We start from the raw sequence: 143486 nt of genomic DNA, 5'->3' as shown, positions 1-143486 counted from the left end.
GTGCCTTCCAACCAAACCATTCCAGGATTCCTTTTGCCTCACAGCAAGGTTAAGGCACTCCAGTGTAATAACACCAAATGGAATTCATGCCTGTGAGTCCTGGGAGGAGACCAGTCATCTCCAACCAGCCCAGAGCAGGTTTGTGTGATCCTGCTGTGCTGTCAGTGTGAGCTACACCAGTCACAGCACGGTGGGGCAGAAGAGATGAAAGTATCTGTAGCATTGTCCACCCCTCTTCATCTGTCTGGTAAATCCTACCGAAACTAGTTTAGGGAGAGAAGTTGGTTTGCCTTTGGGTCCATTCCCTCCCATTTCTTCCTTCAGCCTCTTAGACTCTTCTCTTTCTTATCACTGCTGTCCTCAGCCCTCCACATTCCCATCCATCTGCATTGTTGTTCGTGATGTTGTTTTATTTCTCCCCATCATCTTCCAGGTCAAGAATGAAGCTGAGAATCTGCTCTTCTTGCTGGATGAGGATGTTTTTTAACTTTTTTTTTTTTTCATTTTCATTAATTTCTCTTGAATGCTCACAAAGTCAAGCATGTCTGAGCAACCCCATCACTCCACTGGCTTGAGGATTGTCTACCCATTTCTGTGCATTAGGTTAATGGAAAATACTGTTTCTGTATCACTGAAGGTTTATATTATTTGCCTGTGAATTTGAATTCCCACATGTACACACAGTTTTACTTTTTTCCCTTGAGGAAAATGAAAACAAACAACTTCATTTCTGCTTAAAATCACTTGAATCCATTTGTTTTGTTTTGTTAAGCAGAAACGAAGCATTTTGCTTGGGTCATGCTGACCTCTTGCTCTGCCATTTTCATTGCACAGAGACTTCATAAAAGTGCTTTCCAGTGTCTTAGATCTTTTTCTTCAGCTGTGAGGCAACATTCCAGCATGGACAACATTTTCCATGGTACACCCTAGACCTTGATTCACACAGTGTCCATGGTCATCCAGTGAGAGAGGGGAGAGCAGTGCCTGCCTAGGGGCAGATGGGAGCCTGATACCATTAAACCCAAACACGGATGGTCTCTGACAGCTCAGAAAGGTTCAGGTTAATTGTTTTGGAAAAATACTCCACCAGAAAATAAACACAACCAAAAATAATAATTAAAAAAAAAACCAAACCCAAACAAACAGAAACATTATTAAATTCAGGAATTTGAAAATATTTCCTTTGGACTGGAAATACCAGAATAAGATCTTTCCAGAGACATGTTTTAGGGGAGGGGCAGCTATTCTGGAAGTGCTAATATTTCAGACTGGTTTTGACTTATTTGGGAAGAAAATAATGACATTCCTCTAGGCCCACAGTTCTTGTTTTGACTCTCTGTAACACAGCCCCACATCCAGAATCTCCATACCTTCTGGGAACTGAACAATCCAAGTCTTTCACGAGAAACACAGTTCACCCAGGCTTTTTGGAGGCTGGGTCCTGTGCAAGAGATGGAGCAAGTTTGAGGAAAACACTGGAAGAAAAATGGCGAAAGAAGATCTTTGGACAGTTTCTAAAGCCAAAAGAGGAAATCACGAGTGTGGACCTCTTTTTGTCTAAAAGGGGAAGGTATAAGTTGAAAGTAGAGTGCACAGCTGAAGCCTGGACCAGTGACACATTCTCTTTTCAGGATCATATGAGAGGCATGAGTCACACGCTGTCCCCATCCCTACCTTGGAGGGATGAAGTGCAGCGTCGCAGTTTGCAGTGTAATCTACTGGAAATAATCTCTTCGGGACAAAAGGCGTTGTTGGAAACAGATGCCATTTCCAAACGCCAGCATTTGGAAGCGTGCAAAGAATGACAGTCACAGGAACTGGTATTTGAACAGGAAAAACAGTGCCAAGTGCTATATTTGGGCATGATTATTGCCCTGTTTATTATTATTATCACCGCTGGAATTAAAGTTCTGGTTGGAGACCATGCCTGAGATCAGATCTCCTTTTAGCAAGGGCTGTCTGCAAATATTGCAAGAGACAGACCCTTCTCACAGGGAAAAAATAAACTAAGCTATTAAAAAATATTCCTTTTCAGTAACAGCAAGGTTGCCCTGTATGTAGAAGGAGAGTGGACTTTGCAAGAAAGTTCTGCAAAGTGTGGCCCAAATTGTGTATCTGAGAAGTAGCTCCTCTTATCAAGGAGTTTCATCTCCTAGTAGACAAGACGTGGAAAGAGTGAAGTATTTCCATCTCCTTCTGAGGCAAAGTGAGATGAAGCAACTTGCCCCAAAACCTACTAGAAGATCTCCCTAAGGTCAGCTTTCCTAGTTAAGAGGAGCAGAGACCTAGTTTCTTCTAAACTGGAGCTTGGTGGAAGGAGGATTTGACTACAGAAAGCAGTCCCAGGGCTACCTGACCCAGGAGAACCCATCTCTTAAAGTCCAGCTTCCAAGGAGAGCCACTAAGGGAATCTGGTTGGGCTGGTCTCCCATAGCAGAGACTTGATTCCATGCCAATCTCAGCCCAATTTGTGCTTTTAGAGATTGTTTCAAAAAGCTGTCTTTTTTCCCATAACCATAAATTGAAAAGTAGGGAAGTTTCCAACACTCAGTTTATCTAAGCCCCTAAGCCCAGCTTCACTCCTGAAGTAACTGGAGGACAGGTGTCCATCTCATTAATATTTTGGGAGCCTCAGAGGAAGGTTTGGAGCACATGGCCATATTACACTGCTTTGATGCACAAGGAATTCTCACTTCTCTTTGCTGCTAGGCTCTGAAAATTTGAAAATTCCCTCTGCCTATTCCCCCACCCCCCCCACCCCCCGGCTGTGTGCATTGATATTCTCCACCATCCCAGTGCACTGATGTGACTCTGTGCACTGAATTTCAATTAGTGGGTGGGGGGTACAGTCCTCATACAGAAACCCATTAGAAGCTGCCTGCTATTGAAGGGCAGTTAGCAGATAAATGTGGTTGTCTATGAGTCTGAAAACAAAGAGAATGTGCTGTGATTTTACTGGAAGCAAGGTACTGTCGGTGGACATGGTTCAATATAAAAACTCCTCTCAGCTGCTGCATTGAAAAGCTTGGGAAAACTTGAGTGAATAAGGAAAGCAATTTAGCTAGGAGGGGGGAAAAAAGGAGGGAAAAAGGAGCTTTACTTTATTAAATCACAGCTGTAACTTTCTTTTTTTAAAAAAAAATTCATGGGGTGGTTGAGAGAAAGGTCAGGAGCCTCATTCCTCAAAGCTGATGTTCAAGCCCCACGCACAGCAGTTCAGAGCAGAGGTTACCTTTTCACGCTGTGTTTCTAATGTGCCAGACATCCCTGTGGCTTTCTGGGCAGCTTCCTGAGAATTTTCTGTTGGAGTCTCTCAGCTTTAGCTGGAGCAGCCGCTTCCCCTGGCTGCAGGTGGGTCAGATAAAGCCCCCAGAAAGACCTCTGGGTGGCTGAGAGCTGATGGAGGTCCCACACCTGGTTACGTCTGTGGATCCAGCCCTTAGAATTCCATCCTTATGGTATGGAAGTACCTTGAAGGGGGTACCCAGTGTCAACCAACATGACCTGTCTGACCTCCAGCTGCCAATCCCAAAGGCAGCCTTGTGATCCTGTAGGTCGTGGGTAATAATTGCCAGCCCCATGTGGATGTCTCATACCTGGGGCAGGTTTGAGCACATGAATCAAGGTCCTGAAGTGGGGTAAGATTATTGTCACTTCCATCCCGAAATATCTTTGGGCAATTCAACCGAAATTGCCAAAAAATGCAAAAGTAAGGCAGAAAGCCTTGCCAGCAGCAAGCTCCACAAGCTGTACTGACATCTTCACCTGCAGGTTTCCAAAGAGGAAATATATATTTAATTTTGACTCTGCATGATGCCCCTGAGTGATGGAAAAACACTATTCCCAGCCAGGGCAGGATGTGTTGGAAGCTATAAATTTACCCAGACTCATCTCTGCTTCACATTCCTGTGCCCTCCAAACCTGAAATTTCCACTGTTCTACCCAGCAGTCCCTATTTTCCAACCTTCAAACAACAACCATGGCACAACATATCTGTCTCTAAGTATCACAGCTATAACTTACACTTCAGTACACCCCTCCAGAGTTTTACAGAATAGCCAGGATGACTCTCTGAAAAGCAGGGAAGGTGTCCATGCGTTGATGGTGTTTTCTGCACTTTGTCTTCCTTTGACTTTTTTGTGGACTAGCAAGAAAAAAAATTGTAATAATGTCACAAACTGCATGCCCAAACCACACAGCTTTCTGCATGGTCCACAGAGCCACCAGCACCAGTGCCTGAAACAGGAAACAAGTCAAATGAGGAAGGAACCACAAAACAAGTGCAGAGACCTTGTTTTGCTGCCAAGGTACTTCCCTCCTGCTCTTCAGTTCTGCTGTCAGTAATAGTTACATGCCCTCACTGCCTTGAGGCTCCCTGCCTTGACACATTCAGATCCTGCTAATCATCTCTTCCAAGCAGACACAGAAATCCAGCTTATGGTCCCTTCTACCTTGTGGAGTTGGCTGGGACCAAGTTCAGGAGCTTGATCCAGTTGGTTGTTTCTATAGCACAGAGGCACCCAGTGCAATTTGAGACACCCTTGGGCATCTGAAACGTCTTCAAAGGACTTGACACATCATCTCTTGGAGGCCAGGAGCAGATGAAGAAAGTCTCTTTCAGGACAAAATTCATCCTACTTTGATGCAAATACCTATGAAATATATAAATAGCTCTATAGTAGACACATAATTCCCAGACATCAGAATAAAAACAGTGTGAACCCTTATTGCTCTTCCTGCCTGTTTCTCCATACAAAACACATCAGATGACATCCATTTTTTACTGACTCTTAGTCTTCCATTTGCCTTCTGCATCACGTTCACACATCTCAGCTTTCCCTTCCTATCACGACAGGATCACACATCTGCTCTCGTTTCCAACCCTTTCCCATCCATGCAGCCTTTGCTTCAATAATAAAGCTACTTCATACCTCCATCCTCCTCCTGATTCCTCCTTCAGGGCACCCTGTTCCCTGCCAGGCAGGGCTTCACTCAAACACTTCCTTGAAGCAGACTCTGGCGTGTCTGTTTTAAGATGACACATCCCATAATTGAAACAAACAAGGGGGAAAAGTTCAACAGAAACTAAATTTGGATCAGTGCATGATGTATCACCACTTAAAGACCCAAAGACCTGGTGGGGCTGGAGGAGAGCGCAGCCCCAGCATTGGGGTTTTTTTCTGTATTTTTGCAGAGAGCACAATTTTATGGGTACTGATTTCACTTTAAAAATCACATGGTGAGAAATATGCGTGTCCTGCAGGCTAAATAAAAGCACTGAGAAACCCCTTGTGTGTGCCTGATCCTTTTGGAAGGGCAGATGACCAGTTGTGATCAGTCAAGTCCTGGTTTCACCTTTCTATCACATGGTGTGCCACATCTTTGGGCTCTCTTCTAGAGATAGAACAACCAGAAATGCTGCTGCTATCACCCTCTTTTTTTTTTTTTAGCTGGGCTACAGGAATGAAAGATAAGACTGGGATTGCAGAGTGGTCAAAATAATGGAGCAGCATGAAGCCATGTGGCATTAATGCACCAGAGAGCTTAATGCTAAACTTGTCCTTTAATCATTAATCATCTTCTAAATAACATTAATCTGAGTCTCAAAGAAATTGAGGCTTTGATGCCAGCCTTTTGGGGAATAAGGCCCCCTAGGAGTGATTTTAAAACCACTTTCATTCTATCACATATGATGAATTGAAAGGAATCAGCACCTCCCCCTGTTTTCACCGTGCTTTAAAATAAGACAGAGATTTTTCCGGAGTTAGCCAAAAAAAGAAAATTGCAAACACTTGAATTGTCCTTGTTTTATTCAAAGTTTTTATTTCCAGATGTACCTACGAGAGATTACGCCAACCATGTCTGCCTTATCCAGAGTCAGCTGTTCCAGCTTCCCAGAGCGTTTCACAAGTTGGCATGAGGCAGAGATAAGCCTCGGAGGAGGTCAGAAAGAGTTCAGAAGAGCAGAACGAGGACAAGAGGCAAGAAGGATCTACGATACAGAAATGCAAATGCATGAGACTGAACAGAAAGGCACATGAGGTGCAGCTGTATCCGCTCACTTTGAACCTCGGGGAAGGGCAGGTTGTCTAGACTGTGCAGCTGTGGGAGTCAAGAGGGATGGAGCCACGTGTGACAGGAGGAAGAACAGCTGGAGAACAGAGGGGAACAGGGTCTGATAGCAGGCACTGCAGTTCCCATCTGCCTAAACCCATTTACATTCAGGCTTCTGGGTCCCTCTACATCTTTGGGCACATCTATGCCTCTAACCTTCGGGGCTGTGAATGCTCCAGGATGAGGGTTTGTTTTTAATCTGCCTGGTGGGGTGTCAAACAGTGGAGTAGCCCCCGTGCCTGTGACTAGCAGTGGGCACAGAACGTAGGATAGAATCATAGAATCATGAAATTGTTTAGATTGGAAAAGCCCTCTAAGATCATCAGGTCCAACCATTCCTCCAGCACTGCCAGGACACCGCTAGCCCCTGCCCCCAAGTGCCACATCTACACAGCTTTTAAACACTCCCTGGGCTGGTGACTCCACTACTGCCCTGGACAGCCTATTCCAGTGCTTGGCCACTCTTCAGTGAAGAAATTTCCCCTAATACTCCATCTAAACTTCCCCTGGCACAACTTGAGGCTATTTCCTCTTGTCCTCTCCCTTGTTCCTTGGGAGCAGAGCCTGATCCCCACCTGGCTGCACCCTTCTGTCAGGGAGCTGTAGAGAGTGAGAAGGTCCCCCCTGAGCCTCCTTTTCTCCAGGTTGAGGCCCCCCAGCTCCCTCAGCCACTCCTGGTAATCCAGACCCTTCCCCAGCTCCCTTCCCTTCTCTGGACTCACTCCAGCACCTCAATGTTTTTTTTGTCATGAGGGCCCAAAACCGAACCCAGGATTTCAGGTGTGGCCTCACCAGTGCCAAGTACAGGGGAAAATCACTACCCTGGTCCTATGCCACACTGTTGTTTTTACAAGGCAGGTGCCATTGGCCTTCTTTTCCACCTGGCTCATGCTATGGAGGCACCAAAATCAAAATGCACCATTCTTGGCATGACCTCTTTGCAGTCCTTCTTCCCCTTGCAAGGAGGAACATGTGCCCACAGTATCAACAGGGCCCAGATGTCCTCGTGGATGGGGTCTCAAGGTCTTTGGCATGGGCACCAGAACTGTCTCAAGGCTGCTCCTCTTTTTAGAAGTAGCTGCTTACCTTTGGGCTCTGTAAAATAACACAAAAATAATTACAATACGAAAGATACCATTGCTGAGCATCCCAATAAAAGTTCTTCTCTACCCACCAGAAAGTTCAGTTGAAAAGAAATGCAACCAAGATCTTCACTGAGCCACAGCATCAACTTTGGGATTTCTGAGAGGCTGAAGATTGTGAAGAGCTTCTCTCAATGACTTTGAGAAACTGAAGAAAAAGTTCATGATTTCTGGTGCAGGCCCATCTCACTGGGACATTCCTCTTAAATTTGTTCTCACACCACTCCACCATCTCTATATTGCACACACACGTCCCTCAGAGGCAAGAGATGTTTTTATTTTCGACAAAAAAGATGTAAAAAAAAAAAATCACGTGGCAAAGACGGACACAAAATAAGTCATGCTGTAAAAGAATGCACCTGAAAGGAAACCTAAATCAGCAGCTTCCTCCTTGTTGCAGCTGCAATGTGCTACCACATGCAAGGAGCTGAGAGGAAAGTGAGAACGTGTCCTTTCTGCTCCATGACCAGGCACATCCAGTGTTGAAACCAAAGTCCTGGACTCTCCCTGTGCTCACACCCTCCATTTCCTTACTCAGGGCTGCAGTTGCAGAAGTAAAATCCAATTAAAGTCTGCTGTGCTTCAGTGTAGGCAAACAAAAGCTTTGTATAGAAAAATAGGAGATGTTGCAAGTGACGGCAAACTCAGACCACAGGCAAAGTTCCCACAGTGAAGTGAAACTTGATTGTCTTCAACAGATCAGGCAGGAACATGCCAGCTCCACTTGAAGGCACCAGGCAGACGTTTTCACTAACGCAGGAGAGAAAAAAAAATCTTCTTCTCTCCTTACCTGGTCCTCTGCTTGTCTATACAAGGCCCTGCACCACTGTAACTAAGATGATCTCACTGGGCAAAACTGGAATTTAAAATAAAAGTTTAAAAAAATAGCCTTGGGGTTTTGTTCATACATTGGTTTTGTGGGGTTTTTTTCTACTTTTTCAGAAGCCATGGTCTGCCTTAGCCCTGTGTGGTTGCAGACACCTCACCAAGCTACCTGGAAAAGAAGCAGCTCAGTCTGAGTTTATACTCAGTGTAGAGCATCAGGGTCTCATGGGTCCTTGGTTTATCTTCTCCCCACAAGATTTCCCCCTTTCTTCTCCTTCTCTAGTGATAGAAAACCTCCCACCAATAAAGTGGGTAAAAATGGAGGAGCAAAATTAAAAACTGTAAATTTTAGCAGTCAGTGGCTACTAAGGGATGTCTGAACCTTACCTTTTAAAAGAAATGATGCTTCCAATTTTTTTTCATCTGCAATCATTTGCTGAATTCAGTCAGGATCCACAGCGAGCTTCTGCCCATCCAAAGCTGTGCTTCGTGCCAAGACCACCCTCTCAGCCCAAGTCCTGAGCCTTTAAAGTCACCAAAGCCCTCAGCATCATCCAGACCTAATCCACATATTGCAAGGCTGGGTCTGGGAGGAAAATGAACAGAGGTGGAAATGGGTTGCACTTCCCCCATCCCTCCACAGAGGCACTGATTGTTTTTCAGTCATCTGAAGCTGTGAAGAAAAAGGACAGTTTACAATCCAGGACCCTGGGTCACATTAGAGCATGTTGTCTCCCTTCTCCTCTACACCCTTAGGCAACACGACAGGGAGACATTACGCCTTAATTTGTCAACCAAGTGGAATATTGACATTTAATCCACTGCTCTCCAGCTTCCCACAGCTTCTTACAGGAAGCTGCCACCAGCTTCTAACGTGTTTCACCTCAGTATTTACTTCTCTTTCTTCTGCTGACATTTCCTGGCTCTGCATCTTCCACATGACTCAGAGATTTCCCGGACCCCGACTCAGCGGTGACATCAACTCCAAGAGCTGAAGTTAATAAACACCACTCATTATGTCAAACTGTAATTACAGGGGAGGCAGGGGGGAAGTTGTTCAGTGGGGTGTTTTTTCTCTTTTTTTTAGAGAGAGGATGTTGAGTTTCCTCTAAAACCATATTTGGACCTGAGCTGCAGCATGCCTGCTATAAGGAATCAGTGTGATTTTTAATGACCAAACAAGAGAAAGTGGATCACAGTGCTTTGTTTTGGTTCCTGGTATCTCAAGAGGCAGAAGTATGTATAAAGTAAACTGTACTGCAGAACACCTGGTATAGACATAAGGCAGCTTCGAGGTGATTTCCATGTCCTGAAGTTACCTCTGAGAGTGACTTCATCTCCCTGAGACTCTGTGACTTGTAAAAAAAAAAAAAAAGAAAGAAGCAGTAAAGGTATTTGAGACATGCCCAGCATCTGCTGCCTCAAACAAACGTTAGTAACTCTTTAAACACATCTACTTTCCCTGCTTGATGCTGTATGCTCACTTTTTCTTTTAAAAAGAAGCATTTATTCCATCCTATGCAGTGTGTGTTAATATCCAAGAGTCATTGAAAGATTTGGATGCTACCCACTAGATCAGCTTACTCAGGGCACCATCCAACCTGGCCTTGAACATTTTCAGGGAAAGCCCCTGTACATCCAGTATTGGTGCTGTTTATGGTGTGTTTCAGCACAGCAAATTTTGCACCAGCCTAAACACAAGTCACCTAAAATCCTTCATCATTTTACAGATTCTCAGTTTCCACTGAAATTTACTTGAAACCACAATATTTCTGTGGGTTTTTTTAAATTATTTTTGTGTATATATATATATATATTCTTTCCATGATTTTCAGGTTCACTTCCCTGAAATCTCAATTCTTTGTCCAGGTAGAGCCACCTGTAACCTCATCCCCTTTTCTTTCCAGGACAAAGTGATCACCTGCCCATTGCAAACACTACCTGGGGCTGTGACTCAGCACCACGGGGAGTCACAAGTCCCAGGGAGCTGCCGTGCCACAGGTGACACGTGCTCACACCAAGGGTGAATTATGAGCTGTCACGAGAACAAGGCATGAGCCTGTTGGAGATGCAAGCAAGGCATCTCCTGTTAGTACAGGAACCAACAAGATTACAGGGCTGGGGAGATTCTTGCTGCACTATACAAGGAGACTTTTAATCTGGTTTATCAGCAGGCTGTATGAATTTCAGCAAAATAACTGAGTCTACCTCATCCCTTAAAAAAAAAAAAAGACAAATTTAAAAAAAAATCAGACTTCATAACATAAGCAAGATGTTATGAGAAACGCCCCGGAGTTCTGGTAGGGATATTTGTTTTTTCACTTTGGATTTCTTTTTTTTTTTTTTTTTCCTTTTGGGTGTGTTTTTTAATCTTTTAATAACTCTGTCTGGAATTATTTCTCCGTGAAAACTGGCATCCTGTTCATAAAAGGTATAAATAATATTCCAAGCAAGTGCAAAGGGGCACTTTTTCAATATCTTTAAAATATTTGGGGAAGTTTTGTGCTGAGGGATCAGAGAAGACATTCCCAGGTCTGATTTGGCTGTTGTCAGACTTTTGATTTTGGCTGATATCAAGCTTTCAGGGCAGGGATTTTGGACTGGCTTTTCCTCCAGGGCTGGTGGTCTATTGACCAGGGATGACAATGCATCAGCAGCACCTGCTGCCCCTCTGTCACGGATGCAGGTTGAAGCACCTCTCCTCCAGCTTCCCACATTTCCAGGCTTGGGATTGAAGATGGTAGAACAACTCTTCAGTGCACGCAGAGGTGAAGCTGTCCTCTTCCCTGAGCCCTCTCAGCTCTCCCAATTTATCCTCTCTGGTGCCTAAATATGGATACAACCACTTTGACACCCACTGATCGTCATCCTGCAGATCCCCATGAATTTCTGCACAGTTCCCTTGCTGATATTTAAGTTCAGTGCTTTAATCTGAACAGCTGAGACCCAGGGTAGAAGAAACAGGATTGAAAACAGCCAACAGCTATGTCCAGAGCTGATCAACCTCACCTTCCAAACAGCTCAGGCCAAGACTTTCCCTACAACCTCAGCCCTTCCCATGAGTATTTCTGTATATGCCTTGGTCTCACCAACTCTATCTCCACTACAAAGAAAGCAGGACTGAGTTGTTTGAGCCTCTGGACACATCAGTTTGGGTGACAACACAACAAGGATGCTGAGTTCAGCATGACTTAGCAAACACCAGAATCCAGGATGGGTTCCCACTCTGCTTGTCATGGGCAATTCTTGTCCATGACTGGCAAACTCACAGCCACAGGCCACTGGAAGGCTTTCCTAGGAGAAGGCTGCCATATTCTGCTCAGTCACTGCTGGCTGTAGTCCATGTGGACCATCAATCTGATCCTGTACATCTGCTTTTGTGCTCATCATATTCTTGCATGTTTGTTTCCCCTCATTTCAGGGGTGACATTGGACTGATCCTCTCTCATCCCACTCTTGTGCTCATCCTGTGCACTGTGGACTGGAATCAGAGAGTACAAACAACAAAAGTGTTGTATTTATGTGTAGAAAATAACATAAAAATGACTACACTAGGGCCATCTAGCCCAGTATTTTGGTTGACAGCAGTGACCTAAGGGAAAATATGACAAGATAAACACACAACCACATTTTTCCTGAATGCTATCCCAGTAAATTCATACTAATAACTTTCAAAACACTGAAAGCAGCAAAATTCTGTCCGTGGCATGTTTGGTGATGGAAAATATGTCCCTGGCAATGGAGAACATCTGTGAATACACACAGATTTGCTTTTCATCCACTGTGATTTAAAAAGACGGAGCCAAAGACACTGCAGCTCCGAGAGGAGCACCAGGGTGGGAGTGAAGGTCCCAGGGAAACAGGACAGCAGAGCACAGCACAGGAAAGCCTTGGATGCTAACACTGTCCCTTTTCTATGGTCAGATTTGGGTTATTTGGGTTATTTGGGACCATTACTACTAAATAAATAAGGTTTTGCCTGAGCTGGGTTATCTGGAGTAACTCTGTGAAAGACACTCCTGGTGCGTGAGCAACAAAGAGTGAATCCAGTTGTTTGATGTGCTGGATAAGAAACTCTTTGTGTCCCCAAAAGTAGCCACATCTGTGTTGAATGTCCTCATGGGCAGAAGTTAGATTTTGCTGTTGGGTGTGTTGGTTATTCCAGTGTTTGGCTGCAAATATCCCAGAAGAGAGGCTACAACGTGGCTCTGCCTCTTGGAAAACAAAAAAAAAAAAAGTCTGAGACTTTAAAGACAACTGAATCATTCTGGAATTTCAATGGTGTGGAAAAAAATCTTGAGGAATTGTGAAAAGAAAACTGGAACAGGGTCCCCAAGGAAGTGGTGGAGGCACCATCCCTGTAAGTTTTCAAAAAACTTGTAGATGTGGCACTTCAAAATATGGTTTAGTGGGCAAGGTGGTATTCAGTCAGAGGTGGGACTTGGTCATCTTCGAGGTCTTTTCCATCCTTAATGATCCTATGATTCTATAATACAGCAGGATCGAATAACTCTTCTTTAAACCTTAAAAAATAAAGGAAAAATTACTTAAAATGACTGAAACTGTCAGGGCATTGCCTGAAAAGCAAAGTCAAGGTTTGGTTCAGATCCCATTGCGAGGGAAATATGAAAACTGCAAACCTGAGTGATGAATATCTGGTTCTCAGCCAACCTGCTACTTGAACAGGGCCTGCCGTAGCAAAATAGGTCCCCTCACACCACCTCACTGGAATAATGCTGCAGGAACCATTTTTGCCTGACATGTGGCAGAGAAGCAAAGGATTCAATGGACATAAGAAAACCATCATTTGGAAGACCTTAGTATGTCTAAAGTTTGGGTCAAGGCACAGTCATGGGAGCAAAATTCTCTTGGAGGTGACTTGGTCCCTGGAGACTTATTAGTGGGAGCTTCCCACTCTCTGGAGGTAGCAAAATAAGCCTATAAACACCAAAATGAATCTGCTTTTTCTCATCCTATTGCCAGAGTTGGGAGGTGCTTATCTCCAAGGAATCATGGATCAGCACCATGTTTCTGCCTGGAGCTTGTTTGAAACCCTCATGGCTCACTTGGTTGGACACAGTAGATGCTTAAGTTGTACACATGTTGTTATAGATAGTTGAGGTGTCTCCAGGACTCTTGTCTCTCCTCCCTCCAGGGGGAATGATTCTCCCTGCGCAATATCAGCCAGGTCTGTGTGGATGTCCAGGGCAACCATTGCATTTGGCAGCTGTGTTTAGGCAAATGAATCCCTCCCAGCTGTGCCCTTTGGGGCAGGATCAATGTCTCTGTAGACACCACTGGATCCAGTGGTTAGTTATCTGCTGATGAGAACCTAGACCCCCACCTCACATCTAAAAATCTCGGTGTAGGGATCTCCCTGTGCAAAAAAGAGGGAAATTCCACCCATTTCTGCCCCTTGTTCCTTTGTAACCACCAACCTGGAAAGGTAAAACTAATGACAGCAGGACTCAGCTAATCTGACATACAGATAGGAAGCTTTCAATGAGTCTGACCCATTAACCCTAATCTCATAATTACCCCTCTATTGATCAGGAAGTGTAGGCTAATTAGCAGAGCATTAGAGCTGAAATTCGCACCCTCATGAGTCAGAGTCTAATTACCAACATCTCCTCCCAGGCCTCACAAAGGGTGGAACTGCAGCAGGTAATGTTATTGTGTCTCTCTACTTTTTGGATGGAAATAGCACACAATTACATGAGAAAATGAGTCTTGTCCCTTGTCTTGCATCATGTTGTCCTTGTCAGCTGTTTTAGTGGCAACATGGTCCCAAAGGAATTTACGTGACAGGAACATCATCATAGAATCATAGAATGGTTTGGGTTGGAAGGGACCTTAAAGATTATCCAGTTCCACCCCACTGCCATGGGCAGGGACAGCTAGACCACTAGACCAGGTGGCTCCAAGCCCCATCCAAGCTGGCCTCGAACAGCTCCAGGGATGGGGCAGCCACAGCTTCTCTGGGCAACCAGTGCCAGTGCCTCACCACCCTCACAATAAAGAATTTATGCCTAATATTTAACTTTAATCTACCCTCTTTCAGTTTAAAGCCATTCCTCCTTACCCTGTCTCTGCACACCTTTGCAAAAAGTTCCTCTCCAGCCTTCAGAGTCAGCCAAGGAGAGTCCAGCCTTGCTCTTTGGATGACACTAACCCAAAAGGGAAGGCTGGGGGACTGATTCTCATTTATGCTGTCTCATTTTCTTATGCAAAATAACCTAATGGCCCAGCATGGTTGATCCTTGAAGAGGTCTCCCACTGGAACTGAGTTTCTCTGGAGGACAGATTTGTTCCTCCTCACAGGAGTATGGGCTTCATCCAGCAAGGTGTTCATCAGGTGGGGCTCCTGTGGAGGTTTCAGGGAAGGGGGGATGAAAGTTTTTATCAAGGCAGGGCCAGCTCTGTTCCCATGGCTCTGTTCTCACCAAGATGAAAGGAGATTTTGGGAAGGAAAATCCTTCCTCCTGAGCTCTGCTGGGCCCAAGGGAACAACAGGTCCATGGGAGGAGCATCCTGCTGTTGCTGTACAGTCTGACCTGGGATTTACCTCAGGGGTTCTCAGATTTCTAGCAGCAGGTACTAGGTGTACAAGGTCCAGGTAGAGGCATCACCCGTCCCTTCCACGTGTTGGTTATCTCCAGGGGAGGAGCTGACTCTTCCTGCCATCTTGAACTTTAGCCCCAGGAGATTTCACAGAGCATTGGCAGCTGGGCCAACTCCAGAGCTCAATGAGGAACATCACAGAGGAGAGAAGAGCTTTGGACTCTGCGACTCATCACTTTTTGGCTCAAGTTGTCAGTGCATGCACCACAGAGGTGAATGGGACCAAACAACCTGATTTTCACCTGGAGGGTCTTGTGCAAAGCTCAAGGGGAAGAACCAGAGGCAAATAGCCTTTTGACACAACCATTCCTACTGAAAATAAAGCATTTCTGGTCAATGAGTCTGATGGATCCTGGGATCAAGGGTTCAAGAAAGACCAACTGTAAGCCAGGGCTGCCTTTCCCTTTCTATTTCTTCTAGGGATGTCACAGTGACCATTTTACCACCATACACAGCATTTTACAGTAACTGTGCACACCAGTCCTCCCAGTGCTTTCCACAGTGCTCAGCATGCAGAACTGGTTTGGGGCAGTGACCAGCACCTGGGTGCCCTGGGCCTTGCTTCTAAGGTGAAAACACATGTGGAAATGCCACACTGGTGAATTTGCAGCACCCCTGACCCTGCCAGGAAGGACCCTGTGGTCCTTCTTGCCAAAATAAGGTATGCTTTTTCTCTTTTGTTGGTTAATTTTGCAGCCAGAGGCAACTGCAGTGCAGGATTGGAGCACTTCACACCTAAGGGCATCCCTAAAACAGTGCTCCAGTATTCCTCAAATCCAGGCAATAAGCTTCCAGGAATGAGTACATGTAGCTCCTTGTTTGCTGAAGTTTTACTTCTGGTTTCATTTCTTCAAAATTTCTGATGTGGAAGGAAAGTAAAAACAAAAAAGCAAACAAACAAAATCACACACACAAAATACATTATTTTACTGGTAATGCCTGAAAAGTGAGAATAAAATCTTCCAATATTCCAGGAGCTAAATCCAGGTCAGCACCCAGACCAAGAGATTAATTTGTTAAGAACGGTGTTATTCCACCTTGTGTCTTTGAGAACTTCTCAAAATTAAATCTCAGGTTTTTCATCCCAGGCTGACGAATTATCTGCTTGCTTTAAAACTCCATTTTCGACTCTCGCAGGCAACTTGTGACTTTGAAATGTTGTCTGAGGCGGTACAAAGTCCAATTAGCAGCTCACCCTGCAGCAAGGATCAAGTTCCACTGCTGCACGAGGCCTGCAGCTCTCTTTTGCCCTGACCTTGGGATACTTCACGCGCCTGGAAGGCAGAATTTAAACTGCTAATAATGATGTTCTTGTCCTTACAGTCTGTCTTCCATCTAAGGATCTTCAAGCGCTTTAGAACTCCTGGGAGGCTCTGGCCAAGTTCAACATCACACCTCTCCCTGAATTGTTTTTGCTCACTATTGTTTCAAGCATCACCATGTTAGCAGGCTCTAAACATCAGGGAGTGGTGAGAAAAATGGAAACTCTCTGTGTTGGATGACTTTGTACCACACGTGAGACTCACATTTATTCCCCATTATTTTGGTGTGATTCCTCTCAGCACTGCAAGTGACCACAATTCTGTACAATACATGCGTAAAGTGGGACTGAAGAGGCAATTCTACCTCAAGCTATCACTGAAGATGGGTGAAAGACACATGGCAAGCTGTGTCCTTCACAGGATCATTTGTTACTCTTACAGGTCTTCCACAGATAATTCAGAATAGACAAGAACCTGGAAAAAAATGAAAATGAAATAAAGGAAAAAAATTGCTAAGGCACTACTGACAGCAAAGGATGAAGGGCAGGTGTAAGAGACGACCCTGTGGTGGGTAAGAACAGATTGAAGATGTCCCTTTTTTTTCCACAGGGGAAATGGTATCTATTTTTAACTCTTTGCTTGTCCTGCAGGTTAGAGCCTATTAATATACAGAACTTTAACAATGTCTGTTACTGTGTGTTTAGGACAGAATCACAGCATGGTTTGGGTTGGAAGGGACCTTTGAAAGGTCAACTAGTCCAACTCCCGTGCCGTGGGCAGGGACACCCTCCACTAGACCAGGTTGCTTCAAGCCCTATCCAGACTGGCCTCCTGAATAGGGCAGAGTAGTCCAAGTTTTTTTCTTTCTTCCCCTGATTTTGGAGCATTTTGTACCAGCAGTGTGGATCCCTTTGTTCCTGTTGGTTGTCATAATCCAGAACCAAACGTGCTATCCCAGGCCCCTCCCGAGCACAGCATGGATGCTGAGGTCGAAAGTTGAAGCCACAAATTGGAAAGTGATAAGGATCTTTACATTCCCTGGCACTCAAGGCCTCTCTACTCACCTTGCAGACAGTGAGGAATTCACCCTCCTGCAGAGTACTCAGTGTTCCCTCTGTTTTACGTAGGGGTAATGTGACCCACAGAGACGTTTGAATGTCCTGGACAAGGTCTTGGAGGAATCTCAGTCACAGATGCAGAAACAGAGCTCAGATGTCTCCTTTCCAAATCCTGCTGATTGAGCAGCGTAAAAATCTCCTTGTCCCATCACCTCAGGTAGATTCCTTTGTGCCGAATCACTGGTAGTAAAAAGGATTTAATAATTAGAATAATTAACTCCTACATAAGCAAGACATGATGCAGTTTGCAGAGATCTCCAAGAACTTCTTATCAGTAATTTGCATCTATGTAAGTCGAAGCACTGGAAAGTCAAATAATTCAATCCCAGGCCTGTCCTTTTCAGTCACAGAGATGTCTGGGATCAGAGAGGTCACTGTGAACTTCTGAAACCCAGCTTTCCTCATACCGAGGTGCTGGACTGCCAAAGAGGGATGTACATTGGAACACCAAAGGTGAGTGAGAACATGTGTTAATCTTATCACATGCCTACGAGGTGTCCCAGAAAGGCTGATTACAACACCTCATCCCTGGAGCATCCAGCAGTGTGATCAGGGTCCCATTTTGCATGTCAAATTTCCCAACTGGAGACCTGGGCGATGCCCACGAGGAATTTGGGCGTGTTTGCACAAGTGTACCTTCATCCAGACATTCAGCACACCAGGAGCAGCAGCACAAGCAAGTCAGAAAAGGTGCTGCTAAGAATTTGGTGAAAACCATAGTTTTTCAGGAGGTTTTCTGTGGTCTAGAGGAGGCTGCATTACTCGTGCCCTTTCAGACGTGGTCAACAGGACTGCATTTCAGAAGAGGGACAAAGCCAGTGTTTCAGCTGGAGTTTCATTCCTGCAGAAACCACACTGAGGTTTTTTGTTTGTTTTCCTTGGAAAAAGCCTACACGTTGCTATACACAGCACTCCTAATTTACCCAACCATCTGCTGCAGAAGGTTGGTGATGAATCAACACCAGCTGGAGCTCAGCAGAAGCATTTAGGTTGCAATTATACTGGGATACGTTCTGAACCTCCATTAGTGGAAACCTCCTAGTTGTTTCTAATATCTACTGCTGTCCTAACAAATCAGGTTCAGGTTGATCAAATCCTTACTAGAAGGATATGCATGTATTTATGCATCGTATTTAACTCCCAGTCCACAAGCACTCCTAGATGACTGTTGGTGTCACTAAGCAAACTGTTTTTAACAAGCTCAATCTCCAATTTTCAGTTTCTCCTCCAAAATCTACACTCCTTTTGGGCTACAAGTTTTTCAAAAGCTGCTTCCTTCTATTCCCCAGGACCCAGAGAATCTGACAGCGTATCAGACCTTGGGGAAAGCAAAGTGTTTGGTGTGGGAGCATGCTGAGATCAGTTCCCAAATCTTTCAACCGAGACGTTAGATCAAGTCCAGGCCACTTGTAGGATTACCTGCCCTGTTCATGGATCACAGGAGAGGTATTTAAAGTTGAATGTGCACATTTTGTCAAAATTGTGACTTAGAGCCATCCCACAGCCCCTGTCATTAGCTCAAACTGATTTCAATTCCTAGTAATGGTTTCACTAACCAGAAGAATTAAATGCAAACAAATGTACGGAGCTTTGAGCAGCCTGGTCTAGTGGAAGGTGTCCGTGCCCATGGCAGAGGGTTGGAATTACATGATATTTAAAGGTCCCTTTCAACCCAAACCATTCTTTGATTCTATGATCCTTGGCTACTGGTAAACACAGGAGCAAAAAATTTTGCTGAGTTGGGATCAGCAATTTATGCACCTGGAAGACTTTGTACTCCCTAAATAAGGGCAAGTTCCACTAAAAATGATTGGCATTTTTTTCTGGAGCCCCAGATCACACCTTTGCTCACACCAGAAGATATCCAAGTGCTGCTCATTTCCATTATGCTGAAACCCTTTTAATTCTCTCTGATGGCTTTACAAATGATGTGAAACACTTAAACTTTGTGGTTTGTCTTCCCCCTTGCCTCAAGTGTAGAATGCTGAGGACTTGGAGATGCTAAAGCTTCTGCCTGGCCTTTGGCTTCATTCTACAGAAGAAAGAGACTTGAGCAGACTCGATAGACCAGATTTCTCCAAGCCCTATCCAGTCTGGCCTTGAACACTTCCAGGGATGGGGCAGCCACAGCTTGTCTGGGTAACATATCTGTTTCCCTCTGACCTTCACTGAATGATCTACTCAATCTTCCCTTCATAACTTTATGCAAACAGTGGAGAAGATTCTATAGGCAGCCACAGATCAGAAAAAAACAACACTGCAGCTCCCAGTTGTTACCATTTGCCTGGCTTTTATCATTGCAAGTTACCAATCCTCAAGCATTTGCTTTTTCTTTCCCTTTCTATGAATTTTTAAGGGAAATGGCACCAGGTTTTTGCCTCCAGACACTGGCATGTTTTTTTTTAATTTGCACTCAGCCTACAGAAACTCGAGGCAGTTCACATCTTATGATGCCGAAAATATCCTCTAAAGCCATTCCTGGAGGGAACACAAGGAAGCGGAGATTTAGCGTGGCAGTAGATGGCGCTGAAGACCTTGGAGCCCATCAAGGAGCCCCGGTCAACCCACTCCCACCCTCCCAAAAAGCCTTCTCCCACTCTGTTGCCTTCTTACAACAGAACACAGGGAGACCTTGTCACTGAAACCTGGGACACTTCGGGTTCAGTGCAGAGCAGGATTTGAAAGTTCTGAGAAGTGGGACCATAAGCTGTGGATGATGGCTAGAGGGTCTAATTTATACTGGGAGTATGAAAATGGCAACAGGCCATGGATCACAGAAGACCCCTGTTCCTGAACAGCAGCCCTGTATAATGCCTCCCCCACTCCCAATCTATTTGGAAGGTTCCACATGGCCACAAAGCAGCTCACGGCCTTCTTTTTCTGATCTCAGCAATCTCTGGAGATGCAATTTACATTTATAGCCTCAGAAGTGTGTCTCCAGTTACAGAAGTGCTGCAAAGTCAGCTCCAAGCCACTGTCTGCCACTGTTACCGTGAAACCGCCGGGAACTTGTGACAGCCTGTGTGCCATGGGATTTCAGGTCAGGAGTCAACATAGTTCCCCTTATCTGATAGAACATGCTGTATCTTAAATGGAACTTGACACATCTGATTGAAAAAGAGTACCTTGACCTCCCAGTCTTCCCTAGCCTATTCTTCTGATGGTTTCATGAAAAAAAATATAGGATAAGGTGCTCCTTTGGCCGGCAAGGTAGGTGATGTACATGTAGTGGTATGACCGGAGAAGCCCATACCTATGGTGGCTGGGATCTGGGACCACAAAGGTTTCTTAGCTGAAAAATGCAAATTTGTGTCTGTTCCATACATGGATAGATACCTACCTGTGGAAGAAATGCACATTTAGAGGTACTCACAGCAACAAGCAGTGGAAGGATGACTTCAGGTGCAGCACATGTCATATTGAGCCCCTTTCTTGTGTGACTGAGTTGTGCCTTCTATCCCTCTTTAAAGCAGTCTCCTGATCTGCCTGACCCTGGCTCCCTATGAAATCAATTGAATCAGTGACACATGGACATTTTGTCACCTAAGTCTGAACTGGGTATCACACCTCCTACTTTTGCTGGGAGCTGGGCATCACTTTCCTTTCTCTTGAAGTTAAACTGTAGTGTGGGCACTACAGGTGCTGGGATATCTCAGTAAAGTCTTGTGTCTTCCTAACTAATTGGTGTCACAAAGACTATAAAAGTAGATTGTCACTGCTAAGGGTAAAACATGCCCTTATATAGAGGCAGCCAGACTTGGGCCAGAACAAGAATCTCCATGTTGCACTCAATGCCTCTTTGAGTCATCAATTCAGATTCACAAGTCTCACCAGGGCAAAGGAGAAATGCCCCAAGGATCACATCTGAATACAATCCCAGATCCATAAACTACTCAGAGTAGCTGACAAATCCCCTCCCTTTCACTTGCTTGAAGACAGTGAAAAAAACCTTCCCCTGGGGCCAGTTCCCTGACCTCTAGCAGCCCATCCTTACTCATCACATAGCAAGTCATCATGACCATTTTAGGAAGGAAATTAAGCTTCTTACTGAACACCCTTATCTAATCAACATGGTCAACATTTCCACCTTGCTTACCCTAAAGACATTTTCCCTAACATCCATAAAGCTGGGACAGATCAAAGGGTCGTTATCACTGGCTGTGTGTGCTCACAGTTAAAGCTTTTCTCCCAGGTGCCACACCTCCAGGTTTTACCTGCAGCCTAATTAAGTCAGTCTGTGGATGAAGTGCTTTAGTGGTCGTGGGGTCAACCAGGAACTTATCCTCTTTAGTCCCACAAGGACAATACATTCTTCTCTTAACAGTTACATCCAGATGATCAGGACATTGATGCCTGCGTTGGGTTCATATTGATTCTGCCGAACACAGCAGGCCTGTGATTTTTATTTTTTTAGATGAAAAGAAACAGTTTGCAAAGGCATGTAGTGATAGGACAAGGGGGAATGGCTTCAAAGTGACAAAGAGTAGGTTTAGATTAGATTAGATAGTAGGACGAAATTCTTCCCCGTGGGGGTGGTGAGGCACTGGAACAGGTTGCTCAGAGAAGCTGCGGCTGCCTCATCCCTGGAAGCGTTCAAGGCCAAATTGGATGGGGCTTGGAGCCACCTGGTCTAGTGGAAGGTGTCCCTGCCCATGGCAGGGGGGTGGAACAAAGTGGTCTTTAAGGTCCCTTCCAACCCAAACTATTCTGTGATTTTTAATTATTGTTTCTGCTGAGGTTTATTCTGGCATGGATAACCAGTGCTGTGTGCTATCTTAATTCATCCCATAAACATTCCTGTAAAAGTACATACTGGTGTTAAGCACACCTATATGTTCATGACTAGACAGATGGAGAAAAGATGTATATGTGTGTATGCCAAGACTGAAATGGCATCATCTGCTACGTATTCACTTCTGCAAACATCAGATTTATGCATCATTAATGCCAAGGCATCCAGATTATCTTTTCCAGCACTGTGTTCATACGTAGGTGAATGTGGGTGGATATATACACATGTGTGCTAAATACAAATTCATGCATACATATGTATGCAAATATTTGTGACTGCAAGATTACAAATGGATAGACAAATGTGTGGTGCAGGAGTTCAGATAGCCAAAGAGAAATATCCTTGTGCATCTAGACGTCAAATTGCTAGAAATCACAGCTTCTTTATAACAAATCTTGCAGGCTCTTTTCCTCCCCTGCCTTAGCAGACAGAAGTGTGCCCAGGCTTGCTGGGAACGAAGGCATCATCCCCATGGATGTGAGTGTGTGCCCCCGTGACACACAGAAACAAATATTTGGATGCTGAGTGGCGATGAATAAACACCTGCCAGTGTTTATTCCACACCCCAGGGTGGGGCTGGCACTTAGGCTGATCAAGTGAGCCCTTTTTGTGTTTGTTTTGTTGGTCTCCGGGGTTCTTCCCGTCCTTTCCCAGCCCTTCGAAGGGGGGTTGGGACGCAGGTCCTGTCGGACAGCGCTGCTTGGTGTAACAAGAAAAGCTGCAGAGGTGGGCTGGGGACCAGCTGATCAGGGAGGTTTAATGAGAGGCGTGGGGAAAGAAGAAGCATCTCTCTAAACATAGAGTGAGTCAAAGTCACCTCTGGCAAAGGGAGAAGAAGACCTGAAGCAGAGGAGGCGATGAGGCACCGTGTGTGCTCTCAGTCACATCCTCTGCTGCTTACTCAGGCCGGAGGGATGTGAACAGAAGTAAAACCTGATTTAGGTCACATATGCCTTTCTCTTTGCTCAGTGCTGGAGCTAAAACATCCCGTGGGCAAGAGAAGGAGGAGACAAGGAGCCAGTGCATTGTCTGGGAGATGAGATAGGACTTGATGCACAGTTTTCACATCTCTCTAAAAGCTATTTTTCTGTTGTTGTTGTTGTTGTTGTTGTTGTGGACTTCATGACTGGGTAGTTTGGCTTATCTGAGACTTTATTTTCATAACCAAGCAGCTTTGCATAACTAATGAACCCTGTTCCCAGTATGTTCTGTAATGTAAGCAGTAGCTGGCAAGGGATTTGCTAGATTTGTGCACCTAAAGAACGGGTATGGTTTGGATCCTCATCTTCTCCCCTCCCACCCACCCACACTACCTTCCCAGTGCACAGCCTCTGGGCTCTGCATAAAACCATCTGGGTTGTTAATTCAGCATGGCAAAGGCCTATCCACAGCTCCACATCCATGGAAGTCCCAGTGCAATAATGGTGGCATCTTGGTCAGCCTCTAGGTACTGCCCTCATGACCTAATTGTCCTGTAATTTCCTGACTGGAGGACTTGAATTTCCAAAGGCAAAGTCAGGGAGTTTGGCACCTCTGACATCCATCTCCTGAGCAAAGCCAGAAGGAGCTGCGACTGCAGCTCCATCACAGGTAACCCAAAGCACCTGGCCCCATCTCATGCAATTTAGACGTGGGGCATTGGTAGGGCCAAATTCAGGTCCAACAATGCCTCTCCTCAGGCATCCAGGGCCAGGACCAGTTCTGCCAGACCAGCAACTCATAAAATCGTAGAATCATAGAATGGTTTGGATTGGAAGGGACCTGAAAGATCATCCAGTTCCAACTCCCTGCCATGGGCAGGGACACCTTCCACTAGACCAGGTTGCTTCAAACCCCATCCAGCCTGGCCTTGGGCACTTCCAGGGATAGGGCATCCACAATTTCTTGGGGAACCTGTTCCAGTGCCTTACTACTCTCTGAGTAAAGAATTTCTTCATAACATCTAATCCAAATCTCTCCTCTTTTGGTTTAAAATGATTCCTCCCTGCCCTCTCACTATCTGCCTGTGTAAAAAGCCACCCTCCCTCTTTTTTATAAGCCCCCTTCAGGTACCAGAAGGTGCTTTAAGGTCTCCTTAGAGCCTTTTCTTCTCCAGGCTGAACACCCCCAGCTCTCCCAGCCTGTCTCCATGGTACAGGTCCTCCAGCCCTCTGAGCACCTCTGTGGCCTCCTCTGTACTCTCTCCAGCAGCTCCAAATCCTTCTGCTGTTGGAACCCAGAGCTGGAAGCAGCTCTGCATTTGGGGTCTCACAAGAGTGGAGTAGAGGGGCAGAATCCCCTCCCTTGACCTGCTGCCCACACTTCTTGTGATGCGGCCCAGGACGCACTTCAATCACAATTCACATGAATTGACTAGAAGAAACCTTCTCACTAAGAGACCACATGAAGAGACATATCATAAGATCAGTGTTGCTAGTTGCCTCTGTTGCAGCAACAGCAGAGAAGAAAAAGGAGACTTCAAGCCCTGTGACCGAGCAGTGGGAAAGCTTTCCAACATCTGCCTGGTGGTAAATTAAACATGAGCTTTGCCTAAGCACACACCAATTACTGGAAATGGCTGCCTGTGACATGTGGTGACATCCTCCCCCTCGCTTCCCCCTGCGATCGCAGCCGTGACTCTGGTTTTGAGCAGCTGAGCTGCTTCTCACCTCCAAGCCAGTGCCAGGCAAAGATGCAAATCTCAGTCACTTCTTCCACTCACCACATGTGAGAGGGCTGCATTTACTGGCGGAAACTGTCTACCCACAACCTGAAATAACCGCGCTACTCACAGCCCCCGTCTGCCTCCAGAGCTTCTCCTTCAACAGAGGAGCCAAACCTGCCTGCCTTCTGCAGGCTTTATACAAACAGATGGACAAAATTCACATGAAGTCCAAGAGTTTCATGGCTTAGGCTGGTTGCTGATAACGTTTTCCAACCCATGGGAGAGTTACAAATACAACAGTTAAAACCTGGTCATCAACTGCTAAAGAAGCTGCAACATTTTGCCAGTGGCAGCACCTGCCAGGCAAGGCATAGGTTGTAAATCAGAGCATCAGCACTAATAAATGCAAAGTCAAGAAGCTAAAGAGAGGGTAAATATCCAGTCTGGACATTAGTTACAGGTTCTTCTGTGTTTTATGTCTCCATTGGTCCATTGGTAGATAAGGAGAGGATAGGAGGGAATGGTTTTAAACTAAAAGAGGAGAGATTTGGATTAGATATTATGAGGAAATTCTTTAATCAAAGAGTAGTAGGACACTGGCACAGGTTGCCCACACTACCAGCTGTGGCTACCCCACAGCTGGTAGTGTCCCAGGCCAGGCTGGATGGGGCTTAGAGCAACCTGATCTAGTGGAAGGTGTTCCTGCCCATGGCAGGGGCTTGGAACTGACTTTAAGGACCCTTCCAATCCCAACCACTCTGTGATTCTATGATCATCTGCCCCATTAGACAATGTCACTTCTGCTGCAATCCCCCAACCCCAGCAGATCCTAAACTAGAAGGCAGTGACCAAAGTGAGGTGAGAGCACAAGGTTGATGTGCCCTGTGGGAACTCTGTTTGATCGGGATTGCTTAATGACAGGTCTCAGGATTGTAGAAAATCCATAACTGGGGCTTGGGGGGGGGAAGGAGGATATCGTTTTTAGAAAACAGGAAGGATGTGTTTCCACCTTGGCTTTCTTTTGAGAGATGCCCTGGCTACGTTTGAAAGCAAAATTGGAGTCACATCTGAACCTTGGGTTTGTCATCTTCCCTATAAACATTCATCAGTCACTCAAACTGCTGAAGGTCCAGGCAGACAGGTGACTCTTCCTGGAAGCTATAGCAGATATTTATCCCTCCAGAAGTCAGTGAAATAATCCTGGGGATCACAGAGGATGAGAAATGAGGAAATTTAGCACTTCTGTTCCCGGACCCTTCCTGGACAAAGAAAACAAACACAGGATTTGGGCACCAACACAGCTATACTGAATCCACTTTCTGGATCCCTCTATGACCTCCCGGCTCCCAAGATGCACAGATGAGCTCCTGCCACTCCCAGACATAATAACAGTGATAGTAACAAAGACAACAATAACAGTAGTAATAAGAAAAATATGGCCATCAAGGGCAAACCTGCCTTAGGGTGATTTAGCCATATAACAGGCTCAGAGACCAGCACAACAGGCAACTTTCAGAGGTTCAATGACCAGAGCTGGCAGGCAGCTGAAGGGGAAAACATTTTCTGCCTCTTCCCCTAAATCCTCTGAAACCCTGTGGTTTCCCACAATCATGCCCCTCCACATGCAAGTAATGGGGACACAGCTGTTGGGATGGAGTTTCCCTCTGAATGTTGGGACTTTCCTGGGGCAATGCAATGCATGGCCATGATGTGCATCATGCTCATGTGACCCCTGCTCTGCTCCTCACCCAGCTCTCAGTCTTATCCAGTTCATCCATCATGTTCATTGTCCTCCTGACAGTAGGATACTGCTCTCAGCTGTGTTCACAGACCCTGTAGGTACAACCCACATAATCCTGTGGTCCACAGACCACATCTCTAGCCAAGATTTCTCCATGTGCTTCAGATAAGCAGCTAATTTGAGCACTCTGATTTATTTTTGGAGAGTCCCTTTGGACAGGAGACCCCCCCCCCAGGGGGATGCACATACCCAGACTGGGTGGTGGGTATAGTGTGGCTGCATCCAGGAGCCATCCCTGAGCCATGGCATCCCCTGTACCCATCAATCACTGGTCCTGGTTAGTCCAGGCCATGCACCAGGGATACACCAAAACACCACTTGTGATCACAGCCCATGCCCTGACCCTGTTGGTTTGCCCATATAAATATAGCCTGGCACATTGATGCAGAAAGCTTCAACATTTGACAAACCAATACTTTCAGCCAGGAAAAAAGCTCACCTAGAAGAATCCCACGTGGCTCTGCCTGCATTCCCAGCCTTACTTAAACACAGATGATTTCCCCCAGCAGCCACAGCCCCTGCTATGCTCCCTGCCTGCTCAGAAGAGCTCCTACAGACAGTGGCTATAAATAATCCCAGGCAGCACCAGAAACGACCTCAGTGACAGTTTTATTTACTGCAGGCATGACCAATCCACAGTGATTTAATCTGCTCTTTGCACACAGTTGCTTTGTTGCCTTGGTTAATTACCTAGAAGAGGATGCTACTGCATTTCCACCCTGGAATATGCCAGTTTTGTAGCTGATTGCTCCAGTGTTGTGCTGTGTTTCAGCTGAGGTGATAACCCAGAGTGACCCGGTTGCAGCTAATGGGATCTACCTAAAATACAGCTGGTTCACCAGAGGAGACAGGGCCTGATTCTGATAGACCTATTAGGTCCATATCCTTCTGTGGATTTATTCCTAAGCCCTGGCTCATCCAGAGATATCTTAACCACTGGCATTTGTGGACTGAAGCATGAGATGAGATGGTGAGTTAGTGTGGATCTCCCACGCAGCCTGGCCACGGACTTCATCCTACAAAACAGGACCAGACCATCTCCAGCAATGGGTCCCACAGCTCTTTATCTCAAATCAGCTCTGCAAAACAATAGAGGGAGGCAGCAGCTGCTTAATATTTCACCTGACCTTTGCACAGGGGCAAACACAGCCCCTTTTGGAGCAGATGGCCAGTTTGCTTGTGCTCATTAGCATTCAAACACAGATTTTCTGGTCACTATGTGTTTATTAGTTGTTGCTCATGTTTCCTTCTGCATTGATGATTTAGTTTTAGGTAGTTCTATCAGGAGTAGGGAGTTGGACACAATGATCTATATGGGTCCCTCCCAACCTGAGACACTCTATACTTCTGCAACTTCGATCCATAACCTGCAAGAGATCCACAGACATGAGAACGCCATTCACAGCCAGTGGATGGGGTGGAGATTGTGATTGTGTGGGGTCCTGCATGCTCTTGGCAAACATCACGCTTTGGGAAAAATCTTGGCTGTGCCAAAGACAAGCCATGAAGCCAAAGCCTCTCCCCCAGACAAGCCCAAAAACTCACCAGCTCAACCAGAAAGGGAAATACTGTGTAAAACATTGCACTGCCATCAGGAAATATCAGAAGGGCCAGATTCCCAGCTCGGATTTGTGGAGAAAAAAACTGAAAAAGGCTCCTACAGAAGCTGCAAAACTCAAATTAGTCCTCAGACACACAACCAAGCCATGGCAATGGCAGCCCATCGGCCAAAGCCTGTCTGCCCAACACGTGCATGGGCTCATCCCATGGCAGCCCTGTGATTGCCTGGCTTAGTTTAACCCTCCCAGCTCTGCTGAGACAGCCTTTCTGCAGGCAAATCGGCTTCACAGCCCAGGCTAAAAGCCATCCTGGGCTGACTGACATCCTCACAGCCCCTAATCAGCCACCATCTCGTCCTTCCCAGCCCTCAGAGCACAGGGACAGCAGCTCAGGAGCAGCTTCAGGAGGAAGATGCAGACAGGGTCAGATCAGCTTAGCAGATAGGGAGGTAATTAATACCTGTTTTAAAACCACCAAGGGCAGACAGGTGGGCTTTTTGCTTGAGCCCACCCCTCCCAATCTTTCCCCCTATCTGGGGCATTGCTGACCAAAAACATTTCAAAGGATGATAGCGAGAGACACCACAACTGAGTCACATCTACATTCCTGAGGGAGCTCCTCCCTGCTGGGTCTCCCAACCTGGAGGTGACCTGCTGTGTGGACAAGGCGGGTGTCTAACTCTGTGCAAGATAAGGGCAACAAAAACCCCATTTCTTCTTTCATGAGTGATGCCCCATTGTCCATCAGTGGTGCTTCTTCCCCCAGCATGACTGCAAGTTAGTCCAGAGTGGTGTTTTCTAACAAAGGAATGTTTTGTCAAAAAAGGCCAGCACTTTTTTTAAAGCATCTTCAGCAAAACAGGGGAAAACAGTATGTTGGTTCACGAGGTCAGAAGGAGCTTTGGAAATTTTGAAAAATATCAATTTCCATCCCATTTGGACAGGAAGATATTTTTATTTTTATTTATGTTCAAAAAAGATCTCTGGTGAACCGAGATCCTTGGTTTTCAGCCAGCTGTAACCATGAGTCTTGAAAACCCCTTATTACAACTCTTCTTCACTTTCTTCCCAGTCCCATCTCTCTCCAGGGTTTACTGACTCCTGCCACTGAGTTTATGTAAGGAATGCAGATGGACCTCTCTCACCTCTGTAACAGACCCCATTGCAGGTAAAATTGTGCCAAAAGGAGAGGTTTAAATTAGTCACTGCTCAATGGCCATGCTTAGAAATATTCACTATAAACCTGCACACCGGTCTAGCAAGTCTGGAAAGACATCCCAGTCATTAATACAAATTAATTATGGAGGATACTAGTGCTTTATTATTTTATTATACCTTGCTTATACAGCAGCCAGTCCTTGCTGAGTAATTTACAGCCAGGTAATAACTTCCCTGCCCCAAGTAGCTTCAAAAAGGTGGGAGGATGTTAAAACATTTCTGAGAACTGTGAGAAAATATTAAAAAGATAAATCAATATGGTGGTTGGAAAGGCACTTGGGTTTCATGGCAATGACTCTGAAACTGTAGATGGGTCCATCTCAGGTAGGAAGGACAAACTCCTCCTCCAAGAACATGCCCTGGGCATGACTTCCAGGTCTTTTCTGTCACCTTTCTCATGAGAGCAGAAACAAAAAACCCTGACATCTAACACTTGTGCCCAGACAGATTTCCCAGAGAAGCTGTGGCTTCCTCATCCCTGGAAGTGTTCAAGGCCTGGTTGAACCAGGTGTCAAGCAACCTGGTCTAGTGGAAGGTGTCCCTTCCCATGGCAGGGAGTAGAATGAGATGATTTTTAAGGTCCCTTCCAACCCAAACCATTCTGTGATTCTTTGATTCTACGCATACAGCAACAACTGTGCACAGGGAGCTTCCAGTGAAAGTTGAGCAATTATAGAGCAGGAGAATGAGCAGGGTGTCTGCAGACTGTCAAAGGACAAAAAGTGGCCTTGGGGTACTGCTCAGGGAGGACAGGTTTGGGAGATGTCTCCACATTGCATAGAAAACACAGAGCAAGAGGCAAACGTGTCGCACTTCAAATACCAAGTGAATACTGAAGGACGAGGCAGTCAGAAGGAGTAAGGTGGATGTGTGGAAGGAGAGCACGTCTGCCACTTGTCACAGGTGAATCAAGGCTGGCAGAAGGGAGTGAGTCAGGGTGCCTGGTTGATAGTGGGTGATATTAATACTATCTGGAAGGTAAAAGAGCAGCTCTGGAACAGTCAGGGTAAGTCACAGTCCTTGCAGCACCACCAGTGGGAGAGTCAGGAAGGAAATCAGCCATTAACACTTGTGCCATCCCCCTGAAATCTGGGTCAATGGTGTGACTTGCCTGTGGAGACACCCCTGGGGACACTGTGCTTGAAGCAAGGAGTGGACGAGGTGACCAGGTACCCGTGTGAGAGCTACAGCCTCCTTCCCCCCTTTTTTTACTGATGGATCAGTGCCCTGGAGTAATGAGTGGGTAGAGATGGACCAAGAGGCAGAGAAATGCATGGTGACATTTGCTTCTCCATGCTGTCATATGGTGGAACTCCCAAGAGAGGATACTGGTATTTTTAGGTACCACCAACCTCTAAAACAACACATCTCCTCCTAGCCAGAAAGCCTTCTCTTCTCTTCAGCTCCAGCTCTGCCCACAGGTTGGCATCCAGCTTTGGTGGAGGCATTTAACACAGGCTCTCCAGTCTGGTTTGGATGACATTTATCAAAATGCTGGGTTTTCTTTCTGCTGATGCTCAGCCAGTCATTTTGGTGGATAAAGGCAGTGAACAGCAAGACTCAGCTCTGGAAATGCCTCCTCGTAATGACCAAAATCACAGCTTAATTGTGGGGTTTGACTTGCAGCTAGAAATATCTGGATGTGGGGCTGTGCTCATTCTTGAGCTGCCCTCCACCATGGTAATTATTTGTTAGGTCTTAATTATTGTTTCTCTTTGTAGCTCTAATTCAACGGTGTTCTTAGTAGCAACCTCTGCTGCCACCCACTTTTTTAACTTCTGCACCAAGCCACCAACATTGATTTCAGTACAAAAAACACTCACCTCAGAAGACCAAATGTTTGCTGTGTGTCTGGCTAAGAGTGGGTGCAATATCAAAGTCTGCACCTTATACTAGAGGGAGAAGGAATTCACAAAACCTGTGGGATCCTGAACATTGTCTTACCACCATCCCTTCAGATTGGGGTAGCTCTGAGTCTCAGATCAGCAAGAAACGAACTTCTCACTGTGCAGAAAGTTGGGTGGACAGATGCATCAGTTGAGTTTTATCTGGCTGGTCAGGCAGCTCATCAAACTCAGTAACCTTGTCATAGTCTTAACAGGTTGTAAATTATATTTTCCTTAGGATTGTGGAAGGTAACATTTTAGAAGACTTCTTGAGGGATTTAGGCCATCAGCAGCTGGATTGAGTTTCTTGGTCCTCAAAGGATAGTGGTGGCTCATGATGGAAGAGACTACCAGGAGATCGAGGCCCTGGCAACACTCAGAACCATCCCTGGAAGTGCTGACCCATCCCTGGAAATGTACAGGGTTAGGTTGGATGGGGCTATAATGGAAGTGTCTTTCTAAAGGAAAGTGTCCCTTCCCATGGCAAGGGTTGGAACTGGGTGCTATTTAGGGTCCCTTTCAACCCAAACCATTCTGCGATTCTGTGATTTCTTCATATTCTGTTGCTCTGTCTTGTGTCGACACATGTTGGACAGAGCATCAGACAACAGGGAAAACACAGGGCAACCCTTACAATGAAGGTTTCCCAGGACACAGAGCCCAGCCTGGACCCAGCAGCAGCAAGGATTGGGTCCACCCATGGCCTTCCCAGACCAGATACAGGTCCTAGGGTTGGATCATGGAGCAGGACCCAGGATCAGCAGGATGTAGCAAGCAGGGCACTTCCAGGCAGAACATGAGACATTAGGCCTATTTTGTGAATGCAGGAACTGTAAATGAATTTCATTTCAAATGAATTGAATAATAGAACAGAATTGTAGAACAGTTTGGGCTGGAAGGGACATTTAAAGGTCACCTAGTCCAACTTCCCTGCAATGAGCAGGAACATCTTCAATTAGATCAGGTACTTTAGGGTTATGCTGTTTTGATATTGACTCTTACCACTCCTCCTCCATCCACGTGATGTAACATTTTCCAGCATTGCTGACAACTAGGTTCAGTTTCAATTCACTTTTTCTAACCAGCACTCCCAGCAGAGCCAACTGACCAAACCTTCAAGGCCCCCTCTGAGTCCTGCCACAGCTGTGGAGAACAACAGCTCTGCAAACAGCGTCCAGATCATCCAAGGCAAACAGGCCATAACCCAAGAGGGAAGAAATCGGAAAGGAAAAGCACATGGCTGGGGAAATGACACAGTCTGATTTCTCAAGACGTGTTATATGAAAAAAATCCCTCTGTGCATTTATCCAGGAGGTTGCAAGGAGCTACCACAATGGGATATGTCACTGTCCAGCTATAACCAAGCAGCAGTTCCAAGCTGAGGATGCTCTGCTGTGGTCAGGGCAAGTAACAGAAAGGTTGCAGATGGAGGTTTCTCCAGCAGGACCAACTCACAGGGCTTAGGAGCATCTGAACAGGTCCAATTGCAGACTGGATGGCTGTTGCTGAGATGAGCAAGGCCAGGGCCAGGGTCAGGGGATCCCTCAATGGGCAGGGGTGAGGTCGGAGAAGGGCTCAGGCAGCCACACCAGGAGGGTTTTATTTGGGGCATGAAATCACCAGGAGCGAATTTGCACCCTCCAGACCCACCCTGAGCCTGACCAGGCATGGAAATGGGCTCTTTCACACCCAGGGAATGGGAATAGGCTGTTACACACCTGGGGAAAGGACAGCTCAGGGAGACAAGACTGGTGCTGCCCCTTTACACCCCTTAGCCTCAGAGAAGACACAGATGGACACATGAGCAAGGGAAATGCAAGTGTGAAATACTCACATCCACGCAGCTTTCTCGTGGCCGTGGACGAAGCCTGGGCTCTGAGCCCACCCTTGAGGTGAGGAAGGGACCCTGACACTTAGCAAAGTTTAGCATGGAGCAGCAAGACTGTGATTTACACAGTTCTGTGCAGAGCTGTAAAATAAATTCTCTATATTTCAGCACAAACATATTCCTTCCCAGGACGTGTTGGTTGTAGCAAAAGTGCACAAATGCATCTGAATACCTGGAGCTGTTGCAAATAATTCCCATTAGAGCCCCTTGCAAAGCAATTCACAAAAATATCAATTTATTTACTTTTTTTTCCTCACAGATGGATAAAAAAGAAAAAAATCCCCTCCAATCCCATGACATGAGGGCTGTCACTTCCCAGTTGGAGGCAGGTGAGCCTGGTGCCTGCTGTGCTTCATCCAACATGTTGCATTGTAAAGGTTTGCCCGTGGTGGTTTATTTAATCCCAGACACATTCCTGAGCCATCAATCAGAGCTGAGTCAGCCAGCGTGACTGGGTTGTCCTTTTTCTTTTTTTTTTTTTAGCAATCACAAGTTCTCTCGCCCTGTTTGCCAGCAGTGAGCGGGGGGGTTATTTTTTTTTTTAATTTTAATAAAAATGGGACTCGACTGACTGGAAGCAGAGAAATGTTCCTGCTGTCAAGTATAACCTTTAAAGCTGCCCTGCCTCAAGGAACCTCTCCTCTCTGAGATGCTAGAAACTGTATCACATGGAAGAAAAATAAAGGATGCTGCCTGAGATGGCTTTGACACTGACTCCCCTTCCTTGCTTGGCTCTCCTGCATGGACATCTTGATACAAGCCCCATCACACACATAGAAAGAGGAGAAAAGACCTTTTGGAGGTGGCATTTTCTTGCAGACCAGCCTTGGAAGCGCTGCCCACAGCCACGCTCCGGGAGGCAAAGCCTTCCCCCTGTGCTCCCCCCACAAGTACAAGGTTGTTATGGCTTCAAAACAGCCCCTGCCTGCCCCAGGGAAGGCAGGAGAGCTGAACTGATGTTGTGGCTACGTGTAACCTCGGCTCACCTCGGCTGGAGGCCTTATCAGGGCCCCCACACTCGTGCCAGACTCCCTGTGAGGTGGGTGCAAGGCTACGCTCCTTGCCTTAAAATAAGGCAAGTGTTTTGTCTCTGGTTGGGTCAAGGAGATGGCTGGGCTACTAGAGATTGGAAAAAAAAATTTAAAAAATTCAAAATCTTGTGGTTTCCGGATTTCCCAGAAAGAACGGGTCCTCCCTGCCCTCAGGATGGTTGCAGGGATGAACATCACCCCAGTCTCACATGTCTGCACGTTCACCTAGAAAATATTGTTGCAGGTGCCTCAATCAAGCTTAAAATGAGAACCTCCTTCCTGGTGAGAGGCTCTGAAGCACAGAGCAATTAGGAGAAGAGAGAAGACAGATCCTTGTGCATCCCAGCAAGCCGCAGCCCAAAGCAAGGCTTGACAGGCTCTGACACCTGAGGGGAAATCAGAGCAAGGACTGCACAGGAGCCAGCAGGAGGTAACCCCAGAGCTGAGCTAGGATACGCAGTGGTCTCCACCTTTTTGCCCCTTTTGCTCCTGACAAGCTGCTGGTGGAGGACAAGCCTGCAATGACATTGGAGCAATCCACCCAAGATGTGCTCCAGAAAATCTCGTCAAATTACACCGTTCCCTGCCTTCTCCCACTCTTTCTCTGGAACCAGAAATAAAAAATTTAAGAAAAACAACCCAAAACAGAACTTTGCAGGGAACTTTACAACTTTGCTTGCAGGTGGCATTTGCTGTTTCCCTGCCTCGTGGGCAAAGACAGCTGTGACCTCAGAGGCCAGCTCTTGCTCAGCCCTTCATTTAGCACCTAATCACTTTAAGCAGGTATTTGATTTCAAGAACTAGACTAGGTTTGAATAAATGCCTCTCATGTCTAATTTGCAGGCTAGATGAAGATCTAGGCAGGACAGGTTCCAAGACATCACCACCATACTCAAGGGTGATGTAGCAGGTAGAGCCATAGACAGGACACCTTCCACTAGACCAGGATGCTCCAAGCCCCATCCAACTCAGCCTGGAACACTTCCAGAGATGGAGCATCCACTATTTGTCTTTCATGAGAATTTTTATTTACAAGGCACAGGAACATATGTGTGAGGCAGCACTGCGTGGCACACAGTGACCCTTAGGGCCTGAGAGCATAATTCCTAATACAAGGAAGAACCAGGACACATCTGTACTTCAACAAGGTATTTTATTGGTCCAGCAACTGCAAAATATACAAATTTCTGAAAGGCAGACCCTGTTTTTAAGCTGGCACAGCTTTATATCAGGCAATTATTCCAGACCTATATACAGAACAGTTAACATACCACAAATCAAAAAAAAAAAAAAATAACCCCAAGTAACTACACCCTTCTCTCCAAGCTTTGCAGTATACATTAAATAAATAAAGAATGCTTTGCTATCAAAAAAAATTAAAAAAATAAATTCAAGTATCACAAAGGAAAACAAAACCAGGGGAAAAGAGGGGGGAAGAAATCACTGGTGTGGTTTGACAAGTCCTCTTTCCCACCCTGCCTTGGCTGTTAACCAAAAGCAATGGGCAGTGAGTTTTTGGGGCAGTGTGATGGCACCATCCCACCAACCCCTCCAGCACAAGAGGACCTCAGAGACCAGTTTTCCCATTGCTGGAGAAAATGCCATGTTCAAATTTCATTTTTTCATGGACCTACTGAGACATCTATTATTCCCAAAGGAAGAAAGTTTAGGGCCATTTTTTTTCTGTTTTTATATATATATATTTATATATATATATACACACACACAAATACACACCAAAACATCCGCAGAATTACATGTGTACAGGGTTGATCTCAGGGCAGCCAGACGTCATGTTTGTATTTGCTGGCTTATCTTTTTGCAGCAGGAGGTGGGAGATAAAACTCCCCAGGAAGGAGGTTGGAAAAGCCAAGTGAAGTCACCTCCCCAAAACATTCGTTTATCTCAAAGGCAGAGAAACCAAAAGGGCAGATGCCACCCGTGCACACAGGGAGAAAGAGGTTGCTTTTAATGAGGCTATTAAGAAATGAATGAAGTAGGGGTAAGTGTTCTTGGTTTCATCTGTACAGGAATATAATACACATATGCACAAGCTCACACAGGCAGGGCACTGTAGGACACGGGCTGAGCGTGGTCCTGGCCCCCTCCCGCTGTTGGTGCCGCTCCAAGCGCGAGGCTGAAGCGTTAGGCACTGTGGTTCGCCTTTTCCCAAAGGAAAAACAGACCAACACCCCCCAAAAACATGCACACACACACACGAAAAAAAAAAGTCATAACTTCTCCCCAGACCTCTCCGTCCAGCGCTGCAGGAGGAGCAGCTTAACTTCACCTCCTGCCTCCAGCCAAAAAAACCCATGAGATGGGGATGGAGGAGATGTTGCACGTAGGTGGGGAACAAACCAAAGCCCAACCCAAAACCCTAAAAAAAAAAAAAAAACTTCAAAATCCACAGACTTTTCCACAAAGCAATAGTGGTTAATTGCCATTTTTAACTGCTGTCTCTCAGCCTAGGGCAGGCTGCCAACAAGGAATCTCTTGTATCAAACCACTGGGACTTTGGCTGATGGAGTCAAAGTCAGGACCTCACCCCATTCCCCCCCCCCACACACACCTTGAACACTGTAACTACTATTATTTTGTAGTCCCAGCTTTCCAGCATGCAAAATACAATTAAAAACAAACAAAAAACCAAACAGTTGCCTGTATTCAGGCTTCCCCTGTTAAGGGGCACGACTTGAAAAAAATACAATAGTTATGCTCCTGCCACAAATAAAGTGCAAAAACCAAGCGGTTTCTATGTATACACATACACACACACATGTATGTGCATGTATATATAAAATTAAAAAAAGAATAGAGACAAAACTGTCCCTTCTTGTGGCTTTTTGCAGCCAGACAGGGACTCCTGCAACCCGGCCAGACTTCTGGCCACCTCCATGAGACCTGTGTGTCTACAAAACGCATCTAAGCTCAGCCTGGGGATTCAAACCCCTCCCAATACTTCCTCTTTCCTCCAAGAAAGAGGAAAGGGGAGATGAAGTACCAGCACAGCACCTCAAAACAGTGCTCAGTCTCCCCCTAAATATCAACCACGCCTGAACTCAGACCATCCCTGGGTGCTCCCCGAGACGAAAGCATCACCCAAGCCACCAGCAGTGTGGTTCCTCCTACACTACAGGCAGCTTGTAACCAGTGTTGGCAGCAGACCTACATTCCCTGCAAACCCCTTTAAGGTGTTACTGATTAAAAAAAAAAAAAAAAAAAGAAAAAAGGAAAGAATGGGGTTTTTTAGTTAAACCTAGCAGTGAAGGAGTTCACACAGCTGCCTTCCTGGTGCTCGCAGACCTGGGTGAGCCAGGCTGACGTGTGTGACAGGCTGTAGCGTGGGTGAAGGACTGCAGCACAGCTTGGGAGGGGCTTACCAAGAATTAATAATAATTAAGAAAAAAAAAAATGCAAAACCCCTTTGCCCACCCTCCCTTCCCCCTATTTCTCCACTAACCCCGCACCATCCACATATATACACACCCCACCCGCAGACAAGTGGGTACCAATCATCTATACAGAAGATCAAAACCGCTTAGAGAGGAAAAAATTAAAACTCCTGTGCGCTAGAAAGCACTTTACAGCTTCGCTACGACCCTACAGGACGCTGGAGAGGAGAGCAAACGCTGCGGCCTGAAGAGCTGGTGCTGACCCGCGGGGGGAGCTCAGCTGCTCTCCTCCGCTCTCCTGCATCCCTCCCCCCGGCAGCAGAGCGGTTTGCGGATGAACGGGCGTGAGCAGGAACAGCCGAGGGTCGCCCTCGGAGGAGACCGGTGGATAAGCAAGCTTCGGGAATGGCAGTGGGATGGGAAGCTGGCGTCGCCGGCGGCCTCGCGACAGTGCCAACGGAGTCACGACGGCTTCTGTGAGTTGTTCATGTTCTGAAACGAGAGGGGAAGGAGAAGGGGTTGAGAGGGTTGTGCTTGGGTCAGACCTGCAGCGTCTTCTACGTACACGTCAACACAGGGACGGAGGGTAACAAAGCACGGACGGGTCACTACGGAAGCATCCGCCACAGAGGAGAGGACACTGTCCACCCAGGGAGAGGGATGACCCTGAGATCAGCTCATTTGGTTGGAACACGGTACTGAAAACATCAAGGTCATGAGTTCAATCCCTGTGTGGGGCACTGGATGAAGAGTTGGACTTGATGATCCTTGTGGGTCCCTTCCAAACAACATTATGTGATTCTGTGAGGGGAGGATATGCTGGCTGGTTACCCACACCTCTCCCCTCAAGCATCGCCTGGCTTTAACTACAGGGTGGGAATTTGACAGAGATAACCCTAAGAACTGAACTAAACCCAAGGCAATCCTCCCACCCCACCTGGTCCGCACTTCTGAAGCTGCTCTGTGGTCCCTGCAAGGCAAGGTGACAGAGGACCACGGTGTTCAGTCAAGGTGCCCAATTAAACATCTCTCTTGCTCCCCTTGAGGGTGGGCAGTGTCCCCTCTGCCTGCCAAGGGCAAGGTCATTGTTTGTCCATCCTCGGCACTGACAAGAAGAGGCAACTCCCACCAGCCATGCCAATGAGGTCCCCAGCATGGGGACCAGCCACCACCATTGGTATGGCAGGAGCACACACTCCCCCAATGACAACCCCATGAGGTTTCATGGGCCCTAGAGACACTCCAGACACAGCCCTGATACAGGGTGACAACAGGTATCCACCAGTGTGTGGTGGGAACCACAAAACCAGAGACAATCATCTGAACACAAGCAGGACCAGGCCCAAGGAAAGTATCCGCTCAAGGAGAAACCCAGGGGAGATGACCACAAGGACACTGCCCAACTCACAAAACTACACAAAACAGGGTAGGGAAAAGAAGTAGGAAACAGCTAGGAAGGTTTCTATTTTTTTGAGGAGTATTTTTTATTTTATTTGCTTTTTCTACCTAAGCTACCTCTTACAAGCACCAGGAATCCCAGCCATGCTACAAGGCAGAGTTGCTCTCTCTGTTATCTAAGGAGACAGAAGGAGGATCAGGAAAAGCCACATGCACCAGAGCCATTTACCTTGGAAATATTAGTAAAGAGAAAACTTTGAGAAAGTGACAAACGGGTCTTCTTTAAGCATGAAAAGTGAAGGGGAGAAGAAGGGAGGGGATCAGGTGGTTGTTAAAAAGTGCACTTTGGATCACAAACCAAGCAAAAGGAAAAGAAATCATCACAGCAGGTAGTCCCACAATCCCAAACCAGCTCAATCCCATAGCCATGTTGCCTGCCTTTCCAGGTGTCCCCTGATCCTCCTGGATGGGAATCAAGACCCCAATAGCAAAGGTTAATGCAACAAAACACTCACTGCCAACCCAGTCCCATGGTGTAAATTGGGAATGAGGTACCTTCCACCTCCCCTGACCCCACACAAGTGGTGATGGGACAAAGCGAGTGACCAAATGTAAGAAAACAGCCTCTGAGAGTTAACAACAGCATGAATGTCACCAAGCCTTTAGTTTAGGGTGTCTTCATGGGTCCCACAAAAGCAGCCTTTCCACAAGTCCCACACTAGCAGGTGGAGGCAGGCTCCCAGCAGCTGGAGATTTTAAACTCGTCGCTGCCAGCCTACACCTGGGATGGGTAACCATCACTGCCTGCTCCAGTAGAGCTCTTGGTCCAGCTAAATCTGACACAGCCATCCCCCAAATTCAACACCAGGGAGTGTTTTCAGTGTACCAGCCAGTACTGAGGCATGCAGTGCTTTTTATTGAAATACGGATGGGGAAGAGGTGGATGGAGGGATGGACCAAAAAAAAAACCAAAAAAAAAAAAAACCAAAAAAACATTCAAAGCAACCCAAGAAGACTAGACATTTCATCAGGGACTTTTGTGCCCATGAGCAGCAAGGAAAGGAGCACAGGCATACAAGCCATGCTGAGCAACTTAATTCCTACATTGGCCCTAAGAGCACAATGATCTTCCCCAATCCAACCACCAGTAAAGCCAAGGGCAATGTTCCTAACTACCCTTTTTTCAAAAACTTTTACTCTAGAAGACCCCCGGGCACTACCCCAGTCCCAACTCAGCCCCAAAGTCTTCTCAGTCTTTGAGAAGACATTTGAGCACATCTCTACAACTGTTGTGCTCTCAAGTCAATGATGTAGCATAAATTGAGTCCAAAGGCTTCAAATTCACCTAGAAGTTGTCCCGACCCTGTTACATAAGGATCTAACAGCACTAAGCCAAACTGTCAAAGTCTTGATTACTCATAATTAGTGCATTAAATGCTCAAGGTTTTTTCCTTTCTTAATACAGAAGGAAATTTGCATCTACTCTGCCCATGACATCTAAGTTGACTGTTCCCAAAATCCAGGTTTGCAGAACTGCAGATGCCTGGTTCCAGGATCAATCCAGCTCCAGAAGACACACTCCTGAGATGGTCAGAACCTTCTCTGGTGCCATCACTTATAGACACAACTCAGAGCCCTTAGGAAGAACAGATCATCCAGGTCTATCACCTACAGCACAATGTGCCATCACAGAGAAGACAACTTCAGGAAAACCCAACAGTACCTCCCATCCCATGACTGTCCAGGGAACGTAGGTATCATCAACAGAATGCAAGTGATAACTTGCTTCATTTCAAAACAAACTTGGGGCATTTAACCAAGCTAGGATATTCAGGAGTTGGGCAAAACAACATCCATGGTCTCCTCTTTACCTTTCCTAAGACAAATCCCCCTCAAAACAGAGAAATATTAACTCCAAAAAAGTCCACACCCCAGTCAGATTTCCCAACAAAACAACCAGTGGGATGGCAAGAGACATGGAAAAGGGTTGGAAGGGGGAATAAGACGCAAGAAGGTACTTACAGGCATGCCTTCCCTAGTAAAGGCTGCAGAGAGACAGAGAGAACGGAGAGAGAGGTGTCAGTAACGCCGTGCCAGACTGGGCAGAGGACGACGGACGGCACCCGACAGCCAGAGCTTCCAAACCCGGAGCCAGCAAAGAGTTTGTGTAAGACTCAACCAGCCCAAGCAGACCCCAAAAGCTGAAAGACAGGCTGGGCTGTCCCACTTGGTGCTTGCTGGGGTGGGAGGCTCATGCAAAGCAGCAACCAAGCAGAGCAATCTGGGAGCACAGAGCCATTCCTAACCTGCCCGTGATCTGGCTGAGGAGGGGCAAGAGGATACCAGACAACACAGGTAACAGAAAGAGGGGCTGGGCAAGACAGTGAGATCCAACAGGCAGCTGGTGGGAAGGGCAGCATGGCAAAGCAGCTCCCGTGCTGCTTCTCCAGTACCATCCCAGTTCCTTTATGAGCTCAGGGAAGGGTGTTTGTTCCTGGAGAAGCGTGCATTCAGCAAGGTCTCTCTTCCTAGATCTCTTCACGGGTGGGTGACAGAGGGTACGTGAGCACCACAGCAACCACCCACAGGGTTTCAACTCAGGTTCACCACACCAAGAAGCTTCTACTCAATTTTGGTCCATTTTGCCTATTGTTCCAGGAAAGAGATCCCTCCAGCCAAAGATGAGTCTTGGCAGCTCCGTCTCGAGGGAAGCACAAGAACATTTGCTTTATTGCAATGCCCAGGTCTACACTGGAGCCGAGCACACACAGAGAAGGCACAAGCCCTTTGGTCCTGCTCCCTCTAGAAATGTAGCTCCCTGGGAGTCTGACACCACGATGCTGGACAGTGAAGGCACTAAATTAACACAGCCCACTGGGGGGAGTTCATGACGCTCTCAAAACCCAAGAGAGGATCAACAGGGACCCTTCGCCGGGCGCTCCTGAGACCAACCCAAGGCAGGGAAGGACAGCAGCCGTGGGAGGAAGATGCATCTCAGAGACAGCAGCACAGGTTGCGACAAGTGCAAGCAGTTCCTCAGCTTCAGGAGTGACAGGAGGACAACAAACAATAAAACAACAAGAACAACAACAAAAGAAAAAAAAAAAAAAAAAAAAAAAAAAGAGAGATTTCAACTAACTTGTCCCGGCATCTGCGTGGGCACTTCCTGAGGAACACAGCCTGGCAGGGCAGAAGAAACAGCCACATGCTCCTCAAAGCTGTTGATGCGAGGTTTTTTGGTGGGCTCTGGGCTTGCTAGAGGGGTAACGCTATTACGTCTCATGAGCGGGTTAGGTCCCTTCTTTGCTTCCTAAATTAAAGTGAGACAAAGAAAATAAAAGTAAATATAAAAAAAAAATAAAGTAAAATTAAAAAAAAAGGGAAGAAGGCGACAGTTATAAAGGAAAAAAAAAAGGAGCAGGTTGTTTTGGTTTTTTTTCTTAAAGTGGCCTCTGTTTTTCCCCACAATCACTGTCAATGAGCAAACGAAAGGCTCTGGACACATAAAAAAAAACCCCCGATACAAAAGTGTTCAAGAGCACAGAATGGGAGGGGCCAAAAATAAAGTGCCCTGCACTCAGACACAAAAGACCTTCCCCTCACCTAAGTCTCTGCTCACAAAGGAGTAACTACAGATAGCTAAAAACACCGAGCAGCAGTCAAGGCATGACTTTGCATGACAGAGAGAGGCACTCATCAGTCTGGTCTCCTCCTGGAAGCCGGTCCCTCTGCCCAGGGAGAGGTGTGAAAGCAAGAAGAGGGAAGACAAGCCAGCCCAAGCTGATAAGGAAGACTTGGGAAGTGGGAGCAGAGCAGCCAGCAAGGGTTGGCACTGCCAAGCTCCTACTCAAGCGAGGAGGGATGGAGGGGCAGCGCCGACACAGCCGAGCAGGGGACCCAAGCACTTCGTGTGTGTCTTGCTCCATCCTACCCTTGGCCCTCCTGCCACCCCCAGCAAGGGTGGTGGAGGAGGGCACTGATGGCCCCCACGGCAGGGGGAACGACTGGCTTCCCCCTTACAGCCATGGGGAGGGAGAGGTGGCCCAGATGCTGCCACCTGCCAAGGTCGGGAAGTGAAGGAAAGGAGACGTGGGCCAAAAGAGGATGGCTCCGACTGTCCAGCATCCAGTTGGGCTCCATCACCACTAAGCACAAGTTGGAAAGGTCCCAGCATCTGGGACAGGGGCACAACATCCCCGGGGCACCCAGACCCAACACCAAGCTGGTATCCCACTCTCTGGCCTCTGAGCTCCCACTGGAGCACATGGCAGATAGACCAGCCCTTACAGGAATTTTTTCAGAAGAGGGGTCTCCTCCCCACAGCATTCCCAGCCCAGCACCACTACACCCCACCCAGCAGAAAGGCATTCTGGTAGCCCCACAGTGCCATGGGCATACAAGGAAAAAAAAAAAAAACAAAAACAAACAATCAAAATCTGCAAAGTCAGATTTTGGGCATTGAGCCCAGGCTCTGCCAGAAAACTGGGAGACCTGGGAGAAGTCACCTTCTCCACCCATGGCTCCATTCCTTGCTTCAGTGAATGGATGACTGTACTGGTAAAAGGGAAAGACCAGGGAGGAGCTTTCCCTGGGCCAGCTCTAGTCTGGGCAAACACACTGGGAAGCAGGCACATGCAATGCTCCTTTTCCCTTGGAAAACCCTGAACCAGCCACAACTTTGCCGAGCAAGAACCCATCTGATGCTCCACCAGCAGCACTTCCAAGCACCCAGCTGAGCCATCTCCCCATGCCCACTCCAGGTGTTCCCACTGCCAGTTGACCATAGGGGACAGGAGGGGATCACCAAGGGATGGCTCCAAGGAAAAGCAACACTCACCTCCGGCCGATCTCTGTGGGTGTTGACGGCTTCGATGTTCAGCGAGATGGATTCCACCCGGCAGCCTGCAGAGGGGAGCACAAGGAGACAGAGAGGCCATCAGCAAACCCAAAAGGTACAGGGTGTTGCCCAGTGCTTCACCACAAATCCCTGCTGTTCTCCCAGAGGCAGCCTGGATTCAGGAGGAGGTACAAGTCAAACCTCTCCACATGTTTAGTAGGAAGGTCCCACTTACCGTAGGCCACCGGGGTCAGCTTCAACACCGTGTGAAGGGGACATTTCAGGTAGGGCATTTCATCTGCAGAGACAGCAAAGCAGGAAGGTTATCCTACCTCCTCTCCAAAAGCATCTTTATCAACAGCCAAGGCCACCCCACACCTAACAAGATGTATGCTCCAGGCCCACATTGACCTGAACACATCTCCGCGGAGCTGCATCCATCACCCCTCCTCCAGCAGGGTCCATCCTCTTCCCACAGACTGGGAGCTCACCTGCACTCTTGTCCAGGAAGTATGCCAGGAGACAGCGCATGACAGCCTGGTGACAGATCACAAGGACGTTCTCTTGCCTCTCCAGCTCCATGATGACTGGCTCCAGGCGCTGCACCAGATCCTGGTAGGACTGGGACAAAAGACAGGAAGGAAGATGAGGCATAGACTCAAAGAAACGAGCACCTCAGGAGCAGCAATGCTCCTTGTCTTGTTACATTTACTGATTTCATGCCTCTGACTAAACTAACATAATTACTGCTAAAAACAAGTAAATCCTTATCTTCAGTCTACTCTAGAACACAGATACTTCTTCCATCAGAGAAGAAGTTGTTCCCATCTCAGTGAATCACATCTCAGTACTGGAGACTTTATTGAGGTAAGCAATAGAGGCTCTCAGGATAGCATCCCTCTCTCATCTTGAAATTTGATTTTTCTACAGGATTTCTAAGTTATGAAAAGTCTGGGGCAACCTGAGAAATGCCAGGGTTTTGAAATACCATGACAGGCAGCCAGAATGAGCTCCAGACACCCAGAGGCGATGTCTGACATCTCCACACATTCCTCTGTTTGGAAACATCCTCATGACAGTGTATCTAAGATTTTTCCCAAATGTCTATGTCTATTTTCCCAAATGACTTTTAATTTGGGGATAAATAGCTCAATTCACAGCCTAAAGTATCATCCAGAACTGATGTAAATTCCCACCTCATTGTGTCACACGCTGAAAGCAGATTGCTAATAACAGAGCTGTTACCATCAACCCTTAGGGAATGATACTGAGAACAGGGTGAAAATTACTTTTTTTGGAAATGACAGAAAAGGAAATTGGGGCAGCACAACACTTTGAGTGGATATAATGATGGAACTTGGACTAGAAACCTCCAGAGTCCCTTTCCTTCTAATCTGCTGTAAAGTCAGTGGGACTGTTTGTTAAGTGGTGCATTTCTCAGTGATATCTTCACATACCACAATTTCACAAGAGCTCAGCATAGAGGTGAATATAAGCCCTGACTTTTCTCTATTCTAGTTTCTTAGAGCACTCACTACTCAAGTTTAGAGGACAGAATGAAGACAAAAAGGCCACATTTAAAGCAGAAGTCATGTCTCTGGAGGTCTCCCTGGGGACTTACCTCCCCTGAAGGATAACGGTAGTAATATTTATCCTGATCACGTAAAGCAAATTCCTCTGGATGTTGCTCCCTGATTTCCTCATACGTCATTTCTTCACACACACCCTGCCAGAACAGGACATCCATGGTTACTGGACATACTCGGGTCAAAAAGCATCAGCACAGCCAACACGTAAAACCTTCTCCAAAGCAATTGTCTATAACCCTATGAGTGCTCAGCTACAGAGCAGTTCCAAGCAAAAATCATTTTAATCCACCACGCTGGATGGGGCTTGGAGCAACCTGGTCTAGTGGAAGATGTCCCTGCCCATGGCACAAGGTTGGAACAGATGGTCTTTCAGGTCCCCTCCAACCCAAACCATTCTATAATTCAAGACAACACTTGAATCTGCAGAAGGTACAACTAAGATCAAAGCTAAAAGGTGAGTCCTGCAGAGGTATCACCCTTTCCCACAGAAGGAAAATCTCCCCATGGCAGCTGAGATTTAGCAGAAGCAAAGAGTCTGGTGCTATTTCTCTCTCTTGTCAAGCAACAACCAGCCTGATCCAGCTCTTCCTACTGCAATCAAAGATACTCACAGCATCAATTTCATTGAGTGCCTTCCACTGCTCGTAGGGCAACTGGAGAGCTTCTGCTGTTTGGATTGTCCTTTTTAGTTGGCTGGTCCAGACTTTGAGGTCCTTCAGGTTCTGCTCTTCTACAAATTTGTTCAGCGCCAGCGCAAACTGTGGGGCATAAAAAAAAAAAAAAAAAAAAAAAAAAGGTTGATTCCTGGTCCATAGCTTCCCAATGGGCCTTCTTCCCTGCTTCCCAGTAAGTGTTGACTTCTTCAGGTCTGCTTTTGCCCTCCATAAGCAGACAGATGAGTCTTCTGCTCCGAGGTGATGAGCAGCCACACATGCAATGATCCCCAAGAAGGGGTGTGAGAACAGAGAGAAAACAGAGGAGAAAGAGGCAACCTATTGTCTTCAAGGAAGATCAGCACTCAGGAAACAGCACCATGACCTGGGCTTTCCCACAGTGTTATGGAAAATCCCTGGCCATCCTTAACCATAGCTCTGCTTATTTGCTTTCTGCAGCCCAATCTCTGCTAAGGCCCAAGTATGTGCAAGACTACAAGTAACAATGATGGCTGGGAAGTCTTGTTTTGAGGTCATGCCCAAACTTAACCAGCCCTATGGATGGATCCTGAGCAACCCAGCTGTCATCAAATATACACTTCATCCAACACATGGCATCTACTACAGCCAAACCCCTCCTTGAAGCCACAGGGGAGTATTCCCCTTCTCCCTCACCTTCTTGCCCCTGTTGGAGAGGCCAGAGTCCCCTCCAATCTTGCCCATGAGGTTGAACTCGCTCTCTCCGTGCCGACAGAGATAGATGGTACGGGGCTGGACGTGGATGTTCATCAGGTAGTAAACAATCCTGCTCTGGATGTGATCCTGAACCCTGTTGACCAGGAACCGCCGGCCAACGTCAATGACTTTGATGAGAGAAAGTTCCCTAGGGAAAGAAAGAAACATCATTCTCATGAAACAGCCTTGTGACTTATCTCCCTCAGCATAATAATCACCCAGCTAAAAGGATTTCCTGCAGGCTATTTTCAACAGGAAGCCAACAGGTAGTGGGGATTCACGGAGAGCTGAATAACACCAGTGTAATCGCCATTCCTCCTTGCAGCAGTAAAGAGGATTAAACAGGACTAACAGGGAACATGCTCCTCCCCACAACAGGGATCAGCAGGAGTGGAATAATCCGGGTAGAGCACACAGACGTGTTTGTGAGCAGTGGAAAGGCTGGGAGGTGCCTGCAGAGTCATGCAGGACAGTAAAGGTCTTCCCAGGGCACACAACTAGGCAGAAGCCACAGGGTTTGCTCAGTCCTGTGGTCTGAGCCAACCAATCCCTTCCTTTAAGTGGGACAACGACAAAAGCACCTCAACCACTCAAACTCAAGTGCTTTTCCAAACCCTTTGTATTTAGACCTGCAGAACAGGGTTGAAAACAGCATATCCGAGCCCAGAAGAGCCTGGGAAAGTTTCAGTGCCCGACTCCCTGACACAGGGCTGGGGAAAACCAGCATTTTCAAGGAAAAAGCCTGGTTTTGAGGTGAGGCTTGGTCATACGTTACTCTAGCACAGTCAGGTATTTGAACACAAAGTGAATTACAGCTTCATCCTTCACTGCTTCTCTCCTGGGAGCAGGAGGGTGTTTAAGCCAGCTCAAAAGTCAGCAAAGTCTCTTACCTGTCATAGTCATCGGGGTCTAGTGGCTGGTAACTGGCTTGGTAACAGTTGATCCTCTTCATGAAGTCCTCCATGGCATCAGTGGAGTTACAGTCCCGGTAATCTGGGCTGGACAATTTGACTTCCTGTAAAAAAAAAAAAACACACCACAAGGAGAGGTCAGGAAGGTCTCCCAGCCAAACAATGCTAATCTCGAATTCCAAAGTCCTGCCAGCATTCAGCAAACAGCTGAGACACTTTACAGTCATCACTTATCATGGGGCACAAAAGAAGCAAGTTAGACCCAAAAATAAGCATAAAGTGAGATAATCTGGTATAAACCATTGCATGGTTAGTATAGATGTGCATCAGTCCACTCCCATTCTCCCAGGAATTACGGTAGCACCTCACCACCCAACACAGTGGGGAAAACTGAGCTTCCTTGTGGTTAAAAAAAAAAAAAAAACGCATCAGGTTTAAATTCAAGCTGAGAATGGAAAGTGCACAAACTTAGACAAGATGTTTATCCTGGGTCAGCAAAAGGATATTTGCATAACAACATTCAAACCCTTTCTGTGCACTATTTGCTGCAAGTTACTGGGCTGACAGATACTACAAATGGGCAACATGAATATCCAGAACTCCCATGGACTGAGTTCTGCTTGAACTAATGTAACAGGCTATTTTTCCCCCTGAACTAATCTAATAGGCTATTTTCCCTGAAGATTTGGGTTTGAACAGCAGCATTACATATTAGCAACTTCAAAGGCAATCCTGAAACGAACAGGATAATACAACAGAGTGACACATGTGGCAGCATCCAGGGCCCATGGCGTATTTTCCACACTGATCCCAGCACTACGAGCACCATTCATCTGCAGCACTCCCATGGAGCAAAATCCCACATTCATTTTCTCCCCCTTCAAGCATTGGTTTCCAAATAAAGGGATTAAAATCCTCCAAAAAAAAAAAATCCAGTTAAAAAAAATATGCAGCAAACTGAGGGTTGTATTAGCGTCATGGAAAAGGCTGTGTGCAACCTCTCAAAGAGCTGGTCACTGGCCCTGGGACAACAGCTCCCAACAGGAGTAAAAGCCATGCTCCAGTCCCAGCCCAGCACCCTTTCTCCTTAGGGCTGCTCTCGATCCATTCTCCACCCAGCCTGTACTTGTGCTTGGGATTGATCTGCCCCAGGTGCAGCACCTTGCACTTGGCCTTCTTGAACTTCATGGGATTGGCACAGACCCATTTCTCCAGCCTGTCCAGGTCCCTCTGGGTGGCATCCCTTCCTCCACACCACACAGCCTGGTGTCATCGGCAAACTTGCTGAGGGTGCTTCGATCCCACTGTCCATGTCACCAGAGATGTTAAACAGCACCAGTCCCAATACCAAGCCCTGCCTGTCACGCACGATTTGCCTTCAGTGAAGCCATGCTGGCTCTCTCTAGTCACCTCCTTATTTTCCATGTGCCTCAGCATAGCTTTCAGGAGGATCTGATCCATGATCTTGCCAAACACCAAAGTGAGACTGACCAGCCTGCAGTTTCCCAAGTCTCCTTTTTTTCCTCTTTTTAATAACGAGGGTTATGTTCTCCCTTTTCCAGTCAGTGGGAACTTCACCGGATGGCCATGACTTCTCAAATGTGATGGATAGTGGTTTCCCCACTTCATCCACCTGTTCCCTCAGGGCCAACAGATGCATCACATCAGGTCCCACAGACTTGTAGACCTTCAGGTTCCTTAGATGGTCGCAAACCTGATCTTCCACAGTAGGTGACTTCATTCTTCCAGTCCTTGCCTTTGCCTTCTACAACTCCATCGGTGGGCTGGAGCACTTGGTGGTGAAAACTGAGGCAAAAAGTCATTGAGCACCACAGCCTTTTCCATATCCCCAGTATCCAGGTCTCCTATTTCCTTCTGGAGAGGGCCCACATTTTCCCTAGTCTTCCTTTTATCATCAAATGTACCTATAGAAGCTTTTCTTGTTGTTCCCGACATCCCTGTCCAGATTTAATTCTGTCAGGGCTTTATTGTTTCTAACCTGATCCCCAGCTACTCAAACAATCTCTGTATTCCTCCCAGGCTGCCTCTACTTGCTTCCATCCTCTGTAGGTTTCCATTTTGTGTTAATCTAGGAGCTCCTTGTTCATCCATGCAGGCCTCCTGATGTTTTTGATGACTTCTTTGTTTGTAACACATCACACCTGAACTTGGAGATGATCCAGCTTTCTTGGTTCCCTCTTTCCTCCAGAGCTTTATCCTCTGGTACTCCATCAAGCATATTCCTGAAGAGGCCAAAGTCTGCTCTGCTAAGGTCTCATTTCATGGTCACTGCAGCCCAGGCTGCCCCTTGAGCTTCACATTCCTCACCAGCCCTTCCTTGTTGATGGCAACAAGGTGCAACACAGCACATTCTCCTTGTTGGCTCCCCTCTCTTGGGGAAGGAAGTTATTATCAACACATTCCAGGAACTTCCTGGATTGCTTGTGCCATGCTGTGTTGTCCCTCCAACAGATACCAGGGTGGTTGAAGTCCACCATGAGAACCAGGCTTCCTACCTGTCTATGGAGGGAAAACAAAAGCAAGACAGTTCCACACTTACCATAACATTGGTGGCAACCACAGTGGGATCGTTGCAGACAGATTCAATGAAGAACACCTGTGAAACAAAGCAAACCTCAACTGAAAGCCAACAAGGCTTTTAACACTCAACCAGCTTCTTGCCCAACCCAACCTCTTCCCTGCTAGCCCAGAGAGCTCTCCCTCTGCCCTACTCCCATTGTTTCCTTCTCCAGGACTTGTTATGAGGAATGAGGGAAGAGTTTCACATTTTTAATCAAACCCAGCAATGAAATATCCCTTACACAGGAGCATCATGAGGACAACATGTTAGTGAAAGAAGATACAGCAACAGTACACTAAAGGTGGACTATGCAATTCAGGTATCAGCCCCACAGTACCAACCTTAAATCCATTTTCTTTGGCAAAGTTTAGGATCATCCCTCTCCTCTCCCGCGTGGTATTGGTGGCATCGAAAACCTTTAAAAGCAAAGATTTCAGTTAGCACAACAAGTGCCTGGTTTCCCACTGAGCCCCCTCCTCAGGGAAGAAACTGCAGAGCAAATGGCACAGGACATTCAGGACTGGGACTTGCCAAAATCCCATGGAGCGCATCTCCGTTCTTACCGCAATCTGTCCAGCCTCTTCCGTCAGGTACAGCTTGACATCCCTCAAGGCAGCCATGGCACATTGCCTGCAAAAGAAGAGATGTGTGGTCCTGATGTCCTCTGGATGTGCTGGTGACCCAGAAGCTACCAAGCCCACGCAGCTTCAGTTTTGAGCTCTTGGCACCCAAGTCAGGCCTCTTTGCCCAGGCAGGGAGAACTCAAAAGTAGAGCCCTGCTCATCACCCCCGAACAAACTGGGTAACTGTGCTCCAGCCATGGGCTTCACCAGGATGGAGGCAGTGCCCACACTTACCTCCTGACTTTCATGGCCTCCTCGTTGTCAGGACGGAAGAAGTCATAGGAGCTGTAATGCTTCACGGCCTCACGGCGATATTCCCCCACGTTGAAAACTATTTGGGAAAGACAAAAACCATCAAAATCAGGAGCTCATCTCACCTGTACAGTTTCTGCGATTAAAGCAAGCAAAGTGATAAGAAATTACATCCTTAGAGCAAAGGGCTCAAGGGACATCTCGTGATCTTGAAGTGAAGGAGGACCCAGGCTGCAGCAGAAATGATGGCAAAACACCAATATTTGGACCATCCGATTTTGGAAAGCTCTCCCACTACATCCCAAGGCACTGAGCTCCTACAGCAACTCCTGAGGACCAAACCTCATGCTTCCCCCAGGAAGCCAGTGAATGCCTCACCTTTTGTAGGGACACCGATCCAGTTGAGGTAGCGGGTCAGCTTCTTGGAGATGTAGGTCTTCCCACGGGCTGGGAGGCCAACCATCACTATCACAGTGGGGGAATTGGCAAGCTGTGGCCCACAGGCTATGAGGAGGAGGAGGAGAAAGAACATGAGCAGCTGTGAATCCTCCAGCTCATCTTGTATCAACCCTACAAGGCACTTGCTCTTCACTCAGCCTTCCCCTAAATCCTTCAGCAGCTGAGAAAACCCAAAACCTGTGTTCTTTGTGCACCATCACCTCTGTAATCTCTTGTACCTCCCTCTTGTGAGTTTGGACAACCAAGACCCTGAGCAGGAGGCACGGTGGATGGCTCCATGGCTTCCCACTGGTGAGACACAGCTGGCCCAGCTAAGCCATGCTGACCCAAATTCACCCTGGTGTCACCCAAACCAGGGGGGGACAACAGTCACAGCCTGAAAGCCACGGTAAGAACATCCTGATGGCTGCAAAGTAGGCAAGGAACCAGCAGCTGGCCCAGGCTCCCTGGAGAGTCTCCACGCCTCAGTTTCCTTACTTACAACAACAAAAAAAAAAAAAAAAAAAGAAAACAAGGCAAACACAACCTCCCATTTCTGTGGATTGGCCAATTCTGTGAAAAGCTGGAGGATGGCCAAGTACTTTGGTCCAGGTCCTGCAGCAGCACACTTCAGACACTGCTGCTGTGCTGAAATACCAGGTCTGCACAGAGATCTTCCCCCAGAGAGCATCTTCCAAAATATTTGACTAGATTCTTAACTGATACACGTGCAAATGCAACCAACTGCTTTTCTGAAGACAAACAGGGTATGAAGACCACAGAACCATCAGCATTTAAAAGCAGATATCCAAGTAATTTATCCCTTTTTTCTCATAAACCTATTTTAAGCTGGGTTGTTGGTTTGCGGGTTTTTTTGTGGTAAAGAGCATCCATGTCAAACAGCTGGAAATAAAATCCAGAGGCAGCACTTAGCAATGACTTGGCAAGTGAAGAGAAATTCCTGTCCAAGTCACTTGAATGGCATGACCAAAATGCAGACAAATCAGCTGCCAGGCTGCCCAGGTGAATCACTTTCTCCCCCCATAAGTCCTTTTGAAGGCAAATTCCTGGTTCAGTTCAGAGGAAACTGCTGAGGTTACAGGACTGGGAATACAGTTTGGGAATTTTTTTTTTTAGTACTTTGCAGCCCCAGTGTCAGGGGATGCATCTGGACCACACATTCCGTGGAACATGTAATGAGGCAGCATCCCTCTCCCTTGGCTGCATCCCTGCTCCTCTCTAGGGCTTGCTCTGAAGAATTGCTTCTCACATGGTGCTGCACACGGGCAAGGCCAAGGCACAAAGCCAGGAAAGGAAGATCTTAATGATGCCTAATGGAATTTAGATTAGCCAGCTGCCTTTCATGCCGCCCAGTGTGACACTCCAAGAGCCCTCCCAGCAAGGGCAGGACAGGCAAGACCCTCCAGGGGATTTCCCTCCCACCCTTCCATCCACCCGGTGAGCCCAGAGACCTCATGGGAAAGGAATGCAGGGAGTGAGTGGCTGGTGGCAGAGCCATAAACCCCAGCTTAATTATGGTCTAGGTGGAGAGCTCTGCCTGCCTGTCCCAGCTGCCTGCAGGTGGGACCTGAGGATGGAGACTCAGATTAGATCTGGAGAGGGCAAACAAAACTGAGAGGTATCCATAAAACATGCAAATTACGTGGGATTCCCTTTGCTTTCTAGGAAAAAAATAAATCCAACAGCTGAAGAAACCAAATTAAGACCACAAGGAAGAGTGACAGCACTGGTACCCAGACAGCAGAGAAGAGCCTCCCATCATCTTCCTCGTTGTCTCACCAAAGCAGACACAGCAGGCAAGAGATTAAAAACTACCTAAAATATATTTTCTCTTTTTCTTCTTTTCATAAATATTCCACATTCCTCAGGCTGGAGCTGCCCTCACACTCACTCCCTTTGTAGAACCTGCCTCCCCAGTGCTGCCTTTCAAAAGCCCAGGGCAGCTCTCATCGATTTTGGCAGCAAGTGCCAATTTTCCACACTTGGATACCAAGGGAGCTGAGCAATATACCCAGAAAAATCTTTGTTTCCCTTCTAACAGTTTCACTTCCTCTCACAGCCTATGGCTGCAAGTCTGGTTTTGCAACAAAACCCACACACTTATTAGATAAAGTGAGGAGGAGGGAATAATACCCAAATAAAGAAACCCTTCCTTTAAGAGTGGACAAAGGATCTCAAAGAGCCAAGAGGATTTTGGGCCATTAATAGCAGTTCAAGAGGATGGGGACAATACTGGGTACTGTTCATGTGCCTTTGGCTCCAGACATCTGTGACAGTCCCAGAGGTGGCACATACGTGCCACCTCCAAAGGGTGCTGCAGGAGTTAAACACCTGTAATTGAGGAATCTCCCCACAGTTTGTTTTTCTGCCAAAGGAAAGATCAAGATCCAGGTTCCCCTTGGACCATGAAAAAGCATCTGTTTACAGACCTGGGAGCAGCTCCCAAAACACCAGGGTATCCAGCAAGGAACTTTTTTATCAGGAATCTGAGCCCAAACCCAACTAAATCACAAAAGTCTCCGGAGAAACTTTGTATCAGGGATGAAACAGAAACCAGTGTTTTGCTCAGTGTTTCACAAAGACCTCATTCATAATTTCTTTTCACCACTGCTGGGAAGCTATCAGGGATTTCAATGGATATTCATTACCGCTTATCCATATCTAGCCAGGTAAGTCAAGGTCAGGGATGACTTTCAGGCTCAGTCAGGATATTTAGAAGGCGCTCATCACGTGTGGCTTACAGCTGCCAGAAAGTCAGCACTGATGAGCTCCTGTGCTTTACCAGAACAGGGGAGGGAAGGAAGCAAAAACAAAAAACACAACAAAACAATACAAACCACAAGAGGGAAGGAAATTTGCTTCTCTAACAGGTCGGATAAAACAGCCACCTCCCCACTTCAGGCACTTTTACGGTCTCCTTGTATAAGTGATCCCCCACACCGCATGTTCTACATTAGCCCTACATTCCCCTTCTGCAGCTTCTTCTCACCGCAATCCCCTGACACCTTCACGCATGAAGGTTTCTGCACTTTGCATCACACGCACACGTGGAACCGCTACCGCCCCGAGAACGCGCCAGCCGGGGTTTTACAGGCACAGCCCCCGAGCGGGAGTGATGGCAAAGAGAAGTGATGGGACAGAGAAAGGCAGCGGCAGCCCCTTCCCTCCTGGAGCATCCCCCTCCCGAGCCCCCTCCCCTCGCCTGGCTCTGCCCACCCGGCGCCTGCGACGACTTGACTTTCCCAGCCCCTACGTGAGAGACGTGCAGCTTGACAGCAATTTAATGGATCGCCGTCAAAAGGCCAGACGAAGGCACCACTTCCGAGCCACTCCAGCCTCCCACTGACGAGGAAGCGACAATCGGACTAATTATTTCGCGCGCAGGGAGCAGCTTCCAGAGGATGCTCCCAGGGATGCTCCCGCTCCCTCCAGGGACCACACCGGCCGTGGTCTCCGTTACACCCCCGCTTCCCACCCAGCTTTGTGGCTCTGCTCTTTGTTGCTGCTGAGGAATTAATAGCACCTCGAGTTTAAAATAGCCACCCTGTGTTAAAAAAAAAAATAAATAAAAAGATAGATCTAAAAAAGCCTAACAACCCTCTTCCCATATTGCATAGCGAAAAGTGCCCAGCATGGCTTGTTCCCAGCCCGAGAAAAAATAATTAGAAGCCACATTGTGTTATTAATAAGCCCTTTAGTGCCTTAATATACTAAATATGTTAGTCTTCTCTACCAAGAGGGAATTCTCTCCTCTGAGAAACCAAGTGGCAAGAAACACTGGGAGACTCTGCGTGCACAAGGCATTTCTTTCAGAGGTGTCAGTCCTTGAGAAAAGTCAAGCCATACAGACACACATGCAAAGCATTAAGCCATTTTACCCCACTCAGATCAAAGCCCCTTGGCAACCCAGATGTTCAGCCTGTTGCTGAAATCCCATTTCCTCAGCAGCTCCTGCTGCAGAGCTGCCCTTGCCAGGCTCAGGCAGCACGTCCCAACATCTGCTCCAGGGAGCCTGACCCATAGCCCCGGGCAACAACAGCTGGCAAATTCATAGGATATCTGCTTTTTCTAAAATTATTATTATTTTTCTTAAAAGGGGATACTTTCCAGCCAAGAGAAATAAACACCAGAAGTGACTTTAAATGCCTGATGAAGAAAAGCATCGGAAAGACTGATTCACCCAACTGCCCAAGCCACTTCTATCCTTCATCCAGTGCCATCTCCTCCATCCCGGCTCTGCAGATTCCTGCGATGCTCATTTAGAGTTACACGGAGTTGCACAACTGGTAGGTTGTCAGTTTAGCTGTTGGGTGAGTTAAAGGAGCTGCCTCCTGAGCTTTCAGATCGTATTATGATTCATGAATTGGTTTATAGTAACACCTGGATGACCCAAACATTTGATTTTATTTATATATATATATATAATTTATTTTTTTTTTAAACACAGAGGTTGGTTTTAACCCCTCAAGGATTTTTCTGAGCTTCAAAGAGCACTGCAGAAGTTTTATCATTAATTTCTGCCTTCCCCTCCACCTGTCTCTTATCTCATCCCACAGGGTTAAATGATAAAAGTGCAAACAGCTGGGTTTTTTTTTCCCTAAATCCATTTCCCTAATCCTGCCTCCACCTCCAAAAAAACCAAAAATTTATAATGCACTAATTGGATGGGGCTTGAAGCAACCTGGTCTAGTGGAAGGGATCCCTGCACATGGCAGTGAGGTTGGAACAGGATGAGCTTTAAGGTCCCTTTCAATCCAAACCATTCATGACTCTGTGACACCCTGAAAAATCCCTGCTGAGCTGGTGACCGGGCGCCGAGGTGAACAACCTGCTCCCTTTCCTTTTAATCCCAGGGCTGGAAGCCAAGAGGGGGAGCGGGGAGGAGGGAGTGGAAATTGGGCCACGCGTGTCTCAGCACCTCCCCGCATCCTCCGCTGCGCGGGGCCATGTGACGGCTGCACCTTCCTCCAGCTCCCAAGGGCTGGAAGTGAGTCACGGGATGGCAGCGAGTGGGATGCGGGCACGGGGATGATGCTGGAGCAGGCAGAGGAGGGGGGAAGCGGGATGCTGCACGGATGCTGAGGGAGGAGGGCGCTGCAAAGAGCCCCCTCTGGGAGCGCAGAGGACGGGGACTGCTTCCCACCCACCCCTCCATCCCATCCCGTCCCATCCCGCGGGGATGCTGCGGTGCCCGTACTCACAGCGGCGGGGCAGCGCCGGGCGGTTGTCATTGGGAAGCCAAATCTTCTGGATGCGGCTTTGCGTCAGCTCCATGGGCATTTTTAAAACAAAGGTCTTTTTGCGCTCCGCGTCCACCTTGATGCGTTTGCGGGGGAGAGGAGGAGGAGAAAAAAAAAAAAAAGAGGAAGGAGGGGGAGGAAATATGTAACAAAAAATAAAAGGGGTTTTTGCTGCAGTCGGTGGTTTCAGCGAGCGGCTGAGGCGCTTTCGGATGCTGCTGCTCGGAGCCTCGTGAAGGTTTTACGGCAGGAGGGGGGAGGAGGAGGAGAAGGAAGAGGAGGGACGGGGCTTCAGGGCACAAAGCCGGGCAGGAACCGCACCAGCGCTGCCGCTGCGCGCTGTTGGGGAGCGAGGGCGAGCCCTGCCGCGGACTGCGATGGAAAGAAAAATATATTAAAAAAAAAAATAGGGAGGAAAATAAAAAAAAAGAGTAGGAAAAATCTCCACGCGAGGCAGCCGGGGAAAAAAAGGATTGAGAAGGTCTGCTCGTGGCGCTGGTGCTGCTGCTGCGGTCTCCACTGCCGCCCTGCCCGGCTCCGCTCGCGATGTGCCGGCAGCTCCGGTGCCGCCTATTTCTATCCCGACAGGCCGGGCCCGGCGGCGCCCGCCCCGCGGGGCGGGGAGGGCAGGGAGGGGCCGGCGGGCGCTGCGGAGCCGGGGAGGAGGCGGGAAGGAGGAGAGGTAGGAGGAAGGAGGATGGGGAGGAGGAGGATGGGAGGGGAAGAAGGGAGGATGAAGGGGGGGATGCGGCGCGGCCCGGGCAGTGCTGCCCCCCGCCGCCCGCCCCCGGAACTGCAGCGCGGACAAAGGACCCGCTTTGTTCCCCGCGGGGACGCGACCACCGACCCCCCAAACCAAAGGATGCGACAGCGAAGGGGGGGGAATTATGGGGGTGTTATTACAGGGGGGGTGGGTGTGTGAAGGCTCCCCCAAGCTAAAAAAGTGTACGGTTAAAAAAACTTTCCCGTCTCGCTTCTCCCGTGTTAGAAAATTAATTGAGTAAAAGCAATAAAAATTAATAAAACCGATGATGATAATTAAATCATTAAAATGGCGGAAAGGAAATAAAAAGTAAAAGGGGGAGATTAAAATGAAATTTTTTTAAAAAAAAATAATTTAGAAAAATTAAAAGGAGGTAAAGCGAGGAAATAAAAAGGGGAAAATAAAATGAAGTAAAGATTAATTGAGCGGATAAAAAGGAAATAAAAGGGAAAAAAATATGAGGATAATAAAATAAACCCTAGGAAAAGTAGAAAATAACAATGGAGTAAGAAAAAAAAACAAAAAATAAAAATATAGATAGAAAATAACAATGGAGTAAGAAAAAAAATAAAATAAAAATATAGAAAATAAAAATGGAATAAAATTTTTAAAAAGGGAAAAAACCTAAAATAATAGAATTTTAATAAAATAAAAATAAAATTAACTGAAAAAATCAAAACGAGAGAAACAAAATAAAAATTATTCTACAAATAACAATATTTTTAAAATAAAATAATAAAGTGATAATAAAATAAATGAATTCCAAGTACACAGCAGTGGGACGGGGGGCTCCACTGGCGCGCCCCCACACCGCGCTCAGAGGGTTCGGGCCGGGGGGACCCGGGGGGCTCGAGGGCGGCTCGAGGATGCCGGGGGGGCTCAGGGGATCCGGGGGCCGGGGGATGCCGGTGTCTGCGCTCCTGCACGTCCCTCACGTCGCACATGCGGTGCCGGGCCGCCTCCCCGGAGGGGATGCCCGGGATGCGGCGGCTCCTCCTCCGCCCGCGGCCACCGCGGCTGCTCCGCCCGCTCCGCGCCCGCATCCGCGCCCGGGAGGCGCCTGGTCCACCCCCCGCATCCCTCCGTCCCTCCCCGCAAGGGTGAAGCGGCCGCGGAGCGCTGGGGATGCTCCGCGGGAACCTTTGCTCTCAAACGGGTGCTTAGTATTGATTTATTATTTATTTCTCTTATTATTTTTAGTTTATTAATCTCGCTGGTTTCATATTTATTATTTGTTATTTCATTAATAATTTATTAATATTTTAATATTTTCGTTCTATTATTTTTCTATCTGTCATGCATATTCACCTATGACAAATATGTAATTATTATTATTCTTTTTTTAAATTTTCATTCTTCTGTTAGTTTATTAAACTCCTTAATCTGCTCACCAGGTTCCTGCAAGTCTCATTTCCACCTTCAGTTAGGCTGCAAACAGCACCCCAGCAATACTCACACCCCGACACAGCCCGTGTTTGCAGCACAGAGGGGTTGGGACATTGTCCAGGAACCACTCAGAAAATTCCTATGGTGACACTGAAGTCCTAAAGATGCTCAACACCCTCCCCCTGCACCCCAACACTGCCTTAGCTATGAGGATTATCCCACCTGGCACAGGGGGGTCCTTTTGGCAGGATGCTGGGTGGGAACGTGCCACAGCAGGGAGAAGTGGGAATATGGGGTAGGTGGGAAGAGCCGCAGAGGTGGGAGCATCTGCTTTGATGGGGTTTAATAAAGCAAATTTTGCTTGAAAATTTAAAGCCCGTTAAGGAGCATCTCAGATACTTAAAGCATTCAAACCCCTTCTTTTATTATATAGGGCATTTTCCTCCCCTGGAAGCAAAGGCTTGTATTTGTTAACACATCTAGAAAGAAGGTATTTTTGGCCAATTCCTTAAATGGAGCCAAGATGGATGGAGTAAAAAATGCACAATCCTTCCCTCTCCTACACAGGGAAAAAATATTCACAGGCAACAACAAAAAAAAAAATTTTTAAATAGCTACTATGAGGGAGCTGGAAAAGAACCAGATTTGGGATGTGGGAAGGAAGATGGGAGGGAGCAGTGAGTGCTCCAGCTGGCAAATGTGGGATGGGGATCAGGCACAACAGCGGTCCCTGGACCACTGTGCACAAAATCCATCCTTGGGAAAGGCCAGGAGGGTTGTTTTTTTTCCAAAATCCCCAAATCCTTTTCACGTGGAGGGCAACAGAAGCTCAGTTGCCAGCTAAAACATGAATCAGAAGTAGGACAAATATTCACATGATGTTACAGGACGAGGAATTTGGGCATCATCCCCCTTCCTCCAGCAGCTCACTCTCCTCTCTGTGGCTTCACAAGTCACCACCCCCACAATATCAAAAGGAGCCCGAAAGCGAAACCCTGCCTGAATTAAAATCACAGTCACTTCAAATTAGCTCCACCTAGTAACTCTTGGCTAAAAAACTCCTGAATAACTGGAGCGGAAAGCTTCAACTCCTAAATAAATGGCCTGGATTTCAGGGGCACGAGCACCCAGCTGCTCTGAGGGAGGTCAGCTGGAAGAACCATTACTATTTATAAGGCACTTTCACCCTGGGGAGAGGGTGGTGAGCAGGATGTCTCACTAGGTACTCTGAGAGGATTATTTTTCCCCTCTCAAGTTGTGCCATGCAAAATCCCAGCTCCCTATTAATAGCACCCAGACCGGTAAATAAGCTGTTGCTCGCAGCTGCTGTGAAAGGAGCCCACGGGGGTGCTTAGCTCAGCGAATTTTCCAGAAATCAAGTCACTGAGGGAGAGGAATGCTGTCAGTAAGAGGTGTGTCAGCTCGCTGAGAGGCACAACAAGCACAGGATGCCACGGGACAGCCAGGGATGCTGTCCCACATCCTCTGCTGCGCTGTGTGATGGAGCATGTGGAGGGTGGGATAAACCAGCCAGTGCTGGCTGGAGCTGCTGCTTCACCCCTCCCCATCTCAGGGACCATTTAATAAATGCAAAGGGACAGGGGTATAAATGTAATGCAGGGTTTAAAATCTGAAAGTCCTGGTGGTGGATGGGGGACAAAATGACCTTGAGTGTCTGAGGGATGAAGGCAGCAAGTACAGAGAGGTGGAAGAGGAAAGGGCAGTGCAAAGAGGGGAAGTCTGGCAGAAAAGGGGGAAATAACCTGTTTCTGTGAGAACAGTATACCCATCTCTTACAGGGTTTACAGGCTGCAAACTTCTCCAAAACATCAGAGCCAAACTCCCTCAATTCCCTCTTATGTTCCACTGCTGCTCTAACATCGAACTCACCTAGTAACGCATCCTGAACAGTGGAATTAGGCTTTGGATGCATCCCACCAGAAGAATCCTGGACTTAATTCCCCATCCCCTTTGGAAGAACCCACTGGTCACCAGCCAGCCTCTCCTGGCACTCTGCCCCCGGCATCAAAATGCCACCACCATCAGCAATTGCTCTAACGAGCCCCAACTCTGACTAAGCTGTGATTCATCCTCCTCTTTTAATGTTTTTTTTTTTATTATTTCTTTTTTTTTATATTCTCCAAAGGAAACTTGGAAGGAAAGGACAAGTCACGTTTTTGCCTACGTTCGGTGCAACACGCATCACCTCCTTAGGACACAGCATGGGGGTGCAGTGGGTGTGATTCCTGCTGGGATCCGAGTTGCACGGTCCAACCCTGCACCCAGGAACTATTTCCATGGCTAGAATTTGGCAGTGGTGGCTGGGAGCTGTGTGGACATCGCCCTATGGATGCTGCCTTAAGTGTGCTCTCTTATTGTCAGGGCAGCTGGATCCGGCAGCAGTTTCCAGTATGGCCTTGGTTTACCATCCTGGAACATGGGCACAAAGTTCACAGAATCACTAAATGGTTTGTACTGGAAGGGACCTTAAAGATCATGCCATTCCTACCCCATGCCATGGACAGGAACACCTTCTACCAGACCAGGCTGCTCCAAGCCCCACCCAGCCTGGACTTGAACACTTCCAAGGATGGGGCATCCACAACTTCTCTGGGCAACCTGTGCCAGGGCCTCACCACCCTCACAGTAAAAATTCATTCTTAATATGTAATTTAAACCTACTCTCATCCAGTTTCTGAAGCGTTCCCTAGCCTGGAAGAGACGTTGCAAAAGTCAGGCAGCAGCTGCCCAAATTCTTGTTAGTGCATTAATGACACTTTCTTGCAACAGAGAAAATTATTCCTCTGGGCTGACCGAGGGGTATTTATACAATTTTTTGGAAAAACAAAACAAAACAAAAATGTTGAATTTTGCACTTAAAAAAAAGGGTGGGGGGGGAGATACTGAAAAAGCCGAGAAAATTGACTGCAATATTTTCGGGGAATTGGAGATTTTCAGAAATGTCAAAGAGGAAAACAACTGTTTGCCCTGTCCTCTCACCAGCTGGATGCTGAGCAGTTTTCACTGCTGATGCCGCTTTCTTTGGAGGGACTTGAAAAAGAGCTGCTGAGGGTCAGGCTCCCGGTGATAAATGGCTGATTTTTATCAGCAAAGGCTGATAAAAATGTTTGGATTTGTAAAGGCAGCTGGAGTTCACGGTCCATTGTGTCTGCAGGTTTCAGCCGCCTTCCTCGCCCTCACAGGTATTTCAATTACAGGAGTAAATAAACAAGGAGCGGAGTGCGAACTGTGCCTGTATCACCAGGATATCACCGCTCCCGCCCCACGTCTCACCCTCACCCTCATCCCGCCCAAGTCCTGATGCCCGGGGTGGGGGGACCACGATAAAATCCTGAATTAATCCCTATAATGGGTCGGGGTGTTTCTGCCACGGAAAAGTGCTTTTTTCTCTCCTCTCGTCTTATCAAGTTGTGTTTTCCTTCCTCATTTCTTGCCTTTCACCTCCCTGCCCTTGTAGTCTCACGCTCCTTTTCCTCCTCAACAGCCTCAAACCTGCAGCATCAGCCCCGCTGTTGGGCAAAGAGGAGCAGAAACCGGGCAAAGCCTGTTGACTACTCTTTAAGTCTGCAACTGGGAGGGCTGAGTTCTGCCGGGTGCAGGATCCAGGCAGGGCAGACAACATTGTGAGCTTGGGGCTGCTCCAGAGCTGTTCCACCAGGGCAGACGTCTGTTCTCCTGGCTGGGGACAAGCCGTCCAGCTTTTGAGTTTAGTGCTCTCTCCAGTTGCACCTGATGTGCTCATTAAACATCTTCCTTCCCCGACTGCAAGAAATTCAGCTCGTTGCACACAACGGCCAAGCACTGAGATTCCAGAGGAGCAAGGTTCAGGCTACCACACTACTTCCTGAGGGTGCAGCTTTTCCCTGAAAATAGCCACGAGCAGAGAAGGGGAAAATTCAGAAGGGTGCAGACTCTGACATTGAGAAACAAGTGCTGAGCCCCAGAGGGGGAAATCCCGGCAGAGGCACAGGGCATTGCTCACCCCACGGTATCAGCCCGGGTCAAACATCTCACCCAGAGCTGATCTTGCTTTTCCTGGCAGCCAAGGGGCAGGAAAAGCCAGGAGGGGGTTGCAGAAATGCACAATTCAGCCACACTCATTCCAGGGGACCTGCTTGGTTTTGCTCAGCCCTCTGCACTGAGCTCCCCACATGTTGTCACTGTCACACTCGGTGCAAGACAGAAATTCTTTCAGGGACAGTAAATTCTGCCTGAAATCAGCCTCTGTTGTGCTATGCCACCAGCCTCAATAAAAGCAAATTTATTTTTTAATTTCTTTTAATTTAGAGCCCTTCAACCAGGAGGACAAGGGTTTGAACTTTGTTTCTTTTGAGTTGTCAGATTTGTGCCTAAACTAGAGGTGTTTGGTTATAATCTGCTCAGTTATAAGAATTAAGTTATTATATAAGAATTAAATTATAAGAGTTATAAGAAAGGGAATGGGAGACTTGCAAATGCATCGCCTGGCTGTGACAAATACGGGGAAGAAGGAAGGATGAGAACCTGGATTCAATCTCAATTCACCAAATTAAAGGCTGAATCATTCAAGGTTTCCTCTGTTGTGCCCAGAGAGAGGTGGTTGCCTCCAAGTGTGCTCAGGTGTTTGAGGGTCCTTTGGAAGACCCAGTAAAGCTCAAGGCCAGAGCTGTGGAGGTGTAAAATGGGTGTCCATTAGACAGGACTGATGACCCCAAAGGAGCCAGACCAATGTTAATATTTAAAATCCCAGTTTCATCTGTAATTTTTTTAGAATTATATTCTGTAGTTCTCAAAAAAATATAATTTGAAAAAAAAAAAAACGTTCTGAAGCTGCAATATCCATTAGAGCAGGGATGTTTCTCAATGCTCAGAAATGGGTCCAAGAGGGTTGAGCAATGTCCTGTGAAAGTTCCCAACCTTACAAGACTAGTGCAAAGTAAAACTCACTCCATCAATGAGATAAATTATAGAGATAATTGACTCCATGGATTGCAGAGAGGGTAGATTTAGATTTTAATGTGAGGGAGTGAGGCCCTGGCACAGGTGGCCCAGATAAGCTGTGGATGCCCCATCCCTGAAAGTGTCCAAGGCCAGATTGCATGAGCCTTGGAGCAGCCTGGTCTAGTGGAAAGTGTCCCTGCCCATGGCAGGGGTTGGAATGAGATGATTTTTAAGGTCCCTTCCAACCCAAAGCATTCTGTGATTCTGTGAAATATGGTGTTTTAAAAGTGGTTAGAGGGCAAACAGACAGTAAGACACTGGGATATTCCAGTCTCAGGAATCTAAATACTAGTTCCCCTTGCAATGAACTCTGGCTACAAAATTTCAGGCTTGGTTCCAACAGAAAGGGTTGAAGGGTGCAGTTCAGTCACAGAGCCAAAATTCATGTTTTGGCACCATCAGAGCGTCTGAGAAGACAATATTCACATTAGCCTGACACTGGGTTGTGCCTCCTACTCCCAGGTACTTTCAGTTACATGAAAAGAACACTTCCCTGTTTGCCCTGTGATTTTTAAGGAGTGAAATTCCGCACTGAATGTCCTGGGATTTATTTAGGGTGTAAATCCACAGGATGTTGAACTTGACTTTAGGTTACCTCATCCCTAATCAAGATGCCACAACCACCTGTGACATGGCACTGATCCAGCACAAAAATCCCGCTGGTCTGCGAGGAAAGTGTGTTTACAAGGTTACTCCGTCCCAGCTGCCAGGTTAAATATTGCATGTCATAACTTGGCATGTGTTATCACAGTGCCTTCTCTGGGTAAATCAGCAGAAACACAGCCACGTGCTCACACCTGAGCCAGACCTAATTTAGGACTGTCATGGTTTAACCCTGGCTGGAAGCTCAGGCCCACAGCTCACACAGCCACTTGCTCACTCCCCACAGTGAGACAGGGGAGAGAGTTGGGGGGTAAAAGTGAGAAAACTCGTGGGTTGAGATGCACTTTAATAGGTAAAGTGAAAGCCATGTGCACAAGCAAAGCAAAATGAGGAATTGATTCCCCACTTCCCACAGGTGTCAGGTGAACTCCAGGAAAGTAGGGCTCCACCACGTGTAATGGTGACTTGGGAAGAGAAATGCCATCACTCTGAACATCTTCCCTTTCCTCCTCATCCCCTCAGCTTTATGTGCTAAGCATGACACCATATGGTCTGGAATATCCCCGGGCTCAGTCGGGGTCAGGCCTCCAGGCTGTGTTCCCTCCCAGCTCCTTGTCCCCCACAGGCTCCTCACTGGTGGGGTGAAGTGAGGAGCAGAAACGCCTTGACACTGTGCAAACCCTGCTAAACAATAACAAAAACACCTCTATCTTATCCACACTGTTTCGGTCACAAATCCAAAACACAACCCCATATCAGCTATTGTGAAGAAAATTAACCTATCCCAACCCAAACCAGCACAGTGCTGCGAAGCGATGCAGCATGTTGAGGATCTGATGGGAAAAACACAGAATTCCAGCCCTCCTCTAAGCAGAGATTACTACAGGGATTATTTTCACGGAGGTGCCCAAAGGCTGAAGTTGGTTGTGTTCATGAAGAACTTTATTCTCAGCCCAGTGATGCAATTGGGGTGCAGCTCTCCAGGTCTCCTGCCTGCAGGGGCTCAGTGATAGATGTGAACCCCCCTCCATGGATGAGTCTCTTCAACCCATTTAGCAGAAGATGATCACCCTCTGAAAACCTCAGCCTGTCATTATCCCATGGACTTTGCTATTGAACTGTTTCCTAACCTCTCATTACCACCCACCTTTCATTAAGACCTGGATCGTTATCTCATCCTTGCAGGTTATTAAATCAAACAATGGCAAAGGCTGTGGCCTTTCTGGGGCTGACTCACCTCATGATGTAACAAGCCCAGGCCAGTGACAACCTCAGCATTGCCATGGTGACCAGGAAGCTCCTAAAAACATTGTAGGCAATGACGTGGTGAAGCCAGATACCCTAGAAATGCTGGGAAACGTCTTCAAAGTAATGCAAAAAAATACAACATGAAGTTCTGGGAGAGAAAATGTGGTGGTTTGTATTGCTGCTGATCAAGGAGGACATGCTTGTAGGCAGCAGCGGGCACCAGATTAATCATAGCCTGGGAAAAAGGGTAATTTTTTATCTCTGCTCTCAACCCCTGCTGATATCAGTTTGGCTTCTGATACAGGGGCTGTTGAAGCAGCATCCCAGGAGGATCTGCACTGCCTGGGAGGCTCAGATGAAAAGGTTCCCTGAGGAATCCTGAGCAGGGAGGAGGCGATGAAGCTGTTCTGCCTCCATCCACCTCAAAGCTGTGGGTAGTATTTGGGAAGGATTTGTGTCATTTTGGGTGTCTACAAGGTGGTCACCTTTGACCACTTCTATGATCCGTGGAGAGAAATGGGCACTCCCAGAGCAATTCACTTGCCCTGCTGTGGGTATTGAATGTAAACCAGGATAAGATGTGTCCTGGAGGAGTTTGTATCCTATGAGCACAGGAGAGACGCCCCAGTGTTCTCTGTGTCTAAAACCAATGCACATCTCAGTGCTCTCCAACACAAGGTGACCTAAAACTCAATTCCTTGTTCAATCCTCCATGTAGGGAGGAAGGGTGAAGCTTTGATGAGGAGCTGCATTTCGAAACCGCGTACGTGCTGAGCATCTTCCCACCCACACCCTCCTGAGCACGTCTGCCATATCCACAACCTGCTTGTCCCTGCTTCCTCACAGGGCTGGGATGATACAGGCAAAGGTTGCTCAACTGTGTCCTACACACCTCAACTCCGGCCCAGAAGAACCACTTTTGGGACCAACACCACTGCTGAGGATGACCCATTCCCTGGATGAGCCTCCCTAAGGGTTCCCCTCTCCATTGAGCTGATGGAAACCACAAGGCATCCAGAGGTGAGGTGCAAGTGTCCCACTTTTCCAGAGTGTTGCCATGTGCTTTTAAACTTGAGACCTGCAGGCATTGCTTTTAGGAGGTCTGGGAAAGACAACTAAGAGGGAAAGCGTGTGGTCAATGGGCTGAAATTTAGGATAGTAAGGTCTTGGTTTCCACATCTTTTACTGGAGCTCCTTATACTCAAAGCCTCTCCCAGGTAACCTCCAATTTCCTAACAAGTCTTCTAACCAGTTTTTGGACCCAAATCACTGGAATCAGATCACACAGACTGCTGGAATGCAGAAGTTAAATAATCAGATTTCCTCATCAGGGCTTTCTTAAAATTTTTCCACTTGTAGAGCAAAGATTTTAATGTGTGTAATTCCTAGCAGATGCTTTTAATTTGTGTACTTCATTTATTTTTTTTCTATGCCATGGAGACCTGGCTGGGAAAAAAAAAAGGGCTAAAATTGCCAAAAAATATCTATAGAATTTGTTTCTTCTTTCCCTAATATTTTCCAATCAGACATGAAAAATATTAATGGGAAATTTCTCTGGAATTTTGGGGCAAGCTGAAACAATATGGGGAGCTTATTGCCAACATATTTTCTCAAATGCACTTGTATTTTCCAACACACAACGACAAACTGTTAACAGCTCCTTGGAAAAAAAAAAGAAATGAGCTGAATGTTTAGATTTCTGCCTTGGAGTTTATCATAGGGTAGCAAACCAGTATCTGGGTGCCTGGCAGGGATCATGGGGGAGGATGCTGTGCTTCAGAGCACTTGGGAGTGCTTCAATTTTCTCCCCAAACAACTATGTTCCTTGAGCTGAGAAACAGAGCCAGGAGGGGATGGCACAGGTGGAAGCACATGTTGGCCACTGACTATGACTTGTCCCCAGCGAAGAATGATGGAGAAGGGGGAAAACCACTTTTATTGTGCCTGCTTTAGTGTTTCCAGCAACACCATTCATTGGGGAATCACAGAATGGTTTGGGTTGGAAGGGACCTTTAAGATCATCTCATTCCAACCCCCCTACCACAGGCAGGGACACCTTTCACTGGACCAGTTTGCTCAGAGCCTCACCCAGCCTGGCCTTGAACACTTCCAGGGATGGAGCATCTGCAACTTCTCTGGGCAACCTGTGCCAGCACAAACTCTGCGTCACAAATAGGGTTCCACTTCTATTTCTCACTCTAAAATACAAACAAATGACGTCAGGAGACATGGGCCCCCTCCATGTGTTCATCCCCACCTGCTCCTCTGCACTGCTCTGATGTGTCCATGCATCCTTGCACATTCCCTGTGCTGATGCCCAAGGTGATGGCACGGTCAGAGCCAAGGTTTCACATTTCCCAGCCCAGCTGTTTACCCTGCACTCAGCCTGAAAGAAAACAACAGCTGGAGAGCAGCCTGACTCAACAGGAGATCTGAGAGCCACCCGACTCCCCTGCAGGTTTTCCTGCCAACTTCCCAATAAAAAGAGCCGGGCTCAGGCTCAAGGCACGACCTTCCTTTGCTTCATACTATGCATTTATTACCCAGGTTTGGATAGTCCGAGGTACCTTAATGATGGGCACCTCTCTCCCACTGCTGGGTGAAGGTGCTTTGATGCCTCGTGGATCAGATGGATGGTTGTGCTGAGCCAACAGGAGTTCCAGTCTGCCCCCACGGAGGTTTGCTTGGCAGAGCCCAGAGCACTTCCCAAACATGCCAGCTACGCAACAGCAAGGCCTTGCCACAGTTGTGGCTAAAGGGGCTCTCACAAGCATGGCTTTGGGGTGAAGGCAGGGGTGGTCAGAGGGTCACAGCAGCTGCAGTACCATATCTGCAGGACATGCTTTCAGCACAGATGCCTTGCATGTCTCCTCCCTGTCCTGCCTTAAACGCTGGTGCTCACCCCAGAGCTGACCAGCTAAATACCCTGAAAACCCATCCCATGCAGGGTCAAACCAGCCCTCCACAACTGAACAAGCACAGCTCCCTTGGGCACGTGCAGGAGCACACGCAACCACCTCAATCCCTGGCAGCCTGTGCCGCCGCTGCCTTCGGATGCTGCTCAAAAAATCTGGTCCTTTTGCATTCAGACAGAGTCAGTCATTGGCAGAAGAGGGTGACTAAGACTCAGGGCTGGCACACACCAACCTCATCCCCCGTTGCCTGGTCTTGTCTTGTTTGCAGCAGGGCCATTATCTGCCGAGGCCACCCAACCCTGTTGCTGCAAGCACAGCGTGGCAGGACACCCAAAGCCAAGAAAAGGCAGCCTCGAGTCTTCCAAAATTTGGGCTAGTAAAGCCATATCCAAAAAGGAACTCTTCCCTCCCTCATGCCTTCCACCTAATTGCTGCCATTGCAACAGCCATAAATGATTTAGTGGTTTATTAACTTGCTCTTCCATTTATGGTGTTTGACTTGGTCAGTTCTGAGCGGCTCAGCTGCACCCAAAAACTATGAAGAGGGAAAAAAAAGGAAAGGGGAAACATGGCAGCAAAAAGATGTGCTTTCATGTTTAAGAGAAACAAAGGCTTTGCTGACTGTGTTCCCCTGTGTACATGTTCTTCGCAGTTGGCAGGAGGTGAAAATTCATTCCCCGCCTTTGGCAAATCCACCTTGGATAAACAAATAAACACAAAAATCACTGCTGGCAGGTGCCTCTTCTGTCTCGACTCATCCTGGTCAGGTTGGTTCAACAACATGGAGATTTTGCTGGCAAAGCTACTTCTGAGTCCCTTTTTCCATCTCAAAGCCTTGTCCTCAGATGTAATGGGATCCAGCTCTCCAGCTGGGAAATGGACCCAAGCTGGAAAAAAACCCCCAAACCAACTTCTTCTTTTTTTTCTTTTTTCTTTATTATTTTAATTTTTTTTTTGAAAGGGAGCTTTGTTTCATGAGCACAGATCCATCCCTGGGGAACTGGTGTTGGCACAAAGGGGACACTATCCCACATTCCTGGGAGTGGAGAGGCCTTATCAGGCTACCCAGGCCCAAATCACAGCCCCAGCTATATCCTACTGTTCCTGTCAGAAATCCCTTGCTAATAAGGAGGATTTCTAAGAAAATCAGTGAGCAGGAGAAAAAAAGCACAAGCCAAATCCTCAAATTTCTGCACCAGCATGTTAGAATTTCCTATTGGCGTCAAGGTGGGATGCTTGCCTCGGTCATGCTTGGGATGAAGGTACAAGTTTCCTCCAAATAAATTTATATTGGTGAAAAAGAAGCCTTTATTATACACTTGTGCAGGGTAACCTGGCAGTGCCAATCTGCATTTTTAGGGGCAGAAAAATTCACCCTCCCAGGCACAGAAATCAGCAGCTCCACCAGCTGCTTAATCCCCACCTTCAAGCCCATGAGCAAGACCCAGTGCAACCCATCCTCCTGCTTCTCCTTCTGCAGAAGCAGCCGGATCATTTTGGCTCTGGAGAGACCAACACTGGGAAGTCACATCCCTCCTTGGGGGTGTCACATCCCTCCTTGGGGGTGTCACATCCCTCCTTGAGGTATCACATTCCTCCTTTGTTCTTGTGGCTGGATCTGCAGCAGGAGACAAGACACCCAGTTTTTCTCCCATTACCACTGGGAGAAAAACACCTCTCATCCTGGTGGGTTACCCCTGTTGTTTATCACGCTCAGCTGTTCTCCAGGCCTCCTGGAAATAGCTGGAAAGCCCAGCAGCACCTCGGCACTGCTCATGCTCCTTTCGCATGTCTCGGAGGAGGTGCAGCTGCTGGGAGAGCCGTGGCAGTGCTGGGTGACAGCCAGCTCGGGAAAGCAGAGCCCGGCCGTGTTTCCTCCCTGCTCCCTGTGTCCATGTGAACGGGGCATGGACAGCCCGTGCGGCTTCCCAGAGCTGGCACGTGCTTCGGCATCCCGGCATCCCCGTCCCTCTCCTGTGTGCCAGCAGCCCGGGCAGGGCCAATAAACTGATAAATAAAAGGGTAAACAAGTTCACCACTCTGCCCTGGAAAAGGCTCTCCCTGCGTCCGGTCGGACAAACAAGCTCCAGAGGCAGCCAAGGTGTTAGGGAGGGAAATAAATCAGCTTGGCTGAAGGGATGCAGGCAATTTAACACCAGCCCTACCGTGTCCCTGCTCAAAGAGGAGCCCAAAGTGGGGCTGGATCTGTGTAAAGACACAACCAGTACCTTCTTTTCCCACTATCGCTTCTCCCCAAACCATTTCACATTTGTCCATCTCAGCTTTCCCACTCTAATAAACTTTTCTAGGGCTGAGCAAAGCTTTCCTGCATTTCCAAATCAAATCAACATCTCTCCAGGTGGGGTTTTAACAGCCTGCTCCTACCTATATGGGTTGATTTAGAAGCTCCATGTTGCACTACAATGGGGTCTGGTCCAGTAACACACACCAAAATATACCTACATGAGACACACACCTCGGGATGCTCTGGCACAGCCAGATTTGGTGCAGAGAGAGCTGGATCTGTGGATAAGAGCAACTAAAGGCACAGTCACAGCGGCCTCCAGCCCATCTCTGCAACCTCCCATGCCTCAGTTTCCCCTGCTTCAAGGTACAAAGATGGAAACCATCTAGTGAGGAGTGAAGGACTGGGGAAAGAAAGAACAAAAAAGTCTCAGCAGCCAATCTGAAGAAACAGCATGATGTCCCTGGGGATAATATAATAATAATAGTAATAATAATAATAATAATGGGGGGGGAAGGAAAGCCCAATTTCAGGGTGTTTTAGCAAGAGGTTGTTATAGAAAATGTAGGGATGTTGGGTTTTCTGGCCTGGATGGTGCTGGTTCCTCAGTACGAGGGAAAGGTACATCTCACTCCAAGCCCTGTGCCTTTGGGAAGAGGTTTAATCTGGGATGGGACATGATGGGCAATACCAAGGAGATGTTTTCAGAATGGGATATATGGGAGAGCACAAAATGAGAGTGATTTTGTGCTCCAGGAAGGAGAAAACTGGGGAATAGTTTCAGCCTGGAAAAGAATGATACAGAGAAATTAATATTTGCTCCTTAGAGCAAAGAATATTTAAGGTACATACAGGAAATGTTGCCCAGGTATTAGGGGAAACTTAATACCTCTTGCAAGGACAAGGAATTCCCCAGGAAAAAACACCAGGGAAATCTGAAGCTGATTGTGTGAGTTTGATCTTGACTCCCAACTGGGGCCAGTCCCCCATCCTCTTTTTCTTTTGTTTGTTTCCAGCCTTAAAATGTGGCTCTGAAGGGGAAAAAAAAAAAGCAGGTGCCCTGCAGAGATGTGTGTGCGTGTGTGCAGGCACGCACCAGGAAAACAGGGATCACACCTTGCTGGCTGCTGGGTTTGGAAATCCTCCCACGTCCCTCCGTGAAAGACCCGCGGTCATCTGATTTAAAGCCTTTGGAGTTGTTTTATGCCGAGATTAATTTCCCCATCGTGGAGGGTGTGTTAGGGAAGGGTTTGGCAGCTGCTCTGCCAGCATGGGCTCGTGGTGGCAAAGGCATGGTGGGATGCCAGGTGGAAAAGCGGCCTGGGGGCTGTTGGTGGTGTGATCCAAGCACTGCAGTGAAGCCCAAGCCAACTCTGGGTGTCTTTCCCATGTGACAAGGCCACTGAGCCCGGTTTTCAGATGGTAGAGGCATTAAAAGCGCCAGGGTCATACCAGTGCCTGTTTGCCACACAAATACAGCAATGGAGAGTCCTTCTCCATCCCTGCAGAAGAGAGGCAGGACTCCAAAAGGAGGGTTTTTCCTAAAGGTGGGATGCTGGCCCTGGCAAGGCAGGTTGTAGGCATGTCTGCCTGCTCCCAGGTTGGGAGATGAGGATTTGCTATCAGTGACTGCATCTCCACGTGGTTTAGTTCGCAGACTCAGGAAGTCTGAGAGATGGTAACAACACATTTCTCCCCACTAGATGGTTTCCGTGGAGAGACTGGAGTGCAGAGTGGGCCCCAATTCACCCACTGGACCTCAAGGGAGCTGCACACCCCTTGTGAGCCTCCTACAACACGTTTTAGTGGAGTGGTGGTTCCACCTGCAGCTGGTGCCAGCAAAGGTTGTCCCACCTTCCCACCACAGCCTGGCATGTCCTGCCCTACACCAGCACCCCGAGATGTGTTGGGTTCTGCTGCTTGGTTGTGCAAAACCCCATCAGCACCAACGGGAACACAACCACTGGGCGTGGTGAATCCTTAAATCCGCTAACAACTCTCCATGGCTTGTCATAAAAGCTAAAGAAAGTGCGATGTCCAAGAGGCAGTGGAGAGGCTGCGCTCACTGGGTGCTTTCTTGGAGCTTTAGGGAGCAGCAGGTGCTGGGAGGGGCGCAATGGGGGGACAGACACCTGTTCCTTTGGGTTGTTTACTCCTGTTTGGCTCAAGGGGCCAGTCAGGTGAAAGGGGATGAAACAAAACCAAGAGCAAGAAGGAAAATACCTCGGCAAGAAACACTGGCCAGGGGGCAAAGCAGGACATGAGGGGATTTCCAACCTTCCAGGAAAGGTGTTCATTGATAACAAGGCGATGGTTTGACTCAGGCACGAGCCGGTGAGTCAGGAGAGCTGGGGCCAGTTCTGCCACACGTTTCCTCCCTGCCCTTTGAGCAGACACCCACGCTGTCACTGTCACCAGGACAGCCCCTACGGGGAGCTGCAGCAGCCAGGACCCCCCTCAAGCAGCTCCTGACTCCACACTTGGCTTCTCTGCATCGTGTTCTTTACCCATTGGTGCTCATAAATCCTCCCTGGTGCCTCTGATGGGAAATGCTGCATAAAAAGTTTTTCAGGGTTGCCAAAAAAACACGATGACAAGGAGTGGCGTGACCGGCAAAGGCAGCAGCATGTGGGTTTGCAGGGCATTGCCAGCAAGCCAGAAGGCATCCCAAAGTGACAGAATTATCCCTTTCATTACCAAAAAAAGCTGCAGAAAGGCAATTCACCACCCTTAGCTCTAACCACTCTGCAAAAGCAGAGAGTTTCCCATCAGAGGGTGTTATAATCTGACTCACTGCAGGAGCTGTGATAGCAAGGAAGTGCTCTGCAGAGAAGGGGACAGGCAGCAGGAGTAACAATACCGGGATGTGGCACAGTCCTGCCCTTTCCCTTCATGCTCATGGGCAAACAGCACCTCTGCTCCTGCTAACAAGAGCCTCCTTGATCTCAGCAAGCAGAAATGAGACCAGGAGATGTCGTAACTTCTGCTAACAGAAAATAAAAAGGCTTAATAAAGAGCAGTATTGTTACAGTGACCAGGCTCCTCCCACCACGTGTCTGGAAATCATAGTGCTTGGTGGTAGGAATCACCTCTGGAATGTCATCCCCACCAGGCCCTTTCTCCTGCCAAAACAATCCCCATTATCAGCTCCTCTGCTGTGTAATAACTTCTGCCACCTTTGAATACGAGTTGCTTGCAGGAGATCAGAGAATCACAGAATGGTTTGGTTTGGAAGAGATCTTTAAGGTCGTGTAGTTCCAATCCCCTGCCATGGGCAGGGACACCTTCCACTAGACCAGGTTGCTCTAAGCCCCGTCCAACCTGGCCCTGAACACTTCCAGGGATGGAGCAGCCACAACTGCACTTTCATGGGAATTTTTTATGCTGAAGGAATCAGCCCTTATGGAGGTAAGGATGTGGGGAGGAAGGACCCTGGGAAAATTAGGGATGGTTTTCAAACCCACTGCTCCCCTCTGCGTGGGGGGCTCTCAGCTCCTCCAGCCCCTTGCTAGCCCTGAGGTTGTGCTCATCTCAGCAACATGTTGCCACCTTGGAGACAAGTGTCCAGCTCTCCTTGTGGTCAATGGCCATGGAGAAGTTGCCACTGGGGCCACTGGGCCCATCCATCATCAAAGCACCCTCCTCTGGGATCTGCCCACACATTGCCTCCTGGTGGGACTGGCTCACACTGTACGCCTCACTCAGAGGGCTAAGGAAAGGTGAGACCCCTCTCACCCCATGTGACATTTGTGAGGACACCCACTAGATTGTTCTCAGCCTGGGGAGAGATGTTTAATCCAACTCGTGTGTGCAGCAACCATGAGGTACCACTGGCTTTCCACTGCCAGCCCAGCAGATGAAGGACAGAGCTCAGATTTCAGCCACAGACCCCTCAGGAGCTCCCTGGACCCCTCTGCTTGTGTTTTTTTCAACATCCCTCCTTCTTTTGCCACTGCAAGCTGTGGTTGCTCCTCCAGATACTGTTCAGGACCCCAGCCATGGTCCACCACATGCCCAAGGCTCTTCTAATCTCCACCTTGCTGTGAGTTCTTGTGTACCCTGCAAAGACAGAGTGCTCAGCACAGTTGGCTGCAGCTGTCCAAGCTGACTCTGCTTGTGGTTGTACCAGTGTTGCACAACCACAGCCAGTGTCCATGTTGGCAAGAGCCCCTTTGCAGAAACACAGTGTTTACCATCATCTCTCCAAACCACAACCCTCATCCATCCAGGCCCAACTCTGACACCAGCATGATCCTCCTTCACAGTCCCAGAGAAGAGCATCAGCAGCCAAAATCAACATCAACCACTCCAGAATCTGCCTCCTCATCAAGCAGGGCCCTGAGTCCTCTCTCTTGCCCAATTCAAATCATTCAACACCATTTTTGCTCACAGAATTCCAGCAGTGACATGCCCTGGTGACCTGCAATCCAAATGGTGTCCAATGAGTTCTCCATCCAACAGTTTGAAGTCAACCCACACCTTTACATATATCCATAAATGATATATTCACAGCGTCACATGTTTGGTTTCCACTTGCACCAGGCATCTGTCTTGCCCTTGGCAGCTTGACAGTGGCTGTACCCAAACCCTGCGGAGCCAGACCTGGGTTGAAGCAACCTCTGATATCAATCCAGGCTGGGGGATGAAGGGATTGAGAGCAACCCTGCTGAGAAAGACTCAAGAGGTACTGGTGGATGAGAGGCTGGACATGCCCCAGCCGTGTGCTCTGTGTGCTGGGCTCATCCTGCAGTGTGGGCAGCAGGTGAGGAGAGGATTCTGCCCCTCCACTCCACTCTCATGGGACCCCACCTGGAGCACTGTGTCCAGCTCTAGGTTCCCCAACATAAGAAGGATGTGGAGCTGCTGGAGCAAGTCCAGAGGAGGCCACAGAGATGCTCAGAGGCTGGTGCACCTCTGCTGTAGAGACAGGCTGAGAAAGCTGGGGTTGTTCAGCCTGGAGAAGAGAAGGTTCCTGGGAGACCTTAGAGCCTCTTCCAGTTTCTAAAGGGAACCTATAAGAAAGATGGGGGCAGATTTTTTAACTGGGTCTGTTGCAGTAGGACAAGGGGTGATGGTTCCAAAGTGAAGGAGAGTTGATCTAGATTAGATATAAGGAAGAAATCTCTTACAATGAGGGTGATGAGGCACTAGCACAGGTTGCCCAGAGAGGTGGTGCATGCCCCATCCCTGAAAGTGTTCAACACCAGGTTGTACTGGACTTTTAGTAGCCTGATCAAGTGCAAGATGTCCTTGCCGTTGTGGGGGGGTTGGAACGAAGTGATGCTTTATGTCCTTTCCAACCCACACTGTTCTGTGCTTCTGTGATCATGCATTCAATCTCTGCTCACTGGCTTTCAGTCTTATCTCCAGTTCCTTCCAGCCAGCAATAAAACCAGGGTTTCATTAGTCCTCTGACAGATGACAAATGTCCCTCTGGCAATATCCTGGCAGCTTATCACCTGCACACTCCCAAGCTTCCCCCCACCAGCTGCAGTAATTAAATCAGATTTTTCAGGAAGGGTACTTTAGGTGAAAGCTCCCAGCACCTCCTGCCAGCAGAGCTGCAGCCCTGGATGGGCCTTTGCCAGGGTTATGGCACTGTTTGGGGACCAGGACTTTCTCCACTTTTCCCCCAGCTGATGCAGCAATGCTGGAAGAAATTAATTCCTGCCCTAAGCTCATTCCTTCTGTTGTACTTGGGCATCTCTGCTAGAAATACCTTTCTTTAATATTTGAAACTGCCAAGTGCCTTGAGATGGGCAAATGGCAACTGTTGTACAGACATGAAGTGCAGATCCTGGGGCAATGCCACTGGCTATGATGCTCAAGGAGAAAGGAGGCAACAGAGCCAAGGCAACCAGTATTTTCCACAAACTTGTCGGGGAGACCCAGACAAGTGATGGCAAAGCTGCAAGCAGTGAGAAACTGGCAGAGATAGGGGTGTAGTTTGCGTTTTACTCTGCAGGATACTCCAGTTCCACACACAGGGCTGTGCAAAGAAAGTTTAGATCCTCTGGAATGTTCATCTCAAAGCCTCCCTGTGCCTCAAGCTACCTGGGATGTGCAGAGCAGCAGCCCTTAGGCAAAGCCTCCTCTTTGCCCCCTGGATCTGGGTGGCAGTGAGCAAGCCCTGGGGTCAGACACTGTTCCCAAAAGGCTCCCAAAGGAAAGGTTCAGCCTCCTTGCCAAGCTGGCTGGAGTCCTGTTTTCCTCTGGGAGGATCAAGCACACAGCCTGACTCCAACCCGGCCCAGGCCACCACCTTCAGCAAGGATTTTTATGCACCAAGTTGAGCTACAAGGAAAATATCTTCATGCTCAATTCTTCAAACTAAGGACGTGCACAGCTGGCTCTGGGCAGCTTCTGAAGGGCAGCTCACATAGGCCTGTTCTAGGCTAAGTGAGTCTTTTTGTGAGAAAAGGGGTCCTCAGAGGGTCTCCAACATGAGCTGAGCATGCACGTAGACTCACTTAGGTTGGAAAAACCCCGTAAGATCATCAAGTCGCACCATTAACCCAGCACTGCCAAGTCCACCACTAAACCACATCCCTAAGTGCCACATCTGCATGTCTTTTAAATCCCTCCAGGGATAATGACTCCACTACTGCCCCGTGCAGCCTGTTCCAGGGCTTGACAACCCTTGTGGGGAGGAAATTTTTCCTAAAATACAAAAGCAACGGACAAAACCCATCCACAGTGGCCCCCCTGCCACCTTGGACTTTCTGGAGCTGCAAGTTGATGCACGGAGCTGCCGGCAGATGATCTGGCATTTCAAGGTTGACCTCTAGAGGAAGTTTGTGGACAAGCAACGGCTGCGAGGGTGACACAACAACTGCAGAACCGAATTGCCAAGGACTTGGAGATCAGCTGTGCCCCAGGTGTCCAGCAGCGACGACAGGCACAGCACGGTCCCTCAGCAAACGAGTCCTCCCCAGTTCATGGTGTACTGGGCAGGACCGCATGGAAAAGCATCAATCACTTCAAACCCACCCTGTGTCCCCAAGGGCTGGAGATCTGCCTGTCATTTCTATCACTGGGATCCCTGCTGAGGCTGCAGCGGGGCCACGGGACCTGCCCTCCAGCATGAGAAGGTCCCCTCCATCTTTCCGTGCTCCCTACCACGGGCTCAGCGCTTTTAAAGCCTGACAAGTTCTGCTTTCCTCCCACCGCCCACCCCCCAGCATCTCTCCTTCTGCTCTAAATTAGTCCGTTTATCACCTAAAATTAAATCAAGATCTGCAGTCTGCTGCTCTGTCAAGATGCGAGGGTGTGAACCACATCACGCTTCGCTGAGGCTTAAAAGGCGACAGAAATCTCCGCGCCCGAGATAAAGGTTCTGTGAACATCACTGCGGGCAAACTGCCGCACACCCAAAACATCCTCCCCAGCGCACGCAGAGGTGAGAAAAACAAATCCAGCCCTCTCTCCGCAATTTTCACTCCCTCCCTGCTGCCCTTTGATGTCATGCCAGCCTCAGAGTGTGACATCTCTGCAGTGTCCCTCTGCCACTGCCCCGCCAGCCCCAGCACGGCACTGGCTGTCCAATGGTCCAGGGACACCGATCCACTCTGGCAAAGCACCTGTGTGGGATCTGAGCAGCACCTTCTCCCTGTGTCCTTGCCCATCCCAACTTAACCCTGGTTCCCTGGCTTTTCTGTCTCCTGGAGAAGAGTTTTTCCCCTCCCTTTCTCCTCCCAGTAGAGTTGCCAGGACAGGGGACCACCACAAGCACCCCTGCCTGTGCCTCCACCATGCCCGCACATCCCTCCGGGCTGAGGAGGAGGTGACATTAAAGTCTCCTTCACAGCAGCCCGGAAGGGATGTAAAACTCATCCATAGCCCCGTGGGGCAGCACAGGAGCACCCACCAGGGTTTTAGGTCACATAACTGGGTCCTTCTTGCCCACAGTGTCAAGACAGGGGATGGCAAGGGGGAGGTTTCTGTCGCTGCTGGGATGGAGTTTTGGGGAAAAGAGATGGTTTGCTGAGCAGCTCGGAGAGCACCACGGCGTGAAAGAGGCTCGCCCAGGTGAGGTACCCTTCCGAAAAGCCATTTACCTCCCCAGTCTCTCCTCCCGGGCTCCCAGCCCCTCCGCTGAGCACCTCCCAAGGACACAAACGTGCGCAGTTCTCAGCCTGCATCGCCCCAAAACAGCCCCCGGCAACAACCCCTGCCCAGAACCGTCCCACGTCCTTTTGTCCTCAGCCCTTGCGCCACCCAGAGCACCTTGCACCACCCAGTTTATCCCCACGGGCAGGGACAAGACGAAAAGCCCCTCAGCTCGGGGAAGGTGGAGGGGGGACAGTTGCCCTTTGCAGGCTGCACAGAAATACTGCCCCCAAACACAGCGTGGAGGGGTGTCCCTCATCCTCCCCCGAAAGTCAGCGGTGCGGCAAAGCCGGGCACAGCCCGGTGCTCCCATCTCCTCACATCCCTGCCGGGACACGGACCCCAGCCCCAGCCCTGGACAGGTCCTCCCGCCGCTCCGGGGGAGCATCCCGGGGTGTTGCCCCTCCATCCATCCCCTACCTTTGCGGAACGGCATGGGGCAGGGGGAGGCAGGGCTGCGCTCGGACGCCTGGGTTCCGTGGCTGCGGACGCCTTCTCTTAGATATTATATATATATATTAAAATATATATGTTTCTTCTGTATTTGTATTTTCTTCCTTCCTCCTCCTTCTTCTCTTAGAAGGAAACGGACATATTTGGGCAAAGCCCGGCAGAAACCCGCGTCATTCGGAGGGTGGCACTGCGGAAAGGAGGAAGTTCTTGTAATTTCAGAGGTTTTAACCCTTCCCTTCCTGGAGGCAGCAGGGCTGGGAGAGAGGTAATAGGGACGGGACAAGGAGATGATGGCCTTAGAAAGGGATGGAAGGCGCTGGGAACGGGTTTTTTGGTTGGTCTATGGTGGATTTTTCCTTGGTGGGACCAGTACAGAACCGAGTGTAATGGATGTGAGTGGGATAATGGAGTTTTGGGCTCCTGCATCACTTCTGCTGATTTCTGAGCTCAGCAGAACACTGATCCCATCTTCTTTGTGGTGGTACTGGAACCAGCTGGGAAAATTCAACTGCTTCCAAAACAAGGGTACCAGAAACACAGATCCCCCTGTTTAGCATCTCCTGTCTGCCCATGTGCAGGCTGGATCACTCAAGGCAGTTGGAAGTTCAGATCCTGCTGTTCTAACCCCCATGCTGAAGATGGGCAAATCCCTCTCTCCCAGGATCATGGGGCTGGGATGAGTCGTGAGCTCAGCCCAGAGTCTTGGAGCACCAATGGGGAGTATTATCACCTGGGACAGTTGTTTATTTTTACTGTGGCTCCTTTACTGCCCTCCCTGGAGGTAGAAATAGGCATTGGTTTGGAGCTAGTTCAAGAGAAACTCTTTGAACTGCACATGACTAGACTCCAGCCTTTCATCTTGGTGGTTAACAGTGATACCACGAGCTCCTTGCTGTGTCTTTGCTCCCTGCAAAACTGTTTTTCCCTCCTGAAGTCACCAAGACTTTCCCCAAACCAGCCCTGTGGTGTTCTAAAGCCTTCCTGCCCATCTCCTACAGCCTCCAGCCCCATCCAGACCACCATGGTGCTCGTGGTGAGCATTCTTCATCCTCTCCAGTGCAGAGTCAGCCAGATTTGGCTTAACTTCCCCTGGAGAAACCTGTTTAAGCCAGTGAGTGAGGAGCATTGCAAAAAAAAAGTGCCCCCCAGGCTATTATGAGAGCTGTGGCTCCAGGGAGGGCAGGGATATCAACATCTTACATGGCATTGCTGCCTCTGCCCTGCTTGGGGAGTGATGCCCACTGCACATAGAAATATTCCTGAGCCCCAGCACCCTGTGAGGGAAAAAAGAACAGAAGATTTGGTGGCATGGGCTGCTGGGCTTCCTTTCAACAACTGGAACCAGTTACAGCAGTTGTTTTTTTTTTCCCTGCCCCCGCAGACATGGTTGGACAGGCTGGAGTTGCATCTGCCCAGGCAACTTGAGCAGGCAACCATTTTCTTGGGGAAAAATCATCCAAAAACGGAATTTTGCGGGACATTTAGTAACCTTAAGTGGCCACAGGCTGGGAAAGTTTAAGGCAGGTGGGTTGGACATCCATGTGCTGCTGCCACACAGCACAGAAGGTAAAGGAGATCTCTTCTTCACTCCAGGTGCTCCAATATCCAGGCAGAAGGGAAGGACACCCCAGCCATGCCCAAGGCCAGGGCAGCATGACCCAGGAGCTCTACTGGTTCACCCTGACTCTAAACCAGTCCTCTGCTTTGGCAAATGAGTGATATTCCTTGGAGTGATGAGCTTTCAAATCCCTATAAAACACAAAAATAGATTTTTACAGTTTTATTACCCAGTATAAATATGGATTAGCAGTTCATCTCCAGGAGAGTATTTCCAGCACATGACTCCAAGGCTTGGCAAAAGAAACAGGATGAAAAATACTCAGGGTTAGACCCAATAATGAACTCGAGTGTCTTATCCACCAAAATACACATTTGGGTGCTCATGTTCCAGTTTGTTGTCCCTAATATTCTGCTCAGTGCCTGCACAGCTTGGAAGGGGCTTAACTCCTTGTGTAGTTTTTTTTCTGCAGCACTAATCTTGCCTGAACCCTGTCACTTCAGCTCCAAAAACTTCCCAGCAGGAGCATTTTAGAGCCTTGCAGGTGTGACCAGGTCCTTTATCAGAGGATGATGGATCAGGTCCCCATTAAGGTGCTTCTGTCACATGGTCCCTGCTCTTGGATTTGCTCCAGTCATTCTGTGCATTGGACCAGAAAGATCTCAAGTGGAACCATCTTTGGTGTCCATTTTCCCTATGGGAAAATTCCAGAAATCAGCTTCCAAGCTCCAGCCAAGGCCATCACAGGAATCAGAGCATCTTGTTGCTTCATTCCCTGTATCAGATACTATTGTTTTTCACCCACAGAAAGCACCTCAGGCATCTCAGTGGTGTCAGGCAGTTTAAATAAAGAGAGAAGACTTCAAACATAGTCTGGGTACTTCTGGTGGATGAGGATCTTCACCCCTTACTGACTGTTCAACAGCTTTCCTGTCTGGGATCTAAAAAGAACAACATAAAAGAACAATAATAATGATAATTAAAAAATTGCTGAGAATCAGGTTGGTCCCAAAAGAAGGTTTAGATTAAACTAAACAAACTATGGTCCAGGACAGTGAAATCAGGGCATCTCCTCTTGGCAGAGCACAAATGCCAGGCTGCACAGTCAGAGAGGGTGGCAGTGGCTCAGCATCACTTGAGGTTTTCAGAAAAGTTGGGCAAACATGGTGGGAAAGGTCTCAGCCAGCACTGATCACGCCCTGGGGCTGAGGGATGGTCCAGATGCTTCTGGAGATCTTCCCAAGTGCTGGTTTCCATGGGAGAGGCACTCGGAGACTCGATGTTTGCCAGCACCTTTCCCAAATGTGTCCTGGAGGAAACTGTCTCCAAAGGACATAAAAGCATAATGTAATGACTATTAATACTTTAGGGGGGTTGTTTAGTTAGAACTGACACAGCAAAGGGTCCTTTTACCTGTCTCCCCAGGCTTAAACCCATATTTTGTAGAAACACAGAATGGTTTGGGTTGGAATGGATCTTAAAGACCATCTCGTTCCAAACCCCCCACCATGGGCAGGGACACTTTCCATTATCCCAGGTTGCTCCAAGCCTCATCCAACCTGGCTTTGAACACTTCCAAGGAGGGGGTATCCACAGCTTCTCTGGGCAACCTGTGCCAGTGTCTCACCACCCTCACAAGGAAGAATTTCTTCCCAATATTCCATCTAACCCTGCCCTCTGGCAGTTTGAAGCCATTCCCCCTTGTCCTGTCCCTCCATCCCTTGTCCAGAGTCCCTCTCCAGCTCTTCTGGAGCCATTTTAGGCACTGGAAGGGGCTCTAAGGTCTCCCTGGAGCCTTCTCTTTTCCAAGTGAGCAACCCCAGCTCTCCCAGCCTGGCTCCAGAGCAGAGGAGCTCCAGCTGAGATGCAGTGACTGCAGCCCTCAGCTTCATCCTCAACCCCAGAAAAACCCTCCTTGGCCAAGATGGAGATGGAGACTGGATTGGCCTTCCCCACCCTGCACCAGATCCATAGGGATGCACAACCAGGCTTTGTATGGAGGGGCACAGAGATGAGCTCAGCTGCTCAGCATTTCTGCACATACCTGAGGGAAGCTGAGATATCCTTACCCATACAGGGAATAATTGATCTTTATATCAGTGATTGCCCAGCCAGGAAATCGGTATCCACTCTCCTCCCTTTCCAGTCAGTTAGATAATGGGTGGGAGCAGTCTGGGAGACAGGAATGTCAGTGCTTTTCCTGAGCTGGAGCCACGCAGTCATTTCAGCTGAGAATCAGTCACGGGGATCTCCTTCAATACAGGAGTTGTACTCTACAAGCAAATAAGAATGCAAACAGCTCCTTTGAAATATTTATAACATCTTGAATGGCTTGTGTGGCACAAACCCAAGAAAGACAAGGGCGCTCGTAATTGCTGGCTCTGGGTATGTCAGGAGACGTGCTTACATTGATTGATCTGCCTTGCATAATCCTATTTTGTCCTTTTATAGGATGTTTGGGTGCTCGAGCAGGCTGAGAGCTGCTCTTGTGCCTAAGCCAGCCTCCAAGGTGGCACTTCAGTGACCGGGCACTGACAATCACGCTTCCGTTTCCAGCCCATGCCCAAGGTGTTTGCTAATTTTCCCAAGCTGCAGCAGCCAGAGACACCTGGCTGACAAGGAGGTGTTAGGTCATAGGTTGGACTCGATGATCTCAGAGGTCTTTTCCAACCCAGGTGATTCTGTGTAATTCTGTGCATGGTACCCAGCTCCCTTTCCCACAGCGAGCTCTCCCCACATGTTGATCACCAACCTGATTCTTCAGCCTTGCAAATTCAGCAGAAGAGAAAGTTGCAGAGAGGCTCATGGTCTCTCACTGGCAATGGAAATGCTGTTTCTGCTGGGAGAACAGGCAGCACAACCAGGTCATCAGGGCTTAATATGCAGCAGGGACTGGGAACAATAAGCTTTTGGAGACTTTGCAGCCAACCTCCCCCCCCAGCCACTAAAACCTGACCTTGAGAGATTACTTTTATTAACCTCTGGTATTAGAGCTGTCCTCTTCATATCTCAAAGATTAAGTGCTCTATAAAGGTGTGGGGACGAGATTAGATTAGAAAGATACAGGTCAAAGACTTAGGACAAGGGGGAATGGCTTTAAACTGACAGAGGACAAGGTTAGATTGCAGATTAGGAAGAAATTCTTCACTCTGAGGTGAGACACTGGCACAGGTTGCCCAGAGAAGCTGTGGATGCCTCATCCCTGGAAGTGTTGAAAGCCAGGGTGGACAGGGCTTGGAGCAACCTACTGTAGTGGAAGGTGTCTCTGCCCATGGCAGGGGGTTGGAACTGGATGATCTTTAAGATCATCATCCAGCCCAAACCATTCTATGATTCTGTGACCAGGTGTTCTTGATGCCTTGCACAGCTCCAGATCCTGGTCTCCTGTTTTGCACAGTTATCAGCTTTTGGGTTTTGGAGAGGAAGAAGGAACGGGACAGCATTTCCCAGGAGTGGTCTGCAGGCAGTAGTTACTGCAGCTGTCAGGTACAAACCCTCATGGCTTTTCTACAGCTGCCAGCTCCAGCAGGTTTCTAACGTGATTTTGCTCTTCCCATGCAGGAAACTCACTCTCCCTTCTCCATTGATTTCCATGGCTTTGAACTGCTACCACATACCCAACCTGGCACTGAAGAGGAAATGTCACATTTGGAGAAACATCTGCATTCTTCTTCTGATGCATCCAGAGCAACAAATAATCAATTTTACTTCACACACTCCAGGCTTGCTCCTTGCCATGGAGTTAACCCCCCCCCATTTTTTTTAATCAGAAAAAAGAAAAAGTAAGTATTGATTTTATGATGCCAACATCATTACTTTTTAATATAAAAGCTGATAGTAGCCTCAAGTTTCCAGGCTTTTGTATTCCCCAACACTGCAGAAAAAACAGAAACCATCAGGCTTTTGCCCATGAATAAATCAACACACTGGATAGAGATAAATCGAAGTGAAACACTTCTAAATGATCAGGTAGAAATCCAAGTGAAGAAAGGGCAGGAAATACATGACTAGCACTGTGATAGCTGAAGATATTTTCAAAACTTACTTGATTTCCCTATTAGCTGTTAATTCCTGACTTCCTTTGGAGAGCTGAGCCCCTGCAGGAGAACATGATACTTCTGGGACAGCACCTGTGGATGCTACTGTTATGTGGGACAATGTGCAGAGCTGTAACTGGTGTGGTGCAGGGAGAAGGGCTGGCTGCACAATCCTGGGTCTTCCTCTGAAATTTGTGCTTGAAGCAAATCCTCAAATCCCACTTTTAAATTTTGCTTTAAGTCTTTAAATTTTGCTGGGCAAGTGCATCACCCCCTCCTACAAAGAGGGAAGACAAGTTACTGGGAATTGCTCCAGCCCATATCCTCTCCCAGTGATTACTCTCCATCACTACAACTGCACAAACCCAGCACTCTCCCAAAGCAGAAAAACACAAATCCCCACCAGTTTTCCCTTCCCATCCTCCCAAGAGGAGCAGGTGCTGGAAGAGCCTGGTGTGTTTTGCTAGAGTATCATTTGAGTTTTGGTTCACAGTTGCTATACAAGTTTTACAAGTTCAAAGCACTGAAGTCCAAAAATGCTGCCCAGCTTTCTGCCTGGGGCAAAAGGTGGAGAAATCCATGATGAGATGAAGGCCTTTGTCTTGGCAGAACCACATGGATTCCTGAGCTGTTGACTTGCTGCAAGCTCCCAAATGGAGGCCAGAGATCACACCTCAGAGACTGGGAGAGGGAAAACAACTCAGGGGTATGAAGTGGCAAAGATGCTTAAAAAATGCTTTGGCAAAACCCCCCACATTCTTCCTAGGGGAGGAATAAGAATCAGGAGAGAAGAAAGGAAATGGTTCGGCATCTTCCTGGGAAAGATCTTTTTTTCCATACAGCTGACGTTGTCTTGGGCTTCAAGCATGGGATACAACTTGTGGGAGATGGGGAGGAGCACCAGCCTTCAGGCTGCCCAAGCAGGGCAGTGGGATGTCCTGCACAGCCCAGTGGGAGCAGAACAGTGGTCCCCTGTCCCCTGCTGCCCACAGGTACAGGGCTGAGAGTCTGGGGAGTGGTAACACTGTTTGGACATAAGACATAAGGCTGTGCTCTTACATTTCTATACTAACTACAATGAAACGCAGCACAAATCCTCGTGCTTTGGGATTTCCCCATTTCCTGATGCTAAAAAGAAAAGGAAAAGAAAGGAAAAGCCATAAAGCTGCAATTATGAGCTCTGCAGGGATCAGAAATCAGAGAAAGCAGGTAAGAGAGGAAACATCTGCAGGAGTATACAGGCTATCCCTTCTCCAATTAATGCAATGTTTCCTTTGGCTTTCATGTGTGTTCTTCCACTGCAGCTTTTCCATCTCAGTGCCCACTTCCCCCCCCATTCAAGCAGGACTTTGCTCACTGAAATGGAAAGCTGTGTTTGCACCCGTGCACAGAAAGCCACGAGCAAGACCCAGCCCTGCCTGACACAGACAGACAGCAAGATCCCGAAAGGAGCACAGCTCACAGTGGGATCACATTTGTATTTACTGCCAGCTACTGCACAACTCTGGGTAAGTTACCAAACACAGGCACACAGACAGGGATTTTATCATCCATTTTTCTCTCTTGAGGAACATAAGTGGAAGAATTTGTGTTTGCCCAGCTTTCATTCCAGCAGTTATAAGTCCTGCAGACTTTCCAGTAATTTTTTTCTCCTTGCCACTAACTGGACTCAAAAGTATTTTTGCAGTAAAAAGGAGGTAAAATCATGCTGGGCATTCAAGGCAAGTGGGCACATCTATCCCACTGACCTGCTGAAAAAGAAAGGCAACCTTAGCAACCTAAGCACTCATTTAGAAAAAGTTTCAGAGTTCATAGATCCTTTGGTGAGGAGGAGGATCCTTTGCTCCTGACACAAGGCATGAGTATCTATCATTACATCTAGGGCTGCCCAGGGGTTAAAGGCTCTGGAGCTGGCTGGTGTTGTGAGCAACTCATATAATTGCCAAGTTTTGCATCCTTAAAAAATCCTTTCTGAGGCAGGAAATGTCATTAAAGTCCTTTGAGGAAAATGTCCATTTTTCAGCAACCTGGTCTAGTGGAAGGTGGTTTTGCCCAGGGCAGGGCTTGGAACAAGATGATCCTTAAGGTCCCTTACAATCCAAACCATTCAATGACTTTATGAGTCAGAACAAGACAAAGCAGGTGAATTTATCCACTAAACTACATCACAGGTGAAAAACACTTGAAATGCAGTTTTAGGCCAAAGTGGGACAGAGATGAGGTTCACATATTAAACAAACAGTCAAGGGTCATGTGTCCTGCCAGGAGCTGCCTGACCATCTCCAACTGGGCTTTGCAAACCCCTTCTACAGCTGTAACCAGAAGCCAGTGGTGGTGTGTGAGGATAAACCAAACTGATGGGATGATAAAGGCACCGGGATTGCTCTTTAACTGCCTTGCAGCTTGAATAAAATCACAGCATCACAGGGCAAGAGGGAAGTCCTTTATTAGAAGTCCTGTCTACAGGACACATCAAAAAAAATTCCCAAGCCCAGGCACTAATCTCAAATCCATGTATGAAAAGCCACCTCTCCACAAATCAGCATAGCTGAAAGACAGATCTCCTGGCTGTATCTTTCCCTCCTCAGCAACAGCAAATTAACAGACAGCACACACTGCCAACAGAGTCAACCCCTACTCCTCTTTAAGGACAACTAAGGGCAGGAATTCTCCTAAGGACTCAACCATTACCACACTGTACTGCAGTTATTGGTACAGAAAGTGCTTGTAAGAAACATAGTAAGTCCTCCACAATCACAAGCAGCTCCTGCTTTATTGGGAAAAGGAACAGAGAATTTTAACTCATTTCTACAATTCTGGAGTAGCTAATCCTGAACATTGTTTTTTATGAAGGACAAGAAGATCATTAGCAGCAGCCAGCATGAATTCACTGAGGGGAAGCTGTGCATGACCAACCTGATAACCTTCTAGGATGAAATGACTGGCTTGGCAGACACTGTCACTAATTATCTGGATGATGGGGCAGAGTGTGCCCCCAGCGTGCTGGCAGATCACACCAAACTAGGAGGAATGGCAGATACTCCAGAGGGTCCTGCTGCCACCCAAAGGTGCCTGGAGAGGTTGGGAAGAAGCTGGTAGGAGCATCATGGAGCTCAACCAGAAGGGCCAAGTCCTGTACCTGGGGAGGAACAACCCCAGGCACGAACATGGGATTTGATTTAAAGCAACTCAGGATGGTCTGAGTCTTGCTCAGGGCCTCTTGCACCAAGTGTTATAAGGACAAAGTACTCACTCCCTTATTAGACTTCTGCTTGTGGAGCAAGAAAGATCTGAGAGGTTTAAGAACCTCTTTGAAACCTTCCATGTTTGTCCTCCTACCTTTAAGAAAACTATGTGGGGTTAAAATGCTTATTTTCTCCTGACACACTCAAACCTACCACAGGAGCTTGGTTTCAGATAAACCCCTCCTAAAGCAAGCACTTACCCAGACTGCAGCACACAAATTACAAATCCTCCTGAATTTGCTTTAGAATCTAAAGTTCAAGGATAAGAGAACTTGCCATTTTCTGTTGCCAAAATAAAAAGCAGCACCACAAGGAATGTGGTTTTTGGCTGCATAGTTGCAAGTACAGGGTAAGAGGGTGTAATCCCAACTCTCCAAACCACCTTCTGCATGTTCTTGGGCAAGACACTCCCTGTACCTCCCTCTGTGTTCAAACAGCAAGTTCTTTGGGGCAACAGCTCTCACCTTTCACATAACAGTGGCAAAGCAAGCTTAGATTTTGACAGTAGTGTTAAAAACGTTCCCTGTGACCTCCAGCTCATCATATTTTAGTCTGACATGGAGGAGGCAAGTGATAAACCAACAGAAATTCAACTTAGGCTAAGCACATAGTACAATAAATCATAACCTGTGTGCTAAATGATGGGCTCTGAAATAGCTGCTACTGCTCAGGAACACCTTGGGGTTGTAACAATTAGGGAAGCAATGAAGTCACTAAATCTCTGCTGTTAAAATAGCACCCAATGTTCTCAATTAGGAAGAGAACAAGGCAGCAAAGGGTGATGCCACTATGCTCTTAAGACCTCAGCATTGCTAATGCACCAAGCACCTCATTCAGCCCCGGGCTCACACGTCCTACACGTCCCTGTCAGCTTCTTGTTCCCTTCAGGACACTGTCAAACCTCTCCAAGTAGACATCTGATCCAGATTCCCAGAAGCAATGAACAGTTCGTACTTAGCCCGAGAGAAGGTGCAGTTATTCAGCACATTATTCAGCACACAGAGAATCACAGCACTTGCAGAGGCACTTAAAACATGGAATTAAAGCTTAACTTTAGTAAATCGTACCTGAAAGACATCCAACGCTTCAGCTGAAATAGAATAACCAATCCTGCAGTGCCAATAAGGCAAATGCTCTTAATGGCCCATCACCCTCTTCATTTCCTGTAAAATCAGAACCTTCTAAGGCACCACACAAAAAGAGGAAACAAAAATCTTATTGCTTAAGACCAGAGTCACCAGCATGTACCTTACAGAAAGAGGTGGCTGCACAATTTCCAGAATGCAAAGACAAGCAACCAAGCAAAACTTGGTGGCTGCAAAGAACTCCAAATTAAGTGCTGCTGAGCCTTTTGAAAGGGCACTGATGAATCACAGAGGAGAAAAATGGATGTATAAGCAGGGAAAGCTGGAGGTGTTAGATAAAAAGTCATATGAGAAACTACTAGAAATAGAAGTCAGTAACAAGATTCCAGAGGAGCCCAAATTCTCCAGCAGAGAAATAAATTCAGAAGCAAATTTTTCAAGGCATGCAAGATACAGCCATGTCTGAGGAAGTGTGAGCCAACACGATGACAGTGTTGAAGAACAGGGAGAATGTACATTTGCAAAAAAATGCTTCCTACCAAGGAGATTATCAGTGATGAGTGAGACATGACCAAGCTCAGTCAGTGTGTCTGACCCTTTGCAGGTCTCCACACCTGTGCACTATTGGCTGTGGCAGCACCCCAAGGCCACCTGGCTCCAGTGCCATGTCTTTGTAAAGCACCCACCACAGAGATGAAACTCAGGTTTGTAGCTCTGCTACCACTTTAGTAGGTTTGCTTGTGATGCTTCAGTGACCCTATTGTACAGAAAAAATATCTCATTTATAGCATCAGTCTCCTACACAAAACACTAAATGAACAAACCCTCTCCCTTACGTTTTCATGGATAAATGTTACCCTTGTCTTCAACCACAATAAGGATTTTTGGAACAAAATGATTCAAAAGTTGCCGATAAAGTGATTCTCAGCAAATGGAAAACCTCCAAGTTATCAGACTGGAAGCTCAAAAGCTGGTATTAAACAGCAGAACAGCTGGTTAAAGACACAAAAATTAGTGTGTGCACCTCAGGAAATGCTTACAGCCAGTCACCCAAAGGTATGTGCTGAAGTAAGAGCCATAAATAAATCACGTTGCTTGAAGCCAAGTTGTATTTCAAGCCAAGTTCAGATCATACTAAATCTGCTATGACTGCTTAATTCTTTACAGCAGCCACTCAAATTATCTGACTCCTATAAGCAAATCTATGCTAATTCATATCAGGCCAATCTCTTTGTTTTACTACAGAGCAGCAAAGGCCTTAAAGTGTTGCTCAAGGTCAAAGAGAAAACTAAGAGCAGTAGAATCTCTTACTGCCCCAAGTCCTGTGGTTTTGGTGTTAGTCAGGCCTGTTCCTCACCTCTGTTCATGAGGGTTCCTTGGGGTGGATTAAGGTCTGACTCTGTGGGCAGGCCTTGTGCAGCAAGAGAGCAGAGTAAGGAAGCCAACACACAGTAGGGTAAAATACAAGGCTTTTTTTAAAAATTCTGTTTTACAAGCGAGTGTTTGTACAGAGGTTGGTGGAACACAAGCGGACAAAATAAGCCAAACACAAGACCAAGGGTTTGTCATAGAGATCTGCAGCCAAAACTTCATAAAAGGGCAGCAACTGGAGATATTCACAGCGTTGAACTAAAGGTCTATACACCCTCCCCCCAATACATGAATGTAACAGGAAGAAGACATCCAGCATCAGCTTTCAAACAGCTAAATTGCCTTCAGAGCTCACAATAATTTCAGCATCTGCACAATTCTGGGTGCAAGGGGGCAGAGAGACAGCTGCCACCATTGCAGAGCCACCTCTTGCCAACTCTTTGTCACATGCTGTTCCCAAAAGAAAAGCAAACATAAAACCCGAGAGCTGTGTAGTATTTTACATTTAGTTAAAAATAAAAGAGTTGTAGTGTTAAGTAGTTCAGTTTATCAACTCTTCAGATTTTCACACGAGAACTTCCCTCCATGGCCTCCTACTTTGAAAACTTCCACAGGCACTCAAGAAAAAAAAGAAAAAAAAAAAAGAGGCCTAAGCCTGATGGTATTTGACCTCAAATATAGAAATATACACAGAGAGAGCAAATGCCAGGTTTGAAATGATTAAACAAAGTTAGTTACCTACGTGTGATGTTGGAGGAAGTGAGAATTTGATGCCTGGCCAGATACAGGAATGTCCCTCAGTTCTACCTACAGCATTTCACTAAGGGCCTGTAATCAGTTATGCCTGGGTATTTCTAGCACAGACTGCCTGACAGCACAGAGCTCCCGCCAACAGTCCATTAAATTCCTTCCTCCTTCCTTTTAAACATGGATTTTCTTTGGATCTGGGAAGACAGACAAACTCATTCCTTGTTGCTTTAGTCTCCATCCTGGCATAGAAAGTATTGTCCTGGAGTCAGGAGAACAAACTAACTGCCAACTGTCCAACGAGCCCAAATCACTGGTGTGCAGAGATGAGGACTTAGGAGAGCAAGGCTCTAACTCTAGGAGATACCACCAGGGGAGAGAAGCATCACAGCACGTAGTCCTTGTCCAAAGCTTCCCACTTATCGTGGATGCAGCACAGGGACTCCATGATGAAGCACCAGAACAAGGAAAGCAGGAATACAGACAAAGCATCTCCTCAGCAGAGGGTTTTCAAAAGAACAAAGTCATCTGAAAGCGCAACAAACCCCAGGATCCCCAGAGCAATAAGCAGAAATGTGCCAGTCAAAACCACACAGATGTGAATCTTTCAAAGGGTTTTATATTACAAAAAAACATAGGTCACAACGAATGTGAAAAATCCATTCAATGAGGCTTGTTTCCAGTTTGCTGGGAAAGCTACTTTTCTCTTCTTCATTCCCAGCCTACTGCTGAAAACGTGATTGCCAAAACAGTGACACCTCGAGCCAGATTTTTAAAATCAAACTTGCTCCGCCAGATCCAGCACTCTGAACTTGTCCAGGTTGTAGAAACAAGCCTTCACGACTCTGCCTCCAAAATACCTTCCATTTAGATCCACAACAGCTGGAATTGAAACCAAGAGCACGTCAGCAAGCAGCAATTCAATGAAGTAAACATCTCTTTAACTGAACAGTCTAATCAGTGAGACTGTTTAATCTCTCTACAAAAGGTAACTCTGAGGGTCACAGGACACAATTTAGGATCCCACCTTTGATGGCAGATTCAACCCGTTCAAACTCTAAAAATATTCTTACAGCTTCATCATCAGGGGCACCAGGGATCTGAAACAAAACAAAAGCCCCAAAACAGAAGTGATTAGAACAATAGCAAGCCCACTGTTTTAAAGTGCTGTTCTTCACAAAAGTAGTGAAGGGAACAAAATAAAAAGGTTCTAAAATCACAGTACCCTGAGATTTTGGCCCAGATTCTGAACTGAAAGTTTGTATCTTACAGATATGTAAAATCCAGAATCCCAACACAGTGAAGCACCCTGAGAGATCTTTTATCTATGTCCCTTCTCTTAGGCAGTAACACACCAGTTGTGAGGGACAAGGGCTCAGTTTTACTTTCAGAGCAGCCAAAAAGATCCTCTCTTACCTCAAAGATGACACATTTGCCAACCTTGCCATATTTCTCGCATTCCTCCTTCGTTTCAGCTTCAAGATCTTCATCCACCTCCCCAGCACCCACCATGTTCTGAAAGTTAAAAGAATAAACCCAAGTTACTGGGTGGAGTCTGTGCAGATGGTTGTGTAGATAAATTAGAGACGCCCTGTGAACTGTGACCATGGATGCTTTAAAAGCTCAAGAGCCACAGGAGGAGAGAGGGGAACTGTACAATTTAAAGCAGTGTTGATTTGAAATACTTATCTCAGGAATACACATATTTTCTCCAGAACACAAAGCACCACATCTGTGCAGGCCAGAACCTCTGAACTATGCAGAGTCTTGTAAGAGGAACATAAGTTTTAACATTTCAACATCAACACATGTTCTCTGACTCCCAACTTACCCTTAGTAAGACCACTTTAGTTGGGCATTTCAGTATCTCGGTCAATGGGTTGGAATCTGCTTTCTTGCCTGTTTCTGTTACAAAGACAGAACAGTGAATCGTGGGTAAGATAAGATTAAAGCTCAATTGGGGACTTTTATCAGAATCTTATTGATTGAAAAATGGAATAAAAGCCAAAAAATGTAGTTTCATATTGTAGGGGAACAGTTATTCACAACTTGTAGCTACTTGGAAGGACAATAAGCAGAAAAATCAATTCTAGTTATGTGAATTAAGTTAGAACACTGACAATGTACTGACAACATACTGCTTCTTTGGGGGAAACAATTCCTAAGTTCAGAATTGCTTCAGATTCCCTAAGAACTAAAAATCAGCTCTCCTGACTTCCAACACTTGTGCTCAGGCAGAGGTGCTGTGGGCAGGCCGAGCTAAAAAACGTTTACAGGACTTTACAAGATAAAGAAGATAATTTCCACAAGAATGAATACGAGCCATTCTTCCAACTCCAGTATTTTCTCCAAGGACAGATGGTAAAAAAAAAATCCAGGAGCTTCATTTCTCAGACTTGTTGTAGGACACAATTACCTTTCTCTGTAGACTCGCCAACGATGATCTTGCCACCCCTCTTGCTTGTTTTCTCTACTGACAGTGCTGTGCTGAGCCCCTGTTCATGCTTTCCCAGCCCCTGGCCCTCTCTGAAACCATACTTCTGCATGATTTTGTGAGCTACTGTCCCCCTGCAAAGAGAAAAAACATCAGTTAGTAAAGGTTTTTTCCACAAAACATTAGCACTGCATTACTCCCAAGAGCTCAAATATTCTACCTCCTAAAATCTCCTTACACAGAGACAGAAAACACAAGAGCTTCTACAATTTACAACCTATTATCTATTAGTTCCAAGTTGGTGTAAGCTCCAGAGGACAAGACCTTACTAGCCCTTCCTATGACAAATCTGGATATCCTCAGTATTAATTTAAACATGTCTAATTTTTCTGAATTTTCCAGAGCATCCTGAGGCAGCAACGTCCCCAAGCTATTTAAAGGTACATTTTTGTAAGTACCTTACAAAAAGCACCTCCACTGACAGGTTTTGAAATTCCTAGTGAAGGAACAGTTAGAATGAAAACATACCCACAGGTGTCGACATTTCTTTGGTGACCACAGCTTGACAGGTCCAGACACAAAAAACATGTCATGGTGTACTAGTTTAAACCACAGTAAATATTCTATGCTCAGTCACCCCCATTTTATCAATGGGCAAACAAGATAATAGAGGAAATGCAGGATCAGTGACTACATGACTATTTCCTAAGCATAGTACCTGAAACACACATTAAAAAAGGTCAAGAAGTCTGGCTGTGTAATGCTGAAAGATTAAAACACTAAGTCATTGAATAAACAGACAATTGTGTGGTCAGGTTAGGTCAGATTTTTAGCCCTTCCTTCAGTAAAGTGAAGGTCCCAGGGTACTGCTAACTAGAGGTGGTAATGACAAACAAACTGGTCCAACAGTACCAAGTTTGGTTATCCTTTTTTTGGACAATTAGAAGAAAAACAAACTCAAAACTGAGGTCTCTAAGTTGTTTTTAACTATAGATTCATCTTCACTTTGTTGCCACAGTAGGAACACAAGTCTTACACACAAGGCAGAAAAGTAAATGGGCAGGTTTGCAGCCACAGCTGATACATTCAGGCAAACATGCTCTGAATTTCTGAACAAACAAAGCAGAGCTGAAATGATTTGCCCACTGGTATGCAGCAAATTTAAGACAAAGCTGAATAAGAAATCTAGAGGAACTAACATACCACCTGTGTTTTCCTGTATACTCCATTAACTTGGCTTGTACAGGCCATAAACACTTTAAACTGGAATGTGGTTTCAGAACTCACTAAAAACACAGCCTGGAGTGCAACCACCTCAGATGTGTTTCCCTCAATCCAGTTAATCCACTGTTTTCTTCTGTATCCTGCCAGTTTGGACTCTCTGCACTCAGAGTAACCACATACATACATGGGCTATGTTCTTCTCCACTGACAAACTATTTTAGCTTTTGGTTTCCACCACCTTCCAATGCCTTTTTCCACAAAATGTGCAGCAGTCAGTCATTTACCCCATGTTAGCAAGGAAGGAGTTGCTGGGTCCTGTGGGGGAACGAGGCCTCTCTGGCTCATCATACACTGGAGGAGGAATTGCTGCTTTGGAAGATGGTGCCCGAGGTCTGGACTCCTCTTCATATGGGAATGATGCTACAGCTGAAGAAAAAAAAACAATTTGCTTTTTCAATAAAATCCCAACAAACTATAAATAAAAGCCTTCCACATAAATCCAAATCAGAAGAATGTTTCCTTTGCATGTGCTGTTTTAACATCCTGTCACCTCTCTCTCACTCTCAGAAACAAGATTTGAGTTATTGTGGATCTTCCTATGGATATAGATACCCACAACTCTAAAATGTATTTATTAAACTCTTATTAAATGGAGAAAAAAAAAACATTAAGAGGCCACCTGGACTACAATGAGTTTATCCAGGCAGAGGTCAAGCAAAACTGAGAAGGTCCACTCATGAGGAACAGAATTACAACAAAACTGGATCAACGTACACAGCTCCAGGCCCAAAGACTGTGAGCAAAAATACACTTTACATTTACACAGAAGAGAAACCAGTCTATTAAAAAGAATGAATGCAACTCATCTCACTGAGAATTTCTGAACTGCAACTCTTCCTGGGGTATGGAGATATACCTGGATATCTCAGCCATACTGGTCAGATTGCTAAACTACCTTCCACTGACAGGTCTAATGGAAAAATGTAAAAAAACAGGTTACAGAACACCAAAGAAAATACGCAGAAACACTTCTGAAAAGTCTTTTGGACTTCTATGAGACTGACTTCATTTTAGAATATTTTCTTGGGAACGAGTTCTTGGATCTTGTCAAATAAAAGGTCAGATGTGAAGTTTGGGGATGTCATATGAAGAAAAAAAATCCTATTTGAGTAGCAAATGGATTGGACTTTTGGATTTCTGCTACAGCAATATTTTCCCTTGTTTTTCCAGCCTAGATTTAAGCATCAAGTAAGAAGCCATACAAAGGTTTCCTTGTGGGATCATGTCACATTTTAAAAGCTCTCCCCCTCAGGATATTTGTACCATTTCCAGCCTATATTTACTTTTCACTCAATTGCTCTTAATTATTTACTCAAAACATTCTCTTTCTGTTTTTAATGTTTACACATGTCAAATGCCTTCACTGTTATATTACTCACTTAAGCTCTGGAATTTTTTTTTTACATTCCAGTCTTCTCATAAATAAACTGAGGACTCCCAAAGGAAAGTTTGTGCGCCTAGGATTCTTTTTTCTTATTATTTTTTAGAGTAGACAACATACTGCTAATTATTTTAATTTTAAAGTACACAACAGTTAGACACGGGGAAAAAAAAAAGGGAATGGTTTTGTTCCTATGGCAAGATGATGCCACCTCGTGGACAACTGTGATCTTCACTGAGGGAAAGAAACATCAGTGCACACACATCTCTCCAGCTGAACTGTACCCCTGAAAAAATTACAAAATTCTGTCTGTAGTGCATAATCCCTTCAGAAAAGATACTCACAAAGTACTTCCTAAAGCAAAGGGCAACAGAAAAATTCCCTCTCCACGCTGTGGAGGCTTCTAGTCTACCCAGAGAAACCTGCCTGTGACATTTCTTTTCCCACATCAGAAGTAACTGAACATGGTTATAACACTCCACTGCGCCAAACCACTTCTCCAGCAACACAGAAAGAGTCCTTCAGAACAGAGATGTGAAGCACAGCAGCATCACAGGTTCCCCACAGCTTCCCCCCATCAACAAAGAACTAGTACAAGTCCTGCTGCCACAAAGAATCCTCTGGGAAAGGCAGGAAGACTCAACTGAATAGCATGCTGAGTGAGAAATAAACACTGCTGGGTTGAGAGGAGGATTTTGTAGTACTCACGTTCTTTGTCTTTCTCAACCAGAGAAGTGGGTGGTGCAATGGCAGCTCCTCCCATACCTATGAGCAAAAAGGAAGGCAACAAATTTGGATGACATCACAACAGACATGAATTATTGACTGCAACTTTGCTGCTGAAAGACAACAAAGCTTAATTTTGTTTATGCAAGACATATTTCACCACCCTGATCCACATCATCTGACTGGCTCTGAGGGCACTGAAGTAACAAAAGCAGGAATGATGAGCTGAAAACTCAACAGTGATTCTCGTAGCCTGATTTTATCTCCTGGCTCACTCCTCTCCTGGAACCTACACCATGCAGAAACTTAACACAGGTATCTACAAACTAAGGTAAAAAGAGGTATTTTCACAAATAATTGAGCTGCCACCTGCCTCCATGGAAGAAAAAAAATCAGTTTTCTGCATTACAACAGTAATGCTGTAACAAAATGCCAGGTTTATTCTAAAGGCTCAGAAACAACTGTGGACTCATCTGAGGAAAAGAAACACAGAATCCATGAAACAGGAATGAGATTGTGCATTCCCCCACCCCTCTTTTTCCTCCTCCCCTGTCTCCCCATCAAAACCACAAGCAGTTCCCTTACTCCTTTTCCGTCTCTCCCTTTCATAATCTTCATCTTCATCAGAATCTGGATCTGGTCTTCTGGAAAACCCACTGGCTTCATGTCTGTCTTTACGTCTTCTAGGAGACACAGTAAGTTAGGATAAGAAACCATCAAAGTTAACTCTGTGCCTTAATTTGTGATCCCACCTTTGAAGTGTGAATTATTCTGCCCCACTCCAACTGGCATTTTACCATGTTTCCTATGAAGGTGTAAGTAAACACCTCTATTATTTGTTTCTCTGCTTTTATCCTCATGGGGCATTTTTAGTAAAACATAAGACGGATCTAAAGCAAGATTGTTTTCCACTTACAAGTCAGTCAGGAAGAATGTATGGAAAGAAGGAAGCACCTGAATAAATCTAGTTCAAAGAGAGTAGAGTTAACTAAATGACTACAGACATTAATTAATCACCCTGCTCTGGACAGAATCCCTTATAAATTCTCCACCACAGGCTATACAGAGTCATATCATTTACTCAATTAAAAAAATCATCATGCCTAAACATCCTTGGCAATTAAAGTAAGATTCAGGCATAACTTCTAACATTAAGTGAGGAATTCTTCAAGAATTATTTGCACTTCAACTGTTATCTAATGTGACCATGAAATCACTCATTTTAATATTTCAGAAGAAAAAGGAAAAGTATTTTTTCCCAAAAGTTAAGAGCATAGCTTGCTGCATAAATCAGATCTCACTCCTAGCACAGCCATCAGAACTGTGCTACAGAATGCTAAAAACAGCTATACTGTGGAACCACACAAAATTTATGGATCTCTACCCTGTGAATGCAAAACAAATGTACAGCCTGTGGTCCCAAAGCAACATCTGATGCAGGTTTGGCTGAGATTGCTTCCCCAATCTGAAGTCAGAATGCATTATGCATTTTTCACTTCCTTTCTCTAATGTTATGTATAAAGACTCTTGGCCTACACACAAGTACAAACATGACTACAGAGCAATCAGTGCTGAAGCTGTGGGAATGACATCCAAGATTTCTGAGGTTTTGCATGCCAATGGGATAGAGCCTTAGGCTTCCTCCTCCATCAGAACAATGAACATATAATAAAGAGAAGACAGAGAAGTCCAAATGACTAGAAATATTAATTTCCACAATCTAAACAGGGCAACAGATCTGTAATTCCACCAACTTTGTACTGTGACGAAGATGGTTTATTAATTTCACTTAAATTAAGCAAAGATAATCTTCTGCCTGAAGATATTTTACCACTTATTTCAATCAGACACTGAATCTGCATTCAACTTCCTTAATATGATTAGAAAGATTTCTTACTGCAGGGAAAGGGTATTAAGGTAATTAAAGATAAGTATATTTTTTTTTGTGCAGAGACAAAAGAGTAATAAACACATAATTAACTTACTTAAACTGAATGTAGAGTATCAAAAAAAAAAAGAAATGCAACTATGACTCTCAAAAACTGTGCTAATTACATCTTTAAAACTGAATGCATTCCTGAATCAGTCTGTAATATTTAGGAGCAGAAATGATTTTTTTATCATTGAGTGTTGAAATGCCTTTCTGCATTCTAGTTACACTGACATCTAATACTATAAAATACCTGCAAGGTCAAAGTCTGACAATGATGCACGAAGTACCCAAATATTGCTGCTATTATTGAAACAAAGTAAATTTAGAACACAGAAATGTCAAGTTTAGAAACCTGATATGCACCTTTCAGCCAAAGAGGCTGCAAACCTGATAATTCTCATAATTTTTGCACTGTTAGGTGACTTCAGCAGGAGAATTAAAACATTAATTAAAGCACTGCACAAGCACAGTGTTCTTCACTAAACCTTTCAGAATTTCCCTGAAATCGTTTGGAGGGATAAAGCTAAACAAACTGATGTGTCTGAGTGTCAATACGCCACGAGTTCACACAAAAGCCTTACTTTTCTCTTTCTTCAATCTCCTTTTGCCTCTCCAGCTCACGCTGCCTCTGTCGTTCCTCTCTCTGGCGTTTCACCACCTTCTCGTAGTCATTTGGGAACATGGGATCATACTCATCTGCCAGAGGAATCAACACATCTCCTGCAGAAAAACCACTAGGGACGGGATCCTTCAAAAAAAAATAAAATGGAAAAAGGAGCTTGTTCAGCTGAGATCTGAAAACAACATCCAGTTGGAAACCAAGAACTAAACACTTCCAATTCCTGACTCCTATAATGGCAGGTAACATCCTAATCCCACTGTGACTAGAAGAAATCTTTGCTTTACTTAAAACTATCACTCCATCCAGTCTCTCATTACCTCACATGAATCACCCCCTCCCCTTGCCAAACACAAAGCAGCAGCAAATCCTCATGGACAAGAATTTTTTAATCCCCATTAATTCATTACTACAAGTTTTACAGTTTCTTGCTGTTGCAGCCATCTGCCAGGGTCCTCCCACACAATCTCATCAGGCTTTTTCATCAGCTGCTATATGATACCAGAACAGGTACACAGGCTGTTCTCCTCTCATCTGAAAGAACTGTTTCAGAACTATCACCTTTGAAAAAGCTTCAGGGGGAAAGTTTCTCTACATTCCTCACCATGAGAAATCCATTTTAAAAGGTTAGGTGGCTTTTCTTTTATTTTTCAGTTGATTGTTTTACAGGTCCAGTTCTGGTGCAATCACAATTAGTCATTATTTACCTGACCAAATTGGTGTCTTGCCAAGTACTTTGAAGCTGTCCAGGAGAAATACTCCAGGAACACTGTTTTATAACTGCACATTAACCTTGGTAATTCCATGCTGTACCACATGGAAGTCTGTATTAAATTGAAATGCTCATTAACTAAAGAACTCTGAGCAGAAGAAGACATTTTCAGAAAACAATCACTTCTCTGACCACTAAGAAAGATGATGAGAAAATAAAAATAGAGACTGCAGTCAAAGAATTCCATTTTCAAAACATTTGCTAACTTTTTAGCTGCCTTGGCCTTACCTTTAACCCAGCTGCTACATGAGGTGGTGTGTCCACGATCTGCCTCTCATCAGATGAGTTCCCTCGTTTCAGGTCAATCACTGGAGCAAGGACTGTGCTTTGTTTTGTTCTCTGACTCTGCAAAAAAACCACCAAAACACAAAATGTCTAAAAAAGATAAAACAGTTTTCTAAAAAGCAGCTTGATATACTTTGCAGTGGTAGGTGAGTGGTCCCAGGTTCAGACTAGAACCAGAAACACACACTAAAAATTCAGACCACCTCTTCAGATGAGTTTAAACCAAGTCAGGTTGTTAAGAAGGGATTCAGTTTTATTCCAAAGATCTACTGTTCTTCACATTTATCGTCTGATAACATCTATTAATCTATTCTGAACTCTGAGTTTTCTAATCCTCTTCTATTCTTCCATTAGTCTATGGACATCCTGTACATCAGTTACATGGACAAAGAATATCACTGATACAGTAGTCATTAGGATTTTATTCATGCACTTTGTTCCAATTATCAGCTAAATCCTGCCCTCAATTTCACCAGCATAAATCAGGAGTAATTCCAGTGAAAAAATGCTGTGCCTACTTAAGTATTTGGCTACTACTTTTTTAATTAAGTAATCCCACTACAGAACCTACACACCACAAAGAACACAGTGTCCTGCCTCAACCAAAATACCAACACTGCACAAAGAAAAAGGGCGAAATACTGCAGCAATAAAAAGAGAAAACGGTTCTGCCAGAGTTTAAACTCAAGGAATTTGCTTGTACTCCTCCTTCTCATGTGCACTGGAAATACTTGCTGTAAAAATTTCTAGTGCAGTATGACTTGCACTTTAGCACTGAAAGCCTTTTAAAAAGCAGCATAAACTGATGCAAGCATGTAAATATCTGATGCAAAATGCCAAGAATAACCAATAGCCAGTAGTGAGAACTATCAATCACAGCATGACCCTTATTTACTTTTAGAACAAAGGAAAAAGCTTAATCTCACTATCTTTGATAGTTAAATCTGAAGATCAGCTTCTGGCTCTGTTCATTAAAAGATCTGAGGTTTGCAGCACATACATCAGCTCTTCATTCAGTTTTAATTTTGCAAGAAACTCTCTAACAGACTTCAAGAAACACACATCTCACCTTTTCCCCTGCTCAGTTTTGCTGGGTTCCTTGCTACAAACTCACAGACAAATCCCAGCAAAATTACCCCAAGCTGGTATTCTAAGGTCACAAACACAATGCACCGATCAATAATATGCAATAATCATAAATAACAATAAAGCAAAACCACAAAGGGACTATACCTTTGCTTGTGTGAGAGCTGCTTTCTTCACCTGCAGCTGAGACTGCAGCAGTTTGAAATTCTTGGACCAGCCTTCTGTTTTAGAGTCGCTGGTCTCAACTCCCAAGTCATCGTAAAGTGACATTTTCTCTTCAATTTAAAACTGAAAGACAAAAGGAAAAAAAACTCCAGATGACACGGCAAACCTACTTCCAGGTTATTTGCTACTAATTTACATATGTTGGTACACCATATTTTTACATATATTTTCTTTCGAAGCCAGGGAAAATTTAAAGTAGTAACATTTTTCTGGCTGGTAGCAAATAGTCATAACTGCATTAAAAAGTATGAGTTTGAAAGGTAATGAAAACTGTTCAAGCATTAACAAGTGTTGGAAACTTCCCAAAATTATGTTTGTACCATTGGATATCAATCATTTGAGGCTTTGAAGGAGTTATACAGCAAACACTGGTTCACAAAGAAATTCAACATTATGCATCACGTGGGCCTCAAGACTTCTGAATCAAACACAAATTATTATTTCTGCTGACCTTAAAAAACTGTCCACACAAACAGGCAACCACTGCAATCAGCTTCCTAAATTTCACTATTTTTTGCATCATAAAGGAGCATGCTTTTTATACTAAACAGACTTGCCAGAGTAGTATTAAGCAATAATTTCCACAACACTGAAAGGCTTCTCAAATACAGAGAATTCACACACATATATATATAAAAAAAATTAGGCAGGTAACATCAAGAACATGACATGAAATATATCATTTTGTCTGATATTGCATCTGACATGGATGGAAGAAGAGAAATCTGAATGTCACGTGAGGTCTGTCACCTGTGGCACAACCTGTAAGATTATTTAGCCTCTGACAGGTCTGGATTGCAGCACCTTCACCTCAAAACTTTAACTTCTTAATTTACAAGCAACATTGATTAACAGCCTGCATTGAAAGCTTATAAATTCATCAGGAAGATACTGATCCCAGAGACGTGACAGACACTTGGGAGGGAAACTCCTGACATACAGGACATGGCTATTGCTGTGGGTTTAAATTATGTGCATTTAAACCTGTGGAAAAAGTCTCAGAGGCAGCAGACACCGAATAAATTACAACACCAAAACGTGGCAAGCTCAGCACAAATTTTTAAAAAAAACAACCACAAAACACAACAATTTAATCCTGCAGTGGAATATGAACAACCAGGCTCAGCACAAAGGAGTTTAGAGCAAGAAAAGTAGGTGGCTGCACTCCCTGGAGATACTAAATATATGGGCACAGGGAACGAGCCACAGAGGGGGTTACAGGGCACAGGGTGAGCACAGGGCACTGCAGGAGTTCCCATCTGCCACAGGGGAGCAGGATTTAGGCAGCAGGAGTGCTGCTCTTCTAGGGGAGACAGGATGCACTGCGGGGGAATCACAGAATCAATTAGGCTGGAAAAAAACCTCTGGGATCATCAAGTCCAACCTGTGACTGACCCCCACCGTGTCACCCAGCACAGAGCACTGAGTGCCAGGTCCAGTCGTTCCTTAAACGCCTCCAGGGATGGGGACTCCACCACCTCCCTGGGCAGCCTATTCCAGTGTTTAATCACTCTTTCCGTGAAAAAATTTCCTCCTAATGTTCAGTCTAAACCTCCCCTGATGCAGTTTGAGGCTTTGTCCTCTCATCCTGTCCCTTGTTCTCTAGGAGGAGAGCCCGACCCCCACCTGGCTCCCCCCTCCTGTCAGGGAGTTGCAGAGAGCGAGAAGGTCCCTCCTGAGCCTCCTTTTCTCCAGGCTGAGCCCCCCCAGCTCCCTCAGCCGCTCCTGCTGCTCCAGACCCTTCCCCAGCTCCGTTCTCTTCTATGGACAACGATGGATGGATGGGGGCAGGGTGCAGTCATCGCGGGGAAGCGACAAAGGAGCTGCACCCAGGCTAAAAGAAAGGTTGGGCTGCGATCTCTGTGATGTCCAGCCCTCTACGGACACAGGGGCCGAGGCGGGGGGGGCAGGCCCTGACCGCCCCCCCCCGCTCCACACAGGCCCGGACCCCTCCCAGGCGTCGCTGAGCGGGGTACACCCGCCCTCCTCCCGCCGCGCCCTGCCTCTTCCACACCCTGCGGACTCCGGCGCCGCCTCCCCACCGCCCAGGCCGAAGCCGAGCCCGGACCCGCCGCTCACCCGTCAGGCACCGCCGCGCCATGAGCCGGCGCTGAGGCCGCCGGGAAGGGCCGTCCCGCGCCTGCGCACTGCGCCCCGCGCCGCCGCTGCGCTGCCGCCCCCTGGCGGCGGGAGGAGGGAGCGGCACCGGTGACGTGCCCACACACACCCGCCGTCCCAGTATGAACCGGTACGGGACACTCCGTCCCACTATGAACCGGTACGGGACACTCCGTCCAGTATGAACCGGTACGGGACACTCCGTCCAGTATGAACCTGTACGGGGCACTCCGTCCCACTATGAACCGGTACGGGACGCTCCGTCCCACTATGAACCGGTACGGGACACTCCGTCCCTCTATGAACCGGTACGGGACACTCCGTCCCAGTAGGAACCAGTATAGGGCACTTCGTCCATTATGAACCAGTGCGGGACACTCCGTCCCGGTATGAACCAGTACGGGGCACTCTGTCCAGCATGAACCAGTACAGGACACTCCTTCCCTGTATGAATCAGTACGGGACACTCCATCCAGTATGAACCAGTATAGGGCACTCTGTCCAGTATGAACCAGTGTGGGACACTCCATCCAGTATGAACCAGTACGGGACACTCCTTCCCTGCATGAACCAGTATGGGGCACCCCTTCCCAGTATGAACCAGTATGGGACACTCTTTCCCTGTATGAACCAGTACAGGGCACTCCTTCCCTGCATGACCCAGTATGGGGCACTTGTCCCAGTATGAACCAGTACGGGACACTCCATCCCAGTATGGACCAGTATGGGACCCTCCATCCAGTATGAACCAGTATGGGACTGGGGAGGGAGCCCAGCGCCCATGGGAGATGCAGGATGCAGTCCCCAGATGGAGGCAGTGGAGGAGGCGGTGGGAAGGCTGCTCCCCCCTCGGACTTCACAGCACATTGTTTTGACAGGGAGAACCCAAAGAAGAATAGAGAACCCCAAATTCCTTTGTGTTTTCACAGTCCTCGTGGCGTGCGATCTGTACTCTCAAAAAATCACAGAGCGGGTTGGGTTGGAAGGGACCTTAAAGATCATCCAGTTCCAACCCCCTGCCATGGGCAGGGACACCTTCCACTATCCCAGGTTCTCCAAGCCCTGTCCAACCTGGCCTTGAACACTTCTAGGGAAGAGGAATGCACAACTTCTCTGTACAACCTGTTTCAGTGCCTCACCACCCTCACAATCAAGAATTTCTTCCCCATATCTCATCTAACCCCATCCTCTTTCCGTTTATAGATGTTTCCTCTTGTCCTACCAAAAGAGATGGAAGTTATTCCTCTCACAGTCTGCACGCGACATTCATCAGGTCTCTACGGTGTTCTCTGCAATAACCTTTTTAAAGGAGGTGTATGGAATCACGAAGCTAGAGACAAACAATAATAAACAGAAAGTAAAGTTTATTTTGGCGGGATGGTTCAATGCCAAACAGCAAATATTTTCGGATGCTCCATATAGCTCATGTAAAGAAAAACACTTCAAATCCCATTGGCGACAGCAATAACAAACCCCTCTTTAGTCCCACGCTCAGAAATTGAATTATTGTTAAGGACTTTTCAGATCTAAGAGCCCGTGTTGCTGCTGAGGAGGGAAGAAATATCATTACAACTGAATTGTGAGGATTTGGGGAAACAGATTTGAGTTTAGAGATATGTCCCTGCCATATGATGAGCTGCCACTGACCCTTATTAGTTGGAACTATACTGGAGTTTGATTTAGGAATTTGACTGGCAGAGGGCAGGACTGTATTTATGCCCAACACTACTTTCCTTTTATGTTATATCACAATTTTCTACAGTGTTTCTAACTCCTTGAGAAATCGGTGGTAGCTTATTGAATGAGTAATCTGACATCTTGTCTCCTTGAGCATTCAGCATTTCCAGTTACTTAACAAGAACATCTTAAATTTGGGAGGAAAAAATGGGAACAATGATATGAGACTCCTCTGAGTTTGACAATGCAGTTGTACTGAGAAAGTGAAGAAGAAAGAAAATTTCTTTCCCATCAGACATCCCTGTCTTATTCTGGCATGTTTGTTGCCATCACTGCCACTAATACTGAGGTCACTGGATAATTGTCGTTGCACAATATTTAGCTATTTAGAAGTATTTATTTCACTATGTCATTTGGGCTTAAAGACTGATTTGGTCTGCAGAAATAATTTTTGTTTTCTGAAGCAATCCTTAAAATTCTGTATCTGCCTGAGCCTGGATTTTACCTAACCACACCAAATTCCCACCCCAAAGTCTTGCACTAATTATTCAATGTCTCCTCTTTGACAGTGGCAAGGATGGATTTTCGGTTTTGCTCATACCAAGCGTGTCAAATCAGGTGAGCTGAGCTTTCTAAGAATTTCGGCCACTTGCACCACATGAAAAAGCAGATAAACATGCAAGATTGTCTGCAAAGCCAGGCACAACCTCCAACCCCAAAGCAGATAGATCGGGCACTTCAATCTCAAAATGTTACAGACACTATCTCTATATGAATCACAAGGTCCTTATCTCCAGCATTACTTTCAGCTGTGCTACTGTGCACTTTATTTCCCCACAGGGAGCTGAAAAAATGGTGTTAGTAAGTAAAGATGCTACTTCCTCTCCTACTTATGCTGCTTTTTATTAACACAATCTTCCTAAACACATTTACAGGTATGTCTGTTTTCATAAAAACAGTGAAAGCTTCTTAAATACCAGAAGAAATTGTTTTCACTTTATTTATGGAGGATCTCCCAAGTATTTTCCTTTGGTTTCTTGCCTTAGCAATGCCTGCATTTTTTAAAGGAAGGCTGGGTATAATTCACAATCTGTAACCTTGTGGAAGAAAAAAAATCTGCAAGACACTAATTTTGCAGTGTCAGAATCCTATTAGGAAAAGAACCAGCATCCTATGTTAAAGGAAGGAGTCAAATAATTAATTGCATCAAAAAGGACTGAGAGAAATCACTGTGGATTGAAATGTCACAGAGCAATAGCACAGAATGACAGTCACTGGGAGAAACCAAAATGAGGTTAGAGTCTGCAAAAATGGAAAACATGGCAACAGCAGGAGATTTCAGTTCCTCCTTGGAACAAGTCACAACAGGGAGGGCAAAGGCTGAGTTATTAGACACATAAATAACTACTTATTAAAGCCATGAATCATAATTCACAAGAAGAGAAGCAGCTCTTGGTTAGGTCTGGAAAGTGCATTAGGCATGGATCAAAATTGATCCATCACTGTGATAATAACCACCGTGTACTTGTACACACCCATTTAGGAGCAAAGGATCCAACAGAATCCTGCTCATTAAATTGAGGAAGGCTGCAGGCTGGTAGAGAAATCTCACCCAGCTGTCAAGTCTGAAGGTCCTGGGTAGACTGGAAATGGAGGAAAAATTGGTGAGGTCACCCCCAGCACTACACATCTTGAAGCCTACGGATTTGTGGCTGAAATCTCCTTTTCAGCTGTATCTGCCAAGGTGGGGCAGCACTGGCCAGCTCCGTGTCCCCAACAGACCCTTGATGGTACTGAAGTCTGATCTTCCAACTATCTTTATTTTTTTCTGTTAGGATTTCAGACCTTTCCATCTTGGTGCTTTTCCTCTTGAATCCCACTAATGGTTGCTGTGTCAGCAGTCCTACCTCTGTACCTGCTTTTCTTATCTCACGTGGCCCTGTCTGTACTTTTCCTTGCAGTTCCTTCTCCCAGCTTAGCAATTTTTCCATCAGTTTGAGAGGAGTTTGGTGCAGCTGGGTCTCCTGAACTCGTGGGAGAGGAGAGGAGGCAGATTATGGAGATAAGGTTACAGGCAGGATCAAAAAGCTGTGAATAAACTCCCGATTTTCCCACTGTGAGAAAGAGCCACCAGCCTTGACTGGGACCCCTCGTTGTGCCAACAGGTAACCTGGAAAAAGTGAACAACCAAGGTGATAAAATTTGCTGTGGATCCCAAATTATTCAGAGTAATCAGCCAAAAGCTGAAAGGGAGAAGTTGCAGAGGGATGGTGTGACACTGACTGGGTGATGAGATGGCAGATGGGACCCAGAGTTAATGAATGCAAAGCAATGCACACAGGAGAAAATAGCACTGACAAAACACACACAGCAGCAGGCTCTAAATCAGCTGCTTCCATTAAGGAAAGGGATGCTGCATTCATCGTGGATAATTTTCTAGAAATGCCTACTCAGTGCTCTGAAGGAAGCAAGGAAGCAAACAGGCTGCTAGGAAGCATTAAAATTTTAAAAAAGGGGAAAATATCCTCATAAATCCAACACGCACATGCACCTTTGAGTGGCCACCTGCACTCCTGGGCATGTCATCCCCTCCAAGAAGCAGCAGTGCAATACAAAAACTCAAAGAAGTCAGATGTGTTGGGTGAAAAGAAGCAGTTGAAGGGGACCCTGAAAGCATCAAGCACCCAAAATGGTACAGAAAAGGTAAATGGGGAGTTCTCATTTTTCTCCCTGGTGGTGATCTTCAAGAAGATGTAAAATGAAGCAATGCAGAAGGGGAAAAAAACAAACAAACAAACAAAAACAAAACAAAAAAGTCAAAAACAAAACAAAAAAGTCAAAAACAAACAAGCAAACAAAAAAACACAACACAAAAAAGGCAGCCTGTAAAAGCCTCATTTATTATAATTTTCCTGAAGCATCAATAGCAGTGTGTGGTGGATGTGGATCATCTGTACTATGTTACAGATCTCCTTTGAGGGTGAGGGTTGCTAATATGCCAAAATGGCATTAGAGGGCAGCGCATAGCAACCTAACTGGAGTTTTTTGAGGTGTCAATCGTGATTGTGGGAAACCACCCCTCAAAACCTCTGAGCATCAGGAGAACAGAGCAGCTCTCACTCCCCCAGGTGGGAAATGGTGGGGACCACAATGTGGCACAAAAGCAAAATATCAGGACTGATGAGAGCACTTTATTTGCTTTCTCCCCACCCCCCCACCCCCCCCCAAAAAATACTTGCTTGATTATCATTGTCATCTTCCCAATGATCTTCATTCAGCTTTGCCCACGTGGCAAAAATGAAATACAAAGAGGAAATGCCAGGGGAAAATTCAACCTGGCTTCGGAAGATTGACTTAAGTTTACTGGCTTGAAAAGCTACTCCATGAAGTAGCAATCTGAAAGAATTGAAAATAGTTAGAAAGGCATTTGAAATATTCATTCTTCTGCTAAGGGAATAGCTGAAAATGTGACAATGAAAGCAATGACGGAAACTTTGTCTCTTTGCCATATATAGAATAACCCAAACCCCCCAAAAATTGTGGGGTTTTTTTTCACTTATATTACTTATTTCACATTTCTACCTAGTTTCATACTTGGCTGAGTTCCATAACTAAAATGAGTAAGAAATGAGTAAGAAATGAGTAAGAAATCCGAACAGAAACATTTCATCACAGATGAAGTTTCCAACACATATTTCAATATATTTGATCACAACTAAAGGAAACTTCATTTCTATTGACACTGCACAGTGGAGTGTTTTTGTTTGGCCAGCAATGGGGAAAAAAAATGCTGTAAATGAGGAAATGACCATTTTGTCCTACTTTCACTGTCTCAAGCTAGTTTGAGGAACTGAGAAAACGTGTGAAAACGTAACAGTGTAAATATTACACATGACTAGACTCAGTACAGATGGGATGTCTGCCATCACTGAGAGAAAAAAAATGCTTGTGCTGCTCTGCTGGAGGAAGGATTTGGATAAGAAGTTATTCAGAACCCTCCTGTGTTAGCCATAAAGTGAGTCTTTGTGCCAAAAATGCAGGTTTCCTACAGGCTGAAAATCCCACTGTCTGGGGCATCAGTAAATTGGGGGGATTTCAGGAGGTTTGTCTTTCTAGAATCCTGGAAATCTGTGTTGAAAGGGACCTACAAGGATCATCAAGTCCAACTCCTGGCCCTGCAGAGGACCACCCCAAGAACCCCACCATGTGCCTGAGAGGATTGTCCAAATGCTCCTTGGACTCTGTCAGTCTTGGTGCCATGGCCATTTCCCTGAGGAGCCTGTTCCAGTGCCCAGCCACCCTCTGGGGGAGGAACCTTTGCTGGGAGTTGGACTCAATGATCCTTATGTGTCCCTTCCAACTTGAGATATTCCATGATTCTGTGATTTTATGGAAATGAGAGGGGACAGGGGAGGGTTAAGCCTCCATTGCACTGGTCATCAGCTTTAGAACTAATAGCTTTGAGACAGATTTTGGAAGCCAAGGCAAACAGTGAGGGAGGGTTTGGAAGAGAAGGAGAAAATCAGCTTTACAGTCTGGCTTGTCTTCCTTCCCAACCATTACTGTGCATGCCTGCAGTGAGAACTTTCATTTGAACATTACCATTTTCCCTTTAGTTCACTCCTATCAGAGCCAAACATTGGCTGAATCCTTTTTTTCCCCCAAAATTTCAGTAGCTTCTATTTTTTTAAAAAAGTTGAGTGGTGTTAAGTGTTACAGTGGAGATCCTTTGCTATTTGACTTTTCTGCAGGTTTGAAGATTTTATGCCAGGTTAAATTTAGAAGGGCTAGTTCCCTTTTAGAATCATTTATTCCCTTCCTAAAATATTGCTTCAATCTATTGCAGGTTTAATAGTGACTTTAAAGCATTTCCTATGGGTTTAAGATCCCAACTTGAGACCATTTGAAGGATTCTGGTCATCTATTCTCTGTCCATGAAAGCAACTCGACTACTCAAAAAGAAAAGGAATCTCAGGCAACAATTTTCACCATCCATTGAAACATGTGAATGAAAGCTCTATCCAAATTTACAGGTACATTTTTTGGACTGAAATAAAATTCTGGATTTGAGGTTAAATTCTAAGAACTGTAGGTTGTTACCAAGCCATGTGACACCACTATGGAAATGCATTTGTACTGATGATTCACAGATAGGGAAGGTTATTCTTCCACTTGCTGCAGATTTATATCAAATTCTCCTGAACAACTGTTTTCAGCCCAAAACAGCTGAATCCAAGAGCTTTGGGTTCAGAGAGAATTCTCTGCTGTCCTGTCATGGTGGCCATCACAACAGTCCTGGCATAAACAGAACTGTTTGGTGTTAATAACACATTTATGGGCACTGAGGTGTTCACAGACAGCACCAGGTTGACCAGAGAGGTTGTGCAGTCTCCCTTCTTGGAGGCTTGCAAAACCCAACTGATTAAATCCAGGTGAGATCTCATAACCAGCTTTATCTTTCCAATCCAAATTATTTGATGAGTCTATGACGATTTCTATGGCTTTGTTACTTGTTATATTTCTCCAGGCAATTAAGATCAGGTATGACGTCTTATACGATTATAATATAATTAATCTCATCCAGTTTTAGCTCTCTAAAACTGAGATGCCCAGCACATTTTCAAGCACATGCTATGTCCTTGTCTCTGGAAAATAGTCCCTGGAACAGCACTTTCCAAATGTGCTGGGACACTTTCCATATTCCATTTTATATCCCAGGACTTACTCTTGTTCATAGTTTTTCATGTTATAAGAGAAAAAAAAATCATTGTGTACCTTGAGGTTTTTGGTAACTTTACAATTCACAAGATACTGCTGGAGTAAGAAACAAAGAGCTGTGTGTTTATTCGGAGTATACATCTCATAAAAGAGAAAAAAACTTTTATATGTTATAGAACAACCCAATAACTGGAAGTTAAGACAAGGTTAAGGACAAAAGCTGATTATTTTGCATTTGTTTAGGTAGGATTTTTTGTGTCTTCCTTCAGATATTCTCCTGATTATTGAAAAGGGCCTGATACTGAACTACACTGATGGGTAATCTTGCCCAGCCTGTCAACTCTTCTGTTTCTTAAAAAAAAAGCAGTGTGGGCAGAGACAGAGTCCCTTAAAGTCCTTACTATCTGATCCCACCGTGGATCAGATCATTGTGTCATGGAAGGCAAATGGTGAGAATTGAACACTGAGCTTTCAGCTTTTTAAATATGACAATGTTCACCATGTGCTTTGTTTTTCCTTCTACTCTCTTTCCAATACCTTAACTGTGAGCGTTGTCCATCCTTCTGTTCCTGAAAAACAAGGAAGACATTAAAAAAACCCAACCCAAACCTGCTCTTCAGGTAAACAGCATTATCTCCACCATCAGAGCAGACCACATGTGCGTAAAAGGATGTGCTATCAAAAATATCTGTAATGGTGACCTTAAAAGAGTACAAGAAGTGCTAATGAATTTCTTGTTATTTTAGAAAGGGACTTTCTTCTCCGTTGGTGCAGAGAGCTTCCTGAAGCAAAAACAAATGAAGCTCTTCTCTCTCTCTTTTTAAAAGATAAGGTAGAAACATTTTGACTAAGCTCGTGCTCTGTTGTTTTCTAGCTATTCAGAATTCGGAGGAGATGCCTTGAATGATCCTTTGCCCTGGAAAAGAGAAGGCTCTGAGGAGACCTTAGACCCCCTTCCAGTGCCTAAAGGGTCCCCAAGAGAGCTGGAGAGGGACTTTGGACAAGGGCTTGGAGTGACAGGACAAGGGGGAATGGCTTCCCACTGCCAGAGGACAGGGTTAGAAGGGATATTGTGAAGAAATTCTTCCGTGTGAGGGTGGTGAAGCCCTGGCACAGGTTGTCCAGAGAAACTGTGGCTGCCCCATCCCTGGAAGTGTTCAAGGCCAGGTTGGAGCAACCTGGTCTAGTGGAAGGTGTCCCTGCCCATGACAGGGAGGTTGAAACTGGATGATCTTTAAGGTCCCTTCAAACAGAAACCATTCTGTGATTCTAAGACTAAGTCCTGTCTTTGCTCAAAGACTGCATGGCATCAAGCAACAGAACACAGAGACACCTCTGCAGTTACAATGAATATTTTTACAAGGAATTTATTGTAATCAAGAGCTTACAGGTGTAGGGCAAGGAGAAAGGCAGGGAAGTGACTTCCCCAAGCTACATTTGGAGTTACTGGAAGAGCCAAAATTAGGATGAGGTGCTTAGCTATCTCCTCTGGGCTCATTCTTCTGATGCTTGTTGCCTTTTGCAGCAGGTCCGCTCATCTGGTTTCCCAGCTACATCTGTTGGTTATGATTTCTCATTTTAAAGCCTCACATTGGAGCTGGATGTTGCAGGGATGAAGCATTCCAAGGGCAGACCCAGGCTGTGACACCATGGGGAGCCCATGGCAACGGTTGTGACCATGAGTCAGTACCAGCAGCTCTGCTCTGACAATGTCACTTTTTGGGGACCATGAGAAGCTGAGGTTTGGATGTGCATGATCTCTTGGGATGCCACAGCAACCAGAATGCCAACCTAGTTTCCATTAATACAGATGCAATTAATGTCTTCGTGCAAAGATTTAATTTTTGAATCTTCTTTATCCCACTGAAGAGAGATGACACAGAAATAATCATCTTGGTGGATACTCTTTTAACCCTAAACAACCAAGCAGGTAGATACTATCATTCTGTTACAAATTATATTTTTATATTATTTTCCATCTATTCTTTTTATAGCATTGGAGCTGCACATATCTGGTGCAGCATCTGGAGTGCTTTCCACTTCTAATTTTAAATGACCTGACAAAACACTCCAAATTGAGGAGGCTCAGTGTATGGTTTTTATTAGTCATATCAAATATTTCAGGTTTTCCATTTGCTCACCATGAAAACAGTTAATGAGATGTTTTTTTGAGTGCTACTCTTTGTACAATGCAGGTGACAGATACAATGAAGATGGTCATGAGGGCACCTGAGTGAGGGGCAGTTAGAGCCTGGCTGATAGGAAGTAAATCAGCCCTGGAAATAGTTCTCTCTTTACTGCTTCAACACATGTGACATCAGCCTCTGTGTGTGACATGAGGTCACGTGAACCCCTCTACTCCAAATATTCTCACTTAATTACTAATTTCCTATATTAAAAGTAAGATACAGTTGCTAGTCAAACCCTTCAGATGAGGAAATGCTGATCTCTGGAATTAGAAATAAAGAATTTTAGGAGTTGGGACCATTCCACTTAGAACAGAGCCTAAAATTGTAAGAGTGTTTAATGCTTTTTTCATAGGACTATACTCTCCTATAGGGCTGTCTTTGGTTATCAACATGCAGTGATCAAAGTAGGCAGGACTTCAGAAGGGCTGAACTGTGATTATCAGAGGCATCAATAAAGAAGAGGCTGCATGTACGTCCAGAAGAGAGATAAAAGATCCCACACGTTGTTTTTTTCATCTGATTTCCTGCCTGCACTGAGTGTCACCATTCCCTTTCAAAGCACAAGATCGTCCCACACATGATGGGATTCTGCTGGATGAAGGTGATCTCCAGCAAAATTTGCACATTTCTTGTGCAGTTGGTAAAAACAGTCAAATTCAAAGCTGATTGCACTCACTGTCTGAGCTCAGTATTTTGGGGTGAAGACCTTTTTTTCAGCACTGAATGCTCTCGAGTTGTAATGAACTTTGTTCCTGTTGTTCCTGACCTCTGGGAGAAAGTTTGAGGCCATTTGCCCCACACAAGTGATTCCTCTGCAACCTGTAAAGCCAATCACTGGGCAGCTCCCTTGGCTGGATGGATGAAGGTGCTAAAATGAGGTCTGGCTGCAAAGTGTGGACAGTTCAATTCATGGGGGTCAGAGGGGAACTTCCTCGGGGTGAGTGTACCTGTGTTGAACAGCCTGATAAAGAGCTGCTGTTTTCTTGGAAGAACAGCTACAGGGCATGAAATATAAACTGCTTTATGGAAACAACTCATGAATTTCATTAGCATGTTTTGCAGTCAGCTTGATCCTGTCTAAGGTCACCTTCCTGCTTCCTTCTTCTCCCGTCCACCAGAGAGGCACTGATCAGCAAAGCCCTGAACAGCACAAGTGTTAGGACTGGTGTGGACATCTTGGACCTTTCCACACTACAGATTTGCCATCTGCAGTTCATTACTTTCTCCTTTAATTGCATTACCCTTCAAGAGTGAAGTTGCCCACAGCTCAGCCCCAAACCTGCTGTGCTCCAGCATTTATAACCTGGGCACGACACCACAAGAGGCAGAGGGATGGTGGGGTTGGAAACAGGGTCTGGATCCGGGACATTGGACAAATTTCTAGCTCATCTGAGGGAAGGGGATAAATTTGATGGTAGAGAGGTTATTTCTGCCAAGGTCCCTAAGCACTGAGAGACTGTTATAGACACCAAGGGCAACACAGGGTAATTTTTGCTCCTAATTATAGCAGATGGAGTTTGTTTGAGACAGTTGAAAACCTGGTGGGAGGTTTGGTGACATCTGCAACATTTGGGTGCTCTGCTTGTTTGTAGCCAGTGCAGAGAAGCAGACATTTCACAGTGGAGTTCATCTCACCCCAATGCAGACACCTAAAATAGGTCATCAGAGCTGGTCCTACTGCTCTTCATTGACTGTGAGGGCAGGTGACCAGCTCAGAAGTCTGCATCTAAACCAACGTCTAATATTAAGTGAGAAAAGGGGAAAAACACCTTGTTGATCCTAAATTCTCATCTCAGCAGTTAAGCTTCCTCAGGAGAAAGACATGGAGTGCTATGAAATCCTCCACAGGCTTGTTGAGTTACTCAGAGCTTTGCACCTCAAACATCCATCATCTCATGGTCAGGGAGACCTCAGAGCAGCCTTCCAGTACCTAAAGGGAGCTTACAAGAAGGCTGGAGAGGGACTTTTCATGAGGGCATGAAGGGATAAGACAAGGGGGAATGGCCTTAAACTGAAGGAGGGTAGAGTCAGGTTAGATATTAGGAAGAAATTCTTTACTGTGAGGGTGGGGAGGCACTGGAACAGGTTTCCCAGAGAGACTATTGATTCCTTATCCCTGGAAGTGTTCAAGGCCAGGTTGGATGGGACTTTGAGCAGGTCTTTCCAGGTCTAGTGGAAGGCATCTCCATCCATGGCAGGAGGATTGGAACTGGATGATCTTTCAGGTCCCTTCCAACCCAAACCATTCTGTGGTTCTATAATTCTATGATTTGTTAATCTCAAAATCTCCATTCCAACACCATCCTTCTCTACTGCACAAATAGTGCTCAATCCATGCAAATGGTACTAGAGTAACAGTAACAAAATAGACCATGGAGATCTAACACAGGGAAAAGGATATCCACCAGTTATCTGTACATTTAATACCTGAACCATAATTTTCTGTCTTCAAATGTGCTTCCTTGATATCCAGGGCAATGCTTAATTGTCCCATTTTAGTTTGCCTTCATCTACAACCTCTTGAACACTGGTGTCGCTGCAGTATTTGAGAACAGATGAATGTACATTAGAAAATTGCCCTACAGAGAAAATCCTACAGCAACCACAGGAAATCGTGATTTTGAAATTACGTGCTCAATCATGAGGTCTACCTTTTGTAACAAAGCCTGAGTTACCCTGGCAATAATTTGAAGGATTGCACTTGAAGCTGTGAGAAGAGGCTTTGAGACTCATCAAAAAGATGTTGGAGAAAGTCCTGAGCCTCATTAGGGACAAAAAACCAAGTCATGAACCCTTATTCTGCACTGAATAAAAGGGTCAGCTTTAATAATTTATGCTGAAGAAGGAAAAACTCTTATAATTTTCTGTTTCTTTAGCCTGGCTGAAGAAAAATGCATCCCGAACTTTCTACATTCAGCTTTTAATTTTTTGTACTCTGTACTTCTTGCCTGAGTACCACACCAATTTTCTCACTTGAACACTAACGTTTCTTGGTTAGTGGTTAGATCTAGAAACTTCCAAGTTTTTCAGGTTCAAGGATTTTAAAAAATATTTCCCAAGAGCAGTATTTGCATTTAGTTTTTCTTTTTTTGCATTTCTATAAGGAATCCTCAAAATCTATACAGTTCAGAAGCTCTTTTTTGACTCCCAGGGAAGGAGGTAGATTAAGATCTAAGAACTGAAATGCAACAGTTTGCTTTAATTTCTGTGGTAGAGAAATTAGCCTGAGTTCTTGGAACATCTACATCAACTTCCTATGAGGTGGTAAATTCAGAGCTGACTCAACAAAATTCATACAGCCAAGATTAACTGTGCCTTCACTGAACCAGACTTCAGTGCCTTCCAAAACAGAAGCATCTGCTCAGCTCATGAAGCTAAAGAAGATGCAGAAAGGTGCCTCATGACATGCAGCAGAAAGACTTTTAATGGTGGTCTTCAACCATTGGAAGCTCACTTAGTAATATAAGGGCAAAAGTTGGGATGGGAGTCATATAATGTAACAGGTTGTCATTTAAAACTTGATGGAGATCAAGTTCATCTCCCCCGATTTCTGATGCCTCTAAAAAGGATATCTGGCTTATTTAAATAATTTTTAAGTTACAGCCCTGCCCTACTTGTCTTCTTTGATGATAAAGGGAGTCTAGACAGCCAGCTCAGGTGTTTGCACTGGTTGCATCTTGCTGGACTACGAGTCTAAAAAGGAGGAAGAGCACAATCCTTACCACCCCCTAGACTGTAGTGCTGGAAGAAGACTTGAGGGGTCATCTAGTCCATGTTTAGATCAGCTCTATCACTACCACTGCTAAGGCTCTTATCTAGTCCCCCTCTCTATCATCGTTCCTCAGACAGCCTCAAGGTATTCAGCCTTTTCTTTTAGAAGAGGTTTCCTAAACTATCTTGTCATTCTCACTACTTTCCTCTGAACTGTCTCCTGCTTCTCCATGTTTTTGTCAACCTGTGGTGTCCACAACTAGGCACAGCACCCTATCCATGGCTTCATTGTCCCAGCACAGAACAAGGGGTTTCTTTGCATGTGTTATACATTTCAGAATTAAAGTTTTTAATGTGTGACATTGTGAGTTGGTCTTCTGCCTGCAAGCCCTGGTTCGTTTTCTGAAGATCAGGTATCTATTCAGTGATACCACTACTCCATTTCACTGTTTTATTCTGCCTGTGTATAAAACTTGCACCTAATCTTTAAACTGCATTCTAATTTTTTTTTGTCCAGCGTATTGAGGTCACTTTGAATTTCTTTCCTGCCCTCTATAGTTTCTCCTGGCCCAGCATCTTCTGCAAATGCAGTGAAGTTTGTCTATATTCATCATCCAGGTAACTGTTGAAAATACTGAATAACCAAAAACCCACATTCTAACCTGGGAACCACCTTTCAATGCATCCTTCTCTTCTGGTGGTTAATCAGTGCCACTCAACATGCTCTTCCATCCGACACAGTTCTGAACCATTTTAAGGGCACTTTCTTTTCGGGGATTTTCCAATCACTTTTGTGCTCACCTCATGATTCATCTAGGATATATTTCCATAACTTCACAGATAATGTAAAAATTCTTTTTACATTCCCATTGTAAAATGGAAATCAAGTAGAGAGAGAGGGTGCCTTGGGTAAGGAGCTCACTGCAGAGGCTGTCTTCAGACTTGTGCACTTTACAGCATTAAATATACTTGATTGACTATACTTGATGGTAAAAAAGGAGGAGAGAAGGAACAGATATGATTATGCAATAATATGCTTCCTTTATCAATTTAAGTTCCTGATTTTTTTCTGCTCAGGCCAAAGGGCTGGTGATTACAAGTAAGAATAGGAAGGAAGTTATCTGTACTATTCAGTTGTATTTGCATGGGGAGATATTAAAGAACCCAATCTAGGCACTGCTGTATTAAGGAAGTTGTGCCAGCACTCACTACATGGAAACTAAATATATCAAGAATTTTTCACATAAGCCAGGAGTTCAGCTGGACACTAAGTCTGAGGAGAAAGAGACTAAAAATTCAGTCTCCTCCAGATGTGCTCATTAGACACTGTTTTATTGTAATAATAATGTGCTTGGTGTCTGATTTCTGGGGGATTTTTGGCTGTTGCTGTATACTAACCTGAAAATTTTGGAGAACAGACAAAAAAACCCCAACACAATAACAATGTTGTGGTTTAACCCCAGGCACCAACCAAGCAGGATTTGATTGATGAATTAAGCCCAACACTGAGTACTGGGTTTGCAAGGCCCCTTTCAATTTTATGGTCCTCACATATTTATCACAGAACTCAGTGAAATCAGTGAAAGGAATAATTAATAAGAGTGTAATGAACCACATCCAGAATGTTTGACAGGAAAGACTGTTCTCAGTCACTAAATAAGCAATTTAAATTCTATTTCCAAATTCAGTAGGGGTTTTCAGGATGGATTTCTCTCGTGCAGCTGAAGCTACCTAAAAGACCCATGTTTGGTTTAACCTAGTTATGCTGGTTTAACCATTGCCTGCAGATGGGAGGGAGAGAAGTTGAGAAGACTGATTCATCTGGTGGATGTGGATGTCCAGAAGAGGAGGTGAATCACTCTCTAGATGCTCTTGTTGATTCCCCATTGACTCAAGGGGGAACTTTGACAACTGTGCTGACTGTAGAACTCCTTCTTGAATTGAACCCAAATCCTTGCAAATACCCTTCACTTCAGATGAGAAATTTGTGTGCCTCGTGTCAGTTCCATCTCACTTTCATGGGAAAGAAAAAGTGATTAAAACCAGTTTGACCATTATAAATAATCAGATTGGATGAAAAATTTCTGATGGCCATTTCAGGGACTTGGAATAACTGAGGCTTCCCCATTCCTCCACTTTGCAGCAGAGCTGGATGCTGCTGTGCAGGTTGGGAAGGGCCCTGTGTGTGGCCCTTGTGCATCCTGTGAGTCTACAACCACCATTACCATCATTTTAAGGACATATAAGCAATACTGATTATAGAGTTTATTTAGCTATTAAAGCCACCCCCAGGCCCTTCCCTAGGAAGCTCGGTATAAAATGTTATTCCCTTGAATAGAATATTTGTGTAAGAGTGATTCACATAAAAAAAAAAAAAGTAGAAGAAAACACAAAGCTTGTTTATTTTAGTGAATTATGTGGATGTTTATCACTTCTTTGAACTGAGAAGAGCTGCAGTAAGGTCACAGTGTTGTCCTTTCTTCAAGCTGGCTTAGAAACCAGTTTAAAGAAAGGACAGACCCCCAGACCAAATGAGTTTGTGTACTTAGAGTTTTAAAAGCACTTGCAGGATTTCAAAAGGCCCTTGTTAAACCTAGGCCAAAAAAAGCTGGAGCTGTGAGCTGTGCCTGTGGTTTGCTCCCTGACAACTCCATTTGTGCATCTTTTGCGGTCTTGTGGCACTGAACAAAAATAATCTTTATAATCTTGTCTGTGGTGGCCTGAGCTACGTGAGAGGCCCCTTTCCTCCCAGTCTCTGCTGAAACAGAGAACTTCTCCCAGCAGCAAAACTCTGGTGATCAACGGAAGAAAGTCAATGAGCAACGGAGACAGCAGCACCTTCTTTTCCTCCTACACCTTCCTAGATCTCAAGATGCTTTTTTTTTGTGTTTCCCTCCACCACTTTCCAGGTATCCACTGAGTTTTCACAGTCCATCCCCTCCTTTATTGCCACACCTAATTCTTTTGCTAATATCTCATGTGTATCATCTAAATTATAATGCTAGTTATGATTTTTTTCTCATAAGCCCTGTTTTTTTCTGTGCCTGGATACCTTTCCCCCTTGCTGGGTCCCTCTGTTCTCACCCTGCCCTTCTCTGCCTCGCTCTGTTTTGGGTCAGTTCCTTGCAGAAGCACCGCCGTTTTTTTTTCGTGGAATCGTTTAGCAAACTGACCTATTTCACAAAGCTGACCTGACTAATACCTCTCACAAGCCATAACCGTTCTTTTCTGACCTTTAAAGGGCTTAAACGCCGAGTTATGGATCTTTCTCATGCAAACTGTGTTTGCAGCAATTAGCCACCTGGGGTCACCGTTCCTTCCAGTACAACTCACATTTTATGTTCAGACCTGGATAAAAACTCACCCTTTCTAACAAAACGTAAATGGCTATTACCCACCTACACTGAGATTTGCAGCTTGAAAGCAAATGGCTACATGAAAGATTGAACTAAAGGACTGCAGAAAAGGTCCCCTATCTCTGTCTTCATCATGCAAACAGGTACGGAAAATTAAATAGTTTGGCCAGGCAAGAAATAGAAGCAGATGTTGTGGAGTAAATCCCTGCACATCCAAAGAACAGACCCCATGTTTAGTGAGGAAAGGAAAAATTGTGTTTAAAAGTTAAGGATTTCTTTCTGGGCAAAATAACAAACATGTTTTACCAGCCCAGATGGCCACAGAGTTCAGGCAGTTGCATATTTCCAGGCATCTTGGAAAAAGGTAGAGAACTGGGGACTAAGACTTTCAGACACATTTTTCAGGAGTAAAACTCTCTAAATCCTTTAGTGGGCTTTGGCATGAGTTTTTCTTATTATACTGTTAAATAGGGAAGATGATTTGATATTAAATCAAGGGCAGTAAATATCTGTGGAGCACAAAGCAGCCCTGGAGTGAGCAGAGCATTTTACACACAGCAGTTGCTTCAGAAGGTTTGCTTGTTCTCCCTGCCCTGTTGCATTTGGATTTGGGAGGTAATCTCCTGGCCAAAGCCTCAGAGCTGACAAACCCCCCAAGAGGACTTGTCACCTGCATCAGTGAAGCTGCACAAAATCTTTCATGAAAAGGGCAAAGGGAGATTCATCCAGAGAGAGGTAGGAGATTGACGGACGCAGCTGTAGCAGCATTTAAAAATGTTTCACATCAATTTCTTAGCATGCCTGTTAAGAAGATTTAATTTATTAAGGATTTATAAGGCAGAAGTAAATGCCTAGCATGTAGTAATCATGATAGAATACCACAGTTAGTTTAAATCTGCTTTTACCATAGTCTATCCCAATTACTTCTCTAGATACTAACAAGAAATAATTTCTGTGGAAGTGGCTTAAAAAGAACCTGCATAAAGTCTGATACTTCCTTGATCATTTCCAGTTTTTCACTGACATTTGGAAGAATTTCACTGAAGCATTTCACATGCAGATAATTTAGGAACAAGGCAAAACCTTTCCCTACCTGCCAGCCTCATCCTCATGGGGTTTTTTGTTTGTTTGATCAAACTATCCATCCTTCAGAACCTCAGCTGTGATTCAGAGAAACCGTAAACATGCTTACAACAAAAATAAACACAATGTGGCTTTATCATCATAAGCAGAAGACCTCCAAAACCCAAAAAATATAGCCCATGGAACCATTCCTTTGTAGATAGAGCCCACAGGTGGTCCCTGAGGTCTATCATCGTACACCTATCAGACAACTATTCCACAGTGATGGTCCCTCTCCAATACCCATCCAGCCACAGATTTGGAGTTGAGTGCCTGCACAAACCTACCAAAATCTTACCCCTTTCTACTGACCTCAGCTGTAGTGAAACAGCTCTGGAGTCAGCAGCTCTGATGTGTCAAACCACTTCCTACTCGCGATGGCACACTCCGCCACGCCGAGCATGAAGCTTGATTTCCTGGATAAAAGCTACTAATACCTGAACAGAAAGCAGCCTTTATTCTCTCCCGTGGAGCCAGACAGCAAAACAACTATTTTCTGACCAAAGTCCTCCCTGCACACATGGGGTGATGCTCCCCACTGCTCTAACCATGCAGTGACTGGCTCCTTGGCTTGGTTGGCAGCAGCTCATCGCTTCTGAGGAACTTCACCGTCCTCGGCGGTGCAGGGAAGAGATGTGGACAAGCCCCATGGAGCTCAAGTGCCTTTTGATGTGGCTCTTGTTTGGATTCATCAAGGGGAACAAGCGAGGTAAAAGACTATTTTTGCCTCTTGGGGAGGGAAAATGTGATTTGGGTTTCTTTGTGGGGGTGTTGGAGGATGTTCGCAACATCCCGACCTCTTTCAGCTAAGGAAAGATGTTTAGACCTTAAGGAATTTATTATTCTAAGGAAATGAGAGAAATGGGTTTTGTGGCCACAAACCATTAGCTGCAGAAAATCCAGAGCTTTACAGGATATTTTTCATCTGAGTAATGTATGTATCCTCCAACTCATCATTGGAACAGTGGGCAGATCAAAGCAGCCTTGGGTAGCTCTTTGAATTTGCTTTTTCCATTTTGCTTGTAAATTCAGCAAATGTAAAAATAGACACTGAAATGTCAGTACCTCTGTAGGTAAAATTGATGGCAATGCTATTAGTTAAAGAGCACCATCCAAATTTGCTCCAGGTACTACAGATATGGAATATTTTTCAGCCATGCCTCCCAACCAATAGCACCTATAAACTGTGAATGGAGGCAGCTAATTCATTCAGCTTAATTTTACACTTTTATAAATGGTGATACTGCTTATATTTGGCTTGTTTATTGTGACAGGTGTGTACATTGAGAAACAGTCTGGTGATATATATTAGTGTATTTGAATTTTGTTCAAAGGGGGAAAGAAAAGTCTTCCATTCTCAGTGCTCCATAAAAGTGATATTTCCTGCATATTCTGTGATTCTGTGATGATGGTGTCCAGGTTGACAGGTATGAGCACATACAGCCTAAGGCAGGTTCTCAGATATGCTGGTGCTGTAACTGCTGATGGATCATCTTTAGCAGGGCTGGGAATTTTACTATGGGCTTGCCATCCCAAGGGAAGAGTGTGTTACTAATGACTAAACTCATTAATGCAGGAAGGACCTTCACAAACATTTAACCACCAGGTGATTTTGGTTTTTTGTCATTGAAGTGTTTTGCCAGTAAATGCTGTACTTTCTCCTTCATGGGGCATTTTCCCTGGCAAATGAAGTGCCAGTGCCCACAGCAAGTGTTTCAGGGAGTGCAGGAGCATCACTGCGAGACGCTCAGCCAGAGATGCGTCAGTAGGATCAGTTCTGGGATGAGTCAGGTTCCCCAGATCACATTTTCTGTATTACTGTGCCTGGAACATGTTGTGAAATTTCCTGCTGGCAAGTCTCGCTTATCAGAAATCTTTCTGTTTTTTTTGAAAAAAAAAAAAAAATAAAAAAATAGAGGGGTGTTAGAGCAGTTGCATTTTATGCTGTTTGATGTGATTTAATTCGTTGGTGAATGAATAAATGCAGAGCATTGCATTCTTCACTGTATTACTAAGCTCTTCTTTCCTCAGCTTCCTGTGTTTATTTTCAATGTCTCTCTCAATGTTTAAACATAATATTTATATATATATTTGTAATTACAGAATATATATATATGTGTATTTATATAGGTATCTCCCTGCAAATAATATGCTAAGTTAGAAATACCACCTTTAACCAATTAAGGGTTTTTAATTGTAGAGACACCTGAGGTATTGTGGCTGTAACACCTGTTGTTTTTAATTCCTTAGGAGGATCAACAAGGAGACCTGGGGACAGATATAAGCAAAGTAAAAGGAATAGGCTGGGTCAAAGTGGTCAAAAATCAACCATGTCTCAGCACATATAGTGCTTTTCTTATTATTTTGCCTCTGTCTTTTCAGCTCATCCCAGCATTGCATGTTCAAGTTTGTAAATAGATCCTACCCTAAACATTGTTTGGCAAATTCCACTACCAGGAATAAGCATAATTAGAGGAAAAAGAATATAAAAAGCCCTTTTTTTACAGAACAGTTTCACCAATAGATCTCAAAGTGCTTTGAGAAGGCAAAGTTCTCTGACAAAAAAGTAGGAAAACTAAGCTGTGGGATGATCATCCATTTAATAAAAATTAAACTATTCCTTAGTGTTAAAGAGAAGAGAAATGCCAACTTTCTTGTGAAGATCATCACATTTATCTCCTTTACTCTGCACAGCAGCAATACCTAGAAGCTGCAGGCATGGATTAGGCTTGAAGCGAGGGTCAAACACAAGGTAAAAGCTGGTCTGTGCTCCTACAACCTTTCCATCTTGCTGTTCATCTCACAGGAATACACTGAATAGATTTGCAAGTTAAACCTGGAAAGGATTAAAAGTCACAAAAGAAAGAATTTCATTCAAGTGAATTTCATTCACACAAGATGGGTACCAGATCTCTGTCATTTAAATGAGAGGAATTTCTTTCCCATTATACTTGCATATTAGTGCTGGCTCCCATGGATTTGAAATGCAATGCAGAATACATTAAAGTTGTCAAACATGTACAAGTGTTTCTTGTAAGGTCAACCAGAGAAAAAACCCTTATAAACCTTTCAGCCACAGTGGCCCTCAGCAGCAAAATGCCCAATATACAGCCTCAATAAAAAACAAAGGTTAAAAAAAATTGTTAAATATTGTGATGCTACTGTGGACAAGCAAGTATTACAGAGAGAGATCCTGCAGTATCCACTTCTTCCTTCATCTGGAGAAATTATCTTCCCACCTCATCAGAGATGAGATGTTATGTCCCTTCCTTTTATTGCAGAAAAAAATCCACTCTTTATCTCCTTCTAGAAAGCCACTGCTTTTGACTTTGCTTGCTATTGCCTTCAGAGTGTTGCAATTTTTTTCTCCCTGCTTTCTTTCTCAATGTACAGCTTTGTTTCTCCTGTTTTCCCTGTTGCATCAAAATCCCAGCTTTTGGATATTTTCTACCGATATTTTGCATTCCCTGACCCTGGTCCTGAATCTTGGAACAGCCTGGATGGATTACTGAGTCTCTGCTCCATCTCCTCCATGCTTCTCCAAAACTCACAATTCCAAAATCCTTCCATGGCTTTCCTCACTTGACTCCCTGTTCCTCAGCCCTGCCAGGGTAGCAGCACTCTGTCGTCTGCTGATTTTTCTTTATGTTCTTGATTTGTAAAGCCCTCAGATAAAGAATATACAGTCCTTGTTATGTGGAAAAGTATTTCATGCAAGGCCAGAAAAATCATCTACATGTACAGAAAATTTCCATCTTCAGAGCTTCAGTGAAAAGCTCCATAACAATGCCAAGTCCAAAAGCCAAATGAGGTGAAATCAAAAGAGCTCCACCAGACCGTTTTTTCACTGTTACCCAAGACAGGGACACACACTTGTCAGACCATTCAATTATTTTCAGAGAGGATATTCTCTGCTGTCCTTTCAGTCCTACAAAAGGCAAGACTGAGAAAGTTCCAGGCAAAGAAAAGAATCTGAATCTCTGCTGCTGCTTAAAAAGCCAATTTTCTTTCTCAGTAATTTGTTTTTCCTTTTAGATGAAGACAATAAAGGCATGGGTTTTACTGAGGCAGCAGATTTAAGCGAAAATGTAGCCAAATCTATTCAAACCCCAAATGTTGCACACCAAAACAAGGCTTTCATGTATGATATTCTCAAAACCTGACTCTGTGTTCTGCTACCAAACCATGTGCCGTGGTTCCCTTTAAAGAGTTTGATCTCTGTGGCTTCACCACAGAGCCAAGGATGTTATAAACATCCAGAAACAAACACAAATGTTCCCCATTCTTCGCTTAGTACATTTTCTATGCAGCACTCCATGCTCAGGCTACTTTTTCTCCCTCTCCCTGCTTTAGGAAGCACTCTCCCTCTTTCCTAATGTTCTTTAAATTCCACATTTTCAGTCCAAGTCCACAGCTTGGCCTCCCTGATAGGGTAGGAGTGAGATTCATCAATGCATTAGGTAAATGACCCTAATTATCAATGTGAGCATGTAAGAGCATCCTTCCACCACTGTAGGTGATAAAAACAGAGAAGCACCTTTAAGCTTTGCTTTAGAGAAGTTAAATTAGGTGCCTGCTGTCTTCTAGAGAGGTCTACCCAGCTCCACTTCTTACAGAAGGTGCTAAGAAGGCAGATTCCTGAGGCTAAATTATGCTTAGCATGAGAAAGCCTAATCCACTGTCCAACCAACTCTGGCCTTGGTGTATATGGAATTGTTTTTTGCATTAGATTCCACTGCCTGGGTCAGTGGCAAACAGCTGGTCAGCATGATGAAGCCAGGAGATAATATAAGTGCATTTCTCCCAAACCTAGTTTTCTGTGGTCCTACAAGAAGTTAATGGACAGCTCCTGCTGCCTTATATTCCAGTTTATTTTATACTGCCTTTCCAACAGAGACATTTGTACAGCAAACTCATCAGGCACTGAACTGCCTAGTCCTTAAGATAGGACGTGCCTCCTCTCCACTGCTGGGAATATTCAAACCCATCTCCTGCCCCATAAGGCTGATCTCTCCTCCCTCAATCTTTGCATTAAAACTTGTGCCTGGTCAAATGATTTTATAAGATAACATCTGTGTAATCTAAGGTATAGCTAATTAAAATCCCACAGACAAATTACCATAAACTTGAGGTCTGCACTCTAGCCCCACAGCTGGCATCTATTCCCAGCTTACAAATCCACATAAACAGTAAATGACATTAATAGGAGGGGAAACAATCCTGCAGAGCTGAGGCTTGCTTGTTAACAGACCCTTGGGGAGTAAGTTTTGAAGTTAGAAAAATTTCATTACCATTTCTGTCCAGTTGTCAGTATCGATTCCTTCTCTTCACTCACACCAGTTTCATCTTCAAGAGGCCATTTAGAGAGCACACAGTTTCACACAGCACATGGATCCTCAGGGCTGCTCTGCCTCTACAGACACATCTGGGGAAATATCTTCATTTTGGCCTGGTTTGATTTCTTGCGCTCTCTGGGGAGAGGTGCTTTTCCTCTCTGAACTGGGCAGGTGTGTGAAGTGCCTGGTTTCTTCCACTGCTTCTGACCAAATCTTCAGAACATCCAGTTTCCTACTGATCCTGTCTTACTGCCTTTGTATTTAGGGGAAAATCATCCTACTTCTGCACCTTGACATTTTTATTTCACGTCAGAATAATGTCAGTGCTGGTGACACACAGCCACGTGACAGAGGAAATTCTGAGTTCAGGTTATCGTGGTGTGACTCACTGTCTGTGTTTTACCTAATGCTAAAAATACCTGTTACAAAATTTTCCCTCTTCACTTCTCACGGACAAAAGGTGTTGTTCTGATGCCTCATCTATCACTGCTCTGCCAACTCAGACATGAAAAAAGTAGGCAGGAGAGCTTCATAAATCCTAATACTTAGAACAGTTTTGTGGTTGGGTCCTTAACACACATGAATGGGAATCCCCAGGGAAGAAATGAAAGTGCTGAAAGAACTAATGCTGATGTAGCTACTGGGTTTCTTTCCCTCCACTAAGTCCTGTGTGATACCAGACAACTGATGTGGATGTCAAGGGGCTCTGAAACACCTCAAATAGCATCAGGCTTCTTAGCTTAAGCAGGGATAGCAGGAATCCCACCTATGTTTTGGCTCAGATGACAAGGCTTGCAGGTCTCAAAAAACTTATCAACTTCTCTGACCCCCAGGAGAGGCAAAAATACTTTTTATGTTTCATGGATGTCTATTGTCTGAATTCACTATTGTCTGACTTCTCCTTCTAATTCCAAGGGTTTGCCTCCATCTACTTCATGATTATAATTGAAACCTTCTCCAGAATTTCCAGAATTGCTGTAGGCACTAAAAATCCACTAATATGGGGAGAAACAGTAATTCCCCTCTGCCTCAGGAGAGCTATGTGTTTTCACAATTCTGCAGCTGATAGAAGGGGTAAATCCCATGAACACAATTACATCAACCTCTCTGGTCCATTCAGTACCTCTAAGTTCAGAGAAATGCATTCCCAGGGTACTTTTGGAGCGTGGGAGATGAGAATGGTAGGTAGAGAGATGATGAATCTTGTGAATTAAGGAAAGGGAGAACAGTGGGCATTGGGATTGAAAGAGAAAAAATTAGTGACACTGAACACCTCATCATGGGGATGAAAAATTAGAATGCGTGGGCAGGGAAAATGAGGAAGCAAACAGAACCTCAAGAGCTATGAAGGCTATGTGGGGGGTAGTATTTTAAACCAATACTAGCAGGAGTCCAGCCCTGGAGCAGCTCTGTTGGATGCAGAACCCAGTGAAAGCTGGGCTGTGCAAAACTGAGCCACCACAGGCTGCGAGGCAGGTTCTGCCCAGGTTTGCTGGCTTTTTGTAAGATGAGTATCTTTGTATCACACCAACTCAAACAAATGGACAGACTAATTCCCAACCAGGTGCAAAACAGCAAAAAAAAAAGAGCAAAGTTTATTTCCTCTAAAAATCAGAATTCTAGTGAAGGAGTAAATCTATACTGCCAATCCCTAGTTCCCTGCCTTCTTCCCATTCCTTGGCTCTTTTACCACCCACACAGCAAGGATGGTGATTTTTTTAGGAGCAAACCATGCAGTTTCCTTGGGCACAAGGATGGAATGAAGTTTTAGGCATGCTTCACTCCAGAGATCATCCTGTGTAGGGAATATGATCCAAGACTTCACCAGGTCTGCTTCCTCTCTGCACAGTCTTCCCATATTGTACCAGGAGGTCCCATGGCATGAAACACAAGAAAAACATTGATGGGCTGGAGCATGTCCAGAGAAGGGCAATGGAGCTGGGGAAGGGTCTGGAGCACAAGTCTGATGAGAAGTGTCTGAGGGAGCTGGGGGGGGCTCAGCCTGGAGAAAAGGAGGCTCAGGGTGGACCTTATCACTTCAACCTGACAGGAGGTTGTATGGGTTGCATGTTGAGTGCCTACCTGTTCTCAAAAGATGAGTAGAAGACCACTTAAAGACAGGCACCTCTGAAGATATGTAAGATCCTTTGGGACAGTGAAGAGCAATAATGGCAATGGGTATCTTGCAATATCCATATTATTCATGCACAGCTCCTCCCAGTGTGAAGACTGGTACAACAAAAACCCCAAAAGCTGGTGACTTTGATATCAAAGACATTGGTGAGGAGCAATAGCATGTGAAGAGAACCCAACGTTTTGAAAGGTTATGATGGTTGCTAAGGAGAAGGTTCTTGAAAGTGAAAGCAAAATATTTGACGTGAGAGTGAAGCAGATAGAACTCAAAGGGAGGCAACAAGAAGGTCACAATGAGATCTAGGAAATTAATCTATCAAAATTCTTTCTGAATCAGAGACAGGAATATGGTAAAGGCCAAAGAAGTAGATGCTGCAGCTATTTGGGTGTGAGAAGAGGTTTTTTTGAGTGATGTGGATGGCATTAAAAGGCTGGATCCTAGGAAGGTTGCAATGTGGGTGAGCAGATCCAGCCTGGTGGGCTTTGCTCGCCGTCTCCCATGTGCACCATTTCTGCACAGCCCTTGTCTGATGTGTGCAAGTTCAGAAGAACCCAACTTCATTTGATCATCAACTAAAACAGTGCTTGCCCTTTATGATGAGTAGGTTAAATGTTGTGGGTTTTCTTAGGAAGACGCTAATGAGTTGTAGGTTTGAGTGCCTCGTGCTGAGATTCACATCTGCAGTCTGCTTCAAAGAGGCTTTTGAAGTCTTGAGGGAAACATGCTTTTAGCTTTCAGGGAAAGTGAGAGTACATGATCTCAACTTGGTGCTAATCTGATAACTCTTTAATTTTAATCACCCTGACAGTCTGTGGTAAACCATGTGGTTAACTATTTCGCGTGCAGTTGCTTCTCTCAAAGCCACAGTCTGATGTAGTTTACAAAGCGAATCCTTTGATAGCACGAAGATACAAGGGGATTAAAACATCCCTTATGCAGATTAGTTTTTAAGCTGCTCACGTGTTTTTAACTGCTGCCTTCTTCAAACTTTGTGACTTTTACTAAAGCAGCAAGATGATGAAAAGTAAAAAGGGCAGAAAAGAGCAAAGCGAGGAAATGAAAGAAAAGGGCATTGCAGGGCTGGGGCTGGGAGTTGTAGGTTCAGTTGCTGTTGGTCTTTCAAGGAGAAGGCACTTTGGGAGTCAAGGGCAGACACCAGATGATGAACAGCTATCAGGGATTCAGGAACCTTTCACAGCCATTCTCAGCGGTTGCTAAGGCTGCATTAATTACGGCTGCAGAAAATGTGAGGACAAGATGACTAAGAAATTTTACTCATAATAGCTGTTACTATAATGCATAAGCATAAAGGGCCACAGATCATGCACCCAAAGATGCAGAGCGCCAACCCTATTGCAACCAGCCTATCTTATCTTATAATTTCTCAGCCTTTAGTCCTTAAATAATCATTAAGTACTGCCTTTATCAACTTCTGGGTCTCCAACTCAGATTCAGTGGGCTTTTCAAGTGCACTGAAATGATCTAACTTAATTCATTCCAACTAACTGAGAAGTGTATTTAGATGTGATTTGCTGATGACACAACATTTCACGTCCTTGTTTTGGGACACGTTACATTTGCAAACTTATTTCACAGTAAGCTGCACTTTGGTGTACTCAGACAGAACTGTGAGTCTACACCCATTCCCAGGATTTGCTTATAGATGATTGCAACTTTTAATGCCTTAGTTTGGTTCATTGTGCCTCACTCCATAGGCTCAGGGCTGCACACTCTGGTCCCACTAACTGCTCTCCAATATGATTGTGTACAGCTTCATCAAGAAAATGTTGGTAGTGTTTCGTGTTGCCCATCTGCTGGACATGTCTGGTATTCAGAAGACAGAAAGATGTGAGATGGATAAAGTAGAATGACAGGCTGTCCTGATTCTTGGGCTTTCCGTTTGCAGAAGGTTGCCCAGATCCTCCAAGGATTGAATTTGCTGATATTACTGCTGAAATGTATGTGCCAGGGACCAAGATGTACTATGTATGTGACAGTGGCTATGACAGAAAAAGTGGCCATCACCCAGGAATTCAGTGTAACAGTGGACAGCAGGGTGCCTTTTGGGACTACAGTGGATTTGAATGCATTGGTAAGTGAGTGTTGTCCTTTTTCTATACGTGGAGGTGTTTTTCCAATGCATTAGTTGGTACAAAACACAGCTGGGCATTAACAAATGATCTTTTGTGCTTACCTTTGCAAGTTAGAACTTGAAGCAGTTCCATCCCACCTCTGAAAGTCTGGGTGCTCTGGCTTTGTTCTTCTCTTTGTCCTGCTGTAATTCAGCAAATGTAACTTCTCCTCAGATAAGAACACTTTGCTGTCAACGGGTCCCACAGCCGAGTTACATTTTAAACAGAAGCCAGAGAGTAAAGCACAAAGCCCTGCACCCCAGAAGCAAGAAAACTTTTCAGAGTTTGATCAGAAAGGTAAGTAGGAGCCCACCCATTACTGTAAGACCTTGTAGAGGTGTTTTTCCAATGAGTTAGTTAATATAAGACAAAGCTGGGCACCGCTCTAACAAATGATCTTCTGTACTTATCTTTGCAAGTTAGAACTTTAAACAGTTGTATCCCACCCCTCAAAGTTTGAGTGCTCTGGCTTTGCTCTGGTATTCATCCTACTGTAATTCAGCAAGTGTAACTTCTAGCACAGGTGAGAAAATTTTGTTGCCAACAGCTCCCACAATGGAGTTAGAATTTACACAGAAGCCAGAAATTAAAACAAGGATCCTTGCACCCCAGAAGCAAGAAGACTTTTCAGAGTTTGCCCAAAATTGTGAATAAGAGCCCATTCAATAATGTAACACTTCTCACACTGATTTCCATGGAAGCAGTGTAAGAATGATGAGTAATATTTAACTACTTTGCAGACAGAGGGAAAAAACCAATTGCCTTAATATCTTGGCCAAGTAAGTGATATGATGTAAGCAAATAAGTATTTTACATCCTAACCAAGAATTAGGAAGGCTTGGTATATCCTGCTTGTCTGTACTTTGTAAGAATGCAAATCGTAATTCTCAAGAGCAAAAGCAGCGTGTAAAATCTATCCGCTTTAGCCGTGTGCTGCCTTCTGATCCCACAGATTTTTGTGGTCCCCCCAAGACTGTTCCACATGCCTCCATAAGAGTGAAGAAACCCTATTACATGGGACAAGTGCTGCATTTCAAATGCCAGAGTGGTTATGATAAGCGACCCCCCACCTGTGGCACCAGCACGTGCAAGAACATGAACGGCAACATCACCTGGACCCCCCTCGACGTGAGATGCACCAACGACAGCAACGCGAGGTCACCACAGACTATTGAGCCAGGTGAGATGGTTTTTATTGCACCACACCACTGTCATGACCTGTTCATGCAGGGTCCAGACCACCCAACTCAGCATATCAATCAATCCTAGGGAACAACCTGCTGGGGGGTTCGGGATGGAGGGATCGGGTAACTCAGAGCTCTGACGTGATGTCATTTCTGACTGCTGGAGATGACACCTCTGGGGAGGACAGAGCTGCATCCTACTTTGTCTTTCATAGTAACTGCAAAATTGCATCTGTGACTGCACTGAGGGTTTGGGGCTCTCTCTGGGCATCAAGCAGAGCTACTGAAGGTGGACAGACCCAGTTGTGCACACCCTCTACAGTCCACAGGTTTCTATTACCCTCCTCTGGGTCAGTGAAGTGAAATGAATTTTAATGAGGTGGGAGCCAATGCAAGGACAACATGAGAGGACTTTTCCTACCAACAGACTGGAGAGAAAAAAAAAAACAGGTTTCACCAGTACTTTGAGCTTTAAGAGGAAAATAATCTTACAGAACTGTAGATGTCTACTGCATAGCTGCCCACATCTGACTTGGATTGCCTTTATAACCAACAGAGAGGATAGGTGTTGGTGGCACTGTTAGCTGCCCTATTTCACATCTATTTTAGATGAATTACCCCTTGCAAAGGCTTGTTTCTCCCCAGTGACTATAGCTCAGCCTGGAGGACTATCTCAGAGGCCACCCAGAACAGTAGGTGAGAGGAATTCCAGCCCTTGTGACCACACCAGACCATGTGGCAGAGCAGGATGGTTTGGGCAGGTCCTTTTGTTTGCAGAGTGACCTCTCAGGTGACACTTGGCCATTGTTGGCTCTCGTTGCTACTCTGATTGTAAGAATGAATGGCCTGATTCACCTGACACTCTCTTTCAGCATTAACCCAGGACTTTCTCCCCTATTTCATAGATCCCTCTGTTTCCGTGTGGTGCCCAGTTCAGAGTGTTCCAGGTACATCAGTAACAATGTGTTGTCTGGTCTTTCCTCTTCCATCACAACAGTAATATTTTTTCCATTGAAAATTTCACTTGGTACTATCAGGGTGAAAGCACTTCTTGCTGTATGTTGCTAATCCACCAATATACCAGTCCTAGAAAATGATACAGCCTATTGAATGGTCAGAAATTATAAGTATTTTAAAATTACAAATACTTCAAAATTTTAAAATTAGGATTATGAATGAAAAACATGAAACTGGAAAATGAAATAGGCCCTCAGCTTTTAATTCAGCAGAACAATAATTCCAGTATCCTGCAAAATGCACTCAAACCTAAGCAAGGTCAGGTCCTTGTAATGAGAGCACCAAACATTTATTCCCCTAAAGTGTTGCCTTTCTATTTGTTATGATGTGATATCTTCAGTGAAGCTTGATAAGAAATATCCTCCCCTTTCTCAGTTCTTCCCCCAGCGCTCAGCACAAAGAGATTTATCAACAGACCACTCTTGCAGAACCTCTTGTTAAAAACCTCCATATCTCATACTGGCACAAGTTCAGAGATTCCTTTCAGGGATAAGAGAGAAATCCAATGAATTTTTTGCACCAGGGAAGTTCTGGCTTATATTTCTGGGCACAAACATGTCCTGTTTGAAACCATGTTTGCAAATCCTAGCTTGGCACTCTGAAAGTCATCCTTCTCAAACTCATATGAAATAGAGATCTTAGATGGATCCCATTCCAGTTCACTTCATGCCCACCATTAACAGATATCATATCAACACATATGTTGATATCCAGGCTGGAAACATCTACTGATGGCTGAGAAACAAACATGGCAATTATCAATTCTTCTGTGCAGAGGGGGAACCATCAGACTCTACCCTCACCACTGCTTTGATGCTGGAGCAAGCTGGTTCTTTGCCTGACTGTGTCCTCATCACTGCTCTGATGCTGTTTGTCAGAAGAAAAAATTGACACAAAAATCAAGAACTACTCTCTCTTCATAGGTTTGACTCATCCATCCCTTTCCTCCTCAGTGACACTGTCAGTGACAGGTATGTCATTTTGTTAAAGACTTCACTCAATCACCCAGAGCAGTTATTTTGCCTTTCAATTTCCTGTTCTACCAAACAGCTCTATTTCTGTTAGAAAAGCTAGTAAATATACTTCAAGACAAACCTACGTCCATGTATTGGGCAAGTTATTAGAGACAGCATAAACAGATTATTTAAGCACTTAAGCTTTTTATAAAGAAGATTTCTTAGGCTCATAAGGGGTGTAAAAGAAAACAGATCAACCAAAAGTCTAGTTTTTAAATGAAGCCATTTTCAGATTCTTCTCTGAGACTTTCTGTGAATTCAGTGAATCACTTCAACTGGAAAAAAAGCAGGAAAAAAAAAGTAAATATTTCAATGATGTGTTCCTTTCATATTTTCAGAGGAATAAAAAAAAAGATGGTCAAACAAAACATTTCCTCACAGCTAAACTGATGCATTTAGATCAGTCTGCAGAGATTTTCTTCTCCCCCTTCCTCATCTTCCATTCAACCATTAGCCTCTGAAATAGAAATAGTCTCTTACTGTGCCTGTGCTCAAGACTTTACACAAGGGCTCTTGATTCCAGGTGGAGTCTGCCCATGACTGTGGGGCACATTATAATGAGGAGGAATAGTGGTGTGACATAAAGGAAGGAAGGATATTGCAAATTACTCCAGAGACCACAACATGAGTAGTCCCTGGCCATTTGGCTGTGGTCAATCTCTAGTTGCCCAAGTCACCTCTGGCTAGGTCCTGTTTGCCCCAGGGAGCAAAGCAATGGGGCAATGTGGAAAAATTCTGCAATTATTAAGATAACACCAGATGCTAACGGTATTGATTTTCTGTTCTGACAGCTATCTGTTTTGTCCTGCTTGTCATTCTTGCTGTCTTTGTGTGACTCGCCAAGCAGACAACACGGTAAGTGGGATGGAACGAGGGAAATGTGAAATCTAAACAAAAAAATCCCCAGCAGTGGAAGAACTATTGACAGATCAACCACCTCCCTATTGCACTGCTTAAATTTCTGAATACCTTCTTTGGTATTAAATAAGTGACCCTGGGTTTTGGGTTGTCTGGTTCAGCTATCAAGCACTGGCACAAGGAAAGGAGGAAGCAGAGCTTTTGAAATCAAAAAACTTTTGAATGGGCTGCCCAGAGAGGTTGTGGGTTCCTCATTCCTGGAAGTGTTCAAGGCCAGGCTGGATGGGGCTCTGAGCAGCCTGGTCTAGTGGAAAGATATCCCTGCCCAAGGCAGGGGGGGTTGGAACTAGATTACCTTTAAAGGTCCCTTCCACCCCAAATCAGTGATTCTATGATTCTAAAAAGCATACTTTGTCCCATCTAGTGTGGAAGTGAGAATAACAGTTCAAACAATGGGCAGAAAATTAACCCCATGGGGGAATTAGGGCTAATTATGCAAATATGTTGGTTTCAGATAAGTTTGCACAGTCAGTCTTTCTCTCCCTGGCTAACTAACCTGTGGGAAGTCTAGGGAGCATCTGCCACCACAACCACGTGATTCTGTTTCCCTCATCCCCCTGATTTCTGAGTTGTGTCATGACACTTTGGGCTTCAGACCTATTTTAGTCTGGCCTCCTGGCTGTTTCTGTTACTACACTGAGATGCACCAAGGCTGTTCCTGTTCACGGGCTCCTCATCCTTATTAAACCAAGATGTCCCTATCTGACATTTGAGAATCCTCCTCTTCTCCTCCCTCTTTGCTAATCCTCCTCCCCATTTCTCTTCATGTTCCTTACTAATAACTGGTTGCTCTTCTTCTTAGCTGAATGAGGATTTTTCTTAAAAACAAGGAAGGGAGGACCTTGTGAAACCACATCAGCAGTGGATTTTTGCCAGTTCACGACAGTGAAGACAATATTTTGAAGCACACTTTAGTGAAGATGGTCAAGCATAGTGCAGATTGTAGGATTTGGGGCCATTGTATGATTTCTGAAAATATAGTAAGTGAAAAAGTGTCAAGAATTATCTACATTTTACTGGCCCTGTGGTGGAAGAAGTGATGAAATTGCTGATATCAGACAAGATAGTAACTGAGTAATAAATGAAACAGGAACTAAAATCCTCAGTGGTGTCTTCTGCAAAAAGTACTCTATGGTTTCTCATAGTAAATATAGAAGAAACCATAAGAAAACTTACCTCTTCCCTCCTGTAGTAAAGTATTTTTCCCATTGTAGGGAAGACTTCTCAGGGAATTGGGGTACTCAGATGCAAACTCGTGAAGTTGATGACTTGTCACAGAAGAAAACAGGTTGGTGCAGCAACTCCAAGACCACCAGTGGCAAAAGAGGAGGAAGCCTGGACACTCAAATCCAGTGTGTGAAGGAGACAGAAAATATTGCAGCTTAATTCTTGTGGGGATAGAGTGACTTTCCACCTACAGAGTACTTGTTGAAGGAGTGCACCCCATCACTGACAGATGGGGAAAGACCCCTGCCTGAAACTGCTTCCCAAAAACACTTCTCCCTGTCCTGGCATATAGCAGATGCATTGGTAATATAACTGCAGCCCCTCCCAAGTGACCAGGAGTACATATGGGCCACTTGACCAAGTGTGTTAGATGGTGGCACTCTCATTTCAGCCCACACAACACCTTGCCCACAAACAGGCCTGCTTTGCTAGACACCTGATGTCCCCTCCACTCCCTTCCCTACTCAGGTGGGTCAAATGCAGTCACGCTTTTCTCCTTCTCAAACTGTTCCTCTCGGAAATTAAACCCATTTACCCCCCTGCACACAGGCTGAAAATCTGACTGGATTCACTTATAGTTCACATGCATTCATCATCACCCCCCTCTTCCCAACTGTTTTGGGCTAGTCCCTTCCACAACAGTTACTACATTATTGCTCCAGCTCAGACAAGGATGCTGCAGATTGTGGCAGCTGATTAATCTGACAGCTCCTTTCGTAGCTGCAGAGAGCGAGAGAACCCAGAGCAAAGGCATTTGAGGACAGGCTCAAACACACACAATACTTGACATGTACTTATATTACTGGGAATTGGTGAAGCCTGAATTGTTCTTCTGCCTTTTTTTTAGCCACCTCAGCCTGATAAGATGGGTTTCATCTGGCTGACTGCAAGTGTCTGTGTCTGAGGCAGGCAAGGGGAAGGAACAAGTCCCTTTAGAGAGCAGTTTGTCTCACCCTATTGCCTAAATATGTGTAATAATAAATATGTAATATATGTTATAATAATAAATATATTATTATGTAATATATGTATGTGTATATTTCTTTATTTAGGCCACGTATACACACAGACACCTATGCACACACAGATATATAGATATAGATATAGATATACAGATAAAATTATTTGTGGTCTACTGACACCTGTTTCTCTGCATTGACTTGAACGATCCCGGATTGACCAGATTAACTATAAATGCTCACATGTCATATGACAAAAGCCAAATGGTTTATAATTCAGAAGGCATGAGATCTTGGTGCAGTTTTTTATTTTAAGATAAAATGTATATGTCATTCTTTTACTGGTTTGTATTCCTGTTGACTTATTCTCACTCTATAGCATTGATATTTATATTTCCCATGGCTTTTTTTTTATTCCTGTTGGAATAGGACTTATTTGTAATACGCCTCTTACCGAGTAAACGCTCAGTCAGGTCGCGGATAGCACTAAGTTGGGTGGGAGTGTTGATCTGCTGGAGGGTGGGAAGGCTCTGCAGAGGGATCTGGACAAGCTGGATCGACAGGCCAAGACTAATTGGACGAGGTTCAACAAGACCAAGGGGCGGGTGCTACACTTTGGCCACAATAACCCTGTGCAGCACCACAGGCTGGGGACAGAGTGGCTGGAAAGAGACCCAGTGGAAAAAGACCTGGGGGTGCTGGTCAACAGCAGCTGAACATGAGCCCAGATGTGCCCAGGTGGCCAAGAAGGCCAATGGCATCCTGGCTTGTGTCAGTGACAGTGTGGCCAGCAGGACTAGGGAAATGATTTTCCCCTATACTCAGCACTGGTGAGGCCACACCTCGAGTGCTGTGTCCAGTTCTGGGCCCCTCACTGCAAAAAGGACATTGAGGTGCTGTGGCAAGTCCAGGGAAGGGCAACAAAGCTGGTGAAGTGCTGAGAGGGTATGTCCTGTGAGGAGCTGCTGTGGGAGCTGGGGCTGTTCAACCTGGAGAAAAGGAGGCTCAGTGGAGATCTTATAGCTCTCTACAGCTCCCTGACAGGAGGTTGTATCCAGGTGGGTGTTTGCCTATTCTCCTAGTCAGCCAGTGACAGGATGAGAGGACACAGTCTCAAGCTGCCCCAGCAGAGGTTCAGATTGAACCTCAGGAAGAATTTCTTCACAGAAAGAATGATTAAACACTGAAACAGGTTGCCCAGGGAGGGTGGTGAAGTATTCAAGAAATGACTGGACATGTTACTTAGTGCTGTGCTCTCATTGACAAGGTGGTGATTGTTCAAAGGCTGGACTCGATCATCTTGGAGGTCTTTTCTAAACAAATTGATTCTGTGGTTCTGTAATTCTCTGATATGGCCCTTCACTCTGAATGAGAAGGAAGGTTTGAAGAGAAAAGTAGAGGAAGCAAGGGTAAAGAAAGCCATTTTCCTCTTCAGGTATCCCTTTTCTTCTGAGAAGGTCTACAGGCATGGATGGCAGAAAAGGAGAGAAGCTCCAAAGAGGTCAGTGTTGTTGGAAGTGTGGGGAGTAGCCATTCCCACAGGCAGTGGGTATTCAGAAGGAAACTCTCCATTTGACAGTGCTGTCTTCTGCATGACTTGAAAGCATAAAAACACAACTTGGTTTTAAAAGAGGGCTTTTAATTTATGATAGACGTGAAAGTACCTGTAAGTTTGATGTGTGCTTTGCAAAGAGAGGTGTGTGCTCGGACTAGTTCACAGATTTCTATTTTATGTCTTATCTGTTATATAATGGTTTCATAAAGAAAATTCTGGCACCATCATTGACACTGAGAAATTTTTATGTGCAATATGTAGGAGTGCTCCTCCTGTGCCACAGGAGTAGGAGCTGTGTGCTGGAGTGATCTGTGTTACTGACTGCACTTCATGGGGCTGAAGGATGGGCAGTTTTGGATCTCTGTTTGCAGCCATATGCCAGGACACAAGCTGAGAGAGTTGGGTGTATTCAACCTGGAGAAGAGAAGGCTCTAGGGAGACCTTAAAGCCTCTTCCAGTACCTACAGGGGCTTCAGCAGAGCTGGAGAGGGTCTTTCGACAAGGGTATGGAATGACAGGATATATTGGATTTGTGTAGCCAGGTTTTGGTAGTGTGGGGGCTACAGGGGTGGATTCTGTGAGAAGCTGCTGGAAGCTTCCTCTATGTCTGGTGGAGTCAATGCCAGCCAGCTCTGGGATGGACCTGCTGCTGGCCAAGGCTGAGAGAATCAGGAATGACAGTAACACCTCTGGGATAATGTATTTACGAGGTAAAAACAAAAGTTATTGAGCAGATGTAATTGTGGCCAGAGTGAGAACATGGGAACAACAATGCAGACACCAAGGTCAGTGCAGAAGGAGGGGCAGGAGGTGCTCCAGGCACCGGAGCTGAGGTTCCCCTGCAGCCCGTGGTGCAGCTCATGGTGAGGCAGCTGTGCCTCTGCAGCCCATGGAGGACCACGGGGGTGCAGATTCCCACCTGCAGCCCATGGAGGAGCCCCTGCTGGAGCAAGTGAATGCCTGAAGGAGGCTGTGAACTCATGGGAAACCCACACTGGAGCAGGGTCTTGGCAGGGACCTGCTGACCCATGGAGAGAGGAGCCTATGCTGGAGTAGGTTATCCTGGCAGGACTTGTGGCCCTGTGTGGACCCACACTGGAACGCCTGAAGAACTGCACCCCATGGAAAAGAGACCCACGTTGCAGCAGTTTGTGAAGAACTGTTGACTGTGGGATTGACCGATGTTTTGGAGAAGTTCATGGAGGGACCCCACACTGGAGCAGGGGAAGGACTCCTCTCCCAGAGCAGAGGCAGGAACAACATGTGATGAACTGATCATAACTCCCCCTCCCCATCTCCCTTTGTTGCTGGAGGAGGAGGAGGTAAAATCCATGAAGTAGGGAGAAGGTGTTTTTAGGATTTATTTTACTTCTCATTATCCTGCTCTGATTTTGTTAGTAATAAATTCAATTAATATCCCCAAGTTGAGTCTTTTTTACCCGTGACACTATTCGGTGAGTGATCTCTTCCGGCCGTTTCCTCAACTCATGAGTCCTTTGTTATATTTTCTCCCTCCTGTCCAGTTGAAGAGGGAAGTGATAGAGCAACTTTGGTGGGTACCTGGCATCCAGGCAGGGACAACCCACTACACAGGACAAAGGGAAATGGTTTTAAACTGACAGAGGGCAGGGTTAGATTAGGTATGAGGGATCAATTCTTCGATATGAGGGTGATGAGGCCCTGGCACAGGTTGCCCAGAGAAAATGTGGATGCCCCATCCCTGGAAGTGTCCAAGGCCAGGTTGGATGGGGCTTGGAGAAACCTGGTCTAGAGGAAGGTATGCCTGTCTCAGGCCAGGGTGTTGGAACTGGATGATATTTTAGGTCCCTTTCAACCCAAACAATTCTGTGAGTCAATGAAGCCCCAGGGAGTGAGACTCTTGTATCTTCCTTTTTCCTCTTTCCCGTAGTGGTACAGCTGCTCAAACAACTTTTCTGCAACTGTTAAAAAAAAAAGAAAAAAAAAAAAGAAGAGATGATGCATCAACATGGAATATCTCTATCTGTATTCACAAGAGCTGACTTATATATCCCCTAAGCTAAGTGATCAACAGCCTATGTTCTGCCTTCCTTACCTGTGCTCTCTGTTAATCACCAGCTGTCTGATACTCCAAAACTGCAGTTTTAACACTTCTCATGTTTGAAACTGGAAGACACTTAGCAGCAAAACCTTCCCCTCATTTTTTTTTTTTTACCTCTTTTTGTTGCTCAAAAAGCAAGATAAACCTCCTTGCTTTCAAATCTTTTTAGATATCTAAGATCCAGAGTTTACCCAGACACTTGCAAAGACACCAAGTCTTTGTGGGTAGCCTTAGTCATCAAATTCCATCTGCATATAAGCCACCATGGAATGGACAGAGAAAAGTCACTTCTCCTAGCATTTACTCTCTGAGGGACAGAGGCAGTGCAAACTGTTTATTTCCACTTCAGAAATCACAGGTTCAGCCTTCTTGAGCTTGCAGGTTTATCTATCATATTTGTATCACATGGTTTCCTTTACTTTGGCCTTTGAGTCTTGTCTGGGGAAAAATGTTACCTCATATGAAAAAGAAAGGATGTTTTTCTTTAAAACATCCAATCATTTCAGATACATAAAGTGAGGACCATGTCTGAATGAGTGTGGAGACTGAGATTGTTTAAGGCAGATGGTTTTCTCCAGCGTTTTCATTTGTCTTAGAATGGCTTATCTGGGGGAAATCCAAATCATGTAGGACCTGGATCTCCCACCTCTTCTGGCAGGGCAAAGTGATAGCAGTCACTGGGGAAATACAACCTGGGAGAAGGGATGGAAATCTTTAGGTCTGGAGGACAGTGGGTAGCTGCACTCCATCTACACAGCCTGGAGCTCAGTCAGGACTACTCCTCCCTTGGGCCATGGAAGGGTTGGGAGGAAGATGAACCTGCATTCCCAAGGTACTGCACTGCTGCTGAACAAGGCTGGCATTTCCTGGACTTCTTGAGCCTCTGATGTAAAATCCCTCAAATCCACCAGAACACCAGAACCATCCATCTGGCACTTCAGACAGGTCAGGCTGATCTTGAATGTGTTTTCTCTCTTAATTCCCTTTCACTAGATTAATCTACCTCTTTGGAAGGTTCCACAGTGCATTAGAAAGCATTGTGAGGCTGTGAGTTTACAATGAATCACCAATTAGCAGTTCCATGGGAATCGTTTCAAGTGAAATCAGACTTTGTTTGTTCAAGTAGTCTGTGCTTTCAGAGGGAACCTGAATGTGACCTGGATTGTCCAAAGCAGCTCATGTTGTAGTGGCCTTAGAACAGATCTGATGTTTACACAGACATTACTAATAATCTGTAGAGTTTTTCATGAGCTGCTCTTACATGGAATTCCATCCACTAGGGAAAGAGATATTTGAAAGTGCAAAAGACTTCATATGCTTGAGGATTTTCGTTACTGTTGGAGCACCACTATTTGCACAGTTGCTGTGTGAAAGCTGAGTGCATAAATCCCATTGGAGGGGAACTAACACGATAACCAAGAGCACCAGTAAAAAAATACATAAGGAAATTCTCCCATTGTGTAATTAGTCTGAATAGGTTTGCAGGTTCTTGTGTACATGGAGTGTAACTTCGGAGGATCCTAGCAAGATACACAGTAGATAAGCAGTTCCTCAGGAGCTGAAGGTGTCAACTTATAAAACTTGTATAACAGGAAAGTTTGGCCTTTGTATCCAGAGGCTAAGTTGGTTTAACAAACCTCTAATATTGACCCAATTTCTTAGTCTAACTCTCAGTGTGAAAAGTTTGATTGGAGGGACACTATTGTAGGTGTGATGGCATCTTCAGGGGGGATTTGGACACTCCTCCTCCTGCAAGGATGCTCTGAGGACTGTGACATCACTCGTGGTGATTGAAATTTCAGCAAGAAGCAACTTGTGGTTTATATATAAGATGACTTTACAATCCATCACTAGGGCAGAGGAATTTTATTGTGAACTACTCAGGAACTACATAATCTAGCACACAATGATCTTTTGATTGACACGTTGAATACATTGATTATATTGAATAC

General features: G+C 45.7%; 3 protein-coding genes across 8 annotated transcripts; 1 reads left to right on the top strand and 2 right to left on the bottom strand.

Moving 5' to 3' along the window:
• Window positions 1-35035: 35035 nt before the first annotated feature.
• On the bottom strand, window positions 35036-79452 carry PFKFB3 (6-phosphofructo-2-kinase/fructose-2,6-biphosphatase 3). 5 transcript variants are annotated; one of them, XM_018083598.3, is made up of 16 exons: window positions 79265-79452; window positions 51254-51379; window positions 50858-50954; window positions 50564-50630; window positions 50342-50416; window positions 49980-50036; window positions 47399-47523; window positions 46449-46656; window positions 45732-45878; window positions 45153-45257; window positions 44023-44152; window positions 43767-43829; window positions 43532-43596; window positions 41834-42004; window positions 40717-40739; window positions 35036-38974 (listed from the first exon to the last, which is right to left on the bottom strand). In XM_018083598.3, the coding sequence occupies exons 1-16, from the start codon at window positions 79278-79280 to the stop codon at window positions 38920-38922; spliced, it is 1530 nt and encodes a 509-aa protein (XP_017939087.1). In that variant the 5' UTR covers window positions 79281-79452; the 3' UTR covers window positions 35036-38919. The 5 variants fall into 5 exon arrangements, with proteins under 5 accessions (XP_017939087.1, XP_017939084.1, XP_017939086.1 ...); XM_018083595.3 differs by lacking the exon at window positions 79265-79452 and adding an exon at window positions 56536-56917; XM_018083597.3 differs by lacking the exon at window positions 79265-79452 and adding an exon at window positions 56536-56917 and having other exon boundaries at window positions 35036-37788.
• Window positions 79453-90679: 11227 nt separating this feature from the next.
• On the bottom strand, window positions 90680-102143 carry RBM17 (RNA binding motif protein 17). Of its 2 annotated transcripts, none has more exons than XM_029963955.1 (11): window positions 102008-102143; window positions 100718-100834; window positions 99680-99846; window positions 97751-97848; window positions 97148-97204; window positions 95283-95424; window positions 93757-93908; window positions 93172-93245; window positions 92757-92855; window positions 92368-92440; window positions 90680-92222 (listed from the first exon to the last, which is right to left on the bottom strand). In XM_029963955.1, the coding sequence occupies exons 1-11, from the start codon at window positions 102128-102130 to the stop codon at window positions 92119-92121; spliced, it is 1206 nt and encodes a 401-aa protein (XP_029819815.1). In that variant the 5' UTR covers window positions 102131-102143; the 3' UTR covers window positions 90680-92118. The 2 variants fall into 2 exon arrangements, with proteins under 2 accessions (XP_029819815.1, XP_029819816.1); XM_029963956.1 differs by having other exon boundaries at window positions 97751-97845.
• A 20466-nt stretch (window positions 102144-122609) lies between these two features.
• Window positions 122610-141401, top strand: LOC103760395 (interleukin-2 receptor subunit alpha). Its single transcript, XM_008926899.2, has 5 exons — window positions 122610-122685; window positions 131353-131538; window positions 131753-131875; window positions 132531-132758; window positions 141364-141401. The coding sequence occupies exons 1-5, from the start codon at window positions 122610-122612 to the stop codon at window positions 141399-141401; spliced, it is 651 nt and encodes a 216-aa protein (XP_008925147.2).
• The last annotated feature ends 2085 nt before the right edge of the window (window positions 141402-143486 follow it).

The sequence above is a fragment of the Manacus vitellinus genome, unplaced genomic scaffold, assembly GCF_001715985.3.
Source record: "Manacus vitellinus isolate BGI_N305 unplaced genomic scaffold, ASM171598v3 scaffold_65_pilon, whole genome shotgun sequence".
NCBI lineage: Eukaryota > Metazoa > Chordata > Aves > Passeriformes > Pipridae > Manacus > Manacus vitellinus.
The sequence above is the reverse complement of the archived record's forward strand: the minus strand, read 5'-3'. Positions and strand labels throughout refer to the sequence as shown.

Excerpts from the sequence above, each read along its gene's own strand:
- PFKFB3 (XM_018083595.3), bottom strand. The coding sequence starts at position 56,614 with ATGCCCATGGAGCTGACGCAAAGCCGCATCCAGAAGATTTGGCTTCCC. Across the intron at positions 51,380-56,535 it reads CCCGGCGCTGCCCCGCCGCT|CCTGTGGGCCACAGCTTGCC; the intron begins GTGAGTACGGGC and ends TCCTCCTCATAG. Across the intron at positions 46,657-47,398 it reads GACCCCGATGACTATGACAG|GGAACTTTCTCTCATCAAAG; the intron begins GTAAGAGACTTT and ends TTCTTTCCCTAG.
- RBM17 (XM_029963955.1), bottom strand. The coding sequence starts at position 102,130 with ATGTCACTTTACGATGACTTGGGAGTTGAGACCAGCGACTCTAAAACA. Across the intron at positions 93,909-95,282 it reads TCCTTCCTTGCTAACATGGG|GGGGACAGTAGCTCACAAAA; the intron begins GTAAATGACTGA and ends TTCTCTTTGCAG. Across the intron at positions 92,856-93,171 it reads CTAAAGTGGTCTTACTAAGG|AACATGGTGGGTGCTGGGGA; the intron begins GTAAGTTGGGAG and ends TTTAACTTTCAG.
- LOC103760395 (XM_008926899.2), top strand. The coding sequence starts at position 122,610 with ATGTGGACAAGCCCCATGGAGCTCAAGTGCCTTTTGATGTGGCTCTTG. Across the intron at positions 131,876-132,530 it reads TTCAGAGTTTGATCAGAAAG|ATTTTTGTGGTCCCCCCAAG; the intron begins GTAAGTAGGAGC and ends CTGATCCCACAG. Across the intron at positions 132,759-141,363 it reads ACCACAGACTATTGAGCCAG|TGGTACAGCTGCTCAAACAA; the intron begins GTGAGATGGTTT and ends TCTTTCCCGTAG.